The 121,896-nt window shown below is 41.3% G+C and overlaps 1 protein-coding gene across 1 annotated transcript; it reads left to right on the top strand.

Moving 5' to 3' along the window:
* Nucleotides 1-48,628: 48,628 nt before the first annotated feature.
* On the top strand, nt 48,629-121,578 carry Znf366 (zinc finger protein 366). Its single transcript, XM_013068495.3, is given in 6 exon segments — nt 48,629-48,922; nt 95,158-96,503; nt 99,729-99,920; nt 109,017-109,191; nt 112,177-112,638; nt 112,641-121,578. Coding segments are annotated over 5 exon segments (2,298 nt in total). The 5' UTR covers nt 48,629-48,922; nt 95,158-95,171; the 3' UTR covers nt 112,778-121,578.
* The last annotated feature ends 318 nt before the right edge of the window (nt 121,579-121,896 follow it).

Here is a 121,896-nt window from a genome sequence, read left to right on the forward strand (position 1 = left end):
CAGCACATGTTGTCCCATACCAGCTGTAATGGCAGGTGCCATTTGGGAAGGCTTCCTCGATTCATGGCCTCCAAGCCCAATCACCTGGCTTTCCTGGTCACCTCAGTATCCCTTAATAAACTGCTGGTATGCTTAAAATAACAGGACTAAATTCTGTATTTATTATTAAGAACTCAATGACAAGCATTCATTCTCAGTATTTGTTCAACCTAAAGAGACAGCAAGTATTATTTAACAGAAAACAAATGGAGAATCAGACCAGTTAAGAAGCTTTTCCAAGGCCAAAGTGAAGTAAAGTCCATCTGTAAATGATCATGAAACCCATGTTCTTTCTTGCACACAGATTCCAGGAAGGGCCACATAAACTGTGTATCTCGCCCTTTTTTTCCTGGTTCTGCTGAGGGAAAGGGCCTGGGCCTTGAGTCTTGAGGTTGTTTAATAGTTGCTAACCATTGTCTTCATTTTATTCAAGGCTCTTGTGAGAATGTGAGCTCTGCCTGGATGCTTCTATGTTTTTGTGGTTTTAGACTTTATTATTTCCTAGCAAAAAGTCTTTCTGAAAAAAACTTCCTCCTTTCAAAGCTAACCTTACAGGAAAAGTGATTCTTTCTTCCTCCACCCCAGCCAGTACCAGAGTGGTCATATGGGTCTTGGTGTGGGGACCAGGAGGGGAGACACTGGGGGTCATGACTGGCCCTTTTTCCTGCTAGCTGCCAGAGACCCCACCCACCCCGACCCAGAAGCCGCATACAGACCCAAACCATCAGAGCTAGAGCAGGACTATCCAGTAAACCAATTCTAGTTCTCCTTGGAAAGTCCCAACTTTAAAAGCTGTAAGGGCCTTAGAGATCTCGTTTTGCACGTGAGAAAACTAGCCTGGAAAGGTTTTTTTGAGGTCACACAATCAGTGGCTGGGCAGAGTTGTTGCTTTGGGCTAAACACAGCTGAAATCGCAGAAGCACTTTATAATCAGAAAAAAAAAAAAAGCAGCAGCAGCAAGCAAGCTTAGGGCAAAAGAGCATCCGGCTCCCTGTGTTTTACAGTGTACCTGGGGAGACGTGTACTGAGAGACGCCTTGTGACCTGTGGAGCTGTAGGAGAACTCGGGGCCGGGGCCCACGGAGGTCGGAGAGTCAGAGAATGCCGGGGGAAGTGAAGCGCTGGAGTGGGCCCTGAGGACCACGAGGACCACCGGAAGGGACCAAGACAGCAGAACGGCCCCCTGGAGCCGGACCCCCCCCCCGCCCCGCCCCAGCCAGTCTGAGCAAGCCCACCAGGAAGGCGGGTTTGGGGAGGTGTGAGGCCCCTCTGGGTCGCGCTCCCCTCCACCTGGCTCCGCGCCGTGTCCTGTCCTCCCCACACACCCGCCTCGCCTCGCGCTGCTGGAGCTCCGCGAGGAACTCGCAGAGCCCACCGTCCCTGCCCTGCAGTCAGGGGCGTGGACACTGCGCCCCGTCTTTCCGCCTTACTGCTTGTGCGCCTCTCGGGAGCACAGAGGAGGGACAGAGGGAGGGAGGTAGACTCGGAGCCGAACAGCCTCAGGAATTTGCCGCAGGGGGCGCCTCCAAAGCCCAAAGCTGTGGGCTGTTTGTGCTCTGGACCTGCTTGCTTAGGGTGTGTGTGTGTGTGTGTGTGTGTGTGTGTGTGTGTGTGTGTGTGTGTGTGTGTCGATTCTTCAGTTTATTTATTCTAGTAGCCAGGATGTTGGAAGAACAAGCGCATAAAATAAACCCCAGGAACAGGGCGCCCAAAAGAATGGAAACAAGATCAGCAGACAACACGTAGTGAATATTCTAGAAAGCAGAAGTGCCACTGTTCTGGGGTTGTTGCCGGAGCTTCCTCAGCAGGGAAGAAGGGCTGGAAACCCCCCTACCCCACCGCCCTTTCCAGTCTGTATGAAAAATAAAGTCTCAGTCAGTTGTCCAAGTTTGGATTGGTTTTGCTTCTGGAGCACTTGCCGAGGGCCACAGGACCTTTCTAATATTGGCCAAAAGCTTTTTCCTCTGAGGTCATTCATTCATTCATTCATTCAACAAATATGTACTGAGTGTTTAATATGTATGTGCTAGGCATTGGTCTAATAAACAAACGTAATATCTTTTTCCTCGTAAGAACTTATGTTCTCATGGAGGAAAGAGAAAATAAAGAATAAGCACGATAAATGAGTCCCAGGTTAGGAGGTGATGAAGAATAATAGAGCAAGGCAAGGGGATCAGAGTGTGGTGGGTTCCTGTTTTAGATAGGGGGCCTGGGTGGACCCCAGAAGGATCATGGACTCGTCACGAAGGGATTAGGTACCATCAGATTAACAGGCAGCCCTTAGATTTGGAAAGAGCTGGAGACCTTTGAAGAGGGCACTGTCTTTTACTGCTAGACTAGGATGGGAGGTGGAGCATCAATTATTTATATTTTAATACAACATTATGGCTTTGACTTCCTCTGCTTCCATTCCTAATCACTAGCACTGAGCAGTGGTTGAGATTTTTTAAAACAGGTAGGAAGGGGGGATCATAAACACAAGGAATTCTGTGTTTCAGGGTCCTGTGGCTGGCTCTTGAGAAAGCCAGTGGGAAATGGGTCTACCTTTTTGGTGGGAAACAGCTGCATATGGAATGAAGTCAAGGGACATATTTTAACAATGCTAAATTAGATTTTTCAATTGTCCTAATAGTGAGCACAGTAATTATAGTAACTTGCATTGAGTGCTTAAAATGTTCCAGGCATATGCACAGGTCTCACATGGAACCATTCAGACTCTGGCTTTTCTTCAATTATTTTGTTCATTGCTGTGCCTGAAACAACATCTGGCATATAGATAACACTCACTGAATTAATAAAGGAATAAATGGTTGCATTCTGGAGAAGAGGTTCAAGATCATCTTGCCCTGGGTCTTACAATGAGATGCTGAGGAGGCTTTAGGCCCTTTATGTTCTTCAGAGTGCAGTACACATAATGCACACTTCTTTTTTTATTATTGTTGATTGCTCTGCCTATGAGACCTCTGTTCTCTTGGAGCTTATGTGACATTTTCCATGATGTGCAGATGAGTAGAGAAGGGGCCCTCTTACCCATGATGCTCAGTGGGAAGACACAGAATCCATCATTGTTTGGCATTGTCCCTATTGTTTGGCTTATTCCCTCTGCAGGGGTAAGGTAATGCTTTAGACACGTTCTCTGCTGCTTAGGCGGATATTTAAAAGCATGCCAAATATTTTAACAATGAGTTCAAAGCAAGAGATTGCATTATTTTATTTCTCAGAACTAACAGTTCACTATTACAGTTGGCTCAGTTTTTGAGGCGCTTTGGGTTGTGAAGATAATTTTGGCCCAGGGTATTGCTTCTCACTGTTTGGCCTGTTTTCCTCCTTTGAAGTTGTCAAGGAACAAGGGTTGATTAGTGATTATTAGGTATTGGTGCTAAGCAAATTACTAAGCGTGTGTGTGTGTGTGTGTGTGTGTGTGTGTGTGGTGTGCCAGAAGGACTAAAATTGCAAGAGAAACAAAATCTGACTGCAGTTATGGTTGGCATTTACTGAGGAGAATAGCAAAAATGATTATAAAATGTTTTAATTGTATACGTGCATGCAAATTATTATGTAGGTACATAAGGTTACATAAATGTGAATTCACTTGCCATGTTTTCATGGAAGACAGAGACCTTTGCTTTGATGCTGTATCAGCTGATTGGAGTTTTGTGTTGTCCTTCTGGGATCAATCATATCCATAGCGACTCATCCCGTACCACTGGCGTACACAGGTATGAGAACAAATGGGGCTGGTCCTTAGCAAGCTCATAGTTCACAGATCCACTGGTGATGGAGACAGTAGATAGAGAGCAGCCTCTTGGTAGAGAGACTTCCTTATGGCATGAGCATCTGGTGGTAAGATTTATAGAGGGAATGGATAGTGGAAGTGAATGTGGAGAGTCAGCTAAGTGGACCCTGGGGAAGGGAGCTTCTACTGTATACATACCCTAGATGTCACTCTCCTAGCCCTCCAAAATCTCACAACCCATTGAGAACATGTCCTAGAAATATGTATCCCCACACACCTTACCTACAGTTCACATGTCTTCTGCCTTAAATCATTGCTCAGAACCAAGGAGTTCTGCCTTCTTTCCCCAGGTCACTTGATCCACAGTCAGCCACCCATGTGTCAGGGACTTTCTGGAAAAAACCAGCCAAGTCAATTAAATTCCTCTAACAAGGGGTTTACACTTAGGAAACAGTGAAACTAAACAGATTGGTGATGACCACTTGAATGAGAAATCATGAAGTCAAGTTGACTGGCTACTACGGGGCCACTGGGGTTTTCAGAGAATGCAAGTGCACATCGGTCAAGAAAGTGGAAATGTAGATGGAATAGTTATGCAAAGAAATAGAAGTCATAAGAGGAGATGAGAGTAGCTGGTCCCCAGGTTTCCTGGGTGTTAGTCAACTTTCTATTCGTGGTAGATTAACTAATGGTCAACTTGGAACACCGAACTGAACTGAATCAGTGTGGTTTTGGGCATGGAAGACCCACTTGAGGATTGTTGGCAATAGCATGAAAAGAGAACTGGAGGGGAAGATCTTTTGCTGTTGATTTTCTTGGAGAAGCTTGTTGCAGCTGGTTTTCCTGATGCAAATTTGGCTGTTCTTGTTGGAAGAGGAGCTTGGGTCCTCACTGTCACTGGAAATGGCTTCTATTCTCATCAGGGAAATCCTGATCTTTGCCTTGAATGTCGTTTCCTGGGTCCAGGGCAGATCCCTCAGCTTGGTGGCACAAATCCTTCATGCCACTGGCACAGGCTTTCTAGTTTTCACTGCTGGCCTTTAAGCTTTCTTGGTGCAGATTCTCGATACAAACTTGCATAACACATTGCCATTGCCTCTAGGACTCATGGAGGACACTGCCTTGGGCTCTAGGCCTTTAGCTGGACTTGTGCGAGACATTTCCATGGGATTCATGCCTTCAGCTGGATTCTTCTGGTCTTCAGTGTGTGGACAGATCTTTTGCATTCCTCTGCATTTGACTTTTTGCTTAACTTCCTCCTATTAGGCCCCGCCTAGTTAGTAAAGGTTCCAGTGCCTCCCAGGAGTGCCACAGGATGACAATCAAGCCTTTAGTACATGAGACTTTAGGGGACATTGAAGATCCCAGACCATAACATTTTATCTTCCTGAGTTGTATTTATTCATTGTTTCCTGAATTTCTCTGGGAACTCTGTCAGTCCTTGCCATTGACATCCCTTCCAGCTCGAGTTAGTTTGAATAGATTTCTGGCCTTTACAATCTAGAAAGCTCCAACCAGATTAGGAGAGAAGGTGAGAATAAGCACACGCTAAATTATACGTTACCACACATTAAGAATTGCCAAGTTCAGAGAAATGAGAGGTAAGTTGAAATCTTGATTTTCTGCCTATTTTCCAAACATGAAAAATAGGTCCAAATAACCTGGCCTGTTGGTTCTGCCTATCCTACTTAACAATTCAAACCCTTCTGTCCATCTTCGGCCTTTGGTCATTATCCTGGGTCAGCATCCCATCCTATTTTCTGTTGTTCCCACTCTGAGTTTGAATTCCAGACCAAGATCTTCCATCTCTGTCCTTTCCCCAGTATCCACCAGTTTTGGTCTCTTTCATCTACGATTACCCTTTCTTCCCTCTTTAGGGGGTCTCTACACTGATCCTGCTGTTGCAGCTGTTCTGTGGGCAGTTTTAACTATCATCTGAGGCCCTTCCCTGATGTTGACTGTATTTCTCCCTACAACCCATCTTTATTGTTGGCTACAGGAACCTCTCCTACTCACCCAAATTGCTTCTCAGGATCTTACCTTTCTGTCTCTCTTCTTCTAACCATTATTATCACAGAAATTTCGCAGATAAGGTAGGATTAGGCTAGGCTTGGAAGGATACATCGGCATGGTTCAGCAGAGGTGCAGGAGAAAGGCACTCTTGCTAATGGTTCATACCAATTTAATTCTCACTGGCTTTTAGATTATGGCCATGTTTTTAGTAAGAATGTGATACTGTGTAGGGATGGAGACATGTTTACCATTTCTTCCAGCCACCACTGTATATGCCCATTAGCGATGGTATAAGAATTTTTAGAGACAACACTGAGACTTCACACCAAAGCTACATCCCATGAAAGGTCCAAGAAAGATATGTGTCATATTTCCTGTAGTTGTGACAGTCTGTGGGTTAAATGGATTAAGGAACATAGCAGGAACACTCTGAACAATTCCATTGGAAAATTGATTTGGCAGAAAAACGATTTAACATAGTATTGTAACAGCCACTTTAATTCTAAGTAATGGAAAAAACATTTACAAACATTCTGTATCATCTGAGAAAGAAGATCTAGTAACCCCTGAGTTATATGGTATTCAGAATAAGTGAACATTCCTTTAAGAGGTAAAATTGTCATTGGACATTATACCAGGCCTCCTTGCTTTCATTAAACAGAGTGTATTAAACTAAATTAGCACTTCTAGATGGTTCAGGACTTCAGTAGATATATTTTATGATGTCTGCTTATACTGTTTCTGCCAATGAGCAGGCCTAGGATAGCTGTATTTTGTATTTTGAATCATATGATTCTCCCAAACCCACTTATAACTGATCAGATCAAAACAGGCACCTTTCTCCACAGTGGCCAGTCCAGAAGCTGGCCAATATTATTGGTCTACAGTTTGACTTAAAAAGTTGATTTGGACAGATAGGACACTCAGTAATTTAAACCAAACATGGAAAAAGGTAAAGTTTTTTTTTTTTTTTATGAGAATCTAAATAGGATATCAGTGACATAAAAGTTGAGGCTGAAGAATCTATGGTGGCCTCTAAGTAAGCAAAGCTATGAAGAAGCAATAACTATGGTGAAGCACATACTGTGCTGACGGAAGGAAGAGTGGGGAGCAGATACAAATAGACTGCTGTTCTTAAAGCCAAGGGGTCATTCTAGAGGGAAGACCCTTGAGTTAGTACCATGCACAGCACTTAGATGTCCTGAGGTGTCCAGGGTGGGGAAGGTGACACGCTCCCTTCTGCTCTTCTCCTTGGGCTAGTGCAACTTTTCCTTACTTGCCTTTGGGGTTCCCCTATGTCCCTTCTCTTCACTCTTGGGGAGTCTGTTTCTTCCTGAGGAATCTACATTTCTAGGTTTTCCTCTGGCTTATAGTTTCTGTGCCCCTCACATCTCCTTTTCATCACTTTTTTCCATTCCTTCTGTCCCCTATCCCCACCCTGTATTTCTCCCAGGCTTCTGGGGTTTGGCTTCCCCGCTGGCTTCTGCGGTCATTGGAGGTCCTACTCTGCCAGATGTGCTGTTATCTGGGGGAGGAGCTAGTTGCCGCTTATCTTCTGTGACCTTGAGAGTTGGGTCTTCCCAGAGTGAATGGTAGCTCACTCCCTCAAGCCTTCAGGGAGGGGTATTTTCAGGTTTGCAGCTGTTCTAGAGCAGAGTGTGTACCAGATGCCAGAGAAATACCAGTTGGCTCTTCATGCAGTGTGTTTTTTCTTTATTTTCTTTTTTCTTCTTCTTCCTTTATTTTAAAACTTGGCAGCAGAAGCTTGCCTTTCAAGTCCCTTGCTTATTTTAAAATTAGTTTGCATTCCATGAGTTCAAACCATTTGAGCTGTGGGGTGCAAATGAGCCAAGATGTTTGTTGTGCTAAATTTCAGGGGAAAGCCAACTCAAAGTAAAAATTGACCTCAGGTAATGAACAAAATAAATATTGTTAGATAATTAGAACAGATAATAGTGCTGATTCTAACACTATCCAGAAAATACCTGAACACAGCATTAAAAAGCAAAATAGAATAATTCAGAGGGACAATTTTAAACTTTCCGAACACCAGCTAAGCAAACACACTGCTAGGAAATCTCTTGCTGTCCCTTTTCTTGAGACCATGGAGACCCCATCCTCTGTCCAGTTTTTGAATGTCTGAGTCTTTTACATCTGACACAGAGGTGGAACTAAGAGTCATGGCATGGCCCAATACCATGAGAAAAAAAAAAGTGACCCAAAACCAATCACTTTCTTTTCTGTATAGTTTTAGAAAAAAAATGAAGACAAAGCATAAAACAAATTGATTGAGAGCACATCTTCTGACTTCCTCTCTCTCTGCCCCTGGCTTAGAATAGAAAGAAAGAAAAAAAAAAAGATTCTTTACTCATGTTGGATCTTACCTTGGAATCTCATTGCCTGGGGTGTAAAATACTTCTGGGTACCAAACAACAGATCACCCCTTCTAAAGAGAGTTGTGTGAACGCATATAAAGAAAGATTTGGGAAGACATATTGAAAGTGTAGTAGCACAGCTTCATTCAGGTGAAAATATCATGATGAATGTCTGTGTCTCCATCTACCTACCCTCCCTTTATCCATCCTTCCATCCACCCATCCAGGTGTGTGGGCTTAGAATTAGAATTTAGATGTAATGTTTGCCAAGGAATATGTATCAACATGTTTATTTGAAATTATTTTGAAAATATGACAGAAGAAAATGGCTGAATGAAAGTAAATTTAATGCTAATTAATTTAATAATGAGGGCAGATTTGCCAATTATGTAAAATGGAGGACATTTCCTACAAAACGCACAAGCCAAACTCAGTTCCAAAGTTAAAAAAAAATTAAAGTATTAAATAACTTACAGCATGGCAGAAACTTCACTGTTTGTATTCATTTAAACTAATGATAAGTATGCCAGCTTAAAATATGTGAGTGGGTATAAAACTTCCCAAAATTATATGCTCTGGGGATCCCAGAACAGAAGAGTTAGTTAAGTGTAAGACAGCATTCTACTTGGAGAAGAGGAAGAGAGGTGGAAATTGTGGAGCTGGTGGGAGGTGTGGGGCTTGTTTTCAAACAACTAAAGTCAACTGAGCAGCTGTTCTAAACACTTGCTCTGCGCAGCCAGGGCACCAGTCAGTGTGCTGTGGGCACACAGGGATTTGTTAATGGTGAGGATATTGCCATATCCTTCAACTAGCTGCGCGTGTGTGTTTGAAAAATCTATGGCATACACCATTTTGGGGAAAATGTAGGTGGCCTAAAAAGTAGAGTATCATAATTTCACCACTCTGAATCTCAGAAGTGTACCATCTTCCTGGTAAAGAGGGCCAGAGAAGAATGGGCAGTCCTGCAGCAAAGATGGAAAATAGGACCTGGAGTATGCTGGAAAATTCACTGCAGTACTGTGCATGTGGTTACACTTAGACGAAGCCAAAAGCCCTCCTCAGTAGAGTAGACCAACAAGGCAGGTATATTCAAGCAACAGAACACTTGATAGCAATGAGTCAACAAACTAAACTATATACAATATTGCTGAATCTCACACATGTTAAATGACAAAAATAACATAAAAGAGTATGCACTGTTTGATTTCATTTTTAATATAACTCAGAAACAGGAAAAATGGGTGCATAAGATTAGAAACCAGTAGGGGTCATGCTTGTTATCTGAGGAAGGAGTGGCCAAAGGGAACCTGTAGGGGCTTCTGGGTGCTGATGTGCTCTACGTTGGGGTTTAGAAGCAGTTTACAGTGATGTGTTCACTTTGAAAAAATTAATGGAGGTTTGATTTGTGTGATTTTATATATATATACATATATATACATATATGTATATATATATATGTATATATATACACATATTATAGTTCAATGACATTGAAAAATTTTTTAAAAACCAGCGGTGGTCAGGTGTTGAATTAGTCCAGCACTGAATGGACCACCCAGCTGCTCTGGATAACTGGATGAGCAGTAGGAAAAAGATGTCTTGGAGCTGGGCAGCTATTTTGAATAGAGTACAAGTTTATTTTTTAGTTTCCAGTTCTGCTATCACTGCTTCTACCTGATCAGTCACAATCCATGGACCTTCCCCTCCTTCTCCCTACCCTACCACTGGGGCTTTCAGACCTCTGGCTCTTATTCAAGCTGTGAAATGGCACAAAATTTACAGCTTAACTAGAGGGTTAGAGGCAAGGCCACATCCATATCTACACATAGTCACCTCAGGTAGTGACAGTACAAACATCTGTTCCCTTCACTCTCAGTAGGATTCAGAGCAGAAGCTTAGGTGTCCTGATTAGAATTCTTTCTCTTAAAGCCTAATGGCTAGGTCTGAGGCATTTCAGCTGCTGGCACCCAGGGAGTGGTGTGACAAGTATCAAAGAGCAACTTTTCATATGATTGGCAGCACAGGCTTTTCCTGTGGCTCCAGCAGGCAGGGTCACACAAGAAATCTGGAGGGAGCAGCCAGAAGAGGCAGGGATGGGAGCCGCAGGCAGCCCTAAATAACTTTGCATCCTGAGGTTGCTGTCTTCTTAAAAATGCAATTTTTGAATTATGATTTCTTTTGTCTCCTTTCTACCTATCTTTATTTCTCCTCTCCTGGTCATTCCATATCCCAACCCTGAATTTGATCCCTTATTCTTAAAGGGTGCAGAGGGGCCAAAGGTCTGTATTCTTGTAGCTGCTTCAGGCTAAGGGGGAGTATTGATCCAGCCTAGCCAGGGATTAAAAATCTCATCCCGACTGATAAAAAGGAGACATCGAAGTATTGGATGCTGCTATTTGATGAACCATCATTTTTAGAAAAATCTGAAAAGGAGGGCAAGGGCATATAGGACCTCAGCCCACAACAACAGTAGATCTGGCAATATAAAAGAATTTTCTATGCACGTTATCATAGTTAAATAAATAATAATTTTTCCCACAGGTTGTTCCAGAGAACCAGGGAACAAGAAAGTTGCCAGAGCTTATGGCAGAGTCTGACATTGCGCTAACTTGTGAATGCAGGTCTTGTCATGCAGAAGACACTTTTGCAGAATGATCAAGAGTTTGATAATAGCACAGGTTCCACTCTGTGCTACAGTTAGAATGTCTGGGCCATTCAGGTTTGTAAAATGGCTTTTCCTATCACTTTTACTTAAGAATTTAGTAATGAGATATACTCTACAGTGTAATTTAGAGACTTTTGTATGGGTGGTAGAAGATCCACTATGCCACATGTGTTGAGTTTCCATGGCACATCTGGCCTCACAGTTCCTTGGGTGTTTGGCCCACTCCTGCTATCCCTTCAGAAGCCACAGTTTCTAATCCTGCTCCCTTCTCTCCTGCTCTTCCTGGGCTTTCTTAGGTGTTCATTTTTATTTTCCTTTCCATCCCTACAAAGGCAAGCTGCCCAGGAGGCTAGCATAGGGCCGAAGTACTGGGATCAGATTCAGGATGCGGAGGAACATTTTGGTCTCTCCACTGATGTGTTTGACTTTGGGCAAAGTGTAGCAACTCCTGCTGGTCATTGGTGTTCTTATCTGTCAGGAGGGTGGCTCATCCGAGGCAGGAATGTGTGAGTTGTGACAGCATTGGTGTGACTAGAGTGAAATACCTGAGATATTATTTTATAAAGAGAAAAGTGTTCTTCTGGCTCACAGTTTTGGAGTTTCTGTCTATGACTGATTGACCTCATTATTCTGCACCTGTGGAGAGGCAGCACATCATAGCAGAGGCATGTACAGAACAAAATCACTCACTGCATCAGCAGGAAGCAGAAAGGAGAGAGGACTTGCTGGGATCCCCTCATCCTCTATGTAGGCAGACCTTCCACTAAGGCCCACCTCCTAAAGGCTCCACCACCTCCCAGTAGTGCCACTGTGGGGACCAGGTATTTTACATATGGACCCTTAGTGGGACACTTATCCAAACTATAGCATGGAGCCATGATGAATGCAAAGAATAAGACTGCCCTGGCTCTTACACGCTACCCATTGACAATCTGTATGTCCTCTCTGTCTCTGTCTCTCTCTCTCTCTCTCTCTCTCTCTCTCTCTCTCTCTCTCTCACACACACACACACACACACACACACACACACACACACCACACTCCCTGGCAGTTGGATAAAAATGTATATTGGCCTTGAGTCCTCTTAGTAGCTCTTTTCTGCCTATTATAACTCCACATTGCATTTTATTGTTCAAAACATGGTGAAGACAGTAACTCAAGGTTGATTTTCTTTTGCTGCCACAGAGGACCCCATAATAATTGGGTCCTCATAGTGGTGAAAATGACCTGTTGTCCTTATTCAAGGCAGACCAAGGACCTGGCAGTCAGATCCAGAGAGATACAATAAAACAGAGCAAATCAGAGGCTTCTAGACCTGACTCTTGCAAGACTAGAATTAAAATGGCAGTACAGAAGAGCATGCAGTGAAATTTGAATATTTGCAGAATCCGCTTGATCCCCTTACTATGTGGTGTCTTATAGCTTCCATCAAACTCTGCTCAAAGGGACATTCTTTTTTAATTGACCAAACCCAGTTTCTCCCTACATTTACATCCAGACCCTGATATGATATAAGGATGCCCTGATTACTCTCTGACCTCAAGGATGAATTAGAATAAATATTTCTCTGTTTCAGAACAATTTAGATGGATATGGGGTTTTGTTTTGGAAAAGGGGTTGATTATAGATGGGAATATCCTGTGTGGGTATTAAAAAATCCAAGGCAAGAGAGAGTTTCCAGTTTATTCTATATTCTAGAATATACTATGAACTAAGGCCACTTTCTACCAGGACATGAAATATATTGCTTTCTATTAGGAAGAGGAAGAAAATAAATGTGGCCTTATGCCTGCTATGTGTGATACACTTGACATACATCAATTTATTTGAAGCTTACCATAAATGTCTAAGGAGATACTTTGTTGCTTTCTTATAAATGAGGATACTTGAATACTCTATGGCACACAGCCATAGAGCCCAGGCCAGCACTGTGACCACACTCTGAAGCCTGTTTCCTGTGACTTCATTAAATTATTCTTCTGACTTCTACTTTCACAGCATTAAAGGCCATTTTCATTTATTCTGTTACTGTGCTAGTGCTGTGACTATTACAAAAGAGTAAGCTGTCCCTTCTTTGGAGAGCCTACTGACTTGAGAGAAGGAAGGGCCCTAGACATGAAGCAATCAGCGATTTTATATACACTGAAGATGGAGAAAGATGCTGAGTTAGCAAGTAAACAACATTCAGCTGAATGTAAGCAGATGGATGTCAGATGAGGTTCATCAGAGAATCTCTCCTAGAGTGCAAGGTTCCGTGGGTGCCAAGGTGCTGGACTTGGCCAGGGGAGAAAGGAGATGGGCTGCCTAGCTGGAGACGAGAAGAGACTCTGCAGTGGTTGCTCCCAATGTACCTGTTTCCATTTTAGCTGGTAATAAAGATATTGAAAATTTTTTCTCGATTTGATAAGAATTGTCATTTTTGATTTCTCTCTTATTGTTTGATCTTTATTTTCTTCCTTCTTTCCCTCCCTCCTCTGTCTGTCTTCCTCTCTCTCTGTCTCTCTCATATTCTCTCTCTCTCTCTCTCTCTCTCTCTCTCTCTCTCTCTCTTCCTTGCACAGTGCTAGGACTTGAACCCAGGGCTTCATACATGTTGGGAAAATATTCCACCACTGGGCTAAATCCCTAGCTCTATTTTCTTTATCTGTGTCCTTTTGAATTCTGCCTTTCCTATAGAGGGCAGTTTTTTTTCTGCTCATGAAAAATTAAGCAAAGAGGAGCTATCTCTAGAAAAGGTCTGCCCCTTCTGTTTTTGGAATTGCTTGTTTTATCCCTAGAAGCCTCAAGTGTAGTTTCCTTCTTCTGTGTATAGTTGAGATTTTGGCCAATGATTTACAGGAGTCCAAACACCCTAGCCTTTTACCCCCTCAGGAGAATGACCATGAGGCAGGTTCTTTGTGCTGGGCCAAGCGCTCCCCGAGTGGAAGTTCACTTTGTCACCACAGCCTTTGCTGGCTTGAGAAAACATCTGTCACCTTCCTCGCTCACTTTCTCACGCCCCTTCTGCACCCCCTCATCAGTATTCCCTTTGCCTCACGAAAAAGCTGTTTAGGTTCTAATCCTTATTTCTAGTTCTGTTTCTGGGACACAAACTAAAACAAATATATAAGTAGACTTATACCCAAAAGATGAACAACAGGGGAATAACACATATTGATGATAAAACTAAATATGCTATGTATGGCATCAACCATGACGTTTGTACTGAACATAGGCTATATAGGTACAATACATTCACATTTTGAAATAATTTAAAATTTCGAAGTTAGCTTGAAAAGATGCTTCAGTACTTTTGTTTATGAGAATAACTAGTGACTTGAAAATTTTCAGAGTTTCAAATAAAATAGTGCAGCTGCTAAGTAATAGGCCCCAGCTTAACTGCCTCTCTCTTTCCCGTAAACTGTTCTTTGTTAGAGAGGTTTTATTTTGCCCATGATGGTTAAGCACCAGCTTAAAATGTATGTCTGGTATAGTTCTTTATATCATTCTGGTTTTAGGGAAATTGCTAAGAAGTCTTACCTAATCTCTTTCCTCCTGGGTGCTTGACTAGATGGGAAAGACAGAAGTAAGCAGGAATAAAAACTAAATAATTTTTAAAGCTACATGCATAATTACAATTATTTGCCTACAGAACTCAAACAAGACTTGGTTAGATGATGAAGTCTATGTGCTTGAAAAGAGGGTACATTTTTGTCTGCTAAGGACATGGCAACTTTCCTGTGGAGAAGTCAGGAAAGCTGGCATAGAGACCTGGAAACCAGAAAGGCAAGGATCCCAGAGCGTCTCATGTTCTCACAAATAGATGAGAGTCTCCTCTTCCACAATTTGCTTCTGTGGGCATACAGCTGACGTTCTGTACCTGCAGGTTCTATATCTTAGAATTTAACCAATTCCAACTATTCAAAAACATTGCATCTATAAAAACAGTGATTTTTTGGTGTCATTTTCTCCTAAACAATACAATATAGGAACTATTCATATTGCATTAGGGATTATATATAAGTAATCTAGAGAGGATATAAAGTGTACAGGAAGATGTGCAAAGGTTATAAGTAAACACTACACTATTCTGTACAAGAGATTTGAGCATCCTTGGACTTCTGTATCCCAGGGCAGAAGAAGTCCTAGAGTCAGTTCTACATAGATACTTAAAGATGACTGAAATTGGATTTCCTTGTAGCACATGTCAAAGCTTATTTCCTTCCATTAATTTTGCCTGTCTTGTCTCTCTAGTTTCTGACACTTCATCAAGTTTTCTTTCTCTTTGATATTTTCTTAAGACTTTCCTAAAAAGTCTACATCACAGAGGATTTCATTATCACCAGGATATTCTTCCCAGTGGGTCTTTCTAGTTTCTGTTTAGCTGTAATCTCACCCCAGCTGCATCAAGGATAGGCTAGTTGTTCTTTCCCTTTGGCTAGACAATCAGTACCTGAAGGTAGGAATGGCAGCATCTTCTCGTAATTACCATAAATTGACCCTGAACAGATAGTAAGAATCAATAAATACTAGCTAGTTGGTTCACTCATGCAATCAATGACAGTAAATTTAGTATGTGCAGGTCCTTTAAACTTAATTGAGAATCTAAACAAAGAAATCACACATAGAATGGCAACTCCACCAAGGTTTTTTTGCTTATTCAAATGATTTTCCAGCTGTTAAGAATGTATAGTTGATGAAGTGTACTTTCAAATGCTATGTTTATTTTATTCTCACACTTTCAGGTGGAGAAGGCAGGAAGTAGGTCTGCATTTCTCAGCTGAGAAAAAGAAGGGAAGGGATTTGGACATAGTATGAAGCTGGTATGTTGGGAGACAGAGTCAGAGCCCAAGTCTCTTCAAAGCAATTTAAGTTCGTGAAGCTCTTACTATATACAGTGCTGTGTATAAGACTGGAGCTGGGCTTGTCACTGGGTCCAAGGAGTTTCCCCGAAGGGAAGATGGAGACCTCAGTTCGCCTCGTGGATTAAGTTTGTTGACTCTCATCACAGAAAAGCATTTCAGGACATGTCCATGTAAAGTACAGGCACATGTATTAGGCAGAGTAAGAAGTAAGGGAGAACAGGGAAAATATTCCAGCTGGAGCAGCTGGAGGGGGCTCACTCTGATGAAGAGGTGTGGACTGGCCTGCTCACAGCAAAAAGGGATCCACCTTTATGGATTTGCTGAGACTGGCCAAGGTCCAGCCAATCATTATCTCTGTTCTGACTTTGTAGCTCCAGAGGAATTCTTGGCTTGAGGGGCAGTTCAGTTCCCACGAGATGGTAGTTCTTGCATGGAGGAAGGAGACAGCCTTGGTTCCTCACATGGGGTAATTGCTCCCACTTAGGGAAGCAACCTCATCATCAGGTGGTTTGTGAGGCTCTGCTTTTCCTGACTGCAAGTTTAGGACAACTGGACATTTTAAAAAATTGGATGTCCCTGCAAATCCTAAAAACTTTAGTTACTCTTATCTTGGTGTCCTCAATCTTGAGGGGGAATTAGATGGGCTATGTAAACTTAGGGCTAATAAACCTTTCAATGCATGTTCAATGACTAACATGCTTTTGTGTGGTGCTGAGCAGGCTATTTAAGCATATGACCCAAAGCTTTAAGGTAATAAAGAAGACAAAAAAATCAAAGGTAGAGATGCCAAGCTTCATCATGCTTTTAGTTACTATTGGGCATCTACAGGCCCAGTCTTTGTCCTTGTTACAATGGTATTTAAATTTGTGTTTCTCTGGTGACCAATGATGTTGAACATTTTTTTTCACATGCTTATTGGTGATTGGAGTAACTTCTTTTTTGAACTGATAACTTAAATCTGCCTGTTTTTAATCGAATATTTGTCTTGTTACTGTATTGTAAAAGTTCTTTAAAAATTTGGATCTTTCATCAAATATATGTCATAAATATTTTCTCTCAGTCTGTGATGTACCTTTTCATTTTCTTAATGGTATTTTCCAAAGAACATAAAATTTTAATTGTGATGAAATCCAACTTATCAAATTTTTCACTTATGGTTTGTGCTTTTTGTGTCCTCAAAAATCTTTGCTAAATGGATGCGTCTTGAGACCAGAATGTTAAATGAAGTAAATTGAATACACAAGCTTAAATATTTCATAATTTCTTGTATAAAAATATATAAATTTGAAATAAAAGACGTAATAGGAAAAAAGAGGAAGAGAAAAAAGCTATTGTAATTTCGCATGGCCAGTGTACCTTGATTATGTGTTTTATATGTTTTTTGCCTATCAATCTGGTCTTTCATCTGCACATATGATAATTTTATAAGAACTTGTAAGCTACACAGATGAATCTGATGCTGGCAAAATAAAAGGGGGGTAGAGGGAAGCGGTGAGGCTGAAAGTCTGACTGCATGTCACAGGCTCTCACAAAGTCCTCTTGAAGGTGGCAGACAGTAATAGCAGAAGCACATGTCGGAGAGAGAATTATGTCAGCAGAGAGGAAGCAAGAAAGAGTCCGGGGTCCCACAACCCCTTCCAGAGGCACTCCCAGTAGACCGAAGGACCTTCTGCTCGCTCCCACAACACCTCAACACCGCCACACAAATGTCCAGGCTTCCGGCCGCTGGAGGGCGAGCCACATTCAAACCATGGCATAAGCATAGCTTTTACATTTAAGCCTATGACCCATTTGGAGTGAATTTTTGTGTACTATGTAAGGTAAGGGTCAAAGTTTATTTTTTGCCTAGTGATACCCAATTGTTTCAACATCATTTGTTAAATAGATTATCTTTTCCCTGTTGAATTGCCACAGCATTAAAAAAAAAAAAAAAGCAAATCTATTTACCATTCATGTGCAGGCCTATTTCTGGACTCTTCATTAATTTACACATTTGTTGTTTCTCTGCACACTGTCTTGATTTTCTTAGCTACAGCATGTCTTGAAATAAAGCAGTGTAAATCCTTCTGTGTTCTTTTTCAAAACTGTTTATTAATTTTAACCTCACACACACAGGCCTGTTGTGAGTTTGATTTGAATGGCATTGAATCTATATATCAGCTTGAGGAATTGGGAAGAAATCACATCTTCACAATATTAACTCTTCCAGTTTGGGCTGTGGCATATCACTCCATTTATTTAAGTAGTCTTTAATTTTTTTCTGCAATATTTTCTAGATTTCAGTGTATAGGTATTACACATTTTAAATTAAATTAATCCTACAGAATTTCATGTTTTAGAAATCCAATAGTAAATTGAACAATTATTTTTATATTAAGTAATAATATTTGAGGCTTTAAAAATATTTATTACCCAATCTTTATCATAATATATAATATATAACATATATATGTAAAATGAGTTTTTGTTTTTTATCATATGAACTTGCTAAATTCACTTATTGATTTGTAGATTTCTTAGGATTTTGTATGTACACAACAATGTTTTAAGTCATTGTCTTTCATTTGGTGTGTGTCTATTAGTTTTTTCCTTCTATTGTTTAGTATTATTCCATTTTAAGCATACACTCTAATTTTTTGTTTATTTGTTTGTTGTTATTAACCTGTTGATGAACATCTGGGTTACTTTCAGTTTTGAAGTATTACAAATAATGCCACTATAAATATTTGTTTAAATTCTTTATAAAGACATGTATTTTAATTTATCTTTCATAAATACCAAGGAATAGAAGGGCTGGCTCCTCCAACAGGTGTAAATTTCCCTTTGTAAGAAAATACTGAACTATTTTCTGAAGTGGTTGAATTATTTCACCTTGCCACTAGCAGAAAACTCAGTGAGTTTCTTCATTGACCTGGGTGGGCAGGACAGGAGACCGCCCTCATTTGCTGCTTGCTGCAGTCATTTTCTTCCTTCCAACACCTTCCATCTCCTAGATGACCCTCCATGCACCACCACTGGTCCCCTGTCAGGGGCTGAAACACAAGGCTATTTCCTGCCTTACCGGAACTCCAGACAGTTTGCCTCTTCTTCCGGAACCCTTTTCCTGTGGCTTTTCATATAGGGTCACTATTTTGTCGGTCAGATGTCAGGTTGTACATCACTTCCTCCGAGGCTTTTCCAAACCATACCATCTAGGTATATCCCACCGGGCCTCCGTGTTGTTTCTTTGTAGCACTCATTAGTTCCTATAATTATGTTATTTGTTTATTTAATTGGTGCTGTCTATTTCCCTAACTGAAATGTAAGTTCAGTGAAAGCATTCTTATCTATTGCACATTTTAATATCCCTAGATTAGAAGACAGAATATACTCAATAATATTGGCTGAATGAATAAATGAGCTTTCCCCTCTAGGGAAACCTCAGGTTCTTCCCCGTATCTCCTACTCTGCATGTAATTTTCAGCCTCTGTGCCACTTCGGCTCTTCCACACTTAGGGATCTACAAGGCTCTGAAAGGTTGTGTAGGAAAAAAAAAATTATTTTCAACTCAATATTTTTCAAAAGCATTTGACTATCAAAATCCTTCTTTGTGACTTATTTACCTACCAATAATGTTCTTTAGAAATCTTATTTGGAAAATACTGAGCAAATTCACAGCTAGATCCCAATTCAGTTAAACAGACTGAGTTGAATACATGGAGAATGTCATTATAATTGACTTAAAAATATGTCTTCAAAAGCTAGCCATCAAATCTTCCATAATGTTCCTGGGATTTGCAGTTACACTTGCGAGCCATATCAAAGAAGATAGAGCTCTTTTGCTATTCCCAGCCACAGTCCCAACCCTTGCTTTCTTTTGTTAGTGGCTTACTGTTTCATTAGGAAGAACTGGAATTCAGTTGCACACATCAGAATTAGGACTCAGTAGAAGTTAATACTGGGATGTACATGTGACACTTTGAGGTGGCCAAGAGAAAAGAATTACATTTTTAGTTTAAAAAAATTCAGATGTGTGCAAAAAAACTTCATCCTTCCATTCTTGTCTCCAGTTCTATCCCCAAATTTACAGTTAAGCTTTACAAACTTTCATTGTCTGCAGTTATAATAACAAGGGGGATGGAGTTCAAACACTATACATATTGTTGCTGCTGCCTTTCTTCTTCCCTTCTCTATTTCTTTCTCTTCCTCCTCTTCTTTCAGAAGGATAGGGTGAAGTGTGTAGTGAGGGTTGTATCTGCTGCTCACACTTGATCAATAGAGATACATCCTTGTATATTGATCCTATTTATTTGTTTTATAATTTTTATCCCCCTCAATGGACTCATCAACTGACCAAATTATCCTGGCTTGATTTGAACAAGATTTTTCATACTAGTAAAAAGTTGGTAAACAAAGGCTCAGTAGGATAATAAAATAGAAAAATTTAAAGTTTCTTATAACTCTTAGACACTTTGAAAATCTTAAAAAATTAGCTAATCTAAAAAAAATTATCTAATCTATATATGCTTAGTACTTACAAAATCACTAAAGCTGGGGTGGGTGGTGCATGCCTACAGTCCCAGCACTCTGGAGGCTGAGGCAGGAGGATCCCTGTGAATGTAGGGCCACCCTGGAATACACAGTGAGTTCAAGGTCAGCCAGAACTGCATATGAGACTCTGTTTCAAAGAAACAAAAAAACAAAACAACTAAGATTAACTGCTTCTCCTGGGGTACCTATTTCTTTAAGAATATGAAGCATAGTTTAGTGGTTGCTTTAAAGGCCTTGTCTGCCAGTTTCATCCAGGTTATCTCAGGATTGGTTTCCTTTGATTGCCTTTTTCTCTTGACTGTAAGTTACATTTTCCTTTTTTAATGCCTAATAATTTTTATTGTATCCTTGATATTATGAGAAACATATTACAGAGCCACTTGATTCTGTTATGTTCCTCCAAACAATATTGATTTTTTTAAGCAGGCAGAGGTAGTCTTAAGCCTCAGTTCAGTAGTGCAGATTTAATTAGATTGCTTGGAGTCTGTCCAGAGCCACTTAAAATATGAGAGTTCATATATAGATTTGGGGACTTGTCCTCTTGGACTCTTCTTTTTAGAATTTCTCAGCACATTTCCTGCCTGTATTTCTTCAGGCAATAAGATTATGGGTTTCTGCATCCTATGGAGTGTGGACCAAGCCTGCCCCCAGACTATAAGCTGTAAAAGAAAACAAAAACTAGGACACTTATCCAGTGCTATTCCTTTCTTCTAGATCTCAAACTCTCTCCAGTGTTTTCCTGCTTTTATTTACTCTCCAATGGTTTCAGATAGTGGGGTTTTAAAAAATTTTGTCCAGGATTTCCAGCTGTTATCTGTAGTGAGTACTCCTCAGCTGTTTCTGCAAGAAGAATTGCCCTCAGGACATGACCAACTCCCACAACAATTCAAACGACATCTGAGGAGAGACATAATTTTAGGCCTATGATAACGTGAAAACTCGTCTATAAGTGCATCTCTAGAATCATTGTCCTTGTTGTATTTTAAAGGTGTTGTTATATTTAAACAAGCTAATTTTCCCTCAAATGCCACTTGGCCAAGGTTCCATGCCTACTTGCAGAAGGATGTGACAAAATCTTCCTACAAGAGAGCAGAGTGGGTGTCCATAGCAGTAGTCCTTTAGACTACAGCCCTAAAGGCAAAAGCAGAGTTAGAAGTTGCCTCTTCTCTGTGCTGGCTGAACTTGCCAGGGATGCCCAGCTCCTCAGGAAGCTTGGCCATTGGGGCGCATTTGTGCATCCTGGGCATTGGTTCACCCTGGTGGCAGAGGCATCCAAACCCACTGCAAGTGGCAAGAATTCAGATCAGTTCTCCTGCCTATGCAATGTTACCAGCCACCTTGGATATCAGGGAAGAAAAGAAAGCCACTCTCTGCAAGCATTTTGTCTTTTCAGAGCCCTGTGTGCAACTTTGGAACTGGTTTGTATGTACACTACCACTAGATTGGCAAGAAGCCACTGGTGCGCCCTTTTGGCATTTTTCAACCCATGTCTAATCATGTAACACTTCCTTCTCCCTGTCTTTTCCATCTGCTATTTCTACCAGAGTAGTACTTGGTCTCAGCATGCTATCTTAGTTTATTTTCTCTTCTGTAACAAAATATAGGAGGCTCGGTACTCCATAAAGAAAAGACTTTTATTTAGCTCATAGTTTTGAATGCTGAAAGTCCAAGAACAGGCAGCCCCAATTGTTTGGCCTATGGTGAGGGATTCATGACAGATGGTATCATGATGGTGGGAAGGTGTGAGAAAGATCACATGGTGAGATAGTAAGCTAGGAGGGTTAAAAAGCCCATATTTTATCACTATTTGGCAGCAGTGGCCTAGGAGGTCTCACTTCTGGAACTGTTTGGAAGCAGGTAGTACAGGAGGCATCAATGTTCAAGGAGCAGAAACTTCCACTCAATGTGGTGCAAGTAATAAGGAAATGTTTTGTCTCCCAGAGCACCAGTTTGAGGCCAGGAGATTGCAAGTTGCTAACACAGCATTTTGATGGCATCCTTATACCTGGTGTTTTCATGTTCACACCCTGCTTTCATCTGGCTCAGCTCCAGGTCAACAGATATCAGCAAAGTTCCTAAGGTCACATCCAGATGTTCTCTGTCCTTAGGCAACAAGCACCTTTTCTTATCATTCTTATTAGGAGTGAATACACCTTTCCTGGAGTTCCTACTAGCCACCCGGCATGCATTCCATTTCCACTGCCTCCTCACTCCTCCTGCCCAGTATAAGGTATCTGCAGTTTACAAAGTAATTCCATTTCCTCTCAGCAGAGGGCAATCCATCCTGCTAGAATGTGACAAGCTCTAGGCAACAGATTATCTGGAACCTGTAGAAAGAGGTCATGAGAGCAGCCTCTAAATCTAAAAGGACTGGATGAAGTTCTCTCATTATCCAATGACTGCCCTCATTTCCTGTGTAAACTCAAGCCCAGGAAATTTCTCAGAATTCCATGATTAGTGATGACTAAGCTAGAGCTAAAATTCAGATCTCCTGAATATTTTCTAATATTCAGCCCTCTAAAGTGCATTTCTTATGCAATCATAAGGTTAGTCCATTTACATTTAATGTAATTTCTGATATATTTGTGTTTCAGTCTATCAGTGTGTGTGTGTGTGTGTGTGTGTGTGTGTGTGTGTGTTGCTGGGATTGAACCCATGACTCATACATGCAAGACAAGCACTCTGTCATTGAGCTACAACCCCAACTGACTGTGATCTTATTTGATGATTCTGATATGTCCTATCTGTTCTGTGATTCTTTTCTCTTGTTTCCTGAATTCTTCTGAAATGGATAAAATTTTTCCTTATTGTTACTTTCCCCTTTATTATTTTGGAAGATTTATTGTTTTGGAAAATTAGCTATTTTCTAGTGGCTGGCCTAAAATTTTATTATTATTTACTAATTATTAGCTTATTTTTAACCTTGCATTAACTTATCAAAATACAATATAAATATTTATATTTATCATTGGCTTATGTAGTTTAGGAACATTAAAATATTTTAATCCCATTCACCCACATCTCAACTAATTTGCCACTATAGCAATGTAAAATTCTATTCAGTTTTTAAATTCCACAGAATATTTGTATTTATTTATTTAGTTTTGGTCTTTATTTCCTCTAGATCATTTTTATTTCTCACTGAAACAGAGGTTTTAGAATTTCCCAAGTTCATTTTAAAAGTGCATGTGTGTGTGTTGGAAATAGAATTTTAAATGGGTAATTGGTTTTTTTCACCATGTTGACAATATTTTTTACTGCCTCTGACTTCTATTATTGATTTTCAAAATTCAATTGTCAATTTAATTTTGCTTCTTTGAAGATAATATATTTTTTCTATGGATGCTTTTAATATATGGTACATATACTTCAGTTTCTTTGGTTTCTTATGGTTTCACTATTATGTGTCTGAGAGTGTTATTCTTTAACCACTTACCAGTCCAATTATTTAAATAAAGATGATCAAAAATCACATATTTTTGTAAATTTTTATAAGATAATATAACAGAAAATATTAAAATGACAATTTTACCAAATGTATTCAATACAAGAATTGACTGGTTGAAATGACACTTCAGGATAATCAGTGCATAAACAATCATGCTGACTGAGTGACACTTGGAGAAATCTATTAAGTGGCTAAGTTCATATGGTATAGGAAATATTCAGCTTCTCGAATCTACAGATTGACGTCTTTCATTAAATTTGAATATTCTCATCTGTTACCATCCTAAAGCATTATTTTATAGTTTGTGACTAATAATTTCAACAGATATTATCTCCAGTGCTGATGGGTCTATTTGTTTTGTCTGTTGTTTCTTCTGGTTCTTGCTCAAAGTGTTTGTTTCCATATGTGACTAATTATTTTTAATAATGTATTGGACACTGTGTTTTAAAAATTATTTCTAAGAATAATTTGAGGCCTAACATGATAGCATTTTATTTGGCTCTGCCAGATAGCTGAGAGACTATCAGTCTGGGTCCATGTCAAACCAAGATCAAGGCTTGTGGATCCCCAGATCACCCAGGTGATATAAATCCAGACAGAAATTGTTTGCAGGGATTAGGTTACTTGTACCTGAAGCTGCAGGTTTTGGGGGATCCTAGTTTAAAGTGGAAGGTTTATTAGAATCTTCAATTCTGGTAGATAGCAGGTCTTGCCTTTCGTCCCTTGGTCCCAGGAGCTTGTCAGAAGTACAGCTCAGTTATGCAGCTGTTTCTTTGGGATAAGCAAATGTCCTTAAGCTGAAATCAGATTTAGCTAGTATTGCTTCCTCACTTCTAGATTTTCATTTTGTCACTCCTCAATACCCTGTTAACACTTTCTTGTTTTTAAACTTTTTAAAAAATTTTTTCATCCCTTTCTTTAGGTGTCCTTAGTAGGAGGTTTTCCAAATTTCCTAGTTATCAACTACTGGAAGTAGAAGTTTCAGATGTTCATCAAAGAAAAGATGTAGCAACAGATCAGAAAGTAGGTTGCACTTTAATAAGATTGTTACAATTATGATTGCACAATAATCTTTTTTAAAATAGCATGATGGATTGCAAGAAATGACCACAAATTTTTCCTATCTCTGTAGGTACACTCACAGTTTAATCTTCATCCGCATAAATCGAGGATAGATTTGTGACTTGCTTTAGTCAATAGATTCCGGTGGAAATGACATTGTACATTTCCAGTGTAGGCTTCAATGATCCTTGTAGCTTTTACCCTTACCCTCTTGGAGACATTCATATGAAGAATCCTGGGATAACCTCTTTGAGGATAAAAGACCACATAGAAAGCCAATTACCAGTGATTGAAAAGATCGTAGATTATATAGCTCTAGTCAAGCCATGAGATGACTACAACCACATGTAAAATAGAGGCAAGACTAGCAGAAGAACTGGAAGTTGATCCCAGTCCAAATTTATTTCTGACCTATAAAACCATGACAAATAAGACATTTATTGTTTTGGGCCAGGGATTTAGCTCAGTGGTTCTGCCGCCTGCCTCACAAGAGCAAGGTCCTGAGTTCAATCGCTGGTACTAAGAAAAAGAAAAAAGGACATTTATTGTTTTAAAGCACAAAGTTTTAGGGTAGACTAGAACACTGAAACAAGCAACATCTGCTGCAGAATAGAATAGGTAATATCTTAGAAAATATTTAAATTGGTACTTATTCAAGAAGCAAAATGAGTGACTACTTCCTGTTATAGCTTAACAAACTCTTATAAAACCAACTTTATTGTGGATAATAGTTTAAAACTTTGAAAAAATATATAGACAACTACCTGAAGGCCTTGGAAGGTGAATTAAAGCAAGCAGATATCAGAGGAAAGTTTCTACTTGAATAAGAGAATAGCATACATTGTTTTACATTTCAAAACGGTTTTTATCCTGCAAGCAGGCTACAGTTGGTACTACATGGTAGTGCCTGAAATTCAGAAACTCCCAGTTTTCCTAGTTTGAAGAAACAGAGATTGTAGTTCAAGGCAACACCAGCTTCTTGAAAAAGAGAAATTCCAGGAAAGAGAGGATTGTGGGGAGAGAGAGCCAAAAGGCTACCTGTAAATGTCTGACTAAATCCTATACCTTATGTGTGGGGCAGACGCTAAGGTTTCCAGTTGAGGCTAAAAGAACTGAAATTAGATTTGAGCTTCTGCCTTATGTCAGGGCATATAGAATTTGCAGTTTGAATTCAGTCAACCTAACTGCTTGCCTAGGGGAAAAATAAAACACAGAATATTCTTTAGAAAAGCATAGTGGATAACAGTCTCTGCAACATATCATTCATAATAGCCAAGTTACATTTCAAAATTACTCAACATTTGAAGTTGTTCATTCGTAATGTTCTCTCAAGAGAAGTGACAGTCAACTGAGACCAATGTGGAAATTATATAGATGATAGAATTTGCAGAGATTTTAAAGTAATTATAACTATGCTCCAGGACACAAAGGAAAATGTGTTCCTAATAAATGAAAAGATAAGATTGTTCAGTAAAGAAATGCAAACTATTTTTTTAAAGAAGCAAATGAAAATTCTAGAACCAAAACTTAAAATACCTAATATTAAAAATTCTCATGGTGGACTTAACAGTGAGATTAAAATAACAAAATTATCAGTGAATTTAATGTAGTTCTTATTAAAGTTCACTGGAGGAATAGAATCAATATAAAATAAATACATATGTACACAAGAGATTTATTAGGTAGCTTTACAGGATCAGAAGGGGAAGAGTCCTAGTGGCTATCTAGGAAATCAGAGTTGGGAGAATCTAAAATGGCCATCTGGGCACTGGAGAAATGGAAGAATCAGTAGCATTTGAAGATCAAGGACCTAGAAGTTCATTGTAGTCCCCAGTGTGAATCTGTGTCAGAAGGTCAGATAGTCTGCATTGGAAGGCTGAAGAGTCTTCACTGGAGATCAGCATCCAAAGGCACTGGCAAAGACCGAGCTCCTCCAGTAAAAGGGTGGACTTTCTTCTTTCCCTTTTTATTCTGTTCAGACTACAAGCCTATTGGTTGGTGTTACCCACAAGCAGGGGTCTTCCCCCTTGGGTTGTGGCCTACATATCAATCATTCAGAGACACACCTAGAACTTTACTAACCTGCTAGGCAGTTCTCACACAAGTCGACATATCACAATTAATCACAGGTTCAACAGAAAGCATCCAATGTAAAGAATTGAGACAAAAGAGAATGAAAAAATGAGCAGGTCCTCTGGGAACGGTGGTTCAGGGGCCCAACCCCAGTGTTACTGGAATACCTGATCTGTGGCCTCTTAGGAACCAGGCCACACAGCAGGAGATGAGTGGTGGGTCAGCAAGTGAAGCTTCATCCATATTTACAACCACTTCTCGTCACTGTCATTACCACCTGAGCTTTTCCTCCTGTCAGATGAGCAGAGTCATTAGATTCTCCTAGGACCACAAATACTACTGTGAACTACCCATGTGAGGGATCTAGGTTGCAAGGCCCTTTGAATCATCCTGAAACCATCCCTGACCCTCATTCCTGTTTGTGGAAATTTGTCCTCCACAAGACTAGCTCCTGGAGCCTCAAAGGTTGGGGTCTGCTGCTGTAGATAATTTGAAATGATCTAATATACATATATATGTAACTGGAGTCAGAGAAGAAAAGAGACAAATTTTTTTGAAAAGAAGAACACATGGAAAATTTCTAAATTAGGCAAAGATACAAATTTGCCAATTTAGGAAGGAGAACAAACTCTAAGCAAAATAGGTTTATGCAGAGAGAGAGAGAGAGAGAGATATTGGGGCAAACTGCTGAAAACCAAAATTAAGGAGAAAAATCTTGAAAGACCACTAAGGATATTACTACAGACTTGTTCCACACCAAGTGAAGTGATACATCCAGAGTTTCATGAGTTGTGCGTTGAGAACTCAGGGGGGAGATTTTGAGTGAAGAAGAAACTACTGTTTTCCATTACACAGGTAATCCTATGTCAGGTAAGATGGCAGTGAGTGGTTAGAGTGAAGATTAGCAACGCTTCATCTCTATTTTGCTTGAAGAAAATCCTCTGTTGGAGACAAAAATCTGTGAACTCTCTGGAAAACAAAAATATTTTGACACAAAAATCTCTAAAATCAGGGAAAGAGAAGTGAGAGCCTCATGATCAACTTGAGAATGACCTGTCCAGAAAGTCTAGTGCTTCTTGAAGCCAGGGGAAATTTTGAAATGGAATTAGAGGAAAGAAATTTGGGGGAAATGGGAAAGCCCAGAAGATTTTCATTATTTCACAGCATTTGTTTCCCTGATATATTTTCTTTCTTTCTCCCTCCATTTAGTATAATCCTTCTTGTACTGGTTTGGTTTCATGAATGAGTACCTTGAAATGTAAGAGGGCAAATAGTTCCCTTTCCTTTGTACTAACAAAGAGTATTGTAGGACTTGGAGGTAGCTGTGGTGAAATCAATTTCCCTGGATAGAACTGTGATCCTATTTTGGGGAATATGTCCTCCTTAGTTCACGAAGGATTATCCTAGTGATTAGGAAAAAAATATACCTTTAAAATATTAACTCCAAATTTGTTGTTTGTTGTAATGACATTTTCCATACTGGGTTGGTAAAAAGCTAATGGCAGCTTTGTTTGTAATGTAAGCCTTCTGCTCTTTTTATTACCTTTGTCCTGAATACGCACTCCTCCATCTTACCATCTTGATGTCTTAGGGGCAATCTCCTGGAGGAAAAGAATGTCGGAGAAGCAGCCAAAGGCTGGTTACCTGGTGTCAAGGCGAGGGCCCGGTGGAGTGCCCAACTGAGCACCAGTGGGGAGTAGCACACATTGTAGCATCATGGCCAGGCTTCCAGCCCTGTCTGCAGCTCTTCCTGTGACCAGAAGCCTTTTCCTGTGTTTGAGATCACCACCAATGGGTGTCCTACCAAAGGTAAACAGCCACAGTCTAAGCAAACTACTCTGTTCCCAAAAGAAGCTTTCAACTTTTCTTTTGGAAGAGGTGGGGGTGGGAGGGCATTTGAGGACTGGGAGGAAGAAGAGAGGGAAGAGGTTAGACCAGAGGAAACACAAGTGACCCCAGAGCCTTCCCCTGTTGTGTTTCTTTCTTCTTCTCCTTTTTTCTTTTCTTGTTCTCTTCACCTCTCATTATTTTTGGCTGGATGCTTTGCAAAGCCTGCCTGCTATTCAAGCTGCTTTGAACACCAGTCATAGAAGGTAATCTGCCAAGCCATGGGCCTTGGGTCATATTTCTCTGAGATCTCAGGTTTGTTAGCTGCTAGGTGCCTCCCTTGTGATTGCTTCATGTTGCATGGGTGCTGAAAGAGAGGAAACCTGGGCTAGGCTCACAAAACCTCTCATCTTGAGGCTGGAAGCTTCCATCTAATTTTGCAGAAGAAGGAATCAGGACTAAAGAATAGTGAAGCCTCGTGCCAGGGCCTGTGGTCCTAAGTGGAAGGATTTGGGGTAGGAGCCAGATCCACTCAGGTCTAATGTGAAGATGTTCTTCCCACTTTTTGAACTTTAAACTGTTTTTCCCAAGGAGGCTCAGACGTTCCATAGATGCCAGAGTGAAGAAAGCATCACAAGAGTTGGACAAAGAAGGGGAGTGGCAGGGAGCTTGCCTTAAGGAAGACTCTCCACACAGCCTCTTCTGTGGTCTCATTTATTAGTCAATCACTGAACAAGCAATGGCTGAGCAACTGTCACCAGCCAGACACTGGAACCAGCAAAGTCTGATTCCCAGAAAACTTGTATTCTGTTTTCCATGTTCATTTCCAAAGAAGATTATTTTATAAAGAAAGGGTTCTGTTGATTTTTTTCTTTAAAAAACCCTTTCCAATACCTAGCTTTCTGACCATTAACTGGTGCTCATTAAGCACTACACTAAGTGTAGATTTTTTCACTACATAAAGCAAATTAGCTGCTGATTTTCTGACTCATGGCAACTTAATATCTGTCAAGAAAAGACACCTAAAAAGAGAACTTGCCCAGACAGTATTAATCTGCTGGCAAGTGTAGGAAGAAATGGGAACATATTGACAGCCTGGGTGGTGAGCTGAACTTCTGTGGCCTGTAGTCTGACAAAGTCATCGTTACATTCATCTCTTTTCCCATATATGTTAGGATGGTGGCAAAATATCTGATGACTATAAAACTGACCGCCTTGTTTGGCAGTGGTATGAAGGTGGACATAGTAGTTAAGAGCTTTGTTTAGTTTCAAAGACAAATTTTTAGAGCCCCCTGTGAATATTCTCATATGAGATTTTTGGTTGCAAAAGTTAAAACCAAAAGTTGGAAAGTAGCAGCCTCCCAGTGGCTAACTACATTAGTTATCTTTCATTGCATAATAAATCACACCAAAATTTAGCAGCTAAAAAAAAATCAGTGCTATGATTTGAATATTTCCCTCAGAATCTATGAGTTAGAAAATTAGTTCCCGGGGTGACAATATTGTGAGGCAGCACCACCTTGAAGAGGAGGTTAGGCTATGGGGGCATCTGCTTTTGTGTATGGATTAATGCTGTTCACCCAGGACTAGATTAGCTACCGTGAGAACAGAATGTTATAAAGTGAGGCTGCTCCTGGTGTTTGGTCTCTTCCACTGCTGTTTTCCACTTTTCCATCACATTATAATGCAGCACAAGACCCTTGGTAAATATGGTTGCCTAACCACTGTGGAAATCAGTATGGAGATACCTCGAAGAACTAGGACTGGAAATCCCATTTGACCCAGCTATTCCTCTGCTGGGTATCTTCCCAAAAGAATTAGAAGAATCATACCACAGTGATATATGTGCACCCATGTTTATAGCAGCACAGTTTGTAATAGCTAAACCTTGGAAACAGCCCAAGTGCCCTTCAACTGGAAAGTGGATAAAGAAGATGTGGATCCCGGGTACCAAAAAAAAAAAAAAGATGTGGTTTTTTTAATGAAATGGAGTACTACTCAGCCATAAAGAACGAGAAACTGGAGACATTTATAGCTAAATGGATGCATATTGAGGCCATACTCTTAAGTGAAATAAATAGGACACACATGTGTAAATACCAAATAGTTTCTCTGGTGTGAGAAACTGAAAGTGTAAATAATGATTAAAATGAGTAATTGATAATGTGAAATAGGAAGAAAAGGTCCAAAGGGGTAGGGGAAGTTGAAGGGGTAGGAGAAAGGAAAGAAGGGAAGGGAAAAAGTATGAGAAAATGAAAAAAATGGAAACAAAGTCTTTGTAAATAGGGAAGGGAGGACAGGAAATGGGGAAAAAATAAGAACCAAGATATATCATGTAAAGGTACAATACCCAATGATAAATGTAAATGTATTGTATACCTAAAATGTACCAATAAAAGAATTTAAGGAAAAATAAATAAATAAATATGGTTGCCTAATCTTGCCTTTCCAGCCTCCAGAATAATAAACTTCTTTCCTTTGTAAAATTTCCAATCTCTGGTATTTTGTTATAGCAACAGAAAACAGACTAAGTCAAACAAACACTTATCTCTTAATTTCTGTGGATCAGGAATTCAGAACTGCTTAGCTGGGCAATTTGATTCAGGACCTCCTATGGAGTTGCAGCCACAAGGAGACAAGGGCTTCAGGCATCTGAAAGCTGCATTGGGCTGCATGATTTATTGTCAAGATGATTTACTCAGAGGGCTATTAGCAGGGGGCTCCATTTCTCTCCATGTGGTCCACTTCATAGGTCATTTGAGTGTTCTTGTAAAACAATAGAGCAAGCAATCCAAGGAAGAGTGAATGAGGGGGAGCCCTTAGTGCCTTTTATGACCTTGCCTCCAAAGTCCCATACTGTCACTTCTGCCTTATTCTCTCCCAGAAGAACAAATCACCAAGACCCATCCACAGCGACAGGATGTGGAATGAAGGGCCATCTCTTAAAAGACAGGCTATCACACTAAGACTATCACGTGAAGTTCCCTTCACACACATAATTTGTTTTCTTTTTAGAGAATTTTAAAACAAGTCGCAGATATAATATTATCTTCTTTTTAAGACAGATCAGATGACTGCCACTGTAGCTTTTTAAATTAATATTATCTTATGTGCTAATATCTCACTAGGTATTTTTAAAGAAAAGCAACTGTATATTTATCACATCTAACAAAACTAAGAGTAATTCTTTAATATCTTTTAAAAAGTCATTTTGCAGTACTAAAATTTTAAAATTAAGAGATTCTGCATTTTAAAAAATCAGATTTCTGTCTTATTTTTTAAAAAATAAGATTGGGTCATTCTAGGCCTATTTTCTCATATGACTGTAAACCATTTTGGATGGTTCATGACTCCAATCTGTCATGGTCCCATTACACCCTCTTGTATTACATACAGGCACTTATCTAATACATTTGTGTTACCTGCTTGGCTCATTAAGATCTAAATATAGTCTAAATGAGACTGGATGATATGGCAATGGGTCTGAAGAAGGGAGAAGCCTGACCCCTGGTATAATTTGAACCCCAGAAGACTGGGAAATGAGATATGTTGTGGGTTTCCTTAGAGAGCAGCCACCCCTCTCATCCAGATTGGGTACCATGCTATATATTCTCCAAACTCCCAGACTCCCTCCTCTGCGTGTGGACTACCATGGTAACCACTTAGGTATTCAGGCCTGATTTGTCTAGTGTATCTCTCTTTGTCTAGCAAAAAAAAAAAAAAATCCACTATCACATTAACCACTCATAAAACAGGGCCTTCTGGTCCCTAAGAAATTCTCACTAAATGATTAACCAATATACATTTTTTTGACATTATAAAACATAATGTTTTCCACTTTTAGGGACCATTCATTAGGTTTTTAATTATGTGACAAGGGGGCATGGCAAGTTTGCTCTGTGTTTAAAAATTAGGGCTCTAGGCCAAAATTTCTTGGGTTTAAGAGCTTACTTATTGGGTTATAGTGAAGAAGTGATATAATATCTCTATGACTCAGTTTTCTTCTCTATAAAAGGATGGAGGGGACTGAGGATAATAATAGCCACTACTTCACAGGACCATTGTGATATTGGGTAAATCAAGAAATGAAATGTTTACAAGTGTTGTAAAACTTGAGTATGAGAAAGATATGAGCTATTCTTATTTACTCCTAATATTATATACATAATAGGTATGTTATTAGTCCCATTTGTCAAATGAGGAAACTGGATGTATTAAAGAAACTTTTTTCAGTTACTTGTTTAAATGAGTCCTTCACATCAGCTTTCCATGCTAACAAAGAACTAGAAAGGAAGAAAGAAATGAATGTTCTCATGTTTTTGAGATTTGGGACTTGGAAGACATTGGGGCTTGGCAAGATGAAGACAATAAATCAAAGAAACAAAGGAAGTTGCAAAGCAGTTTCAGGCTGGGGACTTGGCCATCCCCCCTTCACGTTAATGAAATGGAACTCTGCGAGTCCGTGCAAAGCCTGCAGCAGGGAGGAGGGACACCTTCCCCACAGGCTCTGGAGGGGAGATGGAGCCAGGCAGCATGACTTGGGTTAGCAGGAACTAGCATGTCCAGGCTGCTGCAGAAAGTGAGAACAGCGCTCCCAACAGTTCAAAGCTCCTTGGGAACTCTGCCAGCACCTCCAAGGCATAGCCACGTCCTCAAACCAAAGTCATTTGAATTTTTAAAAGTCAATGGCTACATCCACATGAGAAGAAGTAGGTGCCAAAGGAAAGCAAACAAGGAGATGGGAATCACTGGACAGGACCCTCTTCCTGAAAAGATGAATCCTGCATCAGACTTTCGAGAAAACACTGAGTAGGGGGGCAGGAATAAACCTGGCAGCCTGTTCATTGTACAGAATGCCCCAAACTAGAAACAACTCAAACGTACATCTTTTGGAAAACAGACACAAATGCAGTGTTTTCAGAGTGAAATACTATCCAGCAATGGAGGTGAATGAAATCCAAAACACACAGCAGCAGGGATGAATCTTGCAAATACAGTATGATGTTGAGGCAAAGAAACCCAAATTGAGAAAGCACAAACCAACCCTGTTTTTTTATGTAACTTCCAATCCAGGTGATGTTTATCCCAATCAGATGTTAGAAGTCAAGGTAGTGTCCCCTTAGAAGAAGAGGCAGAAAGGGCCTGAGGGTCTTCGGTCATGTTTCTTGATCTGAGTGCTAGCCACTAAGATACATTCATTTTGAGAGGCTCATAGACTTGTACAAATAATTTTTTAGTGTACTTTTCTGAATATATATGTCAATCCTCTTCCTTCTACAACCTGGGATCAAGTTTGCCCTGGGGTGAACAGATAGCCCTAGAGTCCTGGATCTTCATAGCTGGAGACATACAAAGTAGGGTGCTTTAGAGATGTGAATCCAATTTGAGCAGAGCTCTTATATCTTGGGTGTGGGTGCCAGTTCTCAATGTTAGGGGTCATGGCCTTGGCTTTACCTTGGTATTTCTCCTTGTCCCATGATGCAGTTCTGTAGGCCTGTAGCCCTCTCTTTCCACTGAAATTATCTCTACAAAATGCTATTCAATATGGAGCTTACCTAGGAGCCAGACGCAAGGCCACCTCCACATCAACACATGGCTGCCTCAGGTGACAGCAGTACAAACATTGTTTCTTGGTTCCCCTGCTCCCAACCCAGAGGTACCGGCTCCCAGGCTGCCGTTCCACTGCTCCCAGCTGAGAGGAAGGGGCTTCTGGGTCACCTTTCCACCACTCCCAGCTCAGAGGAGGTGAGCTGCTAAGGTGCCAACAGCAAGCCCCCACCCCCCCACCCCTGGTCGAAATGAGAAGACACATAAACAAGCCTCAAAACCAAACTTCCAGATCACCTAAAGCAACCCCAAAGGGAAATGAGATGGAACACTCTTGATACTCAAAGACCTGGACTCCCTGAACTGGCAACAAAAGAGGATCTGGAAAAAATGAAATCAGAAATAATTTCTCAGATAACAGCAGAGATTGTGCTCATAGTGCAACACATGATTAATAAATGTAGAGAGGTGCTGAGGAACATGACAGAATCCCAACATAGGAAACAAATGGAATCCCTAAAACAGATGCAAACAGATTTCCAGATCAAAAACTCCATTGAAAGTCTATGCAGCAGAATGAGCCAATGTGAGGACAGAATTTCAGATATAGAAGATAAGATTGCAGTTAGTCACCAGGAAAAGAAAAATTGCTTCAAAATTTTAAGGGACCATGAGAAATCAATGCACCAGCTGCTAGATGATGCAAAGAAGAAAAACGTAAGACTGATTGGAGTCAATGAAGAAATAGGAGAGAGTGCAAATGACATAAAAAAGCTGTTCACAGGTGTAATGGCAGAAATCTTCCCAAGCAGGGTAAAAGAACTTGACATACAGATAAGTGAGGCATATGGAACTCCAAATAGCCTTGATCAAAAAAAATCTACACATAGGCATATAATTGTTAAGATTCCAGAAACCCAACAGAAGAACAAAGTTCTACAATCAGGTAGAGAAAAGAAACAAATTACATACAAAAGAAAGCCCATCAGAATCAGAGCAGACTTCTCAGTGCAAACCATCAAGGCAAGAAGAGCTGGGAGTGATGTATTCCAAGCCCTAAAGGAAAACAGCCTCCAACCCAGATTGATGTACCCTGCAAAACTATCTTTCAAAGTTGATAGAGAAATAAGATACTTTCATACAAAGAGCACCTTAGGAACTTCATGAATACCAAACCAACACTCCAAAAAATTTTAGACAATATCCTAGGAACAGACAATGAGGATCACAACCCCAGGAAGCACAGCACAATGAACCAATCAGGTGCGAAAAGAAATTAAATGTAAAACGGGAGAATCCAACAAAAAGAAAAAGTCATGCCAATGGTGTCAATATGTATGAGTTATAACTATCAATGTTAATGGTCTCAATTCATCAATCAAAAGAAATAGACTAGCAGAATGGGTCAAGAAGCAAAATCCAACAATATGCTATATACAAGAAACACACTTATTAAAAAAGAAATCCATACACTGAAAGTTAAAGGGTGGAAAACAATACTCCAAGCGACGGGAACCCCACAAAAAGCAGGAGTAGCTATCCTCTTGGCAGATCAGGTAGATTTCAAACCAACACTGATTAAGAGAGACAAAGAAGGACACTACATCCTTGTAAAGGGAACAATCCAACAGGAAGAGATGACAATCATAAATATCTATGCAACAAACACTAGTGCACCCAACTATATAAAACAAATACTAATGGACATGAAAAGTCATATATGCACTAATACAATTGTAGTGGGGGACCTCAATACTCCACTGTCACAAATAGATAGATCAACTAGACTAAAAATAAGTAATAAAATACTAGAACTCAATTGAACTCTTGAACAAATGAACTTAACAGATGTTTACAGAGTCTTCCACCCCACAAAATCAGAATACATATTCTTTTCAGCTGCACGTGGGTCGTTCTCCAAAATAGACCACATACTAGCTCATAGAACATGTTTAAGTAAGTGCAAAGGAATTGAAGTTATCCTCTGTATATTATCAGACCATATTGTGATGAAATTGGAGATCCATAGCAAAAGAAACTGCAAAAATTTCATAAACACATGGAACTTGAACAACACACTTCTGAATAACCAATGGGTCACAGAGGAAATTAAAGAAGAAATCAGACAGTTCCTTCAATTAAATGACAGTGATAATACAACATAGAAGAATCTATGGGACACAATGAAAGCAGTCTTATGAGGGAAATTCATAGCAGTAAATACTCACATTAGGAAAACAGAGCTAGCTCAGCTACACAACCTGGTGCTGAAACTCAAGCTTCTAGAAAAAGAAAAGCAGGACAAACGCAAAGCTCATACAAGGGAGGAAATTATAAAGATCAGAGCACAAATCAATTCACTGGAGACTAAGAAAATGATACAAAGAATTAATGAAGCCAAGAGTTGGTTCTTCGAAAGAATCAACAAAATTGACAAACCCTGAGCCAACTTTGTCAGAAAAAGGAAAGAAAAGGCCCAAATCCATCCAATTAGGAATGAAAAGGGTGAAATGACAACAGACCCAGCAGAAATCCAGAGGATCATCAATACCTACTTCAAGAACCTATACACCAATAAGATGGAAAACACAGAAGAAATGGACAGATTCCTAGATACATATGAATTACTAAAGTTGAACGAAAAAGAACTAAAAATTCTAAACAACCCAATATCAACCAATAAAATTGAAAACGTTAACTAAAAACTTACCACCTAAGAAAAGCCCAGGTCCTGATGGCTTCACTGCTGAATTCTACAAGACATTTGGAGAGGAACTAGTCCCACTACTGTTTAAACTCTTCAGTGAAATTGAAAGGGAAGCAATACTCCCAAATTCATTCTTGGAAGCAAGCATCGCCTTGATCCCCAAAGCAGAGAAAGACCTAACTGAAAAAGAGAACTATAAGCCAATCTCACTAATGAACATAGTTGCAAAAATCCTTAATAAGATATGGCAAATAGAATGCAGAAGATCATCAAGAAGATCACACACCCTGATCAAGTGGGATTCATCTCAGGGATGCAAGGATGGTTTATCATACACAAATCAATCAATGTAATACACTATATCAATAGAGCCGAGGACAAAAACCATATCATTATCTCCATAGACACAGAAAAAGCATTTGACAAAATGCAACAAGTATTTATGATAAAAACCCTACAAAAAATTGGAATAGATGGTCTCTACCTCAATCTGATAAAACCCACCTATGAAAAAACCAACAGCCAATATCATACTAAATGGTCAAAAACTGAAATCCTTCACACTAAAATCAGGAACAAGACAAGGATGTCCACTGTCACCACTCTTGTTCAATATAGTTTTGGAAATATTAGCCGAGGCAATTAGACAAGAGAAAGAAATACAAGGAATAAAGATAGGAAACAAAGAAGTCAAATAGTCATTATTTGCAGTTGACATGATACTCTATATAGAAGACCCCAAGAACTCCACCAAAAGTCTTCTAGACTTAATAATCAAATTCAGTCAAGTAGCTGGATACAAGGTCAACACACAAAAATCAACAGCTTTTCTGTATACGAACAACAGACTCACTGAGAGAGAAATAGGACAAACAATTCCTTTCACAATAGCATCCAAAAAACTGAAATACCTAGGAATCATCCTAACGAAAGAAATCAAAGACCTCTTCTCTGAAAACTGTAGCACTCTAAAAAGAGAGATTGAAGAGGATATCAGAAAATGGAAAGACATCCCCTGCTCCTAGGTAGGAAGGATCGATATAGCGAAAATGGCCATATTTCCAAAACTGCTATATAGATTCAATGCAATCCCAATTGAAATCCCAGCAGCATACTTCATAGACCTTGAGAAAACAAACGAAAAGTTCATTTGGAACAAGAAGAGACTCAGAATAGCAAAAGCAATTCTAGGTAACAGAGACATGGCAGGGGGTATCACAATCCCCAACCTGCAACTATACTACAAAGCTACTGTAATAAAAACCGCATGGTACTGGCAAAGAAACAGACCTGAGGACCAGTGGAACAGATTAGAAGATACTGAAACAACTCCAGACATACTCAGCCACCTAATCTTTGACAAAGGAGCCAAACACCCTCACTGGAGAAAAGATAGCCTCGTTAATAAATGGCTCTGGAAAACTTGGGTTTCAACCTGCCAAAGAGTAAAACTAGACCTATATCTCTCACCATTCACTAAACTAAGATTGAAGTGGATTAAAGATCTAAATATTAAAATAGAAATGCTGAACTGGCTGGAACAGAGGTTGGATAGAACTCTTGAAGGCACTGGTGTAGGAAAAGATTTTATGAATAAAACCTCAGTTGCCCATGAACTAGCGCAGTCAACAAGTGGGATCTCTTCTTATTAAAAAGCTTCTACACAACAAGAGAAACCACCAGCAGTGTGAAGAGACAACCTACAATATGGGAAAAAAATCTTCACCTGCTCTTCCTCAGACAAAGGCCTACTATCTCGAATCTATAAAGAACTTAATAAGATCAGACCTCCCAAATTTAAAGACCCAATCTGATAATAGGCATCTGAAATGAACAGACATTTCTTAGACAAAGAAGTAGAAATAGCAAATAAACATATGAAAAAGTGTTCAACATCACTGGTCATTCAAGAGATGCAAATGAAAACAATGCTGAGATTCTACCTTACTCCAGAAAGAATGGCTGCTATCATGAAATCAACCAATAACAAATGCTGGCGGGGCTGTAGGGAAAGAGGAACCCTGCTCCACTGCTGGTGGGAGTTTAGACTGATGCAACCACTGTGGAAACCAATTTGGAGATACCTCAAAGAACTAGGACTGGAAGTCCCATTTGACCCAGCTATTCCCCTGCTGGGTATCTTCCCCAAAGAATTAAAAAATCATACCACAGTGATATATGTCCACCCATGTTCATATTGGCACAATTTGTAATAGCTAAAACTTGGAGGCAGCCCAAATGCCCATCAACTGGAGACTGGATAAAGAAAATGTGGTTTTTAAAATAAAATGGAGTACTATTCAGCCATAAGAAATGAGAAATTAGAGATATTTATAGCTAAATGGATGCACATTGAGGAGATACTCTTTTTTTTATTCTGAATTTCTTTTATTGATACATTTTAGGTATACGGTATGTTTACATTTATCATTGAGTGTTTGTACCTGTACATGATGTATGTTGAGTCTTATTTTTTCCCCATTTCCTGTTCTCCCTTCACCCCCTCCACCCTTCCCTATTTACATAGACTTCATTTCCATTTTTTTTTCCTTTTCTCATAATTTTTCCTTTCCCTTCTTTCCTTTCCCCTTCCCCTCCCTTCACCCATACCTCTTTGGACCTTTTTTCCTATTTCAAATTATCAGTTATTCATTTTAATCATTTTAACCCTCATTTACATTTTCAGTTTCTCACACTAGAGAAACTAATCGGGATTTACACATGCGTGTCCTATTTATTTCACTTAAGAGTATGGCCTCCATATGCATCCATTTAGCTATAAATGACTCTAGTTTCTTGTTCTTTATGGCTGAGTAGTACTCCATTTTATTAAAAAAAAAAAACCCACATCTTCTTTATCCAGTGTCCAGTTGATGGGCACTTGGGCTGCTTCCAAGCTTTAGCTCTTACAAACTGTGCCGGTATAAACATGGTTGGACATATATCGCTGTGGTATGATTCTTTTAATTCTTTGGGAAAGATACCTAGCAAGAGAATAGCTGAGTCAAATGGAACCTTTACTCCTAGTTTGTTGAGGTATCTCCATACTGATTTCCACAGTGGTTGCACCAGCATGCACTCCCACCAGCAATGGAGAAGGGTTCCTTTCTCCCCACACCCCCACCAGCATTTGTTATTGGTGGATTTTTTGACAGCAGCTATTCTTTCTGGGTTAAGGTGGAATCTTAGTGTTGTTTTCATCTGCATCCCTCGAATGACCAGTGATGTTGAACATTTTTTCATATATTTGTTTGGTGCTTTTACTTCTTGTTCTGAGAAATGTCTGTTCATTTCAGATGCCCATTTTTGAATTGGGTCTTTGAATTTGGGGGGGGGGTCTGATTTTTTTCAGTTCTTTATATATTCTAGACAGTAGTCCTTTGTTTGAGATACAGCTGCTAAAAAATTTTTCCCACATTGTAAGTTGTCTGTTAGCTCTGTTGATGGTTTCTTTGGCAGTGCAGAAGCTTTTTAATACGATGAGATCCCTGTTGTTGATTCTTTCTGCTAGTTCTTGTTCTACTGAGGTTTTGTTCCTAAAGCCTTTTCCTATGCCAATGTCTTCAAGAGTTCTACCTAACTTATCTTCCAGCAAGTTTAGTGTTTCTGTTTTAATATTTAGATCTTTAATCCACTTCAATCTTAATTTAGTGAAAGGTGAGAGATATAGGTCTAGTTTTAATCTTCGGCAGGTGAAATCCAGTCTTTCCAACACCATTTATCAATTAGGCTATCTTTCCTCCAATGAGGGTGGTTGGGTCCTTTGTCAAAGATGAGGTGGCTAAGTATGTCTGGAGTTGCTTCTGCATCTTCTAATCTATTCCACTGATCCTCAGGTCTGTTCTTTTGCCAGTACCGTGCTGTTTTTATCACAGTAGCTTTGTAGTATAGTTTCAAGTTGGGGATTGTGATACCCCCTGCCATGTCTCTGTTGATTAGAATTGCTTTTGCTATCCTAGGTCTCTTTTGGTTCCAAATGAATTTTTGGATTGTTTTCTCTAGTTCTGTGAAGTATATTGTTGGAATTTCAATCAGCATTGCATTGAATCTATATAGTAGTTTTGGAAGTATGGCTATTTTCACTATAGTAGTTCTTCCTACTGAGGAGCAAGGAATGTCTTTTCATTTTCTTGTATCCTCTTTGATCTTTTTTCAGAGTGCTGTAGTTTTCGGAGTAGAGGTCTTTTGCTTCCTTTGTTAGACTGATTTCCAGATATTTCATTTTTTTGGATGCTATTGCAAAAGGAATTATTTCCCTAATTTCTCTCTCAGTGAGTCTGTTATTTGTGTACAAGAAGGCTATTTTTTTTTTTTGCGTGTAGACCTTGTATCCAGCTACTTTCCTGAATCTGTCAATTAAGTCGAGAAGTCTTTCGGCAACATTTTTTTGGATCTTCTATGTAAAGTATCATATCATCAGCAAATTATGACAGTTGAACTTCTTCCTTTCCTATCTTTATTCCTTTTATTTCTTTCTCTTTTCTAATTGCTGTGGCTAATATTTCCAGAAGTATATTGAATAGGAGTGGTGATAGTGGACATCCTTGTCTTGTTCCTGATTTTAGTGTGAAAGTTTTGAGTTTTTGACCATTTAGTATGATGTTGGCTGTTGGTTTTTCATAGACAGCCTTAATCAGGTTGAGATAAAAAACCTTCTATTCCAATTTTCTGTAGGGTTTTTATCATGAATGGGTGTTGGACTTTTTTCAAATGCCTTTTCTGCATCTATTGAGATGATCATATGGTTTTTGTCCTTGACTCTGTTAATAGAGTGTATTACACTGATTTACGAATGTTGACCCATCCTTGCATCCCTGGGACAAATCCCACTTGGTTAGGGTGTTTGATCTTCTTGATGGCCCTCTGTATTCTGTTTGCCAGTATCTTGTTGAGGGTTTTTGCATCTATGTTCATTAGGGAGATTGGCCTGTAGTTCTCTTTTTGGGTTGGGTCTTTCCCTGGTTTTGGAATCAAAGTAACACTTGCTTCCAGGATTGAATTTGGAAGCCTTGCTTCCCTTTCAATTTCCTTGATGAGTTTAAAGAGTAATGGCAATAGTTCTTCTTTAAATGTCTTGTAGAATTCAGCAGTGAAGCCATCAGGACCTGGGCTTTTCTTTGTTGGTAAATTTTTTATTACATTTTCAATTTCACTCATTGTAATTGGGGTTTTTAGAATTTCTATATCTTTTTCATTTAACTTTGGCAATTCATATATATCTAGGAATCAGTCCATTTCTTCTGTGTTTTCCATTTTATTAGAGTACAGGTTCTCGAAGTAGGTATTGATGATCCTCTGGATTTGCATTGAATCTGTTGTGACTTGACCTTTTTCATTCTTACTTGCATGGATTTGCAGCTATTCTTTCCTTTTTTTGATAAGATTGGCTAAAGGTTTGTCGATTTTATTTATTCTTTCAAAAAGTCAATTCTTTGATTCATTGATTTTTTTTGTATCATTCTCTTAGTCTCCATTGCATTGATTTCTGCTCTGATCTTTATAATTTCCTCTCTTGTACAAACTTTGGGTTTGTTATGCTCTTCTTTTTCTAGGAGCTTGAGGTTCTGCATTGGGTTATTTAACTGAGTTCTCCCTGTTTTCCTAATATGGGAATTCACTGCTATGAATTTCCCATGTAGAACTGCTTTCATTGTGTCCCACAGATGGCTGTATGTCATACTAGCATTATCATTTACTTGTAGAAACTGTTTAATTTCTTCTTTAATTTCCTCTGTGGCTCCTTGGTTGTTCGGGAGGGTGTTATTCAGTTTCCATGTGTTTGTGGGGCTTTTGCAGTTTCTTATGTTATTGATCTCCAATTTTCTTGCAATATGGTCTGATAATAAACAGGGGGTAACTTCAGTTCTTTTACATTTACTTAGACATTTCCTATGAGCTAGCATGTGGTCTATTCTGGAGAATGATCCATGTGCAGCCGAAAAGAATGTGTATTCTGATTTTGTGGGTGGAACACTCTGTAAACATCTATTAAGTCCATTTGCTCAATAACTTGGTTTAGTTCTAGAATTTCCTTGTTAATTTTTTGTCTAGATGATCTATTTGTGAAAGTGGGGTATTAAGGTCCCCCACTACAATTGTGTTAGTGCTTGTTTGGTTTTTCATGTCCATTAATATTTGTTTTGTATATCTGGGGGCATTCATATTTGGTGCATATATATTTAGGATTGTCATCTCTTCCTCTTGGACTGTTCCCTTCACAAGGATGTAGTGACTCTCTTTGTCTCTCTTAATTAGTTTTGGTTTGAAATCTACTTTGTCTGCAAATAAGATTGCTACCCCTGCTTTCTTCTGGGTTCCTGTGGTGTGGAGAACTGTTTTCCACCCTTTTACTTTCAGTCTATGAGTTTATTTTTGAGTTAAGTGTGTTTCTTGTATACAGGATATTGTTGGATTTTGCTTCTTAATCCATTCTGCCAGTCTATTTCTTTTGATTGGTGAACTGAGGCCATTAACATTGATGGTTATAATTGACAGATACTGATTCATTCTTGTCATGATGTTTTACTTTTGTTGGCTCTTTTATTTCTTTTTTTTTCCCCTTTCCCTTTAGTGTCTTACCTTGCCTGGTGGCTTCCCTCTGTTGGGCCTCATGGAGTTGTGACCTTCATTGTCTTTTTCTAGGATATTGTTTAGAATTGCATGTAGTGCTGGTTTGGTGTTCATGAAATTTCTGAGGTGTTCTTTGTCATGGAAGTATCTAATTTTCCCATCAATTTTGAAAGATGATTTTGCAGGATACAACAGTCTAGGTTGGAAGTTATTTTCTTTTAGGGCTTGAAATACTTCACTGGAGGCTCTCCTTGACTTGAGGGTTTGTGTTGAGAAGTCTGCTGTGATTCTGATGGGCTTTCCTTTGTAGGTGATTTGTTTCTTTTCTCTAACTGCTTGTAGGATTTTGTTCTTCTGCTGGGTTTCTGGGATCTTGACTATTGTATATCTAGATGTAGATTTTTTTTGATCATGGCTAGTTGGAGTTCTATATGCCTCACTTATCTGTATGTCCAATTCTCTACCTCTGTCTGGGAAGTTTTTCACTGTTACTTCTGTGAACAGTTTTTTTAAGTCAATTGTACTTTCTCCTGTTTTTTCATGGAATCCTATCAGTCTTATGTTATTCTTCTTTGCATTGTCTAGTAGCTGCTGGATTGATTTCTTGTGGTCCCTTACTAATTTTAAGAAATCTCTGTTTTCATGGCCCTTAACCATGATCCTGTCTTCTATATCTGATATTCTATCATCAGATTCCCTTAATCTGCTGTGGATAGTTTCAATGGAGTTTTTAATCTCCTGAATATCTGTTTGAATCTGTTTCATGGATTCCATTTCTTTCTTATGTTGGGCTATCATGATTTCCATTTCTTTCTTATGCTGGATATTCGTGGCTTCCAGCATGTTTCTGAGCTCATCTATTTTTTTTATCTGTTTCTGTTCTAGAGCCTCTAATCATGTCTTTCACTCTGTTCACAAACTCTGTAGATATCTGGGAGATTTTTTCTGTTTTGAATTTTTCTAGAGCCTCATTCGTCTCTTTTGTTACTTCCTGTGCTATCAGTTCAGGGTATCCAGTTGGTTGATTATCGGACTTTTCCACCTCATTTCCCCCAGGGTTTACCCTTGGTGGGGTGGAAGTCTGAGTTTGTGCCTTGCTTAAATGTCTTCTCATTTTTGTTTTTGGTACCGTCCTTCTTTTAACTCCTGGGTTGATACTTCAAAATTGCTTATTGTATGTATCTTTGTTGCTTCTAATTAGAACCCTTATGGAATGATTGCTTCTCAGTGGTGTCTTCCAGATATAGCTGGTCTTTAGGTTTTGAGTCTCTAAAGACTCTGAGGCTATCTCATTTTCATTATACTAGGAAGAACCACTGCCTAGGTCAATAACAACACCTTAGCCCAAGTGATACAATCAGCCACACTATAGCATCAAGTACATCTTAGAAAATGACATCTTGTGGTAGTTATTAATCTATCACCTCTAACTGTGTGAATTAAATCAAAATTGAGGACCAACCCAGCATATGTTTATAGTGAATAAACTCTTCAATATAACAACTTTACCCTTCAGGATGGGGAGTTAGAAGGAGTTGGGGAGGGAGGGATAGATAGGTAGAAGGATAGGGCAAGGTTAGCAGTGAGGCTAGAGGACAAAGGCAAGAGAAGGAAAAAGAGAATAATAGAAAAATAAAGAGGAAATCCAAATGAGGGCGAGAACAGGAACAAAAATGAGACAAACAATGTGGGACAGCAAAAGAGTGAGTGTAAGAGAGAGAGAAAGGAAAGAGAAAAGAAAGAAAGGGGGGAAAGGAAGGAAAAACAAAAATTTGCAAAGAGTAGGAAAAAAATTAAAGATAAGAGGGGGTAAAAAAACCCCAAACCAATAATACTAATTTTGGAAATAAAAAATAAAAATGAAAATGAAGGGCCTCCTTCAGCGTATGTCTCTTCTGTCACAATAAACAATGTGGGCAGCCCTGGGCAGATATAAGTCAATGAGTCTCAGCAAGCCAGTTACAGACCCATGAGATTCAGGCAGATTTCTGGCTGCAAGTCCCAAGTTGAGCTCCCTGTCCTCCTGTAGGGTTGAGCTCTGCAGGATTGTACTGCAGGTTCCAGCTGCCCTTCCCCTGAAGATAGTCCAGGTACCGATGGGAGGTGATGAACCCTCCAACTTACCCAGTATGGTTGCCTGGTGGTCCAGTGTGCCCTGTGTCTTTGTAGTGTGGAACCAGGTGGCAGTACAGCCAGGAGGTGGAGTGGGGGGAGGAGTCCTGCAGCCACCCGCGCTGCTACGTGGATCACTGCCAGGGGTGCGGGCTGGATGGGGTGGGTCCCCTGTAACCAGGGACCCCTCTCTGAGGCAATACTCTTAAGTGAAATAAATAGGACACACATGTGTAAATACTGAGTAGTTTCTCTAGTGTGAAAAACTGAAAGTGTAAATAAGGACTAAAAGGTATAATAGATAATGTGAAATAGGAAGAAAGGGGGCAAAGGGGAAGGGGAAATGGGAGGGGTAGGGGAAAGGAAAGAAAGGAATGGAATTAATATGAGAAAATGAAAAAATGTCAACAAAGTCTTTGTAAATTGGGAGGGATGGAGGGGTTGAAGGGAGGGCAGGGGAAGGGGGAAAGAATAAGAACCAAGAGTGATTATGTAAAGGTGCAAATTTCCAATGGTAAATGTCATTATACTGTATACCTAAAATGTGCCAGTGATTAAAATGAATAATTGATAATGCATAATAGGAAGAAAAAGTCCAAATGGGTAGGGGAACTAGGAGGGGTAGAGGAAAGGAAAGAAGGGAAAGGAAAAATTATGAGAAATGGAAAAAATGGAAACAAAGTCTTTGTAAATAGGGAAGGGTAGAGGGGGTGAAAGGAGGGCTGGGAATGGGGAAAAACTAAGAACCAAGATGCATTATGTAAAGGTACAATTCCCAATGAGAAATGTAATTGTGTTGTATACCTACAATGTACCAATAAAAGAATGTAAGGGAAAAAAAAATCTGTTCTCTTCGCTCTTAGTGACCAGGAGTGAGCAGGAGCTTGGGTGGCCTTGAAGCCAAGTGGGAGGGTCTGAGGCAGTTCAGCTGCTGACACCCAGGGGGTGATCTGACAAGTATCAGAGAGTGCCTTTTCACACAATTGGCAGTGCACAGACAGGGAAAGAGGGAGAGGCCTTGCCTGTGGTAAGCTGGGTTACACAGAAATCTGGGGGGAGCAACCAGAAGAGGCAGGGGTGGGGATCCACTGGCTAGCCCGGTAGGTGTCCTCAGGTCCCAGCTGGGTGCTCCTGTGGTGGAAAAATCAAAGCTATACAGACTGAATGGACATGCCTTGTCCAAGCTGACTCTGGGCGGGTCAGCTGGCTTGGATAAAACAACAGGGCCTCAACGTGACAGTCCCCACATTCTCACAGACTTGAAAGGGAAATCCTCTGGGCTCTTGCAGGACCCCTGGGGCCCAGCCCAGGCTGGCTGGGAGGCTGCACAGAGGAGGGACATGGGGAGGGCCGTGTGTGGTAGGTTGGCTCTTCAGGCCACCAGAGCCGCTTTCATCCTGCAAGGGTTCTGTAGCCCGAGCCTCTTCACGACTTCTTGTCCCCCCCCTTTCTCCCCAACTTGTGTCCACCCTTTCCCTGCTGCTCCCCACTCACCCACTCCTACTGACCCACTTTCTTGACCAGCATCCATGGCACGTCTGGCCCCATGGTTCTTAGGGTGTTTGGCCTGCTCCTGCTGTCCCTTTGGAAGCCACAGCTCCTACTCCTGCCCCACTCCCTTCTCCCTTGCTCTTCCCTTGCATTCTTGGGTTTTCATTCTTTTCTTTCCCATCCCTAAGAAGGCAGGATCCAGTGGAGGCCAGCAGAGGGCCAAAGCGCGGGAGCTGGGCTGAAGGTGCAAGCGAACACTGAATTTTGCCTCTGAGGTGTGTGGCTTTGGGCAAAGAACAGACACTTTTTCTGGTCATCAGTGTTCTCCTCTGTGGATGAGGACTGGTAACCCACGGCAGGAATCCAGGGGCGTGCCAGTGCTGGTGTCAGGGACAATGCAAAGAATGGGACTCTGCACTGGCTCTCACAAGTTACTGAATATCTACACCACATTTCTTCTCAGACACTTACACATAGCTACAGATACATGCTAGACAGATAGATAGATAGATAGAGAAAGGTGGGAAATAGGAGGAAAACTTGGACTAAATACTTAATGTTATAGATCCTTGTACCTAATTAAAGTCTCACATGGACACTGAATAAGAATCATGTTTTCCCTGAATTCGCTTCATTCCTTCTTGCAATTAGGTGTAGCTTTTTTTTTTTTTTTTTTTACAATTTGGTAAAATGAGGAAGGAGCTTAAAGCTGGTTTTTCTTCTGCTGCCACAGAAGTCTGTGTATCTCCTGGTTCCTGATTGTGGTGACAATGGTCATAACCAGATGAATGAAGGGCACAAAGAAATTGGAGAATTTAAACCAACTGTATTCTTAGGTACAACTATCCCTGCACAGAGCTCAGCCCATGCCTTCCGCCTGAATTCTCAGCATCCCCACCTTGGTAAAGGATGTTCTCTTCATTTTTTCACAGTATATTTTAGAAACAGATTAGCAATTGCCTTCCAGTTTTCCAGCGGTGACTACATCCATGGAGCCTTAGGAATGTAAAGGACAGGGGAATATGAACAATAGTTCTGAGATAGCTGTGCCTGGCAGTGCTGTGCAAAGAGGCTTCTTTCCCTTTTTTATCCATTAGCAAAGATGGAAGCTGGGTTTGATCTATTGCACAAAGCTCAGTGACCAGTGCATAAATCTGCTATTGGATCCTGGGAGAACTCTAAGGATCTGGAGTTAGCTGAGGAATTGAGGCAATGCTGATTTTCCAAGGGCCTAAGAGAAGGCAGAAGTCCTGGCTGAGCCATCACGATGCTCTGTCGCCCAGGCTGCAGGTTTACTTCAGTTAGCACAATGGACCCAACGTTCCCCTCCTCAGAGTCAACATGACATGATCTGTTCCCTTTTGCCTGTATCAGTTCTGCAAACCAGATATCAGAGGCTGCACACTCAGGAGAGAGAGCTTGCCTTTTTGGAACACTATTTGTTTGGACAGGACAGGCCACTAAGGCATTTTCATCTCTTTAAAGCTCCCAGGGCAGAGAGCATATTTGAAGAATTCCTTTTTTTTTTTTTTTCAAAGTTTCTTTCTTTTTTTTTACCCCTTCCAACATTTTGTTTAAGAGAAAATGAGATGTCTATCTTCTGTTTCCTTATTTTTTTTCAGGAAAGCAAAGGGTTGTTGACTTCCTCCCTCTCCCCTCCCTTCCTTCCTTCTTCCTGAAGGTACTCATCTGAGAAAAAGAGAACGAAGTATTGTTCCTGTTCTCCTTCTTAAGTCATATGAAACACTGTCCCTGCTAGTTCTTTAAGTTCCCTGCAATCTGTACACAAGAGAGAGGGAGAGAGAGGGAGAGGGACAGAGACAGAGAGAGCCAGGGACCAGGTAGAGCGGAGGGGCTGCTGCAGCCATCCAGACCCAGGAGCTGGTAAGTCACCCACGTAATCCTTTCTACTTTGTTTCCAAGTCCCTGGGATGGAGGCTACCCTGGGCGTCTTCCAACAGGTAATCCCTTACTATATGTAGTCCTTAATCGAAGGGTATGACTGATAAGTGGCCCAAATTTAAGCTTATAACTTAAAAAAATAACCAGAATACCAATGTTTTGCACATCTGAGGCTGGCAGAATAGGAAGCAGAATTGCATTAGGGTTAGAGGACACTTCGTTGTATCTGAATTTTGATACAGATAATGTGGCACAGTTAGCTGGGAGCCACTGAGGTATAGGATGGGTCCCACTGGATGGTTCACCCCTCCTCAGCACTGTGTCCTGGGAACCTTCTCAGGGTATCTGTTAAGAACTATGGTTTTCATGGGGGAGGGGGGCGGTGTTGTTGTTGCATTGTGTCTGGCTCTAGGTACTCTTCTCTTGTTCTTTTCTTTCTATTTCAAAAGAGGGCTCTTAAATTGTGACTGATATTCTGCATCACTGAAGTAGGAAGGGGAAAAAGAATAAGAATGTCAATTTGAAATAGTACTGCATGTGGGGATTTATGTATTCAGGTGCTACATATGGGCCAAATGCAAGTTTATTATTCACTGTTGATGGAAAGTATCATCTGCCACACAAAAGAGGGCAAAAATTTGGGGGCATATAGCTTTAATTTTGGAAAACAACATGCAACTAGAAATGGGAGGATTAAGATTGATTGTTTGTGTCAGTAAGAGTGAAAATCTAAGCCAGAGATACAATTAAAAAATGTTCACGCAGTGCCTGGTTTTCCAAGTGCCAAATTGGACTGAGCAAACCAGTCAAGCTTACACACCACCAGTTTCTGAAAGTCTAACATGCTTCTGTTAAATTCATCAGAAAGGGTAATGTTACCAAGAACTCATTATGGCCAGTGTGGAAGGAGCCAAGATTGTGTTATCAAAAATAGGTCAGCGAGGCCACTCTGAAAGTCTACGCATTTTTACTAATAGTAACAATTTAATTCAGAAGGTGTTGAGTGGGCTAGAGACATATATTTTGAAATATTTATTTCTATGAAATTTGCTGGTTGAGACCTCCTGGGATGTGAGGAGTATAATAAAAATAGTTGGACATTTATTTTTAAATGAATTTGGCCAGATTATGCATTCACCGCTATCAAGTAATTCATCTTTAGATGAAACCAAAGCAGCATCTTAATGAGGATGAGAAAATATGGTAGAACTAGACAGTTGCATAGGGTTTGTTCCATTTGTCAGACCTCTTTCTTCCTTCTCCTTTCTTCAAAACACTCTCCTTAGAATCACCATAAAGTGAGCAAATATAAGCGGCAGGATTAGGGTTGGGGTGCTTAAGGGTGCAAAATGATTCAAATAGCAGTGGCAAGCGGTGTTCAGCTCCCCTATCCCTACACTTGTCACCCCCTTCTCATAGATCTTTGGGTCAAAAGATAACTAGGACCAATTATCTTGTGCATTTTGTATCATTTATCAGCAACTGTGACCCCAGAAAAAATTTAGGGCTGTGATCTTGACTTGATTCTTTCGGTTTCATTTCTCCTTGACATGTGTTTAATGCTATGCCTAATTAAGACAACAGCACAGAACATGCTCTATTTTTGGTTATTGAATTAAAGCGTCAGATGCAGTGTGAAACAAATGACAACAGTCATTATGACTGAAGACAAGTAAGGCAAAAGGTGGTGAGGCTACATCCAGTGGGTGTTCACTGGAGCCCGAGACTAAAGAGATGGAGATATGCTATTTTCCTTATGAAGAAAAAAATATATATTCAACATTTCCATTTACATTGTGAAGTTGTTGCCATGAGAGAATTATTTGGTGGATGCCAGGGGTAGGGGGAGATTCGGCTACCTGACCAAAAAAACCCATCAGCTATTTTAGTCTAATTTGCTACTACTCAATCTACCTTTACTCAACTCCAAGGAGAGAGTTGGCATTTGTGGAAACTTCCAGTGTGATTCTTCTTTGGGTCATCAGAGGCTCTTTTGTGATATCATTAGGGGAATTCCAGTTTGGAATGATCCAGAATTTGACTCACACAAGATCTCATTAATTAATTTTTGCTAAAGTTGTACACATATCTAGATTACCAATTTCTTATTTGCATCTATTTTGGGTGCTGAGGATTGAACCCAGGGACTCGAACATGCTAAGCACATGCTCTACCACTTAGCTACATCCCTGGCCCCAAGATACAGCCTAAATCATACGTGTCCTTCAGGTCTGTGGGTTAGAATGGGAATTGAATGGGAGCTTGAAAGCACAGACTCTGTTGGTACATACATTTAGGGTTGAATTTCAGCTTTGTCTCTTAGTCTTGAGGGCCTTCAGACTGTCCTTAACCTCTCCAAGTCTCCATGTGCCCAGATGTAAAACTCTACCAATGTAGAGCCAGGGATTTAGCTCAGTGGTTCTGCTGCTTGCCTTGAAAGTGCAAGGTCCTGAGTTCCATCCCCAGTACCAAAAAAAAAAAAAAAAAAACCCCACACACAAAACAAAACTCTACCAATGTAATAGACTTCTCTGAAGATTCAGTAAGATTACTGAGAAAAAAGCAAGTAACACAGTGTTTGGGAAGTAGTGAGAGTTGATTAATATCATTTGTGATTTTTAAGAATAATACATGAACCCTGAAGAGCACTGTAATTTTACAAATAGTAATAATAGAATAAGCTTCCTATGATTTGTATCTGTATTCTTGCCCAATACTACACCAAGGATCTATCAGAAGAAAGATTACTCTTCATAGTTTTAGAGCTGGGCATTTATTAAGTGTTCTTTCTGAACTCTGATATTTTTTAAAAAGAAGGTAGAGTTTAATGCATTGATATTCATCTGTTTCTGGCAGAAGTGCCAGCTTTAGCTTCGTTGCTTGTGAGCTATATTCAATAGAGCTCCCTCCCGGGGAAATTTTGCTCTGAGACCAAAGTTTTCCGCTTAGATAAATGTGCGGAGAGCTCTAAATATACTGCAGACACGATGTACTCCCTTTCACCCACTTCTCCCAGCTTTTCCGTGGCCACGCAGACAATTATTTTGGATTCTCTGGTGACTGTGTCATGACTCAGCCAGAGCGAAAAGCACTGGAAGTGACACATTGTCCCCGACTCAGGGCCAAGCACACTTGGAGTCCCTCTCTCAAACATCCCATCCGCGAGTCACTCACTTCACATGACCAATAGGACTCCAAGCCACCACTGCGGCCTGTGTGGCGGATGGCGTGTGACATCCAACTGCTATTTTCTCTTGGTCTAAACTTCAAAATGTACATGCTTGCTAGGTCACCAAGTAATAATTATACTTTTATTTAAGTATGAAACTTTCCTCTACATTCCAAAAGCAAAAACCCATATCAGCAAAAATCTACTACTAATATCCCAAACATTTGAGGTTCTTTTGTTAGAATGAGAGGCTCTGGTACAAGAGAGACTTGTTTGATCCCTACCTTCGGAGAGCACATCACAGCCGAGCTGCTCTGCACTAATGTACAGAAGGTGCCTTCTAACGTGGCTTGCTGCAAGAGGAAAAAGAGCAGATCAGAACTCAGAACCCTGTGTTATGATCCAACCTCTGCACACCTTGTATGGGGACTTAACACATTTCTTAACTCGCACCAACCTCAGTTTCCTGTTTCTGAAATGACAAAGCTGGGCTAAATCAGTGATTTTTGAAGCGTGAGTGTGTTTCAGAATTCACATGGGGACTTGTTTACAATCTCCTCCTGCCCTCCCCACTGCCCTGGGGGTGATCTGTGAGGTTCTGCTCCTGACATCCTGTGATTACCTCAAATGGATGGTGATGTCTTGCTCTGTTTTCTTCAGGATGACTCTGATGCTAGCTGTAAATGCATATTCTATGACCCATGCTTGTAAGTGGAATTTGTATTCAACATTGGATGCTCTCTTTTGAAGTTAGTTTTGAATATATTCATTGTTATTCTAGAAGCTGCTGATGTTACTATGAATAAGGAAGATTCTAGGCAGCCAAGCAAACTGATGCTACTGATCAGTGTTCTATAACCATGTATGGTCATTTTTTGTATGTGTGGGTTCTTCACTGGGGAGTCAATCAAAGACAGATTGAAAACATTTGACAAAAATAGCCTCTGTCCTGAATAAATTCATACTTTTTTCTTGTCATTATTACCTAAACATTATAATATAACAATCATTTACATAGCATTTATATTATATTAGGTATTGTATGTAATCTAGAGATGATTACCATATATGGGAGAATGCATATGGGTTGTGCAAATACTGCACTATTTTATATAAGGGACTTGAGCATCCATGGATTTGGGTATCTGCAGGGATCTTGGAGCCAGTCACTCATGGATGCATAAGGGATGACTATATAAGCTACTAATGGATTGATTACTTAGACCAATAAATATTATAATTCTGTATAAATAGTACTTTCAGGTTATACATTTCTATATTATTTTCATCTTACAGCAAACATAAATTTTTCTTTAATCAAGAATATTAAACTTATATTATTATCTTTTTAAAAATATAAGTAGGTCTAGTCTCATAAGGTTTTGTTTTATTAAAATCATTTTACAATGTGTGTTGTGTGGAGCCTACCTCAGAATTTAGATCCTTGTCCTTAAGGTAACAGTGTCAGAGAGACAAAATGATTGACAATCAGCACCCACAAGTCATGGTAAACCTGCTGTAACTGTAAGAAAAATACGTGGCTTAGAGAAAAGTAGTTCTGATTTTGTTTTTACCTAAATCAGTCAATTTTTTTCTTTTATGTTTGTATGGTTAATGAAACAGACAGCAGTAAACACAAGTCTCCGTCTAACAGGGACATAGAGACCACAAACATTTTGATGCACTCTTCTTAGAATGATAACTATTGTCTGTGACTATTCAAATGCCAATTTATATAAAACAATGACATTTAGATAAAAGAAGAAGAACATACCCTCACTAGGTGAATGTGAATGTGTAACCTATAAGTTCACCAAAAAGTAAGCACCATAAGGAAGGGGACTTTGTTCTGTCCACTGCCATCTAGATAAGACCTAGACTACTACAAGTATAAAATACATGCACAACAAATATTTGTTGTCTAGAAGAGCCAGTGAACAAGTGGAATGTTGAGTGAAATGTGCTATCTTTATATAAGGCCAAATAAAGCAATTGATTAATAAAAAAATAAAAAAATAAAAGTTAGTCAAACTCCTTTGGAGTCTGGACAATGCCAAACTGCCAGCTTGACAGATCTGTTTCTCACCTGAATTGACTGGAATTATATGAGTTCATTCTACCACTGTGCATGGGGCTGTTACATGGATATTAAAGTGTCATCTCGGCATGTACCCCCACCCGCTTGTTCGGGGGAGTTGAACATTTATCTAAGAGATACACTGAAAGACTGTTGGTTGTATTTTATTTTCCATTTGTTTTCTGGGCAGATGATGGGTTAGCAAATTGTTTTTGGTGAGAACGAGAATGATCACTTGTTTTTCCTTGATGAAAAGAGCTGTGAGCTAGGATTTGGCCTTGAGAATGCTCAGCACTCTCTGGTTTGTTGTAGCTGAGGCTGTAAATCCAAGTTAAAGGGCTGCCACTTGGAGGGAGTTTACGAAACACCATGGGGTGAATCCAGGGACAGGAATGTGATATCCTTGTTGAGCACAATACACTTTCCTTTATTTAATTAAAAGCAATGAAGACAGTCAAAATATTGTATTGAGGCCGTTTTACATTTATTTCATAAATTTAAATTGATAAGTATAAACAATCATGAGTTTGGATTTGGAATGCTTATTGTGTTTAACAACATTGTGATCCAAGGTTTCTGTTATTTGTGGTAGAAACTGAAAAGTCTTTTTCTGTCCACACTAATGAAGACTATATCTAGTGTCAAGTACCAAGGACACAAAAAGGCAATTCTGGCCCACTCTTCTATTTTCCTTTGATATATTTTGTCCCCATCTCCTTCTATATAGCCACTGATACTAAGTGGCAAAATAATATGATAATAGTACCACCACCAAAGACATTTAGGGGGGAGTCATTACCAGGTTTGGGGACTCCAAAGAACTTTATGCACAATATTTCATAGAATTTTCCCATTCTAAGAAGTCCTTCTTCCCATCTTAGAAAAGGGCAAAGAAATTTTCTTTCTTTTTGAGGGGAGGGTAAAGAAAGTAGGTTATCTGATGTTGCTTGTCTTCAGGTTTCTTATTAAGGAGGAAGGGTCATCTGTAACTAATCATTTAAAAATAGTTAGATACCCTCTTGGGCAGTATTACTCAAATGTAATCCCATAGGCAGCAATGTAGTTCATCATTTAGGAGCTCACTAGGTAGGAGTTCAGGCTCCCTGCTAGACCTACCACATCAGAATCTACATTTTAGCAAGACCTCCAAATGATGCTGTGGAACAGCTGAGTTTGAGCAGCATTGTCTTTACGGTTTTGATGTACTGTACACAGACTGATCTTGGAATGTAAGTCCCTGTTCCAAGGAATTACAAAGCTGTTTGTTAACTTTGACCTTGTCCAAGACAACAGAACTCTCTATTAATAGTGGTATTATGGACAAGAGTCCATTCTATTCGGCTCAGAGCAACATTAGATATGCTTATTGTACTTTCACCCAGCACGTTAACTACATACCAAAGGATTTAATATTCTCAGACAAGAACAGTCAGGGTAATGTTTTTCAAGCATGTTTTGAGTACCCACCATCAAAGTTACCTGGTGGATTCCTAGTCCCTTCCCTAGATGAAAAGAATCTTGGGAGAGAACCTAAGCTTCTGGCTGAGGATAGAGAAATCCACAGGGAAGGCAGTGATGAGTATTTTGGGGAACATTTCCCTAAAAAAAGAGTTTAGAGAGAATATGAAACTATTAATATTGCACTCCTTTCAGGAAGAAAAGGTACTCTGTCGACTTCTTCCCTTGAATGCTCCAGACCTGGGGCAAGAAATCCTGCTTTCTTTTTTGCAGTACTGGGGATCAAACTCAGGACCTTGCACTTGCAAGGCACGCGCAGTACCACTGAGCTAAATCCCCAGCTCCTGAAGAATCCTGCTTTCTGTCTTGGTCTCCCTCGAGAACAGGAGAGGGACCCTGTCCTCCAGCATCAGAGCCAAGGAAGAGATGCCAATGCACACGCCTTGCTCCACCCAGTTAGAAAACTGCAGAAAGAATCCTGAGTTTCCTTTGCACTGGGGACTCACCGTTCTCTCTTGGAACAGAAATCAAGAAGGGACTATTGTTGGAGGGGTGGGGAAAGGAAACAGGGCCGGAAGGGAGCCAGGGAGAGGACCGGAAGAGCCTCTGGTTGCTACAGCCTGGGGGAAAACCAGGGCCTGAACGGCAAATGGTGGCTTCTCCCTCTTAACTGAGGTGCTCTGGCTTCCCCCGCTGAAAAGCACAGAGAGATCACAGCTTCAGGAGTCAGTGCTGTTTTGTGGACAGCTACCGCAGCAGGGTCCGCCACTGTGTGTCCTACTGACTTTTTCTACTTCAGGCAGTTTCTTCCCCACACCCTGCTCCTATACAACTTTCTCAGAAGAAAAAGTACAAAGAGGGGTGTTCCAACATTACCCTAAAAATGTACAGATTCAGCACTTTTTGAATGCTAAGGAGAGCTATACTCAATCTATCAAAATGAGGTAGAACTGGGTTTGGTAGGATGAGGAACACACACAAAATATGAGGGGTTACTAGGTAAACCCAGAACCGCACCTCTTACCTAGTTTGCAGAGAGTTGGGTAGGAAGGGGTGTCCTAAGTGTCATTTCTTGACACCAGAGACCCCCATTAATGCGACACATAAGAGGGCGTCTCCTTCATGATGGACCACAGCCCTTCTGGTACCCAACTAGTCTCAAGGCACAACCACTCATATCTGGCAGGATCAAGGTCTCAAAAGACAGACAGTTCTTATCTCCTACTGGCAGTTTGGGGCTGGAATCTCAACTGGAAACTTGGAGAAGAAATAGACTAGTTTTTGGAAAAGAAAGCACAACCCACTATTGCACCTTTTTTTTTTTTGGTACCGGGGATCGAACTCCAGACCTTACGCTTGTGAGCCAGGCGCCAGAACCACTGAGCTAAATGCCCAGCCCTTTTGCACCATTTTGAAGATGGCAATTTCATTTTTTGTGTCTTCAAAACCTCCATGTGTTCAGACACATTTCTTTATGCCCCTTCTGAATCTCCTAGGAGTGGAATTTCAGCATTTCATATTTGTGGGAAGGACATTTAATGGTAAGCAATCCCCTCCCTTTTTGACAGAAAATGCTAATTGTATTTGCTCTTCAACCACTGTAGATATGTTGGGAGAGGGATTCAATTTACTTAATGAAGTGCAATCTTCTCTCATTTACCCGCTGCATGTGCCTTATACATGTCTGAATAAACAGGTAGCCTACCCCAAAATCACTGGCTGTTCTGGAAGATTCAGAGATTGTGGATTAGCCCTAATTTGTTTGTTTGACTCAAGAATGCAGCTGCTTATTCTCTGTCCCCTATATTTTCAGACATATTTACTGTCAATGTATTTTTCTTAGTGATGTTAAAAAATGGTTTGAATTTGGTTAGCTAATGACAGTGGGGAGAAGGTGAGAGAAGATTTAAGTGCAATGCAACCCATTCGTAGAGTATTTCATTAACTTACTGTGTGTCACTGTGAGAATGTAAGTATAGTAATGCAACACAGAAAGCTAACCTTGGAGCCAGAGCATGGAGGATGAAGTGTGCTCACAGATATGTGACTAGATGACAGGTCAATGAACCCACGTGCATGTGGGAATTTACTTTATGATACTGTATGATCAGAGGGGAAGTTGGATTATGCGATTAATGATGTTGGAATAACTAAGTAGCTACTTGGGGAAAAATATAACTATTTTATCTCTTAAAATAAATTCTAGATAGATCAAATTCTTAAAATGTTAAAAATGAAAATGTACTGTATGTAAAATTGCACTAAGAAATTGTCTTTTTAAAAAATTAAAGCATGAAAATACTAGAAAAAAATTTAAATCTCAGAGTAGAGAACCTTCCCAGCTTTACCAAGAAGCCTTAGACAAAAAGCTTCTGTCGGACTCAAACTCACCAAACAAAATCAAAAGACAAAAACTAGGGGAAACAGTTTCAAAGTGAATCACAAAATATAATCTAAACAAACATGAAATACATATTTCACATATAATTAAACATAGTTGGCTTTTAAAAATGAAAGATACTCATCCTAACTCATAATAAGAAATTCAAACTAAAATATCAGATAATTTTAGGTACTTGACTAGCAAAAATGAAACACTTATTAGCATAGTCATTTCTGGGTTCTGGCAAGTATTCTCAGACATTTCTGGTGTGATTATGATTTAGCAAATTTCTACCAAGAGCAATTTGTGAATATCTCAAAATGCAACATTGACTCCTTTGGGAATTTATCCTAAAATGGCACTTATAAGACACAAAAATGTATACCCACAATGCAATATACTTGTCATATCATTATTTGGAACAGGAAAAAAAAAGTATCACAATTGTCCATCAGTGACAGACTGATTAAATTAAGTACAGTACACTTGAACAATGAAATCTTATGAATCTGTAAAACATGAGGGAACGGAATAGAAATGGACTCTAAATATGCTCAGTTGACTGGATAAAGATGAAAAGGGAATGCAGTGAGGGAAGGATAGTCTTTTCAACAAATGGTACTAGAAAATTCAATATCTTTGTGCAAATAAATGAATAAACTTAGGCCTTATCTCATACCATTCAGATATGTTAATTTGGAGTAGATCGTAATGCTAAATGTCAGAGTTAAAACTGTCAAATTTCTAAAAGGAAACATAGAAGAAACTCTATACAACCTTGGGTTAGGAATATGTTCATTAGTTGTGGCATAAAGTGCACATATAATAAATGAAAAGTTGATAAATTGGATTTCATCAAAATTTAAAACGTCTGCTTTTCAAGAAAAAAGATACCATTATAAAAGTGAAAAGAGAAACCGTAAACTAGGAGATGATATTTCCAAAACATCTGGTAAAGGATTTGTTTACAGAACATATAAAGTATTGCTTAAATTCAGTAATAATAACAGCCCAGTTAAAAGAGAAAAAGTATGAATAAATACTTAAAGAAAAAAGATATTAAAAAACAAACACATGAAAAGATATAGAATATCATTAGATTGTGAGAATGCAAACTAAAATCATGTTGACATGTCTCTATCTACTCAGAAAAATGTCCAAAACTGAAAAGATGGAAAATACCTAGTGTTGGAAAAACTGGAAGGTTTCTCATAGGAAATTTAAAAGGCTACTGTCACTTTGGAAGATAGTTTGGTAGATTCTTAAATATTTAAATATAAATAGATGAGTACCATATAATCCAGCAACTTCACTTCTGGGTAACTACCCACAAAAACTGAAATAACATGTCCACTTGAGGACTTGACATAAATGTTTATGGCAGGATTTTTTATAATGGCTTCAAACTGGAAACAATCCAAAGGTCTATCCACTAGTGAATGGATAAATAAAATCTGGTGCATCTATGCAAGGGAATACTGTCAACATCAAAAAGGAACTACTGATTCATGGAACAATGTGAATAAATCTAAAAATCATTATGCTAAATAAAAGAAGCCAGACATATATCATTAAAGGAGCCAGGCATACAATAAATGTTGAATGATTTTGTTTATGTGAAATTTCTAAAATCATAAAATTTAGGCACAGAAAGTAGATTAGTGGTTTTCTGGGTCTGGTATGGGCACAAGGAAAGACTTCTAATAGGGCTAATAGAGCTTTGGGGACTGATGAAATTATTCCAGAATTAGATTTTGATGATGGTTGCACAACTGTAATTTCATCATAATGCATATTTTAAAATGCTTTAATTTTATATTATGTAAATTATACCTCAATAAATCTGTTTAAAATAATATGAAGGAGAAAAAGAATGAGTTTTATATGTCTGATAATGAGGCCATTTTCAGCCTATATAGTTCAGAAAAAAGCCAAGATGCTTCCATTGTATATAGGACTCTATCACATGATTCCTTTTAGTTATTAATCTGAACTCACCCTACTTGTAAGATTGGGTGCTTTCTTAGGAACAGAGGAAAGAGAGACTGGTAAGTTCACAGACTGGGTACTGTTAACTTTGCAAACAAGGCATCCTGGGGGAGATGGAATAGGTTGATTCGTCAACCTAAAAACCTAAAGAGAGAGCCTAAGTAAATTCTGCTGCTCACAAGCTGATATTACTGAAGGAAATTTCTTCCGAGATTCCATGACCTGGCGTCAAGGACATCCTGAAAATGTATTAGGTGCAGGCTGTTAAAATTGCAGAATTGTGACATTATTCAGGGGTTCTGGCAGTTAAATTACCATGAGTTTCAATTTACAAGATAAATGTGCCTTACATTACATTTGGATCAAAATGTTATTAAATATTAATATTAGCACCATAATATAACTTCCTCTCTATAGTAGTCATTCAATAAACATGAGATGTGTCTTCAAATCAAGCCAAACCAAACTGAAAATCTTCTGTTCCCCAAATTCCCCTGTTTCCCGAGTGCAGAGCAGGGGATGGATGTAAATCCAGAAAATTCTCTGAGGCTTCCTTTAACTTCAAGTGTCTCAGCCATAGAGAGTAGCTCTCCCTCAACCATAGAAAAAAACAAAAAACGAAAAACAAAACAAACTTCTGACACCTTTTATGTGAAGTGAATCTTCTGTGTGTGTGTGTGTGTGTGTGTGTGTGTGTGTGTGTGTGTGTGTTGATGGCAAACCCATCCTGGCACACTCTTTGCCTTATAGGTAATACTAGAAGGCACCATTTATTCAGTTGTTTGCTTGGGTCTGTCTGTTCTCCCTAATTACATTAGAACCTGATTTTCATGAACTGTGTTGGTCTTGTAATTTCATGGTCAAGAGCCCTCCAGATTCTTGCTGGTCTCATATCAATTCTGAGATTCTCTGGAAAAACAGCTTTTTTTTTCAATCTCCACTTTAGAGATGAGGAAACTGAAGTTCAGAGAGGACAAAATGTCAAAAGAAGTCCTGCAACTCTGTGGACCTTCCAGGGAATATGGAGTTAGTACAAAGAATCTGTAGATGTCAAGGGCTTAATGTTTGCAAACTGACTAAATAACATTTTAGAAGGAAATCCACCCTTTTTTCAAATCTGGTTAGGTCATGGTAATTAACTAGAAATTAGTTTAAAAATGTTACTGAATTCATATTACCTTTTGATTATTTTGTATTTGTCTAATTTATTAGAGATTTACAAAAAGATTTCGTTTTCAAATTTAGAAAGGGGAACCTCATGCTGAGAAGGTGAGATCCATTACTGGAACCAAAGAAGGAGTTCACTAACAAATTGTAGGGGAGCATTTTTTAATAAGCCATGTCTTGTGGGGCAATGTGTTTTCTTATTCTTAAATTTCTCCCTATAATAATTTTGGGCATTTCATCAAAGTCTAGAAAGTGTCTGGAAGTATTCATCATTCAATTTCTTCCTTTGTCTAACAGCTATCTGCAAAATAACTCCTGATTCCTTTCTTTATTATCTATACGACCTTGAACAACTTGCTTGACCTATTTGTATGCTAATTTCCTCATTGACAAAACAGTGAAAGACTAATACCTACCTCATAGGGCTCTGTGACAGTCACCTGAGTTAATGCATGTGATGTCTTTAAAACAGTCTTATTGCATGGGAAACTCTCAGCAAATATTTTTATTTAGGCACACTTTCCACTCCTTTCTGACACATAGTTCAGGTTCAATAGGCATTTTGGGGTTGAATTAATGAATCAGTAAAAATGTGAAACAGGAATGAAGGGTAGTTCTAGATATAGAATTCCTCAACCACATTTCCTTGGTCACAGGCAGGCAGTGAGGACAGCTGCTTTTGTGCGGATGCTATGTTAGGGAAATATTCGTTTGGGTAAGCTTAAGTTGGAAGGATGATGATGTTTCTGAATCCTTGGGTCCAGCAGACTTTCCAAGTCTGCAATAGCCTGTACGTGTTAGCTGCATAGAAATATGTCCTTAAGGGATCAGAGGAAAGAGCTGATCAGCTTGGAGCTGATGTAAAGCACAGTCTTTATTCCTCATTACCAACCATAAGAGGAAACAAACCCATCAACCCCTCCAAACAGGAGGAGAGAAGCAATGCACTCTTGCCACAAACCAAAACGCTGAGGATCACAGTTATCAGAGGGTCAAAGGAAGTTAGAATGACCTTTCATAGCAGGCTCAACATTTAGACAGCTGAAAATTTCACTTCCAGATCATCCTGTGGGTAGTTATTTAGCTTTGTTATATCAACAAACTTCTAATAGAAACAATTGTTTCGGTTTTGTTTGCTTGTTTTCAGTGTTTGCAAAGTGAGTTTTAAAATTATTGATTTAATTTATCATTTAACTGAAACATAAAAATGGTACATATATGGAGTATCATGTGATGCGAAGGTTTGAATGTAAGTGAAAAGAACCTGTTGCTAGACTTTGAGAGGTAAGCTACGCTGAGTTTCAGCACTGAGTGGTATATAGTTTGTTAAAATAAAGTTTGCAGATAAGTAGGCCAACAAAGAAATAATAAACTTCTTAGAATTGACTGCTTTTTCTGAAACCAGGCAGTAACAACCATGGAAGCTTGTACTCCTAGGCTGCCCTGGGTTGGGAGGTTCTGTTCTCATGCTACAGACACTACCGTGGATTTGACCCAGTTCAGGCCTTCCAGAAGTTTCCATAAAATTAATGGTTATACTAAATGGAGACTAATTTTCTCCCGCCACCTCTATCCACTAGCTGTAAGGGTTAAAATATCAAGTCCTCAGGCTTCCAACCTGCCTCCTTTTTAACATACCAGGTGACTTCAGCCATCTCAGCAATGTGTGATTTTATGTTTCCTCACCAGCAGGTTATACTCTTCATCCTCTCTAATTTGTCCCAGTCCATAACGTTTGGCTTAGATTGCTCCTCTTCCCTCACCCTACCACAAGTTTGGGCAGTGAAGAACAGAGCTGGGCTCCCTGAAGCCCATTTTCAGGGCCTCAACAACTGCTGGGATTCTCCTGAGAATGCCTAAGTGAAGGGGTCTGGAGTGAAAAAACAAAAACAAAAACAAAATATGAAATGAAAATTATTGCTTTACCTTATTATTTTTCTAGATCTTCAGTCCTAATCTTGTCTAGGTCTTCCTCATTTCTCTGCACACACAACTGAGAATGTCTTCATCTTCTGTCTTATTAGAAAAACCAAATATTAGTGCAAAAACTATTTACTGAGTGCCTTTCTCAACTACTTTATATATCTTAGTGTTGCAGTAACCCTACAAGGTGAGTTATTATTTTTCCAAGCTCCATTTTGTCACACGAGGAAACTGAGGCTCAGAGATTGAGTAATTTGACATTAGTCGGGAGGTAGAATTCAGACAATGGGCTGCCTGCCTTCTAAGTTTATGCTCCTTCTGCATCTCTCCACCCCTCTGTGACATAACACACTTGAACATACTGAGAAGTTTGCCTGGTCACACTAGGTACTCAATAAATGTTCATTTCTTTTTCTCTCATCATTCTTTCTCTTCTCCTCAGTAATCACACGCAACCTAAAAAATGAGGAAGAGAGCTTTGAGTTGATGTGTTAAGTCCTCAAAGGTGGTCAGATAACATGAATTCTAAAATGATGTATTCACCTAAAACCATTCCATGGGTCTGCAGGACAGCTCTACAAGACCTCTGTTGATATCTACTAGGCCAGTTAGCTTATGATCAAGGAATGTCTGAAGATTCTTTTTAAGCAGTACCTACTCTTGAATGTTTTTCCTTTTCTTCAAATCATCTTGTTCACCCCCCAGCCCATCCAGTGTTTCTGAGCTCCACAATACCTCAGATGTGGTTTTGCCTTCTTCAGACTGTGTTCACAGCTCAGGCAAGATGTAGACCTCAGGGCTGGGGATTTAGCTCAGTGGTTCCACCACCTGCCTCAAAAGTGCAAGGTCCCAAGTTTGATCCCAGGTACCAAAAAACAAAACAAACAAACAAAAGATGTAGACATCAAGGAAGAGGTCTCAGGTTGTGCTTCTCTTAGGCACTCCCTATTTTCAGTGGGTTCCTTTATCCCCCTCTGTTAAATCACCTATAGCAACTATCATACTGAAGGCCAGTAGTTCTCATCACAGTAGTTCCAGTGCCTTCTGGAAGTGCTTGGAATAGGAAAGATGCTTTTTGCTTATTACAGTGACTAGAGGTTGCTGTTAGCATCTAGGGGTTAGATCATGACCAAAAAAATGAACCCACACAAAACATTAGTCCCATCCATCCCATCCTCCCGGGGAAGGTCAGAGCCATGACTTTTCTCACCATTATCCTTCCTTGCCCAACACAGTGCCTCCCTCCATAGATACTTCATAGGAATATTCTGAATGAATAGTTTCCTTTGTCACCTTCCATGCTTCTATATGTCACCTCTCCCACTGGAGCTTCTGCAAGAGAGCTTTTCTGCCTGCCTCTAATTCCCGGAACCACCTTTAAAGATCAAAGCCTTATTCAGCGCTACCTTGTATATTCCATTCCTCTTTCCCCACCTTCTCAAGATTTTCAACAACTTGGTGGCCCATTAGCCTAGTGAGGCCAAAATTGATGAGTTGTGATCTACCCTCTGAGTACAGCTCAAAGACATGGACTTTTAGAACAAATTAGGGTGGGAACTTTGTCCAAAGTAGATTTAAACACTCTGAAGGGCTACTAGTTTGATGACCAAATTAATTAACTTGCTAAGTGATTAAATGACTTACCCAGTGTAGCAACAGTGACCCTAATAAGAGAGCCAGTGAGAAAAAAAAAAACACTAAAGCTTAAGGTCTGGTAGTCTTTTAACATTCTTGCTGAAATGTCAGGAATATGGACGCTGAGCAGGAATAAGGACTCCTATGACCATTAGAAGAGAGTCAGAATTGTGTACCGGTGAGGTGCCTGTGACCTGGTTCCAGCTTAGTGATAGAAGCATGAGGCACCAATGCGGAGGATTCTATGTGGTTGGAAATTTTCAGAGTTCATGGGTTTTACCTTCTGGCTGATGCCCTTGAGAAGACCCTTAGCTCCTTTCCTTATGTAATTTCATAAAGAAAGTTCTCTTTCCATCACGGGAATTCCCAACTCTGCTCCACTCAGGGGTTCTCCTCTTCTTTTAAAGGGTATTAGGGAATATTTTAAAAGGTCTTAAAACATTCTTCTCAAATTGAAAACATCTCTCTAAAGAGTAGCATGGTGACACACGCCTGCAATACCATCAACTTGAGAGGTTAAGGCAGGAAGATTTCAAGTTTAAGGCCAGCCTAAGAACCTTAGCAAGAACCTATCTCAAAATTTTAAAATGGAAAAACAAAAAAGAGTAACATAGTTCACAGCTGGGATGGATCACAAAGCAGAGAAATTTGGTAAAATAGAAAAGAACAAACATTTATTTAGCATTGGGCATGTACTATCTATGCACGTTACCTACTGAGTATCTCATTTAAACTTCTTCCAGATACATGTATTAATCAGGATAAACTAGGCTATGCTTCAATAAACAAATTCCCTAACTCCGTGGCTTAGAAGTAAAGAAAAGAGAAAAAACAAGGGATTATCCCTCACCTCCTTACATTTCCATTATATGGATTAACTGTGGCTATGACCCTAATCATTTTAACTTTAGATCTCAGACATACAGCAACTATTATCTGAAATATTTCATGAAGAAGGGAAAGAAAGTTATGTGGAATTACAGATGACTTCTCAAATATTCCATAAAGAAATGACACAGGACACTTGAGTTAGTATTATATTGGCCAAAGCAAGTCCCACGGCCATGCCTACTTGTAAAGGTGATAAGGAGATGGAATCCAACCACATGCCTAGGAAGAGAGCTTGGAATAATTGACAAAAAGTGCTATTATCCTTCTTTTATAGGTGAGGCTACTGAAACAGGAAAGTTAGTAAGTGATGGAGCTGGTTTTCAAAGCCAGTTTTGTGATGTCCTCTTTGGTCTCCTGTAGTGGGTGCATTCATTAGCATACAGCCTACGTGGTACCCAGCCGCCTCTCCAGATGGTATCGCTGCACTAATGTACTCTTGGGGCTTAAGGAGTACACCCAGGTGCTTGGATATGCAGAGGTTAAAGCCAAATCAAAACTATTTGGGCTCAGCCATTATTTAATTTTATCCATTTCAACTCTCTTTCAAGGACTTGAACACATTGACTAGGACATCATTTTGTAACAGAACTTTATTTTTGAACAGAGGTCACATTTTTCTTTCAACTCCTACTCCCAGGTCTCATAGATTTCCTGGCTTATTTCTTTTATATGTTAAATAATGAGAGAAAGCCGATGTTGTCCTCAGTTCAGTGAGGCCATTGCCTGGTAGATAGTCAAGATTCAGGGGAAAAGATGTTAAACTTTCTTCTGTTACTTTCAGTAAAAACAATCTCTAAGAAAAAAAAGATCCTTCCTCAAATGAGCCATAAAATAACAAGATGGATTCTGATAGCTCTCAGAAAACCAGGCCCTGAACTTGGTCTCCCTGGAGTCCAGAGGAAGTTCCCCTAGTCGATTCTTTTTAGATTTTTCTATTCTAAGTACCTGTAATGGAAGAGAAGTTAGGGTTATATGGTAGGGACTCCTGGACCACTATAGTATCCCAGAAGCCAGAAGAGGACAAAGGTAAGGAGGAGGAGGAGAAAGAAAAGGACAAGGAGGACAGCAAGTAGAAAAGGACCGTGAAATGACATCAGGAGACAAGGTAGAGCCAGGACCTCCAAGGCTAATCTCAAGTATGGCCTTTAGAATCATATGGAAATGACTTGGAACTAATTTACTGATCAACATGGTTGTTAAAGAACTACATTTTTATCCATTATATTTCCTTTGTACATTAAGACAAAGTACTTTGTTTGAAGTGAAAAAGATGTAGCCAAAGGCAAATTATTTAACTTTTCTGGTGTCTAATCCTTGACTCAAGTGCTGCTCGAACGAATGAATTGTGGTTGGCAAAAATCTTTGAAGGTGGAGAGTACAATTTGAATACTATGTATTATTAAATAAAATCCCTATTTAGGAAAGGAACTATCCAATAGTCTTATATGTGCCTTAATTAGTAGTCAATACCTGCTAGAGCTAGTTGCCTAAGTTTAGTGATCCAATTGTTGATCGTTAAAAATGCAAAAGTAAGAGAACAAACAGGCCAGGCAATAACACACGGCATGCACCATTAAGGCATCGGCTTTGTTCAGAGAGATTCCTGAGCTAAAGAAGGCCTTATTTACTGGAATGGTAAAATGTAGAGCCAGGAAATTCCTCAGAGGTCTCCTGTCTCTTACTGTGAACAGGGAGACGCACTATGTGTTGGCTCCTGTTTGGGATCAGAATCTCCTTTTTAGAAATAGCCTTAATTGTGTCCTTGGAAAAGGAGAGAGTATGTGATATATTTGTGTGTGGTGGGGTAGAGGAGGAGGAAGTTGAGAGGATATGGGGAGGAGCCACTTAAAAGTTCCCTGGAACCAAACTGCTTCCTTGAGCCTCACAGTTACCAGGACTGTGATTAGGCAGCCAGCCTGAGCTTAGGGAGCCTTCAGATCTCCTGAACTACTGGCTCCAAGGTGGAGCCAGAGGGGTCCCACTGATGAAAAAACCAGTTCTGCATGTTCAAGCTGGCCTGTTTCTCAGGTGCATAGGCTGAGCCTCACTTGCTCATTCAACAGCTATTTACCTAACAACAACCTCCTGCCAGACAGTTTTAGGCAGTAGGGATGTGTCAGGGAACAAAAGACAACATTCCTGTATTCATGGAGCTCACATTCTAGTGGAGGGATAAAGAATAAAAATAAGTTATGGGGCCGGGGATTTAGCTCAGTGGTTCCACCGCCTGCCTCGCAAGCACAAGGATCCGAATTCGATTCCTGGTACCAAAAAAAAAAAAAAGTTATAAGTAGGTTAGAAAAAAGGGAAAAGATAAAGTAGGGAAGGAAAGATCAAGTGCTTTGGGGTCAGGGTTAGGGTGAACTTATTGAAAAGATAATGTTGAACAAAATGTTGAAGGAAGCAAAAGAGGGAGCCATGTATCTGGAGGAACAGATGGCTAGGCAGGCAGAAAGAGTAGTAGCAAGTGCAAAGGTCCTGAAGTGAGAAAGTACCTGATGTGTGCAAGAAACAACCAGAAGCCAGCAGGCTTAGAGTACAGTAAGCAAAGGAGAGTGTGTAGGGTAGGAGGTGAATGATATCATGTAGAGCCTTGTAGGTCACTGTGTGGACTTTGGGCTTTACTCTGAAGTCCATAGGAAATCACAAGAGTCTTGAGCAGAAGAGTGATAAGATCTGACCTCTGTCTTAGTAAAATTAGTCTTGACTGTTGTGTCATTAGACTAATGGAAGCCCAAGGGTGGCAGTGACAAGAGTCCAGAATCTTTTGCAGTGATCCAGGAAGGAAGCCACTGTGGCCTGACCAGGGCAAGTGGTGTGGTGGGAAGTGGTTGGACTCTGGGTAGACATTGGGAGTAGAACCTATAGAATGGCTTTGCTAATCCATATACAAGGTGGGATGTCCAAGAGTGAGTTAATGAGCAGTGGAGGAATGATGGTGAGCAGTTGGGACAAAGAAAGAAGAGACGTAGCTATAGCAAGCAGCTTCTTCTTGTTCTTCCTCTTAGTTGAGGGTCAGTTGTGTCTTGGGCACAATAGAGACACTGAACTAACAGGATCCCTGCCCTCAAGAGCAAACACTTCACTGAGAAAGTCAAATATTAAGTGAAGTATCGTTCAAATAAATGTAAAATGATCATTCTGGTAAGTGCTGAGCATCGGAATTGGTGGATCAGTTCCATCCAGGAAGTCCTGAAGAAGGATGCCTGCACTAGCATCTGAATACAAACACGTCGGGCCGCAGGTGGAGGCAGAAGGAAGGGAAGAGGGGTGCAGGCAATGGGAATGGCACATACAGAGGTTCTGAAGAGAGGGGGAACATTGTATGTGTGAGGAGCCAAGAGATGACCAAGAGCAACTTGCAGAGGGCTCTGAGAACAGGGCTGAGACATGGCAGGGTCAGATGAGTTAGAGCTTTTAGGTCATCTTTGGATTTTGAACTTTATCCTAAGATCGAGAGAAGTTACCAGAGGCCTCCAAGCAAGGAAATAGCCTGGTTACACTTACATGTTGACAAGCTCGCTGTGGTTGCCGTATGGGGAATGAATTAAAGGTGTGGAGTGAGAGTGAGGGAAGGGATCCCTTATGAAGCAAGGGTGCTCAGGTGAACCACAGGTGCTCAGACCAGGGAGATGGTTGTAGAAGTCATGATGAGGATCCATGTGAAGATTTGAAAGGTCTGTAGAAAGAAGAACTTGCTTTTGGATTGGCCATGAAGGTTAATGGAGGGGAAGAGTTCAAGAATAACTTTAAGTGTTTTGGTTAAATCATTATACAAGTAGAGGTAAGACTCTCTTACTGTAAGATTCACCTACTTGTATTAGGTCCACCACAGGGAAACTGAAAAGTTTATTTTTCTACAAATGTTTAAAAATAAGATGTATTATAGGATGGTTTGGTACTCAGCCTTACCTGAAAGGGAGAGAGATAGGATAAATGACCACCCCAGCCCTCTTTTGTTGCATGGCCTGGTTACAAAATGAATTAATGGAATCTTCCATCTAAAATATAGTCTCCAAACCAGTGCTGTCCAATAGAAACATGATCTCATACAAGCCACAAATGTAAATTTATATTTTCTGGTAGCTATATAAAAGTGAAGAGAAACAGATTAATTTGAACAAGCCATGTTATTTAGCCCCATAAGTCAAAATGTAATAAATCAGCATGTAATTAATAGAATGATTATTAGAGACATGTTTTTATTTTTCTTCTTACTAAACTTTCCCCCCAGAGATGAAAACTGAACACAGGGCCTTTGCACTGAACTATATCTGCAGGCCCCCCCTTTTTTTCTTGATGTAGGGTATCTCTAAGTTACTAACTTACCCAGGCTGGGCTCAAGCTTGAGATCCTCCTGCCTCAGCCTCCCAGAATGCTGGGATTACAGGCATGCAACACCACACCCAGCTTCTTTTTACAAATTTTTGAGATTCATTGTGCATTTTACATGCACAGCATGTCTCAAAAGCCACAAGTGGTTAGGATGAAACTGGGCGGCACAGCTCTACACCTTCAGCAACTACACAAATCTGAGCTCTGTGCATGAAGCACTGGGAATACAAGTCCTTTTTAGTAATTTAAAAAATAAATAATACTTTAAGTAGCACTTCTTACATTTGGTAATGTAATGCATAGCTATTAATTGGGTATGTGCATTTGAGGATATTAGTGTACCACTCTGTGCCTCAGTTTACATAATGAAGTGTGGTTGAGCTGGATAATGTGCACCAACCTTTTGGGTCTGAACACCTGTAGGTTAAGGAAGTCCAAACAGTTATTCCTTCTCTTTATCCTGTCATCACTCCTGAAGAGGTCTCTCCTTCCAAACTCTTCTATCATAACTGAAAGATGGGAATTGTTAAGTTCAATAGCAAACTGACAGAACTCCAAGAATGAGTTTCATTTCAAAGCAAGAAAGTTGAAATTTCTTAGGGTCCGTTGAATTCTGACTATACATTTAAATAAATAATGAAATTATTGATTTGGGGGGTATACTATAGTATCATGGCTGAATGTTCAGAAAAAGTCCTTACCTTAAGAAATATATCCTGAGATACAGTTGGCTCTCCATATCTGTGACTTTGGTGTCCACAGATTCAACTAAACTTATGTTGAAAATAATCTTTTTAAAGCATAGATATACAGACTATTTTTCTTGTCATTATTCCCCTAAACAACACAGTATAAGAGCCATTTCCATAGCATTGACCTGGTATTAGGTTTTGTAGGTAATACAGAGATGCCTTTAAATATATGGGAGGCTATGTATAGATTACAGGCAAATACTATCCCGATTTACATAAGGAACTTGTACACCACATACTATGCTAATTGTGGAGGTCTTGGAATCAATCCCCTATGGGTGTGAGGGGATGATATGTATTTATAGATGAAATAATATAATACCATGGATCTATTTCCAAGTCCTTCTAATTGTAAGTGGAGTAGGGGAGTAGGTAGGGGGTATGATGGATTGGTCATGAATTTAAAGAGGGTGTGAGATATAGGCATTCATTATACTATTCTCTCTACTTTCATAGGTTAACCTCTTCCGTAGCAGAAAGTATTTTTTTTTTTAAGTAGAATCTTCAGAACCTCTTAGGTGCTACCATTGATAAACTTCAAATGTTTCCCTTAACTGTGGTATATGCTTCGTGGTACAGATAAAACACCAGCTTGAGCACCAGAAACATACAATTCTTTTTTTTTTTTTTTTTGGTACCGGGGATCAAACTTGGGTCCTTGCACTTGCGCAGCAGGTGACAAAACCACTGAGCTAAATCCCCGGCCCTATTTAATACTAAAGTGAAACAAGCCCCAGGCACATAATTTCCATCATGATTTACATCTCTCTGGTGGTTTTGGTGGTAACATGACCGCCCTCTTGTCCTGCCCTTTGGTGTAGTTAGGATCAATATTTATAAACAAAAGGCAGTGAGCCTGTCATTCAAGAAGAGCCCCAGACTCCTCCAAAGCCACACAGGTGTCCAGGAACTTGGCACTGTATCACTGATTTGGACAAAGCATGTTGCAAACACAGAAAGGTACAGATACTTGGTCCCCAGGCATAAAGAATGTTACTGCCTCCTTGTATTTTGGAGGCGAACTGCTACAGGGATAGTAGGGGAGCTGTGAGCTCCAATGTTAGGCGACCCAGAGTCTAGGATGTGTAGAGGTCCCTCGTCATCCTGGGTTTGGGTTGCCCTGGCATTGTTTGATTTTTGGCCTGATGCGTGCTCTGAGTTTAGCAAAAGATTTCTAGCCTCTTTCTGCCATCCTTGCCCTCTCAGGCATCATGATAGAGTATGAGGAGGCTGGATCCCACTTATACATCATTGCCAAGACATGGTGAGGAGCTGAGTAGTAAATTGGGAACACAGGACAACCTTTGCAGCACAGACAACTTCATGTCCCCTTGCCTGACATGCACAGATCTCCAGGCAACAACTCCACTGGATGCTTGACCTGTCACCAAGAAATAAAGAGCAGGCACTCCTTTTCACTTCCAGAGGATTGTTACTAATGTATTTAAATCAGTGTCTGCAAAGAAAGAGAATAGGACTCAGTCTGAGAGTGTTTTCCTTTTGCATTTCAGCAGCCAAAGGAGTATTGTTTGGGGTATCAACATATGGCACAAATGTTAATTTTAGGAAAAATTTGGCACACACATCATGCTAAACTGTGCTACTTTCTACACATAGGATACTTGGCTGCAGTTGTAGCTATTCAATGCCAGATTTTCTTAAATGTCAGGCATTTTAAGAAATGGTTTCTCAGAATTTAAAATCACACACACACACACACACACACACACACACACACACGCTGGAAATGCTACCGTGATGTTTCTAAATAAAAGAAATTTGACCCCAGTGAAGATGAGGCAACAGCTGACTACCGTTTGCAATGGACCACTGGTTGACTACCAAAGTCCAGAATGCTGTTTTTCCTTTAAGCAATATCCTGCAATCCTATCATTTATTAGCCAGATGGTAAACTGCAACAGGGAATGCCCAGTTCTTTGGGGTGGAAGGACCATAGATAGTTCATCTTGATGATTCCCCTTGCCTGTTGAAAGAACTGACCTATGCCATATAAGTCAGAAGAGCAAGTAAGAATTATCCAGAAGAAAAAAGACTTCCCTGGTATTTCAGCAAATCCACCATTTGGTAGCCCTCATGGCCAGCACAGTGTGGTGTTGAAATACAATGTGTCTGTTATTCTTCCTAAATTCCTCTTGACTACTTCGGTTTATCAAATTCAGATTAAATGCTTTTGGAGTGCCTTTTCTGTGTCATCATTCACATCGTAATAAAATGCATATTTCAAGATTGCTCTGTCTCTGCTTATAGGCTGAGTCCAGATGTCTAGTTATTTTCTTACTCCTGTACCAGAGGGAGAAATCTAATGTTATATTTCCCAGTAGATTGACAAGTCAGGGTGGTGGGAAGAGGAAATTGAGAATGATGTAAAGATTTACAGGGACCAGGAAGACTCAAGGTCATCTCATGGAAAGGTAATAGATGAGCTAAGATTCTAGACACTTGGGCTCTGGAACTTTAAAATTCTCTTATCTTCCTTGTACTTCTGTCAGTTGAAATATCCATTAAATCTAAACAAAATAGCATTAGAAATATTTTTCCCATGCTCTAAACATTCTATAATTAATTCTCTTCATCTCAGGGATATTTGTAGGAACCAAATGTAATAATGGGTATGAAAGTTTTTGAAAGGATTGAGAATTATCTCAGTGTTAAGTTTCCACAACATCATGAGATAATTCTCTCAATAAACCTAGAGTTGTTTTTTTTTTTAATTCCTCTCATAATTTTCGGTCAGTTTTAGGAGCTCACTTAATCTCAGGTGGATGATGAAGAAAATTATAAAAAGGAATTTATTTAAGGAAATGAGCAACAAGTATAATTTAGGTTGACCTTCTTGGAGACTAATTTAGCAATATATACAAAGACCTGAAAACTCATAGACTCTCACTCCACAATTCTAGAGAATCTAATATAAAGAAATGATAGAGACTCAACAAAGATTTATGAGCAAAGTTGTCTGTTGTAGTATTATTTGTATATTGCATAAAGGTATAGAGTGAAAGAAATGAACCAAAATATTAACTCAGTTACTCTTGGATTATTGATTATTTTAATTTTCTCCTTTAGATATTTCAGTATGAAACTTTACAATGGTAATGAATTTATATTATTTTAAAGTCATTAAAGTAAATTATGTAGAATCGTTCAACTTAATCTAATGCAGGTGCCAACACATTTTTTTTTAATATGTCTTCATCAATAGCCAGTTTATCTCAACTGCATTTATGGCTTCCTTGCTCGCCATGATGCTGTGTGGGCTTTATATTACAGCTGTTATTGACCGATAGCCCTCTAACAGCCAACATTGAGTCACCTATCAGTTTTAGGGTGTCAGCATTCCTTCCTCGACTATCTACATACCCTTCTTTACATGCAGTTCACAATACATATCCCTCTGGTATAAAACACAGTAAAATATGTTTTTTTGTTTCTTTGTTTGTTATTTGAGACAAGGTCTTTCTGGGCAGTTCAGGCTGGCCTTGAACTCACTGTGTAGCCCAGTCTGGCCTCAAACTTGTGGCCATTCTCCTACCTCAGCTTCCAGAGTGCTGGGATAACAGCCGTGTGCTGTCACGCCCGGCTAAAGGAACACTCTTTTTTTTTTTTTTTTTTTTGGTACCAGGGATCGAACTCGGGACCTTGCGCTAAAGGAACACTCTTAAAGTGTGGCTGCTTAATCCTCCCTAAATTCTAAGACAAGAGCATTCTCCAACATGTTGAATTGCCCATTATTTTTTACAGATTATCTGTATACCTTGACAGCTCAAAAGTTTTAGAAATCATAGGCAATTCTGTAAACTCTTGATTGAACTTATTGGTGTTTTGTTATTAGATTCATCTTAGTAGAAAAGGGTTTTGTTATTTATTCACTCAATTAAATTAATCCTTTGTTAGGTAAGCCCCACAATAACCATTTCTTCAGTCAGTAAAGATGAAGATGCAAACTTGAATCACGTTATCAGATATACCACATCAGAAATCTAACAAATGTAGGCCATTGAGAGAGAGAGACAGAGACAGAGAGACAGAGACAGACAGAGAGACAGGTAGAAGGGGGCGGGAAGGAGAAGGAGGAGAGAAAGAAAGGGAGAATGAGGGAGGAAGGGAGGAGGAGGAAAGGAGTCAGGAGAGAGCAGAGAGAGGTGTTGATTGAAATCAACCAGAACCAACCACTCAAAGTCAAAAAGCACCAAGGCACAGAAAATAAGTTATGGAAAATCACTTTCAAAACTCTTTCTTTTCCCAGACTGTCCAAGGAAATAGTCTTTATCCCAAATCTTCTAGATTCAGTCTTACAGCATTCAGGCTTGCAGAACAGGCCCCTCGGCATTGGCTTTTCCTCACCACCTCATGAATTTGTCACTCAATTCTCATGCAATTTAGATCCAGCTATTTCTGCACACGGTTTTATACTGATTTGGAAAATGCCCTTCATGCTCTGGCTCTAGTCTCTACTGAAAAAATGTCAGGATGATTCATTTTCATGAATGGATTTTTCTCCCTGTGGTTTTGCCTTAGAACACTGAGCCTTGCAGTGCCTTGTTGAAGACATTGTTGCAAAACAAGTCTGTGAGGTTTCTTGCGTCTTCCTTCCTAAACACAGCAATTTTTTTCTCCCTTTCTTCCAATTCTAGAAGTTGAAGTCTTGGGTACATTTGTGTGTGTGTTGTGTTTGCTTTGTGTGTGTTGTTTGCGTATGTTGTTTTGAATCTGAAATAAATTCCTATTTCCAGTATCATAGCCTCTACTCACCTAAACTGTCTCAAGGAAATGTATGCTTATATAGATGGGTCATGTATGCTTGCACACACTCCAGTACACACACACACGCATGATCCCAACCTGCATTTTTTTATTTAAACATTTCTATTAGTGATTCCACGATGACTAAGTATCTGGTGTTACTTGAAACTAATCCCAGAAAGGGTTTTTTAAAAATTAATTTGTTATTACTGTTTTTCTGGTGTATTGCTTTTTTATTTTTTTGCCCAATTTTCCACTTTAGCCACTTTTGTGATCAATTTATATAAGCTCTTAGTACTTAATATTCATTATAGTCATAGATATCCTGAGAAAGGCTTTTATATACTTACACATGCCCGGATGGCTATGACATCATAGTGGTAATCTTATGGGAACAACATCATATATGTGGTTCATCATTGACCTAAACATCATTATGCACCATATGATATATTCACCATATATTAATTAATTTTTTTCATAAATAAATTTTTCATGTCTTTGAGACAGATGGGCAGGGGCTAGGCCTGGGAGAGGGGCTTGGAGTTGCATTCATCCAGAGAAGGAAAAGCCCTTCTGAAACCACAATAGTAAAAGCAGAAGGCAGTTGTCATGGTGTTGGTGATGAAACTTATTTGTTTATAACAGTCATTTATATGACCAGAAATTGAATAACTATTCTGTAACCTTTTTTGAGATCCTGCGCTTTGGGCTGATTTTGGGGGATTTTGGAGGCCAGTTTCTTCCCAGACTTAAATAATCTGAATGATTCAGTGGATGGGATCCCCTGGGGACAGACAAGCCCTTTCTAGGCTTGTGGTGAGGAGCTGAAAGGCCTGCTTCACTGCTACTAGGACCAGTTTCTGGCTCGTAGTATCTGGTTTTGTGTTTGCAGAATGTTTTCCCCTTTTGCAAAGATCTTTCACATACTCTACTTGATGATTCTAGCAAATGGTATTGTAAAGTGAGCAGGACACACGACAGTTTCCTACAGTATTCCTTTTTACAGAGTAGAAAGAAATGGAATCTCAAAGATAAGTGACTTTCCCAACTCACTTTGCGATTGAGTTGATGAGCACAGTGAGGTGTGCAGTCCACTGTAGTTGGGCAGTGTGACCCAAAGGAAGGGACACACTTGGAGTCAAATGTTAGGTCAGCTACTTCCACTCTGACCTCAGCAAGCAACTTCTCCTTTGCGCTTTTATTTCTCATCTATAAAATGGAACAATGGTACCTGCCATGCAGTACTCATTTGGGGATTAAGTGATACGACACTTCATTTCATTTTTTTCAGTTCTTTTACTTTTTAGATTATTGGTGGGGCTTGGTTTTGAGTGCCACCTGGAAACTTACAGAGAAGGAAGGAGTAAATGGTATAGAGACAGGGCCTGGCATCAAGTAGACACTGCATGTACCTAACTCCTCTTCCATCATTCAGCTCACAAACTGCTCAGAGCCAAGATGCCCCTGGAAGCTTTCTTCTGAAGTGTTCTTGCATGCTTTCATGTTCCCACTCATTCAAGTGCCCTTTCTCGCCATAAAATTTAGAGTATTGTTGGCATTGAGAAATGACTCATTTTTTAAAAAAGAGACCTCTCACTTATTTACTCAGCCATTGTATAAAGTAGGTTTGATGAGTGTTCACAATAGTTCATATGTAAATGTGAAAGGTCATTCATTGAAATAAAAGATTCCAGCAACAGGCTGCAAAAAAGAGCTTAGCATCATGACTAAAAGTAGAAGTCAGCAAATGATAGCCCTCAGGCCAAATCCAGCCCACTACCTGTTTTTGTAAGTAAAGTTTTATTAAAATGTAGGCACTCCCATTTGTTTACATAGTACCTCTACTTTTATTAATGGCAAGGTTGAATAGTTGCAACAGAGACTGTACATCTCAAAAAGCCAAAAATATGTATTATCTCACCCTTTACAGTAAATGTTTGCCAACCCCTCATGAAAAGCTGCTGCTTCTGGGCTATGTGACCTTAGACAAGTCATTTATTCTCATTATGCCTCAAATTCCTTATTTATAAAATAGGGATATAGTACTGATTCAACAGGATAACCATGTAAAAGCTTTGAGTGTGGTAAGTCCTCAGTTCCAATAGCTATCATGATTATCAGTAATAAAATTGACTGATAATAAAATAAAATTCTTTGGATAAAACTCCCTGGCCTGGCTTTTAAAGACCTCTCCCTCACCCTGTAGATATCAATGGCAGCTAAAGTAACTCCCCTTTCCTGCCACAATCAAGTTTTCTTAAAATCAGCCATTTCAATGCCATTAGCTCAACTTCTAGGACATTAAAAACATACTTTACCATTCCCCCACACTTAGTTTAGACATTTGGATCAGTGCCATTGAATATTTTCCAATAGTCTGTGTACCCTATCAGGAGAGGGGGAATTGAGTGAAGCATTTTGTTGGAATTAAATGTCAAAAGTACCAGCTGCTTCTTGCTAAAAATATGAGCTAGATATTCCAAAAGGTGTGAACTATCAATCAAAGTACAAGGGAAAATTTTGCATTTAGTTGTTCGTTGTTAGAAAATTAAAAAAAAATTTTTTTAAAGAACCAACCTTTGACAAATGACATTGTAAAGCATGAAGGAAGCTGAAAAAAATCATCAGTCTCCCTTTGCCTGCCCTATATGTGGAAAATGCTTTCTCGATGTAAAGAAGAAGTCTGATTCTGTACTCCCATCAGCATATGGAGGTGATTTCCAAGAGAGAAGTGAGGGAAAAAAAATTCCACAGTGCAACCTTTCAAAAGTATCACGATCATGCAGAGAGAAATCCTTCTTCCTTATCATCAAGCCTTGCAGATTTGAAGAGACATGGGGAAGAGCCGAGTGTCAAATTGCCTACTCAGTTTCTCCCCAGGTGGCTGGGCAGAGCCTTGGCATGAGGTGGACACCTGGAGAAGGAATGGGGGTGGGGAACAGTCTCCAGCTCAAGACGCATGTGTACACAGTGCCCTTGTGACCCTACCACCACCACACCAGAGTGGAGCACGACCTGCTCTGGGTGCTTCCCTTTGTGCATTACTAGATCCCAGAATGGCCATTGTCACAGACTGTGCTTTATCTGCTTAGGATGGCATAGAGAAAAATGCTCTCCTTACCCCAGGCCCCATCCTGGGTGGCCTGGGTGGGTTGTAGAAAGAAGGATGACTGAAAGTCACAGGGCTTCTCCCATCAGATTGCCTCCATTGCCATCCTTGCCCACTCACACGCCTACTCCCACTTCCCTTATTGCACTGGCTCTGTCATTTATGTCCAGCCAGGCTCATTGAGCATGTCCCTTGAGTAGTTCTCAGCCTTTGGGTGACCATGAGATTCAGCTCTTTATAAACAAACATCAGTGCGTGTGGGCTTAAGGTTAATAATCCAATTCTGATCTCTGCCTTTTTGTCTTGCTAAGGAAGTCCCCTGGGTCTAGACACTATACTCCCAGAGTGTCTTTTTTTTTCTCTCCAGTACAGGGGATCAAACTCAGGACCTTGCACTTGCCAGGCAGGTGTGGCACCACTGAGCCAAACCCCAGCCCCCAGAGTGTCTTTTTATAATTTTATTTTCATACAGATACAAGTAAAGAAGTTTTAAATGAAAAACAAACAAACAAACAAACATGAGTGCCTGAGCCCCAACCCAGAATCCTGAGATAGTGTAGGTCTGGGGAGGAGCCTAAACAATGCATTTTTAGGAAGGGGGCTAGTGCAGTGTATATTTAAAACTTCTCAAGTGATTCCAATATGTTTGGGCTTATTATGTGCCAGACTCTTTTCTGGGGGGATAAAACTGAACATTGGTCAGATGCTTGGCCTCATGGAACATATAGTCTAGTGGAGCAAGTCAGATAATAAACAAATAAATGGTCAAATACTTTTCTGATAGTGCTATCAAGAAAGTAAAACTTAGCATTATAAAAAAGAGAGTTGGGAGATGGGGGTACTTATAACTTTACAGAGCATTCCAAGCATTATCGTGGTGGCCTCAGACTTTGTTTCTTTGCTTGTGCTTCACTTCATCTGTGCTCAGAGACAGCAACAGGACATACTCCTTGCTCAGGATGGACGGCCTCATGAGTTGCCTGAGTCCAGGTTCTACAGGCTGATGGACAAGAGGGCACCCTGGTTTGGCAGGTCAGCCCGGATCAACAAAAGCAGCACAGAGGGCATGCAGGACCCTCAGTGGCTGGGCTCCAGAATGCCCCAGCCTACTCTCTGTCCCTTTCACTTACTACTAAATGAATAGCAAATAGAGCACATCTTGAACAATCCTGTTTGGTTTTTTAAAAAATATCCCAGGTTTCCTCCATTAATGAGAATGTCTTTGACCACCCCACTCTGAAATAATATCCTATTGTCAGTATCATTTAATATAATTTTCTGATTCTTATAATGGAAATTCTAAAAGCAAGTGGAACCATGCTTATTATGTACAAGCACTCTGCAAGATAATTAGCTTTTCCATTTATTTCTAAGGTAGACATTGTGAGCCCAGTTTTGTAAATGTGAAAACTGACTCTGAAATGTTCCTAGCACTTGAAGTATGGCTTACCTTTTTAGATCTATTACATCACTCCCAGCTCAGAGAATCTATGGTCTGTAGCTCCCTCACTGGTTTACCCAACCAGGTGGTGTCTCTTGGAGAAAAACATTCATCTTACACATCTTTGCAGACGATCCCTTTATCTCCCACCCACCAGAAGCCTTGACCAATAATGGTCAGGCTGTGGAGGCCCCTGGCTTCTGGCAGTCACCCCCGAGGCCTCTAGGAAGGTTTCTGGGCTGCTCACAAGCTACTTTCTGAGGGAGCAAAGATGATGACCCCAGAATTTCTTCCCAAGACCTCCTGGGGAATCCTGTCAAACAACACTGAGACTCATCAAAGGAACTTCCAAAGCATGGCACAGTGATTTATAAGCAAGTTCTGTTGAGCATTTGTCCCCTGAAAAGAAAAATTCAAAGAATATTCTTTCATGCCATCTGCCTTTTTTTCTAATTAAACTTTTAAAAACTGGGAGAACAACACCAAAGAAAGAGTCATTACATTTCTAGATAAGGGATTATTACTCAATAAAGCAGACTTAGAATTCCAAGTAAGAGGATTCTGTAGTTAAGGAGATAGAGGATGCCAGAGAGAGAGAGAGAGAGAGAGAGAGGGAGAAATAGAGGAATTAGAGGAATTCAGGTAGGGTTAATATGGAACTATATCTTTGAAGGGAATAGCCTATTTTGTTCATGTGACACACTCACAAAAATAGGGTAATTTGGATAAAAGATAGCTTTCAATGGTGTGTATGTGTGTTGAGACAGACAGGAAAAAAGCAAGAATATGGCTGTGGTGATATCTTATTGAAAAAAATTAGTGTAGAAAATTGAGAAGTTACGGTAACATAAGGAGAAGCACAAAACTGTCCCAATGTAAGTTCTGTGTTTATTTCAATTTAGTTGAAGTGTAATTAAGTCTTAGAGGTTTCATCCAGTGTAACTGTCTCCTCTTTCCTCTGTATTTGTCCTTTGCATGCAGTTAGGAGTGTTACCTTCAGAGGAGGGTTCCAATGGCTCACCAAGGTTGCTCTGTCCCAGCTCAGTGCAGGAAGCTGACAGCCCAGGGAGCTTTATACTGGTCTTTGTGGTGCTTCCAAGACCGCAGAGTCCTGATCTTATATCCTCTCAATGCCAAAATCCCAGATTTAAGGTATAGAGGTTGATCTTCAATACCAGCAAATGCTCCATAAACAATGTGCAAATTCAACATAATGCTCATGGCAATAAATAACCCACAGTGACAATGTTTACTGCTGCAAATTTCTCCACATGACAAATTAATTCATTCTGATTTGGAACTGGCAACCAGGGGTAATATTAATTTACCAGATGGAGACATAATCTGAATGTATGTATGCTCCTAAAGCCACAGACAGATCTGTCTTAAAAAGCAGGTATCAAAATGCAGAGTAAAAAAATCACAACCAAGGAAAAGCTATCAAGTGAGTATCTTTGTGATGCTCAGTACAATGCAAGGTGTAACAGGAGACAGAAAACTATGAATCCTGAGCTGCAGGGAACTTAAGCAATGGTTGGAAAAACAGAACTTAACTGGCCCGGGATTTAGCTCAGTGGTTCAGGTGCCTGCATCGAAAGCTCAAGGTCCTAAATTCAATCCCTGGGACCAAAAACAAACAAACAAACAAAAAAACTATAGGACATTAAATTAAATATTTGGGCTGGGGATTTAGCTCAGTGGTTTCGCCGCCTGCTGTGCAAACGCAAGGACCCAAGTTCGATCCCTGGTACCAAAACAAAACAAAACAAAACAGAACTTAATCACAAACCAATCAGAGTCTAACTAAGGGGAAAACATGTATTTAATGTAGGGCTCAGTGGGGGTGATAACAATTGGATTTGAAAGAAGGGAGAGATAATTGGGCGTAAAAGTAGGAGGCAAAGGCTTCAGTGAAGAACCTGAACTTAATTTCAGCATGTAAAAGTAGAATGCATCAATGAAAAGAGCATTCCTGCAGGATCAAGCAGTCTAAACAAAGGTAAAGAGGTGGGATGAGTTGCCCCACATGGAAAAGAGTGAAAGCCGCATCTGAATGCAGTTGAGAGGATTTCAGAGAAAAGAATAGAATAGACTTGATCTTAAAGAAATTTGGAAGTTAGGTAGTTCGATTTGCTTTGTGTTTTCTGGTAAGGGCTATATTTGGCTGCAAGCCACGGAAGTCTGAATACGATTTGCTTAATGGAGTAAGGATTCCTTTTCTTGAACTAAATGCCAAGACCAGTACTGAGTGAATACTGACACTTGTCTTCTACCTCTCTACCTGACTGGGTGGGAAGCATTGCCATTAAGCTTCTTGCTTTGTGGTTCCAATAAAGCGGTTCTACCTTCATCAGCCTCTTAGTCACATTCCAGGCAAAAAGAAGGAAGACAAGCAAGGATATAGTGAGTGGGTGGTCTCTGCATGAGGACAGCAAAAGCTTTTTCAGAAATCCCTAACAATGTTCTGTTTACATGTCACTGGCCAGAATTGCAGCACAAAGCAACCCCTGGCTCAAGGGATGTCTGGGAAGACTAGTGTTTCTCCTGGGCACATTGACATCATAAGCAAAATCAGGGTTATGTTTCTTAAGGAAAAAGGAGAAATGGCTACTGGAACAGCAAATAACAATCTCTACACACTATGTTTAGCAATTACTACACAATATTGTATAGGTTCAACAGAGTTGTCTTAGAAAAAGCAATGACTTTTTCTAGATGGATTTGGCATTGTTATGCAAGGGATTTGAAAGGCAAGAAATGAAATATTCAAGAGTGTGTATTGAAGCTGCTCCAAGTCATCTTGGAGTAAAGTGGTGGACATGAAGACTAGAGTCCTAGACATGGAAGGGAAAGAAGGAGAGCAGGGAGCAGTCATTTCCAAGAGCAATGGACGCACTTTTGTGATAACCACACAACAATGAACGTTCAAGGTGAAAGGTGCTACCAAATTAACTTCTTGGTCCTTTATTTTATTTTCTTCTATGCATAAAGTTAACATTTCAGGTAGATGGGAAAGAATTTATTAGATAGGAGAAGTTGATAAAGAAAACACCAAGAATCAGAAACACAATGAAGCAGTAACAAATGCTGGAGTATTATCACATTTTAACTGAAAAAGCCTCTGAGGGATGGATAATGAAAAAGTACAGTAGACCCTTGACTTACAAACTCAATCAGTTCCCAAGGGCTGGTTGTAACTCAAGTTGGTTCTAAGTCAGTACAGCTGAGATCTGGATGCTTACCTGAGCACACGCTGTAGATAACAAGAGGCAGATGAATCTTCCATTAACCTAATGGAAGTTCATATGTCAGGCTAGTTGTAACTTGAGGGCCCACTGGACATTCAAAGTCAGGGGATTCTAATATAAATGTGCACCCTCCTGGGTACATGAGCTTCTTTCCAGGGACATCCTTTAAACACCACACATAGCAGACCATTGGAATAACCTCCAGAATCCATCTGGGCTTAAAAAGAAAAATGACCAATAATCTTTATTAATTGGAAAAAACAAAAGGAAAATGAGGGGCTGGGGGCTAGGGTGTAGATCAGGGATAGAGTACATGCCTAACATGTTCAAGGCCTCAGGTTCCATCCCTAGTATGAAAAAAGAAGAAAAGAAGAAAAAAGATGAAGGAGGAGGAAGTGGAGGAGGAGGAGAGTTAGGTCCAAAAACAAAACATATTACATTCCTTTTCATGATTAATTCTAAACAAAGAAAGCATTTTGGCTACTTGTAGAATGGGAGCAAAAAGGGAAGAGTGAAAAGGAAGGAATTCCGCAGACCTTTTTGGGGTAGTTTTATTTACTAGTTATTATGAAAGAACAGATAAAATTTTCTTAAAACTCGAAAATTATTGCAATTGGAAAATGTATCACTTTAAAATGTCATAAAATGCCAGTATTGGATAGTATAGATGAAAAAGCATTTAGGAAATGACCCTGGTCTCAAGGAGATCCAGCCCCAATGCAATGCCCCCATGAGGATGCTGCCTCCCACACATGGGCCCACACTGTGGGAGCCGAGAAAGGAGGGACTGCCTGACAGCTGCAGCTTGCTTTGCACTTCAATATTTTGTGGTTTTGCAGTGGCACAAATAAAACTGGACTTTTATTTTAGCTAGAAAGGAACTTTTAAGCAACTTAACTACATTACGGGAAAGACCCAACAAAGCCAGAGATGTCAGGGCCTCGTTTGTAGCATCTCAGGCTTCCTTCTCAGCCCTGTGGAAGGAGTCAAGGAGAAATTCATGGATAGGTGGAGGAAGAAACTGGATTTGTCTTATTTGCAGTGTATAATTCTGTAATTACTGTGAATCTTCATACCAAACTCATCTTGATCTAGCCTGTCAAGGTTGACTGTAATTTTAAAAAATTTATACACACCTGGCTCTCAGTGCAGTTAAGAAAGGTCAGGTCCATTCTGCAAGTCACCAGAGCCTTCCTCTATTGTCCAGGGCACACTGATAATGAGGCTGAGTCACGGGTGGAAAAGGGGTAGTTTACGCTCTTCCTTCACATCTACATATTCTTTCATCTTTTTCATATTGTTCTGATATTTTAATAATATAAAAAATTTAAAGAAAATAATTTCTTATGTGTGTCCAAAGAAATATAATTCTGCTTCTTGTTTTCTCATACTCAGTAAGCTGAACTACTAGTCCAAGATGTTTCTATTGTATCTCTTACATTTTCTGCACATCTAGCTATCCATTTCTTCTACCAGAGGCTGAATTCCTTTAATCTTGTTTTTGGCTAATTAGATGTTTTCTTCCTGAAACCTAGCATAAGACAGGCACAAGAGGCACCTGAAGTGGTTTGCTGAGCTGTTATTTATCCCCTGATGGTAGAAGCCTGGGTCATTGTCTTAGTTACTTTTCTGATTGCCGAGACAAAATATCTGACATCCAAAATTAAAGAGGGAATGGTTTATTTAGCTCACAGTTTGTAGAGGTTTCAGTTGACTGGCTTCAAGGCAGGGTGGCAGAGGAGCATAGCAGAAAAACATTGCAGAGGAGAAACAGTTCATGATGGGGAGAAGGTAGCAAAGCAAGCAAGGGATGACCACAGTTCTTTCTATCCCTTATATCATGTCCAGGCTACCAAGGGTGGGTAGCAGTCACGCTCTTAATCCTAGTGCCCTTAATCCTAACATTGCACCATAAATCAATTCCAGCATCACATACTCTAGATCCAGCCACCTCTGAAAAAGCCCCATCTAAGACCACATGAGGCTTTGTAGGGACATCTAAACACAAGCCATAACAGTAATAAAACTGTATGTCCAAGGTATAAGACAGGGTGATGCCTGCTAGAGGCATCAAAAGGCCTTGGGCAGAAAAATCAAAGTGTCCAGTGAAATATTTCAAGAGGATTCTTTGTAGTTTCAAAGGCAGGAGATCTCCAGTCTAATTTTATCTGAATGTTTGCTGAAAGCCAATATGAATTTTTAAAGTGAAAATGTTTGAATAGCTACACCATTCCCAGATTTGTAAAAGTATATCTTGGAAAGATATGTCAGTGAAAGTCTCCTTCCCACCCAGGCAATGGCATAAGTGCAGAGGCACCTTCCCATGGGATCTGAAGGGAATGCCACCTCCTGAAGGTGATACTTGGCTGCTTGATTCCTAAGCTTACCCCTCCCCTGGCCCCAGCCATACTATCCTCCCCAGAGACAACCAGATCCTTGTATTCCCTTCTAGAGATAAGCTATGTGTACATGTACATGAGGGCAGGAGTACATATATTTTAGAAACGTTTTTAGTGAGCAGATTCAAGAGAAAAAAAACATCTCAAAGCAAGTGAATGAGAAGACTTTGAACTAAAAAGTGTAAGGGGAGATAAAAGGTATTCAAATGAAGAGTAGTTTTGCAGTGGCCCATCAGAAGACAGAAATAGACAGTAATTCAGGGTAGGGTCACAGATCCATCACATGCCATTAGGATGGGCATTTCCCAGAGCTAATGGGCCTTTGCATGGAGTATCCTGGGGAACCTGCAGCCATTGCTCAAATATGGCAGTTGTGGTGGCCTGCCCTGCCTGCACAGTTTGCTGGGATGTGGGCAGGTTCTCTCTGTGGTGACACACTCTCAGAGGCTCAGTGGATTTTGATCACTGTCACCTTAGACATTTCTAGAGACCACATACTCTCATTTAATTTATTGCAGTGAAACAGGCCATTCCACTTTTCAGGACAAAAGAACAAGGCATGAATTGGCCAAGGGGCCTGAGCCAAGATGAATCAGGGGTTGCACCTTCTGGGGAGCACTCCCCCAGTCACTGCAGCACCTTGGCTGAGACGCCTTTCTCCCTGGAGATGTTCTGAGCAGTTAATTTATGTAAGGTTGGCTGGGGTAGACTGCAACAGGACAAGTCTACCCATTAGCCCTTCCTTCAGAAACACCAAAATTCTTTTTGGGACTAGGGAGCAAGAGGAGCCTAGAACATCAAATTTGTCAGGTAAATTCCCCAAAACTTAGTGATACTCAGATATCTATCTATCTATCTATCATCTATCTATCTAAATGTACAGAGCTATCTATATAGAGATATATAGATATATATCACCACACAAGTTTCTTTTTAACTAGATTATGTTAGAAATATAGGACACCCCACTCCAATGCACACAGGTGAATAACAGTACAGGACCCTGCCAGTGAACGGAATAGTAAACAAACATGATAGACTTTAAAGAGTGAGAGATTTGCTTCCATATATGATGAAAAGAAAGGTTTCACCTCTGAGTCTCCATAAAACTTCCATTAGTGGAGGTTCCCTCTACCCTACCCTGTTCCCTGCAGAACATTGCAGCAGTCTGGCTGACATAGTCAGCAAGGTGTTAAAGAAATAACTTAGGTAGGCTGCATGACAGAGCAGACCCTGGTGAGGTGGCATGACTCAGCATTTGGTCTGTGGTTGTTATGGTTTGTGTCTAGATGTCCCTCCAAAGCCTCATGCAGTCAGAGGTGGGGCTTTTGCAAAAGTGGCTGGATCTAGCGTGTGTGATGCTGAAACTGATTCATGGTGCAATGCTAGAATTGAGGGCACTAGGATTAAGGGTGTGAGTGCTACCCACCCTAGGTAGCCTGGATAAGATAGAAAGGATAGAAAGAGTTGTGGTCATCCCTTGCTTGCTTTGCTACCTTCTGCCCACCATGAACTGTTTATCCTCTGCCATGCCTGTCTGCTGTACCACCCTTCCTTGGAACCAGCCAATTATGGACTGAAACTTCTACAAACTGTGAGCTAAACAAACCTCTCCTCCTTCAACTTTGGATGTTAGGTATTTTGTCTCAGCAACAAGAAAAAGTAACTAAGACAGTGGTTTAGAGGGTAGCTGTGTACACAGATATCAATACCGTTTTATTGATTTACAAGGATAAGACCATATTTTCTAATGGCCAAAATGATCTTGTCCACCTATGTAATTACTTTAATTTCCAAGATTGTTGAAGCAATCAGAGAAGGATGCTTACTGAACATGCAATCGGGGCCAAAGATTAGAAGACTTTCAATGATTATTTAACACATCATCCTTGTCCTAATTTCTTATTAAATAGAAAACACACAGACACAATTGCCATATTTAAAGTCTCCCTTCAGATTGAACAAAAATTAATACTATACATTTCTTATAATCTAATTTATATTCCTTTTTATTTACAATATGCATATTATTGGACCCACTTTATAAATATGAATTGGTTAAAGGGTCCTTGTCACCTTGATGGTTGGACATTTCACAAATATCCTCAGTTACTCTTCTAATAATGATGTACAGAGTAGCATTATATTTATTTTCTATTTTAAAACTTATTTTAAACTTATTTTGATGTAAGTCTTGAGTTGTATGAGCTTTGACCAATTCAGTTATGTAACCATTACCAAAATCAAAATACAAAATATTTCCATCATATCCATCCCCCCCAATAAACACTGCCTGGAGTTACTTTTTTTTTTTTTTTTTTTTGGTACCGGGGATCGAACTCAGGACCTTGGCTTGCGAGGCAGGCACTGGAACCACTGAGCTAAATCCCTGGCCCTGGAGTTACATTTTTAAAATATGTTCATTCTATAGATGACCAGCCTCATTGATTATGTGCTGATTCCCACCACATTTGCTTGCAGAAGGTTGTACTTTCTAGTCTTATCCACAGTGTGCTGCCATTCTCAGAGATAGACAAAAAGCTTTCTAAAATGCATGTGTATTTTTGCTTAGCCAAGAGTAAATATATTGAGTTTATTTGATCTATGAACATAAAACATATATTTTAAGGGTATTTCCCCCCAAAGAAAATTGGAAATAAACCCTAACTTTCCAGTTAGAGCTCCATTCATAAGAGGTAGATTAGCAGGCCGGGAATTTAGCTCAGTGGTTCTGCCACCTGCCTCTCAAGCGCAACGTCCTGAGTTTGATCCTCAGTAGCAATAATAAAAAAAAAAATAAAGGTAGATTAGCGCTGAGCACCAGGCAAGAGAACTGCAAACTCACACCTCCAGTACATTTCCTTCCTCTACATGGGCCTCAAGGACTGTGATGACCCCAACACACCCACAGCTGTTGCAGGGCTCGGGTCACTGCATCCACTCCTGCTTTTCAGAAAGTATTCTAGTAATTAGCACTTAAAAGAAAACTTTATCTTTCCTAAATGAAAGCTACCTCCATTTTAACCTATGCAAGTTAGTAGCCGAGTTTGCTGTTGGCTTTTCATTAAGAGCTCCATTAAAAATATATTAAAATGGTATCTATCCATGCTCATTCTGAACATTTTAAACAATACAAAACTCAATTCGACTTTATGTTATGTCTGGGTGGTATTTAGGAACTTTCAAAAAATTAATTATGTGAGTTCAATTGACTACTTCATGGGTGAACAAGTCTCATTGTCAAGTAATGTATTTTGGTCACCTAGAGAGCTGACAGATTACTTTTTATAACAAAACAGGAGGAATTGAAGTTTGTAAAATAAATGAGGGAAAGAAGGGCATCCGGGAGGGCCCTTGGGGTCTGGCTACCAGGCCTCTGGTCTTCACTTTTTGGCTTTACCACTGACCCAGGAAGTGACAAGGCAGGACATTGGTTTCTTTAGGAACATGCAAGTTGTCTTCAAGAAGTGATCAAAAATGCAATGAGTGCTGCTGCTGAGTCCCATCCAACAGTAAGGCGGGCTTGTAAAAAACATTATGGTGTGCATCTGCCAGATACATACAGAGATCCTTCTATTCCTGCCAATCTCAGAATGCAAGATTGGATCCCTACTGCCAGATACCTGCACATGAGAAACTCAGCAGCACAGCTACATATATGTTAAGACAAATATGTCAAATCATCAGAATATTTAATTTTAAGTCTCAAAGTCTTTAGCTATAGGACAAATTCAGAAAGAGCCAGGTGAGCCATTAAAATCTTACAGTAAAGAAGCCTTATCCCAAGGTATCTTTTATGAGCAGGGAGAAGATGTCAGTTTACACCACCCTATCCTGCCTATCCTTCTTCCCAGCCTTTGTCCCTCTGGTGTAGCTTCTCACCCTCCTACTTTTCTTATCCTCACATTCTCCCTGCTTTCATCTCTGTTGAAAACAGAGCTCCAGGACAAACCACACAAGTATCGCCACACTCAAATTAATAGGGAAACAGATCCTCCTCAAATGTAACATCTTCCCAAGAAATACTGGAAAGCTTCAAGAATGCAGTTTCTGTCTTTCAGGTGAAGGGGAATGTTCTTTAGCGAATTTCAGGATGAACAGAAATCAGTGTGAAGATAAATTCGCCCCTGGCATGCTGACTCACTGTCACCGCCCAATAGCATTTACTGGAATGACCTTCAGTTCAAATGAGAACCACAAAATACCAGTAATTTTATCTGGGGAATATTTATATTTTGGTGCAGTAGGTGAATTCCTAATTAAAGGGCATTATTAGAAGCAATTTTTTCCCAAAGCTAAATGTAGTTTCTTCTTACTTAAGCCTCTAATTGGTCCTTATCTTTCAAAGAAAAAAATTTTTTGATTGGGTTTTTAAAATTCATTCATTCTCTATTTCCTCATAATTAACTCTCATCAATAATACTTGTTAAAGAATTTATCCTGAGCCCCCAAGTCCTTTAACACAGATCAACCCAATATTTTCTTCCTTAACTCATTTATAGCCTTTTGGGTTCCGTGACTGAGTAGGTGGATATCATAGAAGGCCAGGGACTTTAGAACATTCTCTGACCATAGCAATGAAAATGTATAATTCTTCTAGAGCCTTCTCCCCTTCATTAGCATAAAGGGTAGACTAAATTCTTCAGGTAGACTAAATTCTTTAGTGTGGAAGAATGCAGGGTGACCACAACTCTTGGCTTACAGTTCTCATTCTCAATTCAGAAGTCTTTCTGTCTAACCCTTCTGCCCTTTGGACTTTTCAAGAATCTGTTTTCTGGCTGGGTTGCAGAACCTTTTGACACTTTGAGAATGGCTCCTCGGCCTTAATGTAAGCAGGATTTAGGGCTTTCTGAATTGGAAAGTGAGTAAGAGAATAGTGTCCTTGAAAATCAAAGAGCAACAGCTCACATGAGGTGTATGTACCAAGTACTCTCTACAGTAACTACACAAGAACTTAGGAGGATGCTGATAATCTGATTAGAATTATACCAAAGACATCCTCATTCTAAACAATTTAAGATAAACTATTTATTTTAATGTTTCATATGGAAACTTTAAAAACAAGAACCATTCATTTCTCTTTTTTTGGTACTGGGGATCAAACTCGGGTCCTTGCGCTTGCGCAGCAGGCGGTGAAACCACTGAGCTAAATCCCCAGCGAACCATTCATTTCTTCTCTCACCCCAAAGCAGGCACATGCTAGGGCCTGGGGATGCAGAAGAGAATTAAATAGACTCAATCCCTGTCTTTAAAGTCTACCAGTAATTGCAAGTGCTGGTTTGCCAGTATTGATCCAAAACACTATCCCTGTGTCTGAGACTTTGAGTTTCACAGATAGATCCTCCTGTCCCTAGGAAAATGACCTGCAATATTAGATTAGGGGCAATTCTTTAGCTTCTCACACACAAGAGCAGCCAATCCCCTTTGCTTCAACTCCTCATTCCCCAAAGAATCTGTTATTAATGTGGACAGAAAGATACTTTCATCACAGGAATGGGAGTATGGAGGAGGGATGAGGGAGTAGCCTTAAGCTAGAAAGTTTATCTGCACACAGAATGAATAAAGTCATTGGCCTCTTTGTATTTACCTTCAGTGCTGTGACAAGACCAACTCAGGGCAAATGGGTAAAACCTTGGTTTTGAACTTGCAGAGCAGAAGCTCAGATGCCAGTCACTGGTGACCAACAGTCTCATTTCAGTAAATAGAGATGATGCCAGCATCAATTCTCTGAACCCTGACCCCAGCCCTTTCCTTCTGTCCACTCTGTCTTACCCATCAAGGCCACTGCACTGTCTAGTGTTTAATACATTCTGTCACACACATGCTATTTTAAGTTTCCAATCACCCTAAAGGAATATTCAGACTCCCATTTCATGGACGAGAACATCAGACTTCAAAATTTTTTTTTCTTTTTGGTCCTGGGGCTCGAACTCCAGGCCTTGCACTTGCCAGGCAGCCGGCAGTACCACTGAGCTAAATCCAGGCCCTTCAGACCTCAAAATTAATTTGATCAATCCCCCACAACTGCTAACCCAAAGCCAACATTCAAGCCCAGACCCTCAGACTTCAAACCTGTCCAAAGCTATGTGCTTCTAAAATTTCAGTTCCTCTTTCTTTCTGCATGTTGTTTCAACACCCTGTGCTGGTGGAAAACTGTCTTACAACCTGCTGGTTTTCTCCAGGGGCTCTAGAAGCAGCCACTGATGGGACAGGGCTTGGAGCTGCTCCCCTCCCACTCCAGCCTGTCCCCAGTTTGAACATCTCAGCCAGATTGCTGTCCCACCCCTCTCCCGCCTCCGACACAAGAATCCTGTAGCTGTCATTGATCGCTGCCAGTCTATTTTTAGAAATGAAAGGGAGCACATGGGTGGTACACATGGAGATTTTCTAGGAGTCTATTAATACATTTTGTGGAGACACCCAGAATTTTAACTTGACTGATTTCAAGATAAATTAGCTCCTAAGGAAGACACCTTTGCCTTACTCTTCCCTTGAACATTCCCTATCCCCAGTATAGGTGGTTTCCTGGACTTTGTTGTTGTTCTGCCCCCTAGGGCTTGTCCTTATCCACTGGTGCTCAAAGACAGGGATATTAATAGCTAGCGGCAGCTACACTTGATTTTTCGCCAGGAAGAAGGCCAGTGGGAGAAGCAGATTCATATTCTCTTTCTCTCTCTCGATCTCTCTCTTTCTCTCCCTCCCTCCCTCCCTCCCTCCCCTCTTTTCCTTGACCTCTCCTTGAGGTTGGCAATGTTCCTAAAGATTCTTCTGTAGGAGGGAAAGCTCTCTTAAAGATCTATTCAAATGGCAGTGGGTGGATTCCAAGCTCTTTAAAATCTCTTTGGGTTACTGATTTTATTCCATGGTGCACAGGCTATTCTGGGGGTAAGAGGATAGCCAGGCAGAAACTGGGCAAAATTGATTTTATGAAATTTAAAAAGTAAGGGATTAGAATACACATGTGAAGTCATTGCACTGGGGACACAACAAGAAATTGCCCTGTGCCATTTATGTTTTTAAAAAACCATCTCTGTTCAACAGTGTTTCTTTGCTTTACTAGGTTGATAGTGATTAAAGTGGAAACACTGAAAATAAACATGCCTTTGGGCTTAGCTTTTGGTTAGGAATGTTACTCCTCATATGAACTAGGACTTGTTTCTTTTAATCATATAAATATAAAACAGAACCAGTTTGCTTTTGGATGGGCTCAGCTGTGACAGTGACAGGCACTCACCCTAGAAGGCTTTTCCAGTCTGAGCAGGCTTTTCTGCAAAAGAAATCTATCTTCATGAGACTATAAAATCAACTCTGGCTAAAATGAAATGCCAGAGAAAGGTTCTGCAATTTTCTCTCCCATTGAACACATTTAACCTTGTCTGAAAGCCAATTATTTTTATAGACGCAACGAATTCTTGGAGGAGATCCCCACCCTGTATAACTGTATGTGAGTGTAGTGGTCAGGACCTGCTGCATACACCTCAAGCCAGGAGACCACCTGGTAAACACAGGCAGCCATCAAAACGCCTCTGCTGTGCCAGTCCTCTCCTTTTGTCACCCACCCACACCTCTCTAGTCTTGTAAAGCTGGGCCTGCCCTCTGCTACTGCCCTCTTCACTTCCTACAAATGCCCAAGGCAGTAGTGGGGAAAGATCTCACATTGTGGTAAGAGTTTGAGGAGGAAGCAAAGACAGGACACAAGCTGAACCTCCCACTTACTGGGCATGCAAGCTCTTGCTCTTTATTACTAAAGCCCAAATCCAAGGAATGAACAACAGGCTGAGAACATCTCACTCGCATAAACACAAAGTGAGTATTAATAGATATTATTATTTTAGTTCTCCAACCAGTTCACAGAACAGCTTTAAATAATGCCCAAATACTCACATAATAGGAACATGCATTTCCCCTCTCAGTTGAGTTGTTTGTATCTGCACTTGGTAACCAAATATTAAAATGACTTTTTTCCTTCAATTATGCTACAGTTCTCAGCCCTCTCAACAAAACACACATGCAGTTTGGGAATATCTTGATCCTTTTACAAACTGCATCTGCCTCACCAGGACTGTAACAAATCATGGACTTTGCTGGCCCTCTCACCCCAGAACCTCTCCCTGTACGGTTTGGTTTGTAGCCATCCCAGGCCAGAGCCCTGAGTTCACTCAGTTAGACCTTATACTTTGCTATGCCAACTGTGGCAGCCTCCGCTGAGCAAAGGAACCAGGCAAACTCAGAAGACTTGGGTAGAAAAGACAGCAACTGGATCCTTCTATCAGCATCCAGGTGAGGGAAATAGAAAAACATCCAGGAGACCTGTGAAAGGAAACATGCTTTTGGCCCAGATTTCTCCCAATAGGTTCTTCCTGACATGCCCCATTGTCACCAGGATGCAGTAGCTGGCTCCGCAGGACAATAGTCAGGTGCCACAGGAGTCACCAAAAGCTGCCTTTCCCTTTGACGTCTGCATGAAGAGAGAGACCCAAGTTTTGGTTTAGTGATTCATAACCTTGGAAATTTCCCCCTCAAGTTGATTCTGGCTGAATATTAGAACATATACATTGTCAAAATGACTTTATAATGTGGTTTTCCCAGTTTTTCTCAGTCATATCAATTTTGTCCACTTGGTGAACCTCAGTAGCACACCTTGCTCAGAATGGATACCCGGAAACATTAATTCTGAGATCAGCATTAAAGTCCCTTCCCCTTCATGACCTTGAATGTCCCCACCCTCCTCAGCAGAGGCCCAGGTAAGGCAAGAGTAGTGAAAATTGGTTTCCTTACGGTGGAAACTATCTGACAAGACATATTGAATTCATATTTAATTAACAGATGCAATTAAATCTCAGACTGAACAGGCCCCCAGTTCAGACTCCTCCTCTGAGTAGCTGTGTACCTTGAGGGTGTCATTTCATCTTTATGGCACTTAGGACCTCATCTTAAATCAGGAAAAGGACCAGATGAGTTCTCAGGTTTCCTTGCAAACAAGCGCACTGCCTATCGCCATGGTTCTGTAGCTGGATTTACATTGAGCCCACTGTGATTCAGCCCTGGGTAGGGGCCCCCTGCAGGAAGTGAGTGCTTTCCACATTAGAAGTGGGTACACCGGGGCTTCAGCTCAGCGGTTCCGGCGCCTGCCTCACAAGCGCAAGGGCCCAAGTTCGATCCCGGGTACAAAAAAATTAAAATTAAAATTAAAAACAAACACTTCGGTCCCTTTTGGGCCGGGGATTTAGCTCAGTGGTTCCACCGCCTGCTTCGCAAGTGCAAAGACCCAAATTCGATTCCCGGTACCAAAAGAGAAGTGGGTGCGAGGGAAGGAAGAACAATGGTATGGTGAACAGCCCTAAATAAGGCCAGTATTAAGTATTGCTCTTTCCGTAAATTAGTACTGATCAGTAACCAGACCCCCAAAGGGAAAGGAAAATTCAAAAACAAAGCAAAACAAAAACGCCAACCAACGACTGTTTCTGTTTAAAGGAAAATTGCCAAGGATGCAGAAGGAAATGAAGATCACCAAAGATGAGGATGTGCGTTTCAACTTGGGTGTGAAGAGGACCCCGTCCTTTCCCCACTGCCTACAGCCCGTGGCTTCCCGAGGGAAGGCGCCACAGAGACATCCCCTCCCGGAAGCCCTCCGGGGGCCATTTGCCCAGTTTCGCTATGAACCCCCAGCTGGACACCTGGACGGATTCCCCGGGGTCTTCGAAGGAGGCGGGTCCCGCAAGCGGAAGAGCATGCCCACCAAGATGCCCTACAGCCACGCTGCTGAAGAGGCGGCTCTCAGCCTCCCCTCGGAGGAGAGCAAAGCCCACGGGCCCGCGAGCCTGCCTCTGCTCTTCCCGCAGCCTCCGCGCCCCAAGTGTGACTCACAGATGATCGACCTGTGCGACGTGGGCTTCCAGTTCTACCGCGCACTGGAGCCGCTGGCGGGCAAGCCCGTCAAGCAGGAGCCCCTCAAGCCCAGCGCCCTGTGGCCCCAGCCGGCGCCCCCGCCTTTCCTGCCCGCGCCCTACCCTTACTACCCCAAAGTGCACCCGGGCCTGGTGTTCCCGTTCTTCGTGCCCAGCACCGCGCCCTTCCCCTTTGGCCGGCACGCCTTCATGCCCAAGCAGCCCCCCGAGCCGCCGCTGCCGCGGAAAGCAGAGCCCCCCGACAGCGAGGAGGTCAAGCAGAAGGTGGAGAGGGTGGACGTGAACGTGCAGATCGACGACAGCTACTACGTGGACGTGGGCGGTGCGCAGAAGCGCTGGCAGTGCCCCACCTGCGAGAAGTCCTACACCTCCAAGTACAACCTGGTGACCCACATCCTGGGCCACAGCGGCATCAAGCCGCACGCGTGCAGCCGCTGCGGGAAGCTCTTCAAGCAGCTCAGCCATCTGCACACACACATGCTGACGCACCAGGGCACGCGGCCCCACAAGTGCCAGGTGTGCCACAAGGCCTTCACCCAGACCAGCCACCTCAAGCGCCACATGATGCAGCACAGTGAGGTGAAGCCGCACAACTGCCGCGTGTGCGGCCGGGGCTTCGCCTACCCCAGCGAGCTCAAGGCCCATGAAGCCAAGCACGCGAGCGGGCGGGAGAATATCTGCGTGGAGTGCGGCCTCGACTTCCCCACACTGGCCCAGCTGAAGAGGCACCTCACCACGCACCGGGGCCCCATCCAGTACAACTGCTCCGAGTGCAACAAGACCTTCCAGTACCCCAGCCAGCTGCAGAACCACATGATGAAGCATAAGGACATCCGGCCCTACATCTGCTCTGAGTGCGGCATGGAGTTTGTGCAGCCTCACCACCTCAAGCAGCACTCGCTCACCCACAAGGTATGGCGGGGTACACACACACACACACACACACACACACACACACACACTTAGAGAAGCGTCAAATGGTGGGACCATAGGCTATCAATGGAGCCCTCTCCCATGTCAGGTGGGCCTGGCAGGAAAGGATGATGTGCAGAAAAGAGAGTGGGCAGTGATGGTGCTGATTGCTCTGTTGCTGCTGCCTAGCCCCCAAGAATCCCTGGAATTTTGTTTCTAGAACTTCACCCAGGCACGAGTATGTCCTACCAGCATGAATATGTCACCACACCCTATCCCCTCCATGCCTGGCCTATGCCAGTGAGTGCCTCCTGGAGAATTCTCTTGGCCTTTTCAGCTACCTTTCCAGTTGCTTGCTTACTCCACTCTGAGGCCTGATTTATGCGCAGGTGGCTTGAGCAGAGCAGTGTTGGGCACAGTCCCTCAGGGCTGAGGTTCTGCCTGCCTGGGTTCAGAAGTCTGTGGTTGGTATGGTAGGAGGCAAGAGGAAGCATCCTTCTCTGTTTGCTTTGGTTTCATCTTCCCTGAGCTCAGGTGTTCAAGGAGATACTCAGGCCCTAGGGTCTAAATTTGGCTTCATTTTTAAGCAAACCTTGGAGTCACTCAGGCTGAATTAAACAAGGCCCTGGTGGCATCCTGAAACCTTGTCCTGGCTGAGCTGACTTGAGTCTGCTTTGAGCTACAGGAAAGGAGAGTTCTGCCCCATTGAGCTCTATCTTTACCCCTAACCTTGGTGGTTTTCTTGGCAAGAAAGAATTCTAGCAAGCTAAAGTCTCATTACAACATTCTTTAATTCTGAAAGGTCAGTGGAAGACTTTTCCCAACCAGGAAAACACTTCTGCTCTTCTCTAATAGGCTTCATTTGTTAGAACACAACACAGGACATTTTCTGCCCTGCAGCAGAGATGAAGTGTAGGACTGCACCGTGGGCACTGCACAAACAGCTCCTGCTCTACAAAAGACACCAGTAGATACCATCTGAGGGGAGTTGCCTGCCAAATGCAGGAGTCATCAATAAAGGTAGATTGAGATGAAGACACAAAGGGAAACATTTACTTATTTCAAGGGTTCCTGCCCATGTACAAAAGGTACACTTTAGAACATACAGATTCTCTAAGATAATAGACAATGAAGCCAAATGAGAAGAAACAGCCTGGTACCTGAAATAAGTTTTGTTTAAATTAGAAAACAAATCCACTGTAATTAGAAGTGTCAGCCAACAGTGACAGGTAGAGTTTATTGAAGACTTGCTCTACTGAGATCAGTGCTTTACTTCTCATTTGATCCACACTAATTTCTCAGCAACTCTGAGAGTGACTCCAATTTGCAGATATAGACACCAAGGCGTGGGAAGGTCACTAGGGAATCCCTGATGCCAGCACCTGAGTCCTAAACACTTAACTCGCAAAGACTGTCCCTTTTCCAGCCCCTTCCCTTCCTCAAACCAACACCCCATAGGCACCCTCTCTGTCCTTTTACTGTTCTTGTCAGACACAGCAGCTTCCTTTATAGCTCCAAAGTTATGGTCAGGCTCCTATTCTCTTGCCTTTTACACCAGCCCATGTGCGAGTCTTTGGATACAGAATTTTCTCTCTAAGAAATTAACTGGATTATAGCCAAGCCCAGGGTTGGGGGTGTTCTAAGATAAAATCAAGGGCTTCATCCATGCTAAGCATGTGCTGTGCCACTGAGCCATATCCCTGGCCCCAGTGAATATCTAGAGAGAAGAAAGATTCAATAGTGAAATATAAAGCCTGTCAAGAAAATATTTTTATTGGTTTCAAACTCACTGAATATGCAATAAATTTAAACACTCATTTTCTTAGAGGACATTAAAATTCAATTTTTGAAGGAGATTGACTCTTAAATCTCTTTTTAGTATAAATCCATGCTCATCTGCAAAGATGAGAAAGCGTTTGAGCTAGAAAGAAGTCCGGGGTTCTTAAGACCTACCACTTCATCTTGAGAACAGAAGTCTTCACCAGGAAAGGACCTGGTTAGACAGGGTTTCACAGCCAGTAAATAGCTGGGCAGAGATCTGAACCTACCCTTTAGTACAATGGACTCACCAAAACCAAAGAGTGTTACTGTCTTACCATGCCAAAAATTAAATAAATGGAAATATAGGCAGTCAGAACGGAGCTTGGAATAAATCCTTTCTTCCTTAGGCCATTGCGGATTCCAGGCAACATGGATTTTTTGAAGTTTGTCCTTTTGGAATTTGTTCTAATTAGTCCTGTAAGAATCATTTCAGTACCATGGTTCTCTAAGTTTTCCTTTTCATCAGTATTTTGGCTGAGCATGGTGGCACACACCTGATGTCTCAGCAACTCAAGAAGGTGAGGTGGGAGAATCATTTGAGCACATGAGTTTGAGACCAGCCTGAGCAACATACCAAGACCCTGTCTCAAAAACAAAACAAAACAAGGTGGTTCTGGATCAGGACATCTTGAACAGGCATTTTCAGGGAAGAACTGATTACTCAGATTTAGCTAATATTCTACTCAAGCTCTGAGTCCCTGGAAATGCTCTGCACTGGGAGAATAGATGCTCAGGCACTCAAACACTTTTCTATCGGTGCCAAGGAAACTAGATAACCTCCTATTCTATTTTCTAATTCAGATGTTTATCATCTACCACATTTCCCCATCAGAAGGAGCTCAGTTAGAGAAGACTCCGGAGCCATGACACACTGTTCACTAAAGCTTGAGGGAAGCCAGGGGACCAACTGGAGAGGGTGATTTCCAGGTTGTGATCCATTGAAGTGAGGATAAGTTGTTCTTCTGGGATTTTTTAAGTCTGTTAATGAGAACTCAAGGAGACATCAATTTTGATGTGGGAAACAATAATATCAGTTTAGATTTTGTTTTCTCATTATTGTGAAAGCTGGATTGTAGGTTCACTTTGCATATCCATCCACAGTGCTCTTAAACAAACCCTATTAATCCTTTAAAACTGTTATTATAGAATTATGTGGGCAGTAGGAACAACAAAAGCAATAGCTCCTTTTCTCTAGTGGTCTGGCTAATCTATGGTGTTCAGAGGGGAGGGGAGATTATGTAATCTCACTTTTCAAGAAAATAATAACAAGGCTAAAGCTACACCATTTGGACCTTGACTTCGTTCTTTGTGGATTATGTAGTGGGGAGGAAAACAATGTCTATAACCCTCATGGAAGTCTGCTTCCCATTAACCACAGATGTCTTGACTCTGGCCTCCTCGCAGGGCGTGAAGGAGCACAAGTGTGGGATCTGTGGGCGAGAATTCACCCTGCTGGCCAACATGAAGAGACACGTACTAATTCACACCAACATTCGCGCCTACCAGTGTCACCTTTGCTACAAGAGCTTTGTGCAGAAGCAGACCCTCAAGGCACATATGATCGTCCACTCAGATGTGAAGCCTTTCAAATGCAAGGTGGGCATAAAGGGCAGACTTGGGGTTGTGCGCATGTTCAGGGCTGTGCACATCTCCAGTGGGGAGGATTTCCCAAAGACCCTTCTAATCTGGTTCATCAGCAGCCTAGTGAGGCTCAGAGTAGGTCCCTGGGCAGCCCTAAGTCCTGTCTGCCAGCATCTCTTTCCACCACACGTGTGCTTACATCAGCCCGTGGCCAGTCCCTGAGGAACTGACCCTGTTTGTGTCACTGTGGCATCAGTGCCCAGGCAGCTGGGAAAGTCTAAGGGTGGAAGGGCCATTTGAGAGTGGAATTGGTTAAGGATGAAGCCAATGTGGAGAACTCCTGCCCCAAAGTAGAGGAGAAACCTTACAAGCCAATGAGTAGAACAGAGAGAAGAGTGAGAAAATCTTCCAACAAAATCCCCCTCTTTTCTCCCACTTCTCTTCCTCCCCTTCTCATGCTTGGAACTGAACCTTCTGATTTGAAGAGAGGCTTCCCAGTGGGGATGAAAGGGGTGGTCCTGGCATGCAGGTTTCTTTCCCTGTATACAAAAATACAGTTAGGGGGAGTAAGTTGTAGTATTGTGTAACACAGTAAAATGTCTATAATTAATAATAATTTATTGTATACTTCAAAATAGCCAGAAGAAAGGATTTTGAGTGTTCCCAATACAAAGAGATGAAAACTGTTTGAGATTATGAACTAATTATGCTGAACTAATCATCACACACTGTATAGATGAATACAAATGTCACACTGTATCTCATAAATGTGTACAATCATTGCATTCCAATTAAAAATATTACACAGAGGCAAAAAAGGTAGCCAAATGTAGCCTTTCAAAGCACCTCAGAAATGCTTGCTTTGGCTAAGAGTATAGTCACCTAGAGTCTTTTTCATTTATTCCCAAGTGCCACATAGCACAGAGATCGAGCATCTTTGTTAAAATTTCTGTATTGGATTAATTAATTAATCATCAGTGGAGGAAATGTGTGAGCAGATTTGGACATCCCAAGGCACTAACTGGTGTTACTCAGAGCTCTTAGGCTTCCCAAGGCTTCCCCAGACCCAACACTGTTTCCTTCTCTGCTTCTAAAAGGAGGAGTCTTGCATATAATTGGGCAGCATAAGGACTGTACGGACAAGTGTCATCCTGGTCACAAAAAAGGGGCTGAAGCCAGAAGAGGGAAATGCTGCATTAGGTATCTATAGCACTCTTCTGTTTGAAATGGAAGTTTTCCTTCTCTCTGTTACTGTGGGTTGGGTGGGGTCTGAATGATGCTCTCCCAGGTCCATATTCCTGAAGTAGGGTTCCCTGTTTCCCGGGGCTGTTGTTGCTTTCATTCCTCTGCAGAGTGGCCCCCTCTTAAGGAACCCCCCATGAAGTTGACTCCTTTCCTGTGTTGGCAACTCCTGGCCAGGGTGAGGGGTCAGGAACCAGAGCTTCCCTAGACGGTATGGGTATTGTCCAGACACGGCAGAGGGAGGTTTCTCCCCCCAGCCCTTTTCCTGCCACCCACTTCTGTTTCCCTTCCTTTTCTCCAAGTTCCCAGTGGTTTGAAAGTCAATTTATGTCCATCTTGAGTCAGCTAAGCTGAAAGGAGAGGAAGCAGTACGCAGGACAGGCTACATGATTTTTCAAGGCCCAGTGCGAAATGGAAATGCAAGGCCCCTTGTTCAGAAAGTGTTAAGAATTGCAAGACAGTGAAGTCAGAACATCAAAGTCAACTCTGGATTCTTGTGAGTGGGGGGCTATGTGCTATGCACCTGAGAGGACAGCCGTGGCCACAGAGCAGTTCTTCTCTCTCTTCAGGCACTTCTTTGATTTCCTTCCCACTCCACCGAACCCCTAAAGCACTTCACTCCAGAGCATCATTCCCTCCTGCAGAGGTTCACTGTCTCCTACAGGGGAGGTGCAGGCAGGGTCTCTTTGTCATTCTTTATTCCCTGGGCTGTGTTTACTCTTGGGCTTCAAGCATGAATAATGTTTTTATCTTTTCAACTGTTCTGAAGTTAAGTTGTTAAAACATGAAGCAAGTCATTGCCTGATTTATCCCCTAAAAAAAAATCCATACTGGTCTAGTCTAACAGCTTCCCACCTGCATCTCATCTATTCTCATGCAGCAGTAGTGGTATAACCCAGCAGACAGTACTCCTGGTGTGGAGGGATACATGAGGGCTTTTGAGATGTGAGGTACACAGACTTCTGGTACACAGAAACCTCACAGAGCAACGCAGCCTGGGCCCAGTGTTGCAGTGAGCCATCCTAGCTGGATATGCCAGGCCTCTTGTTTAGGAATGGTTGTGTCCCGCTCTACCCCATTACGGTGTACCACCCCCCACCCCAAGGGTGTGCCATGTCAGCCTGATGGCTCACAAACACCATTTTGCCTCTCCCTGAGGGTTGATTAGGCTCTGGATGTCTGATCCACACCATCAGTTCCCATGAGAGAGGGTGAAGTGGGAGGCCAGCTTTGAAACCATACACAGTCTATACTTCCCAATGGGAGGTGGGCCTGGCATAGGAATTGGACTGGTAAGACAAAGGCACTTCTTCTGATGGCCACATACTCTTAGGAGGTTACACCATAAGCAAGAAGGCCAGGTAGAGAGTGTTATATATTATTAGACAGAAACAATTGGAAGGGCATTTTTTGTCCAATTAAGGTGACCTTTCTCTCTCCTTAAAATCTCTAAAACAACAACAATGGGTGTCAGTCACCTGGACCCATAGTCCCCTCTCTCCTGGAAAGTGCCAGAAACAAACTGCCAGGTGATTCCTCTCTAGCTTTGAAATGATGCACAGTTCATACTTCCCAACGGAAGATGGTCTGGCACAGGAATTGGACGGATCATCCTCAAAAGTCACAAATCCCTGGGAAGTATTCCCACCCTTTTTCATGTCAAAAGACTTTCAGAGCATGTCTGAGTTCCCAAATTATTCAACAGGCTTCCAGTGTTTTTAAACTCTTTAGGGATGAGCCAGCTCCAGATGGTGTCCCATGGACCTGGCCTCCCATCTATGTTGTGCTGGATTCTTGGAAATCTGACCCTGTGTGAAAGTTGTTGGGGTTTGGAAGTTGGGAGAGGGATGGAGGCCAGTTGCTCATTGCTATGCATTTCAAAGCCATCAGAAACAAATGGCTGGCTGGCCAAATAGCGATGTTGGAGAACGAGCCCAGCCCAGAGAACTCAACCCCAGCTTGGTCATGGTGCCAGGGAAGAGCTTTCTCTTCCCATGCTTGCTATGGCAGGCCTTGCTGCTGCCACACTCCAGAAGTGAGCTAGCTCTCTCTCCTTTACCCAAGAACTTGGAACAGGGAAGATTCTTTAGTAACACTTTCAAATTTCTTGAGATTCTCACCATTAAAATTCTCTTCCAATATAAATCCTTCCCCTGTTGTAGCATGAAATAGTTCTCCCTGGCCCTGTGCTCAGTGGCAACAGCTGTCTCCAGCAAGCAGAAATATTCACTAACTGTGGGATTAGGCATTAACAATAGAATGGAATATTAGAGGAGAGGAAAGGTTTCAGTCTATGTTTCTTTTTGCTTACATAAAAACAATCACTGCCTTTCTGGGCTCTTTTGCTATTGACTCGACTTCTGGACTCCTTGCTTCTCTGGACTCCTTGCTTTTTGGAGCCAGCTGGAGTTTGTCCAGAGACCTGTGCCTGTAGACTGAAGCCATGTTTCAGAAATACACTTCCCAGATTCTGCGTAAGCATACGGGTTGATCTGGACACTATCCTTGTAGCAGCCACACTCCATAACAGCAAAGAACCAGCTGCTGTCTTTGGAAAACCTGTCCAGGAAAAGCAGGCATCCAGAATTTCCGGGACAAATTCTCTTTTGAGATGGGTGAAGCTGGGAGCTGCCTGAGTTATGAATCACCAGGTCATCTATAGCAGAGGGCTGGAGCAGATGGTAGAGCCTTTAGATGAGGGGTGAGGTCTCCCTGAAAAGGGTCTCCACTTCCTCTTCTGCCAAACTGGCTGTTTCCCCTCAAGCTCTGCGGTGCTCCAAGGGGGAGAAACCACATGGGGGACTCTGCGGGGTCCACCGCTTAGGGTCAGGCTTTTGGGCTGGCGAAGAGGGGGTTAAGGCAGTGACCAGATAGCAGCCTTTTGGCAACACAGGCCTCCTCCCGCAGAAGGAAGGATATAGCTGTATGAACTGCCTGCTTAACAATGCCTCACATGTCCCCAGGGGCCAGCCTGCAAATAGATTTCATCTTGCTTTCTCTTGTACTTTTCAAAGCTTCCTGTTTTCTCACGGTCCTTTTGGACAGTTTACAGTCTCTCTCTCCCTCCCTCCCTCTCTCTCCCTTTGAGGAAAGGAACACCCTTCTTATTAAAGGAGAGAGGGGGAAGAATGGAAGGGAAGGGCAGTTCAGGGAGGCCATTTTCCTTGGCTGTGGGCTGCAGCTCTTTGACCTTTGCTCTCAGAACAGGAAAACATGGGCTTCCTGGGGCATCTCAGCACTGAAGCTCACCTCAGGCTGGCTACAGCGAGGCAGTGTGCTTCTTATTGACTTTCTGGGCTTCTGGCCCTGGCCTGTGGCTGCTACTGCCTTTGCCCTATCTCTCCCCACACCCAACCTCTCCATGCCCACTCCTGGCTGCCAGCGTGGTCTTGTGGGTTCATGGGCAGCCAGTGCCTGAGGAGCTGCAAGGCCCTGCATCTGGCAAGGAAAGATTCCAGGAGCCCAGAGGAAGGAGACCTGGGTGCAAACTGGGGCCTGGCCAGCTGTTTCAAGGGCAGCCTGAGTGAGCCAGGAAGCAGGACCCGCTGAAACCTGCCACCTAGGATGAATCTTCACTTTCCTTGCACAGTTCCCAGGATAGGCCTGCACACTGCTTGCATTTTTATTAGGCCACAGGTCAGCCAGCAGGGATTTACTTGGATTCCTTATTTGGTCCTGGCTTTGATATCCCCTCCAGTTAACTTGCTGAAAAGGACAGCAACCTCATCTTCAAAGATCTTCCTGTTTCTGGAATGTTAAATAGTTGACCATAGACTAGATAATGATAGTAATATAACCTAATATTTATTGAGCTTTTACTATTGGCCAAGTACTTTACATGACTTTTCTCATTTGTTCCTCCCAATATCCTTCATGAGAAACTGTGGTTATTGTCAACATTGTACAGGAGACAAAGTTGTCTGTCATTCTGGGTTCCTACTATCACCTGTCTGTCTGTTCTGTCATCTTAAAACCTCATGACCATGTAGCCTGTTTTTAAATGATAGTTCAGAAATCTCAGCTTTCATCTTTCCAGTGGTCATCTCAACCAGAATGCCCTCTGCTTTACCTCTCTAATGAGCAGCACTGGTGGAACTGGACTGTTCATTCCAGCTTCTCTGCCTACTCTACTGGAGATTGAGCCCAGGCCCTTCACACTTTTTAATTGAACTTTGAGGTCCACCCCCTCTTAAAAAGATGAAAGCTGAGTCTATACCACTCCATCAACTATATAATAAAGTATTTATTTTAAAGTCTGCAGACCTTGGTAGGAGATGATCCAGCACGTTCTGACCAGGGCAAGCTCTTGGCTTTACACCTCATGATTAAAAGGACTTTAATTTAAATGGCTGCTTTCTCCCAGAGAAAAAAATAGAATTTGGAGCTCCCTCCCAGCCATTCTTCCTTCCAATCCAGTTCCCCTCCCTGACTGCAGTGATTCTGCTTGGATCTTATATCTAAAACTTGAACTCAAGATGCTATCATTAGCTGGCCCAGCCTCTTTTTCTGGCCCCTCTTCACCAACAGTCTGAGAGGTTTCTCTGTGAATTTCAGAGACATAAAATATCTTTACACACTTGGTCATTGTCATGTGAAGATAATCTTCTAGGCAGATGAAGAGGCCAGGTGTTCTGGATAAGGACTAGAGGGCTTCTTGGAAGGGTCAGGGGCTGAGGGAAAGAAGCTAAATACCTACCCCCGAGATGTGAATAGAGCCCCAGGTGTCCCAGACCCAGAGTTAATTGGCTCCATCCTTCTGCCAGTAAGGATTTTCATTTGCAAACTAATGTGTTTTGGTTTAGTGGGAGAAAGGAAGAGAATTGTCATAGCTGCTTTATAGAATTTTGCATGGGGTAATGCTATTTTTCTAACTTGTTTTATTCTTTCAACCAAATACAGTACTTAGTTGTTTTGTTTTTGTACTGGGTATCAAACTTGGGACCTTGCACTTCCGAGGCAGGTGGCGGAACCACTGAGCTAAATCCCCGGCTCGAGTACTTAGGTATTATTAAGTGCACTATGTGTGTGGCTCTGTGCTTGATACTGAGATTGTTTGCAAAGAAAATGAGGTGGCTCTTCCACTCGAGGCTACATGGGACACTATTTGGGGGTCCAAACACCTTTTGGAGTGGATACACCTCCTGTAGCTCTGGAGAAGCTCTCCATTGGCACACAGCAGGCCACAATAAACTACACAGGATAACTCTAGTATGTAAAACTGAATTTTGGCAACACACAAAAATCAATTTCTTTTATCAACCCCACACAAGATAATGTAGCTGACCAGTCATGTGCCACAGTGGACTTTCCCTGAGGTCATAGGTCTTGACTGTAGGGGACAGTATCATTTAAAGTCATCATGTCCCCATTACTAAAATATTTAAATAATTTCAGTACTGAATGAATTGAGCCAGAAAAATAGAGTAGAAAAATACACTAAAAGGTAGCTTGCCTGAGCCTGAGGAATTACCTAGAAGACACCCAGAGGTAGCCGTTGTGATGAGCGCACACCTCTGTATGTGGAGTTTTTAGCAGGCAAGGTGGTAGGTCAGACTTTGGGGCCCATGATTTGCAAAGTCTGTCCTGCCCCCGGTCCCAGTAGGTAAGATCATTATCACAACAGTGACAGTTACTTGCATGTGGTATAAGCTTGACACAAATGAAGTGCCACCCGTCTTTAATCCTAGCACTCAGGAGGCTGAGGCAGGAGGATCAGCATGAGTTCAAGGCCAGCCTGGGCTTCATAGTGAGTTCAAGGCCAGCCTGAACTACATAGTGAGAACCTGCCACAAAAAAAGAGGGAGAGAGAGATTTTATCCTTTTGTCAAAACAAAGGACACTTTACAGACTCTTCAAGGGTAGGCTAAAATTCCACGCCTTGCACAAAATCCTTTCAGGCCAGTCCAGCTTTTTATACCTCAGCAACCACAGATATAACTCAAGGATGAATTTCTCCCATCCCGGGAGCAAGTTCAGAAGGCACTCATCCCTTCCTTTCAGTGGCGTCTGCCTGGTCTAGAGGACCTCATCCATGCCTGGACTTGTGCAGTGGCCTAATTGACCTTCCAGCCTTCAGCTCTTCTCCCCCTATGTCCCTTGTGATTCACCACTTGGGAATTTTTCTTCTATCCATTCTTCTGCTGCAGTGTGCACCAATGCTCCACTTAACAGATTCTTACTGAGGACCCATGATGCATCAGCTAGGCAAGGGGTACAATAAAAGGGCAGACACAGCCTTTGTGAGTGTTGCAATCTACCAGCAAGAACGGCTTAAACAAACACTATACTCACAGAGGTCCTGGTCACACTCAGCAACTGCCACCAGCAGCATCTCTCCAAATAATCAGGAACCATTCCACAAACCCAGAGAGATATACTTTTTCTAAAAACGAGCCGGGACTGGAAATGTACAATCTCTAATGTGGACTTTCTAGAGTCAAATCTTTATTTCTTTAGCCATAATAAAGAAATGGATATACTAAGCTGATAAATATAACTCTACCAAAATGGAGATTGATATCTTAATTATCTCTGTTCAGGATAAAACAAAACAAAAGAATAAAAGAAAACAAGTATTCATCCCACATATTGCTTCTCTCAAGGAAGTTGGAACTAGATTAACCCCTCATCCTTTTCTGGGGTTGCCATGTTCAAGTGACTGTGGTGTTCTGGGTGCTAAGCTTGCAACCCCATCTAGGATGCCACAGGCACTGTTGCTAGTATGGAAGCAAAAGGGAATGAGTACTTAAAATCCCCAAATATGAACTATTCAAAAATACAGAACCAACCACTCATAACCCATCTGTAGATTATCTGTGAGAAATGTATCAGCCCAGGCTGGCTGTCTCTTACCACCCAGCATCCTCCCAACCCAACTTCAGAGAATCATCATTTTTTCAATCTGCCCATTCCTTCAAGTCAGCTCAACTCTCATAACTCTGAAGAATATGTTGCTTTCATTAATAAAAATTCAATCCAGAATCCACACATAGTGCCTTTGAAAGGAAGGGGCTGCTCTCCTGGAACAAGTGTGAGAACCACTGCTGTGGTTCTGCTGTGGTTGGAAGGAAGTGGAGAGAAATTATACAAAAGAAATGAATAAAATATGTTGACTTTTGTGTATTCCCGAGAGAGTATTCTCATGTCTTCAAATGTCTACCTAGAGGAAAGACACATCCCTTCCTTAGATGCTTCTTTGTTTCTTTTAACTTTGAAATTCATCCCAATGATTAGCAAATTAAAATTTAGAAACACACTGCTTGATACAGTCTAACAGAAGAGCCATGTTGGGGGAATGCAGTAGAAGTGGTGGATAACCTCTGGTGTCCAGTGGCCTGAATTTTTTATCCCAGGTCCAGCCCCACCAGCTGTGGGGTTGGCCGAGCAGCTTAAGCCCTGTTTCCCTATCTCTTAGATGAGTGTGATCATAACTTTTGTCTCATAACATTGGTGTGAGAATCAAGCTATTCCTTGGCAGTCTTAGAATGTCTTCCATGTTATAGACTCTTCATAAATACTAAACATGTAATCATATCCTTATTAATAAAGAAAATTAGTTCCAGAATCTACTTTTTCAGATCAGCTCTCCTCCTTTGCAAAGGTGGCATTCAAAAGAAGCTCTTCAATTTTTATCCTGCATTTAAAGATCCCCAGGACAACACCAACCCCTGTCTCCTGCATATGTCCCCTCCCTGCACCACCTCTGAGCCCCTCCCTGACTTCCAGGGGGCATGTTCCTTGGAAGCAGTTTGAAACACCAAGGTCCAAGCAGAGTAGAAACAGGTGTGGTCCCCCGCACGTTGTCCCTCGGCTTGGAGGCAGGTATCCTTGGCAGGATGACTGTGCTCTCCTCACCTCTGTCTCCAACAGCTGTGTGGGAAGGAATTCAACCGGATGCACAACCTGATGGGCCACATGCACCTGCACTCAGACAGCAAACCTTTCAAGTGCCTCTACTGCCCAAGCAAGTTCACCCTGAAGGGGAACCTGACTCGCCATATGAAGGTCAAACACGGAGTGATGGAGCGGGGCCTTCACGCTCAAGGTAGTGCATCTCCAGGAAGCCCCCGTTGCTGGGCTTAGTGGGCAGCACTCGGGAGTGGAATTCAGTTTTATGGGGTGTTGCTTTGAGGGATCACTCTCATCAAAAACAGGAATGTAATTTTCAGGACCACAGTGGAGTAGCAGGAGCAGACTTAAAATCTTACTAAAAAACATGTAATGCTAATATCGAAGGCCATAAGTTCAAGGAAGTCATGGAGAGTAAATTCGGAACATGATGGTGATGCCACTCGGCGCCAGTATTGGTTTCTTTGTTGTAGACTGCATCAGGTGCCTTAGCTCCTTAAATCATCACAGCCACTCCCAGATAGAGGATCTTCTCAGGTTTCTGTTTTATAGATGAGGAAACTAAGGCTTTAAGAGATTAATTTGCCCAAAACAGTTCAACTGAAAAGTGGCAGAGTCAGGATTTGAACGCACACCTTTCGGACTCAACAGTCTTTATTATAGCCACTTCATCACATTGCTGTTAAAGTGCATGTGGTTTTGATTTCCTTTTTAAAAACAGGTCTGCCCGCTGTGCTGTCAGCAGAAGTGTTTGTTTGTAGCAGCCAAAGACCCCCTCCTTGTTCACACAAGGAAAATTTTCTTTTCAATCACAGAGTAGGGCTTTCTGTCTCCCCCACACTGAATCTTCACTGAACTTGAAATGTTCTTGCCTCCTTTATCTTCACAGCCCCAGGGCCCTCAGCAGTGAAAAGTTCGTGTTCCAAGCCTACTGATTAGCAGGCTTCCTCCCTTCTCACCTAACCAACCAGTCCTTTGATAGGCAGTAAACACACCTCTGTCCAGCATGATACAGTGACAGATTGGAGAGAATGAGGCCATCCTTGCCCTCCAGGAGGTCTGTGTGTGAAGACATAAAACAGTCATGGGTAGAATTTACAAAATCATCTCAACTGCTTTGTGACCACCATTGTTACTGGTCAAAGCATAGAGCTTTGGGAGCATTATTGGTTACCTCCACAAATCCGTAAAAGAGACTATTATTTTCACTGCATATAAGAGGAAACCAACATCCGAAGGTGTTATATAAGCTATTTCAGGTCAGACAGCAAGTCTGAAGGCAGAACTAAGATTCCAACTCAAGGATTTCTGAATCAAGCCAGTGCTCACTACTCTAGGCAAAAACCAGGGGTGATTTGCTTGTGTCTACTGCTTACAAAGGTAGTGAAATCAGCACAGATTCTTAATTGAGATCCATGCCTGTACACATAGCATGAAAAAAATAATTGTAGCTTTCAGGTTTTTCACTACATTCACTGAGTTTATGGTGACTCTTGGCTGACAGAGAACTGGAACCAACACAAACAAGGGCTGGAGTTTGTTCACCAGCCTCAAAAAATTCTGGTTAAAAAAGCAAAAGCAAGTTTTCTTTTCCCTGAAAATGTGTTCTTCCTGAATTATTCATTGACTCTCTAGTTACCTGAGCCACTTCCCAAGCTAGGCCTGGATTTTTCCAGAGAAGGTGACGTTTGTTCCACCACTGGGGCAAAAGACAGAGAGACAGCTGCATTGTCTGAGGATGTCAGAAAGGAGGCGGTTGGCCTTCAGGGGCCCCTGCCCTTCCTTGAGGTGCTCCTACCTTGAGGCTCCTACCCTGAGCGGTCCAGACCACTTTTTGCCTTTTTCTCCTCTTCCCAGTCTCAGCCTCTTTCCTCAGAGCCTGATTGTCGACTCATTGCGGTCAGAGGCCTTAACAGTGGGGTGAAATAAAACTACTTCATGTCTATTAGGCCACTGCAAAACCCATTGGTACAGGCCCCCAAACTGAAACCAAAAGTGAGACCCTCTCAAATCCCTGTGCCCAGTACAGGGCATGTGTGGTCAGACACAGGGGCTTTGGGAGCTTCTTGGAACCCTGTACCCTCTATACTCTTGGACAGGGCCCATGATCTTGAAGTGGCCTCCTCAGGTCCTAGTGGAATCTGTTTTTTTCAATATGAAAATATCTGTTGCTGCTTTTTTTCCTTACAGTAAAATCTATGCCTACTGTGAAAAATAAGAAATACTTGAGAAGTAAAGAGAAAATGTAATAGCCACCTCAGGGTTTATCCATTTTGAGATTTTTGGCATCTATCCTTTGTACCAGTCAACTTTCCTGACACCTAAAACTTAAAGGAGAAGAGGTTTTATTGGCTCAGCTCACATTTTCAGAGGATTCAGTCCTTCGTCTCCTGGCTCCAAGGCAGGAATGTCATGGAGGGAGGGTGTGGTAGAGCAAAGCTGCTTAGCTCCTGGCAGCCAGGAAGTAGAACAGAGGAAGAGAGCCAGAGAGGAGGGGCCAGGGACCAGATCAATCCCCAAGGCCACGCCTCCATGGCACACCTAGACACACCCAGAAACAGGCTTTATTAATTTAGGGCAGCTCCCAAGCCAATTAAATTGTCCCAGTGAAGCTTAACCACCACATCCTTCCAGATGTTTTTTGAGAAAGATAGAATTGAGTCTGATATATATTTATATATAATATATGTAAATATATATACACTTCAAATGTATGGAGAATACATTTTATGATCTTTAGTAGATCTCTATATCACCTCTACATCTATACATACTTCACTGTGTGGATGTACTGTTATGTGTTAACCGACACTTAAATACCAAATTTTTTTCACAGTTTCACTGTAATAAAAAATGTGGTGATGAGCATCCTTACACATACATTCTACGCTCCTGCCTGCCTGTTTTTCATCATTTAAATTCTCAGTTGTGTCACTGCTAAGGCAAAGCTTCTTTTTAAAGCTTTTGTTGCTTGTTGCCAAATTCACCTTAAAAGGAGTATACAGATTTAGACACTGACAGGCCTCCCATGTCCACCTCCTTACTGGGAATTACCTATTTTTAAGGTGTACAATCAGAACACGTGAAAAGCCCTAGGCACCCCCTCCTCACATACCCACCCACTCACTGCCCCTCTCCACTGCTTTTTCTGGATTCCTAAATTCTTGCTCTGCTCTCACAGGTTTGGGAAGGGGCAGAATGGCCCTGGCACAGACCGCGGGTGGCCTGAGAAGCCTGGAGCAGGAGGAGCCTTTTGACCTCTCACAGAAGAGAGGGCCAAAGGGGGCTGTGTTCCAGTCGGATGGGGAGAGTGCCCGAGGCAGCCCCTGCCACGAAGAGGAGGAAGAGGAGGAGGAGGAGGAAAACTGCTGCGAAGTGGAGCCCTATAGCCCCAGCCTGTGCCCCCAGAGCCAGCAGCTCTGTGTGCCCCAAGATCTGTCCACCAAGGCCAAGTGGACCCTCCAGGGGCGAGGGGAAGCCGGCAAGGAGGAGGAAGAGGAGGCGGAGGAAGAGGAAGAGGAGGAGGAGGAGGAGGAGGAGGAAAAGGAGGAGGATGTGACTAAAGAAGAGCAAGCGGAGGACACCCACGGGGCAGAAGGCAGCCTGGAGCAGGCGGAGACAGAGGGGACCCGCAGGGAGGAGCGCCCAGCCTCAGGGTTTTTCAGAGCGGCCAGCAGGGTTCCTCTTTTTCTGATTACTTAGACTTCAAGCACAGAGATGAGAGTGTAAAAGAATTACCGGAGAGGAAAATGGAAAAACAAGCAGTGCTTTTGGGTATCTGAGTGGACAGTTTTAAAATTACATTTGGAAGATGAGAGCTAGGCCGTGCAAGTACAGCTTTCTGCATGCACTGCCATTCACTGAAGACTGTCAAAGGGCACTGGGGTTTACAAGTGACTCAGACTAAATGAGCAGGGTCCGTCCTAGCTAATGTAGTTGCTTCTCAGGCCATTCCTTGGGCCCTTCAGTCTTAAAACCCACATGCAGGGGCTTCAGTGTTACTTTATGCATCTCCCTCCCATGTAATAAACTGTGCATATTCTTCTAGATGTCTCATCATAGCTGAGGTGCTTTTAGACATTCTATTTTCCTTTGATTAATATGCAATACATGGTTTTTTTCTAGTTGTAAAACAATGGTGCTTGACATGTTACCTTGTCAATAACTATTTAGCTGAATTCGTGAAAGTTATATTTTTCCAGTGAAATGAAAATATTATTAGTTGTATATATAGAAATAGCCTTTATTACATAAGCAAAAATACTGGAAATGACACAGACAGGTGAGCTATTGAAAAGGATATTCTCAAGTAGCCACTGCAGAAGTATAATAAAAATCTAAGAAGAAGATGAACAGTTTTCACTAAGAGGAAATAGCAACACTTAGTTTCCTACGTGAATCTCTCTCATCTGCTTCAGCTCCTTTCATGAGTGGGGCATTTGGAGCAATCTGCAGATGATTGGGCAACGCTTGGGGGCCCTGGCTTCTCAAACTGAAGTCTTGTGTCCTAAGCAGAGTCCCCTCCTGGAGGCCACTGCTGTTTTACTCTGAAGCCTCACGCCCCAGAGAGCAGCTTCAGGGAGAGCTGTCACTGGTGAAGCTGGAGCTCAGGGGTGGGTGAAGGAATTCTCCCTGAAACAAGCTCTGACTTATTTGGGGGTGTTAGAATAATCACCAGCTGATTACTATGCTGAAAACCTGGACCATATTCTCAATGCTGGCTACACATTACAATCATCCGGGGGAGCCTTTCCAAAAATACCACAGCCAGGGCCTTACTCCAAGATTCTGATTTAATGGTATAGAAGGAGCCCCTGCACTGGTAGTTTCCAAATTGTTACCTATAATATGTGCAGCCAGGATTGAAAAAGATTCACTAGGCTCGAAAAGCACCTACCCATTTTTGTATCTCCTGGAACCCACTCTCAGAGACTCCAGAAATATTTCTGCTCCTGGCTTCAGAGTGACTCTGAGCCCTGAGGTAGAGGACAGGAGACCGACAATCATCACGCTGACTCAGTCCTGCACACCTGCTCTGTAAGAGACTGACCAGGACATCCCCCCACCACCACTGTACAGATACACACTTTGTGGACTAGAACACAATGCCTATGATGTTCCTGACCACTTCATATGCTGAATGATGCATAACTGGCCCTATGGGGACTCACTTTTCCTGCCCAGATGCTGGACCCATGATTGTGGGGGACAGAAATGGTGGGTTGGGCCCTGCAGGTGGCCTTACTTAGGCGCTGACACTGTGTAAAGTGATACTAATGGAGGCTGCCTACAAGGGACGGTGACAACTGACAGGATTGTGTCTGCATTTATATAAACCCTGCCTCTTGCTGAGGCTTTCAGTCCCTACTTGCAGAGCAAGGTACTGCTGATTACTCTGCTTCCCCTCATCCCACACTTGCCAGGACATTTCGTTGGAAGACCAGGTCCATTTCCATAGGCTGGATGCTGGCTTTTCCTCTCAACATTGGTGCCTCCCCATCAGCCCCATCTTGCCTTCCTCATTCACCTGTGTGCTTTGGCAGCCACGGACCATTTCTCCTGCCACCATCCTGAAATCCCTTCTTTCAGCATCAGTGCTACCATGGAATGCTACAGCTGCTTAGATTTCCCACTGCCACCTACGGTCTGAGGTCAGAGCACCTGCAAAGGAGAGGATGGAGAGAACATTGTGGGCTTCTGCCGCTGTAAGTACAACTCTGAGCCAAGAACGGTTCCAAGTGCTCAGAGGGCCATGTTCCACTCACTGTGAATATAGCTCATAGGCGTCTTTGATGATGATGGCCAGGAAGCTGGCAGAGTGCTTTTTGAAGAGGCCACCAGCTCTCAGGGGTCTGTTGGATGTGTATTCGTTCAGCAGCCACCCATTGAGGACCTACTATGTGCTGTGCCTGACCACATGTGCTGCAAAATTCCTGGCTGGAATAGGAGCCAGGAAAACATAGAGAGGTAGGGTCCAGTCCTTTCCAATCAAAACAAATCCTGAAAGAGTGTTTGAGGAACCAGTTAATGTGGAGTTGGAGAGAGCATGGTCCAAAATGGTGGTTTTTCCAGTTGTGTTTTGAGGGGCCAGAGAGCCCTGTTCTGCCCCTGCAGAGCTGTTAGAGGAGGGAGAAACACAGCTTTCATGCCTGCTCCAGTCAAAGTGGCTCATTTTGTCAGTTTCATGTATTAGCATTCTTAGTAGAATTTCATTTAGAGAAAGAAGAGGTCTAGGGAAAGTAACAAAAATTTTATTGAGCAGTGTGCTCTGAGGCCTGTGTTTAGTTTTTAACTCTGGATATGAGAGACTTAATGAGCTCTAACCTGGGGACTGGGTTAGCACTGAATTTCTGGGGCCCAAGGATAAAACCTTAGTTTTATACATTGACTAACCAACCTGGCGGTTTGCCTGGGCCAACCCTTGTTTACATCTGTGGTCTTTTAGGGTAATTAATACTAGTGCTGCCTTAACTCTCAAAAGTATCACAGTTTGTGTAATAAATTACATGAGCACCCTGTGTGTGAGGACAGAGCTAAGTGAATGGTTGCCCGCCTTGCCTGATAAGCTGATTAACCAGAATGAGGGCCTGAATCTATTGGGGCCCTCACCAGAGAACGAAGGAACAAGGTCATTCAAGGTTACCAGCATCCAAGGCCACCATCTTCATTACATTGTGAAACTCTGAAAATAGATCAGGACCAAATACTTTCCAGGCTTTGACCACTGTCACCTGGAACCACCAACACACAAGCCAACTGGTATATTTTTGTTTTACCCGTTATATTTGGACCTATAATTAGCTCTCTCATTGCCTTTCAATTCCTCTTTCATTCTCTTCTTTTAAAAATTTGATTCCCCATTGGCCATGAGACTGAAGCTAACCTCTCATAAACCCAAAGAGTAACAGGTATATTGGTATATGATTAACCACATGAAAAGGCTCAATGTGCATACTGTATTTATTAAGCCCTGAAGGCATTTAATAAAATACTAACATTGTGTTTTGAATTATGATCTTTGTCTGCTTTGCTAGAGCAAAATGTAACAGAACTAACATTTAAAATCCTTTGCATATTTTGGACAACATTACACCAAATGTTGATTTTGTACAGAATTCTGGCTTTCTATTTAAAAAGTAAAACTCCAAGTATATAGCAAACCAAGTTGTGAATATTACTTTGTGCTTTAGTGAAAAGGCAGCTTACCTGAAAGTATCATGTTGTAACCTATATTTTGTTAATTTAAGCAAATAAAGACATGTTGAAAAAACCGAGTTGATTATTTACAAGTACCTGAAATTTTGCAAAGATGTACTGTTGTCAGCACTTCACTCCTGCATATCACTGTGCCAGTGGCTGGCTCCTCAGCCCCAGGGGGAAAAGGGTGTCAGATTTTGCCTCTCTCGTAACTTCAGGAAAGATTAATGAACTTCAGCCCATCTGCAGGCAAGTGACACCTTACTCATCCTGTCCTTTCTTATTCAGAAAAATTCATTCTTTATAAGAAGAGATCATCTCTCCCCACCACCACCCCTTTTCTTTCTCTGCCTTGTGGTAACATAGCTGTCTGGAAGCCAGGAAATTAACCCTCACCAGACATCAAACCTGCCTGAACCTGGATCTCAGACTCTCCAGCCTTCAGAACCGTGGCAACCAAATGCTTGTGCTTTAAGCTCCCTAGTCTGTGGTATTTTATCACAGTAGCCCAAACTGACTAGGACATGTGCCTTTTGCAGTCACAGGTGGTCAAATAAGTGCCAAAGGAAGGCCAAGTGAGTTTCCCAGGCTCCATACTATTCTGCCCTGGGCCATTGAGTAGAAACAGCCCTACTTCTTCCCAATGATCAGACTAGTTATCTCTGCCAAGACAGCAACTCCTCTCCTTGTCTGCTAGTCTTTGGAGACAGGACAAAAATCCCCAGGTGACAGGTGTAGCTTATAATTTAATGATACTTTCTCTATGTTCCTGGGTGAAAGTGTATATTTTTTGAGGATAAGAGCTTATATCCCTGAAGAGCTCAGGTTACAGGGATAAGAAGTACAAAGCCACCCCTCCAAGTGTCATTGAGAGTGATGGGTCCTATTTCCACCTTGGTCTCTGGACCCTTCTTACTGAAGAATTAGCACTATATAAAAGTCTTTGATCCAATGCATGCCCGGAGGTTGGCACCCTACCCTTACAGAGTCCTCCAAGAAGCTCTAGGGAACTGGCCACCTATGAGAGAACCAGTAGATCCTTTGGCCCTGGGCCCATCTCTGCACCTCATTTACGGTAAAGGGAAGCCCATAGTTTGATACCATGTTATAGACAAATCAATTTTTTTTTCTGGAACCAGGGATCGAACTCAGGACCTTGCACTTGCCAAGCAGGTGAGGTACCACTGAGCTACATCCTAGCCATAAAAGTTACTTTTTTTTTTTTTGGTACCGGGGATTGAACTCAGGACCTTGCAGTTTCAAGGCAGGCAGCAGCATGATACAATGTTATGTGTGATTCCGTGCTAGCAGAACCAGCACTCAAAAACCCCACCCCTGTGCAGTATTGCTGGCTAAGTTCTTATAAGCAGCGAAGGCAAACTACCACCCAGTATGTGTCTATTCATGTTTCAGTGAACGGCTGATCCTTCGGGATGAAAGGAGCTCAAAACACTCAGCCTTATACTTAACGACTGATCACTCTTCTTGAGCAGTGGTGTCATATTGGCAGGTAACCATCAGTCCTCAGGTTAGCATATTGACTCCTCAGCAATGGGCCTGGTAAATGCAGGTCATGCTGTTGAGCCGATGTGTAACTTCCATCTCTGCCACTGTGACTACGTCATTCATGTGTTCTTTGTTCTAATAGCTCTGGAGTAGTTATTGAAAGAAACTGAATGAAGTCAACTGGCAAGGTCATTTTGTATGCCAACTTACTGAATGTCTCTTCCAAGATAGATATTAAGATGTGATACAAAGATTTTCATACTTTGTGTTCTTTTCCATAGGTCTATCCACAGAACTGTGCTAGACAGTGGATAACAGTGAATACCCTTTAATTGGAATGGTCACCAATGGCCTCTCTCAGTAAGTGACATTTAGTTTGAGAAGTGAAGGGTAGAGGGAGCCATGGAAGCAGGAGGGGCACTCCAGGTCCTGTGGTATAAAGGAGCATGACTGAGGAGAGAATACAGTGTAGCAGACATGACAGCAGAGGAACACTGATGCAATATGAGGCTGACATGGAAAGCCATTGATACTTATGTACCAATTCCCCAAAACTAATGCAATTATTATGTATACTAATAAGAAAAAATTTTAAAAGAAAGTAAGGAAGTGAAAAAATGAGATTCCCATTTTTGAAAGCTCATTCCAGCTCTAGTGTAGAGGATGATGCTGAGAGACAGTGAAGAGGCAATGTTAATGTCCTATGACAGAGAGCATTGGCCTGAACTAGGAAGGTAGCAAAGAATTTAGAAGTGGGTGGACCCAAGTCCCTTTTGGGAGCCCAATTCACTTTATACTCAAGGCAAATTTTAATAATAATATGCCTATTTTTCTAAGTACAAAACAAAATGCCACTTGATATAAAAAGCTCATCTCCTCATATAATAACAAACAGGATCAATTAGATTTTTACAGCTCTCACAATACCTATGCTTGTTACTTCGTTGGCAAGACAGCATACTTACTAAATAGTGTACTAAGTATGTAGAATCAGGTCTGCCTTTCAGTTTTGAACTAGGTTACAGTTGGTGAGGCATAAATAGTTAAAACTGAAGAAGGCGGGCAGGGGATTTAGCTCAGTGGTTTCATCGCCTGCTGTGCAAGCGCCAGGACCCGAGTTCATCCCTGGTACCAAAAAAAAAAAAAAAAAACTGAAGAAGGCAATAGTTTCTCAGACCCAGATGCTAGAAAGAAATGGCAAAAGGAAAGACAAATGAACCTAGGGTTAGAAAATCAGAAGATCAACAAAAGGGACTAGAACCCCAATACCATGCAGTGAGGCTGCAGAGTTCTTTGCATCTCCATAGCTCCTGAGGCCACCTGTGATCCAAGAGTACAATAATCTGTTCATGATCATGAGCTTGCATTATCAAAGGCAAACTAATCATCTCTACCATGTGTATTAACTAAGTGGAGTCCAAACACATTTCCATTTTTTAAAATGTAATTCTCAAAGGGTGACAGTCCTGTTTTCTGGAAAATCTGACCCAGTGTGGTTTATATAGCCACAGTGCAGAATAATCAAGATATTGTCACGTTTCTAGTTCCAGAGTCAATTGGCCTAAGGCACTACTGACAACACCTCAAGAAGAAACAAAAACAAAAACATGTGGAAGGAATTTGTTCCTGCCCTTAAGGAACACACAGTTCTTAGCCAGCCTGCAGAGACCAGCAGGAACATGGCTAATGATTTTTCAAATCTCCTTTCTCAAATTTCCAAAGCCTCAAAGCTAAAAACTTGCCAGCCCTGTGCAAACCCAGGTGTGAACACAACCTGGTTCCCTGAAGCACTGTGGAACTTTTACATTTTTATTTTATTTTATTGCCCATTAGAGCAGAGCTGAGTGTTACTTCCACGCCTGTTCCAAACTCCCTCTGCAAGTGGAGGAAGACCTGCTCCTGTGATAGCTGGGGAGTGACCCTTTTGGCATCCCTGGGGACTCAGTATCAGTGGCGCTCACTGTTTCCTCTTCCCTAGATTCAACAATATATTAAGGGAGAAAAAAAAGAGAGGAGGTTGGCTCTTTTCATGATTTTCCTTTTTAATTTTTGTTGAAAATGGAGCTATGTTCTCTTGATCCTTCAAACAAATGGAAGGGAAGTGGAAGCCCAGAAGTTTCTCTGATGTTCCCCGGAGAGGGTGGCTGTGTTTGTAGTGTGATGTGGGAAAAGTTCTTGTGTATCTGCTGTATTGTCAGGTTGTACCAAAGTGATCTGAAGTAGGAAGTGTGGGATGAATATGATTTCTATGTCAGAGAAAGTGAAGGAGCTAGAGTCTTTGAGTCAAAGATCTCCATTTGTCCTTTATCTCTCTGACATGTTTACCCTGACCTCTGCCCTCCATCTTTATTTGGTGATGAAAGAAGCCAGAAGAACACACTCTGAACTTGACCCAAACAATATATCCAAGTAGAAGTCTCCTTGCTATTCAGACCGCACTTGGGCAAGGTGGCTGAGAGGGTGAGGTGTTGGCAGGACTTGGCAGAAATCACAGAGGCAAAGTGAAAGGGAGGGCTATTAAGATTTCTGGCATCATACCTGAAGAATCCTCTTTAACTGATGTTTGAAATACGCAGTGTGAGTCTTTTCACAGAGTGGATCTTAATAAACAAATGGCCTGTGGAAGAAAAATGGATAGATACATTAAGACACATTTAAAAGAATTACAAGGATATTGGTTTCAGTGTAGCAATTCATCCTATTAAGGAATTTTGTGTCTTTTAGAAAATAGTAATAATGAAACCTGTCTCCAGCCTTTGTCAAATGAGGGGATAGATGAGGTAAAATCTATTAATCATCCTAGCTTTAGAGAAACAGTCCCTGTGCCATTTGTTATTCTTCAAGGACAGCTTCTCTTCTGACATGTAGCAAGTCTAGAGAAAACCAAAAAAAACAGAAAAATACTTCTCTTCCCTTTTTACCTGAGTCAGAATAATATTTAAAATAGCCATAATTTTGTAAGTTTCTGTATGTACAGAATTGAGTCAATTGCCTCTTCAACACTGTAAAAACCAATTGAAAATAAATATGAAATCCCTGGCAATGGCATAGCCTTTATAGGAAGAAAAAGCAAAAATTATACAAAGTTATACAAAGCAAAGTTAAACAGAAACTTAGATTGTTACAATGTCAGCCTCCCAGGGGACATTCAATACGCAGTTATTAAACCTAATGATGCATTTCTCTAAAGCAAGCACGGTGACAGGCTGGAACCCCCTTAGAAGTCACTATCTGAATGCCCTGTGTATAGACAGTGGTGCTTGTCGGGATTTTACAAGGCTTGTGTTTCCAAGAGATCTGGATGCCCCCACGCTGTTCGGGCCCTTACTTTCCTCACTTCTGATCTCAGGGTTATCTACTCAAACGCTTTGCCTCATTCCAACAATTAGCTCTGTGGGCAACGGTCGTGGCCACCACCACACCACCTTCAGCAAATGTAGCTACTCTCTCTGCTTCTCCCCAGGACACTGTCAGAAGAATCTAAGATGGATCCATGAATTTACCTTCAAGGGGATGTGCGCTATTCAAAACTATGCATCTTTTCCACAATGGTTCATTAAAATTCTATGGAAAAGAGTCTGGGAATGGGATGGGATGGCACTTCCAGAATAGTCTTGTGAGGATCCCAGAAACCAATGCCCCAGAGGACACAGGATTAAACTGGTAGAAATTAGCAAGACTATTACTTAAAATCTTTGATGCTTGACCAAAGGGCTTCCAACAAGTCAAGAAATGTTTACGCAACAAAATGTACAGATATCGGTAGGAACAATGTGAGGCCAGGACAATGAAGGCAGGGCAGCACCTTTCCACTCACCCAGCTTGATGTTATGGAAGAGGATTCCATGGGGCCTGACAACCAAGTGGCAACTCCGGGCAGAGCTACATCCTGTGGGGCGGGGGTGGGGGGGCAGCAAAGTCACTGCTCCACCAGTCCCAGCCCTGCACAGCTCCATTCCCACACCTCTGTCTCTGAGCTGTGGGAGGGCTGCTCTGGGGATCGCCAGCTCCCACCACCCATAGCCCTGCTGGGCCAGCAACATCGGCAGCTCCCACCTCCCCTGTTCTGTGCCATGGAAGATCTAGACTGTGGAGAAATGGAGGAACTAGTGCTGGCTGTGCAACATGGTAAATATAATCAATACTGTGTATTCATAATTTACAAGGTATTTTTATTGTAGTAAAAAATACAAAACAT

The sequence above is a fragment of the Heterocephalus glaber genome, unplaced genomic scaffold (assembly GCF_053883595.1).
Source record: "Heterocephalus glaber isolate CG9 unplaced genomic scaffold, H.glaber_assembly_v1.0 deba00001788, whole genome shotgun sequence".
In the NCBI taxonomy this organism is placed as follows: Eukaryota; Metazoa; Chordata; class Mammalia; order Rodentia; family Bathyergidae; genus Heterocephalus; species Heterocephalus glaber.